The sequence below is a fragment of the Vipera ursinii genome (genome assembly GCF_947247035.1).
Source record: "Vipera ursinii genome assembly, chromosome: 16".
Lineage (NCBI taxonomy): Eukaryota > Metazoa > Chordata > Lepidosauria > Squamata > Viperidae > Vipera > Vipera ursinii.
Window position 1 is genome coordinate 6,560,167 of NC_139529.1, and position 121,045 is coordinate 6,681,211.

Consider the following 121,045-nt stretch of genomic DNA (forward strand, 5'->3'; position numbering starts at 1 on the left):
TATTTATTTATCCCTTTATTTATACCTGCATGGATCTATACCCTGTCTCAAACCTCTTCAGAACAGCCGACACAACAGGTTAAAAGCAACCAAGAAGAGGTTCCCAATTAAGCCACACACCACATGACAGGTCAAAAACCGTTTTTTGGGGGGGGAAAACGAAACAAAACACCAGGCTCTGCAACCTAAGATTTTGCAAAGTGGGGCTGCCACCAAGAAGAGGGGGTCAAATTATTCTCCACGGCACCCGAAGGCAAGACAAGAAACAACGGATGGAAACTGATCAAGGAGAGAAGCAACCTGGAATTAAGGAGAAACTTCCTGACAGTGAGGACAATGAACCAGCGGAACTGCTTGCCTCCAGAAATCGTGGGCGCTCCATCACTGGAGGTTTTTAAGAAGAGGCTGGACAGCCACCTGCCTGGAATGGTAGAGGGTCTCCTGCTTGAGCAGAGGGCTGGACTAGATGACCTCCAAGGTTCCTTCCAATTCTGTTATTCTAGGTGTTTTGTTTTTTCTGCTTTGAGAGTCCAAATGGGTACCCATCAAAGGGATAAAAAGAAGTTGCAAAAAAGATGCTTGGGTCCCTTGATGGAAAGGAGAACAAAATAGCCCACATTAGTTGCAGTTTGCAAAATTGGACCTGTCTTTTTGGGCTATTTTTTCCCCTCCCCCTTGCAGGGGCAAATCGCGCAATGGGAACCTGGCTGCATCCACAGTAAAGGTTTTTGGCTGAGCCAAATAAACCTGGATTCACAAACACACACACACACACACACACAGCATGCCGATCCTAGTTGGGTTTGTCTGGTGAGCCTGAGAGAGAGTCTGGAATGTGCTATTTTGCTCACTCGTCTCCATGGCATCCCTTGATCTCACCTGTGGGGAACGATGATGGCATTTGGCAAGCCGACATGGGCTTAAAGACAAAACAGGATTAGTTTGCCTGGGCTGCTTTTAAAAAGCTGGCGTTTCCACAGCATATAAACATCTCTGCCGACAAGAGCCAGCAGAGTTAATCCAGGCTGACATTCTCAGAGCTGCGGAGTGTCTTTTGCTTCAGAGGAGCGAAGGAGGGGTGGAAAATCATACGCTTCTCTCATATTTTCCTTCTGGGGGTTGGAAAAGGATGATTTTTACGCTGCAGTCTGTCAAACAGCAAGAAGCCAAATGGAAAGAGTAGTCTCTAAGTAGGCTCTGGGACAGAGGATGCCTAAATCGATCTGATTTTGAATAGAACACAAGAGCGACGGAATAGGAAGGGGATGGGATGGGTCAGAACAAGATCGGATCGAATAGAAAAGAGGAGTAGAGTAGAAGAGAAGAGCAGTAGAAACAGAATTGAAAATAGAATAGAATAGAGAACAGAATAGCATAATGCAACAGAATAGCAATAATACAGAGCAGAGTAGAATAATAAAATACGGAACAGAATCGAAAAATAGAAAAGAATAGAAAATAGAAAATAGAATAGCATAAGCTGTTATGGAATTCCAGAAGCTGTGAATGCTCCAACACTGGAAGTTTTTAAGAAGAGACTGGACAGCCACTTGTCTGAAATGGTATGGGGGTTAACTGCCTGAACAGGGGGTTGGACTAGATGACCTCCAAGGTCCCTTCCAACTTTTTTTTAATTATTATTATTATCATTATCATTATCATTATTATTATTATTATTATTATTATTATTATTATTATTATTATTATTATTATTATTATTATTATTATTAAACACAGAACAGCCATAGAATAGAATACAGAGTAGAATAGAATAATAAAATACAGAATAGAATTGAAAGTAGAATAGAAAATAGAATAGCACAATACAGCTTAGAATAGCAATAGAACAGAATAACAGAGGAAAATAGAACAGAATAGAATAAAATACAGAATAGAATAGCAATTGACTATTCTGTATTGGTGAAGTGCGATGGGACACACAAGGGAGTTTGTCAATTTTGTAAACGCTGCAGCCTGATTCTGCGCTTGATCCATTTCCCCCCCCCCGATTAATCTACACTCAATACCCCATAATGACAAAGTGGAAAAAAAATATTTTTTTTAGAAATTATGAACGCACTGTATATTTAGAAAATCCCCAAGAAAGCAGTTTAAATGCAAATTTCCTTGGGTTCCTCCCCCCCCCGTTACATAAATCTCTCCCAAATGTTCTTTTTCATGACAATTTTCCCATTAGAAGAAGGAGGGAGGGAGGAAGGAAGGGGAGAGAGAGAGAGAGAGAGAGAGAGAGAGAGAAGAAAGGTGAAACGAAATAAAATCCGAACCTCCAGATTGTGTTGCTGGAGAACACAATTAAGGCTACCATGGGGGGTGGGGTGGGGTGTGTGTAAGGAGAACTATACACCGAACATCAGATAAGGTGAAGTTTAATGGTCCCCTGCAGACATGGGAGGTGAAGCTGATTCTCCCACGGCTTGGATGCATAATGGAAAGACTCTCTGCTTGGGGAGGGGGGAAAAAAATCAAAAGGTAATTAGAAAAAAAAATCAACAGGGGAGAAAGTGGCTGGTTCCCCCCCCCCCCGCCCAAAGAACGACAAGAATTCAAAGCCGCCCTTCACTGGGATTGGGCCTTGTTGGAAAATTATTCATGGCTTACAAAGAGTTGGAAGCGACGGAGCAGCAGTGGCTGAGTACGACCACTGTACAGATCAGTTCCGAGTGGGGTGCGCATGTCTGTGTGTGTGTGTGTGCGTGCGTGTGTTGTGACTGTAGCTATTCTTGACCCAGGATGAGTCAGAAACCGTGGCTGATGAACTGAAAAATAGCTCGAGGGTTTTCATTTACCAAATCGTAACTGATCGTGCGGGAAGTCCTCGACTTGAAACACTTCGTTTAGCGACCGTTTGAAGTTAAAACGGCCCTGGAAAAAGGGACCGATGGATGGCCGTTTTCCACACTTATGACCGTTGCAGCATCCCCCATGGTCGCTTGATCAAAATTTGCACGCTTGGCAACTGGCTCACATTTATGACGGTCGCAGCATCATGGTGTGTGTTTGTGTGTGTGTCACGTGATCCCCTTTTGCGACCTTCTGACGAGCAAAGCCAACGGTGGAAGCCGGGTTCACTTAAGGACCGAGTTAACTAACTGAACAGTTGTGGCAAGAAAGGCCGTTAAAGCGGGGCAACGTTCCCCTTGTCTTGCTTAGCAACAGAAATTTTGGACTCATACGTCCTAAGTCGAGGACTTCCTGCAATTGGTCCATTCTCTAAGGTGATTTTTGTGACTCTTAAATTTTTTTTCAGCCACAGCTCAACATTGCGGCTGAGGCTTGGCGAGCCTCAAAGAGTTTGCCTTAGCACCCTCTTTGCATTGCCAGAATTTTGTGTTAGCACATTTGCATAACCACTTTTGTCTGTGTGTTCTGGGGCATAAAAACCTGCCAGTTGCATCTACCAGCTGACCCGCCTGCTAACAACGGATGTGGGCAAGCGAAGCTAACTAAATCAGCTGGTTTATGCTAAAGTGGCAAGGCTGCAGCTGGCCACAGCTGCAAAGAGATGCAATCCTATGAAATGCACGGGATCCCGAACGTGACCTAAGCGTCACCTGCTCCGTGCGGTGATCTGGTTGAGTTATTTTGCTTTAAAAAGACAAAAAAAAAAAAGCTTACTTTTTTAAAAAATGTTTTTCTCTGGTTTTCTCTTTGTAAAAAAAAAAAAAGCACGTTCTTTTGAATTTTGCGTTTGTTTTTTGTTTGTTTTCCGAATAAAATTTAAAAGAATGATGGAAGGGGAAAAAAAAAGAAAGAAAGGAAGCGGACAGCTGTTTGCGGACCGCCGCTGAAAGATGCAAAACCAAAAAAAAAAAAGAAAGAGAAAAAGTGAGTTAGGACTGGTCCTCACACTTACAACGGGGGTCGCAGCGTCCTGGGGTTACGCGGTCGCCCTTTGTGACCTTCCCAGCACAGGGCGGATTTGCGCAATTACTTAATTGCGGCGATTCGCATAAAAGCGGCAAGTTCACTTAAGGACTGTGGCAAAACAACAACAACCTAAACGAACAACCGTCATCGTGCCCAGTGGTTAACAGCTAAGGAAACGGCTAACTCGGTTCAAGCTCTCTGAAGTTAGGCTGTATCTGCTTTTGAAGATGTTCGGTTTCATATTTAACATTTGGTACAAATCTCCAGGAGTCTGTTTTCAGCTGGTAAGTATAAGCAATATTGAACGTAATCCATGCAGCCAGTCTAATGAAAACAGATCATTGAAAGTCCCATCAGTTTTAAGATGGCAGAGCTTAGTTGGAAATATTTAAACCTCCCAGACGAAGCGATGAAGCCCCATCAATTAATTTTAATCTTCACACTGCGGGCTCAGAGAGAAGTTTAAATCTTTATTTTGCGCTCTCTCTCTCTCTCTCTCTCTCTCTCTCTCTCTCTCTCTTGCTTTCTCTATCTCTCTTGCTTTCTCTATCTCTCGGTGGAGAGATCCACTTCCATATTTAGTAGAGTTCTTGTGGGAGGGGAAAAAAAACCCCTCCCAAAAGCATGAAACACAGAATGTTTGACGATGAGTCAATTTGCACACAGGGGGAAAAAAAACCCCATTTGGAAAGGATAAAAGCAATGCAACTATCTTTGCTTTTAAGATGACAGCCCATCTCGTTGCCCTTTTGCATTTTTCCAAAGAGGTGCAGATCCTGTGGGGTTGTTTTTTTGTTTGTGTTTTTATCTTTACAACTCCTCTTCAAAATTTTCCGTAACAGAATTACAAGAGTAACAGAATTGGAAGGGACCCTGTGGAGGTCTAGTCTAGTCCAACTTGATGCTCAAACAGGAGACCTTTATCTCTTTCTGGACAAATGGGCTGTCCAGTCTGTTTTTGAAAACTTCCGGTGACGGAGCATCCCCAGTTCCATTGATTAATTTGTTCTCACTGACAGGAAATTGTGAGTGCATGAGGGACCACCAAACACAAGGTCAAGAAAAATGGTATTTAGAACAGGGGTCCTCAATCCCTGGTCCGTGGACCGCTACCGGGCCGCGGCATGCCAGCAACCGGTCCACACAAAACAAGCAAAGCCCCATCCGCGGGATGCAGGCAGCACACAAAACTACACACCCTCCGGTCCGCGGAAAAACCTCTCTCCACGGAACCGGTGATCCCTGATGCCCAAAAAGTTGGGGACCTCTGGCTTAGAATATACAAATAGCGATAGTGCCCTAAGTAAGGATTACTAAGTACAAGTAGTTCTCGACTTACAACAAGTTATTGAGTGGCTGTTTGAAGTTACGACACTTTAAAAAAAGTGATTGTGGTCGTTTTTTCGCACCTACGACCGTTGCAGCATCCCCGCGATACATGTGATGAAAATTCAGACGCTTGTCAACAGGTTCATATTTATGACAGTCACAGCGTCCTGGTGTGTGTGTGTGTGTGTGTGTGATGTGATCCTGTTTTGCGACCTTCCGATAAGCGAAGAGCTGGGTTCTCTTAACAACTGCGTTACTAATTTAGCAACTGCGGTGATTTCACACAACCGCGGTGATAAGAAAGGTCGTATAGGGCAAAGCTGACTTAACAACTGCCTCGCTTAGCGATGGAAATTTTGGGCTCAATTCTGCTTGTACGTTGAGGACTACCCCCTACCTGGAAAATACAAAAAGTGATGATGTCATAATTATTACTGACTCGATGCTGGCCGGGGAATTCTGGGAGTCGAAGTCCGCGGGTCTTAAAAAGGGGTAAGTTTGGGAAACGCCGAGAATCCCCTTCTTTCGGAAGACTCCAAGATCTGCACAATACGCAGCCTTTTATTTTCAAACCAACATTCCTTTTCCTACAGGGATAAATTATAGGTCTATACCGCGCAAAGGAGGGAAGGGAAAGAGACATGGATCCCGGGAGATTAAACAGGGTTCACAAATAGAGCTGTTTGATTTTTTGCACCGACTTCTTCCACCAGTGGGCCCAGTGTTGGGTTTTCATGAGGTGAGATGAGTTTTCTTCCTTGATCCTAGCAAATTCCAGCTCCAGCTTTTCCTTGAATTTCTAATGTAAGCCGAAGTACAAAATAGGTATCCGGTTATATTTGGCATTTAGAGGGACCAAGAAGAGATTAAATATGTGGCACTAAGGGCCACAGAGTTGCCCATATTCCTCCTCCTCATTAGGCAGCCTCTGTTGCAACACATATTATTACACTAACTGAGTAAACGCTGAAGCAGGGATAGGTGGCTTAAATAAATAAGCCAATCGTCGTAAAATAAATACCCCCCCATCCCCACTAGCCATGCCCACTAGGAGCCGGGGAGCGAGTCACCACACCAAATGGCTGCGGTGACTGTGATGGAAAAACATTTTTTGTTCACCCCAAGTTGCTAACTTTGCAGCCAACGGATTCTCCCTCCCCGCTGAGCCCTCTCTGGTCCCAGGAGACCATTCAGCCCGGCTGCTTACCGCGTAAACGGCGTCTCGCTCTTCCACGGCCGCCACGTGGCCCAGCGTGGTTTTGGCTGTGGTCACGGATGCCGTTTCTTGAAAGATCACCTGCTTCGGGAGACTTGGGATGGTGGTCTGCGGGATGCCAGGCCAAGTTCTGCAAAAGGCAAAGGAACAGCCCCTCTCCCCCCAAAAGAGGAGGGGCGGGGGCGGTCCCGAAGGGATAAATAACATTACTGCTCTTTTTAAAAGTTTATGCAAGACTGTTGCCTGTTTCGCTGCACGCTTGGATCTTGGCAACATCATCCGAAAAGGCCCCCAAGTTGTCAAACATAGAAGGGCACCAGGCCAGGGAGCACCCCCTTTCTCCCCCCCCCCACAGTTCCTTTAATATACCACAAACTAACCAATGAAATATAAACATTTTTTCAGGTATTTAACATTTGTTATATCAGTAATGCTGTAGGTATTATATATCGCCATACATAAATACATACACGTAAGTTTGGGTGCTGCTCGTCCATTTCCCCTTTCACTGTATCCACCCTCCTTCTCTCTCTTCCCTCTTCTCTACTTTCTTTCTCCCTCTCTCCTTTCTTTCCTACTTCCCTCTTCTTCCTCTCCTCTTTTCCTCACCACTCCCCTCCCGTTTCTCCCCACTTCTCCTCCTCTTTCCCTCCATCCTTCCTACTTCCTTCCCCCTCCTTTCCTCTCTTCCCTCTCTCCTCTCCTTTCTTCCCTCCCATTCCTCTTCCGATACAATTCAGGGGAGAGCACCCCTCTTTCGAGAACAGGGACTGGCTGAACAATACAGGCAGTCCTTGATTTACCACCACTTGGTGACCAAAGTTGCAAGAGCGACGGAAAAAGGGACTTAGGACCGCCGCAGCATCCCTGGGATCAAAATCCAGACGCTCGGCAACCGAAGACGTTGCAGCGTCCCGGGGTCACGCGATTTCCCCTTTGGCGACCCTCTGCCGAGCGAAAGTCCACAAGGGAAGGCAGATTCACTTAACGACCATGTTGCTAACTCAACAGCTGCGGCAAGAAAAGGCCATCAGCTGGGGCAAATCTCCCTTTCCAACTGTCCAGCTCGGCAAACGGAAATTCGGGGCTCAATTTTCGTCGTTAAGTCGAGGACTAGCTGAGGCAAGGATCCCTTGATCAGCTAAGGTCTTGGTCCCGGGCTGGGCCCCCTTCCCAAGCTGAGGGACGCGTGCCCCCCGTGCCCCCGATACGTCACCTGCTGCCCCGTTCGGCCACCAGTTTCCGTTCCTCCACTTCTAAGGAGAGGCCAGCTTTTTTACGGCGCATCAGAGTTAGGGTTTTCTCTCTGACTTTTTCCGTTTCTGGGGGAGTTGAGGAACAACAAAGATCGGGTGAGAAAGAGGCCTTTGGATGACCCCCTTGTTGCAATCCATCCACCTGGCCTGTTAAGCTACTGAAAGGCAGTCCCAGACTTTTCAACACTTCGCTGAGTTACAACGGCCCTGGAAAAAAAACGCGACAGGACCGTACTTGGCACGTACAACCGTTGCGGCGTCCCTGGGGCCGCGTGATCTACATTCGGATGCTTGGCGACTGGCTCACATTTATGACGGCTGCACTTTCCCTCTTTACAACCTTCTGACAAGCAGTCAACGGGGAAGCCAGGTTCACCTAACAACCCTGTTACTTACTTAAAAGGGTGGCCACTGAAGTCATAAAACGGGGCAAAACCCACTGAACAAATGTCAGGGTTATTGGGCTCAATTGGGCTCGTAGGTTTGAGGGCTATCTGTATAAATTATCTCCCCCCCTCTTTTGCTGTCCAAACAGGGGTGCTAACCCCTAGGAACAAGGGGTGGGTGAGGTCTGTTTTGCTTCCCCGAGCAAAACTCGGTGAGCGCTGGACACTGAGGTGGCCAAGCGGCTAGGACTTACTTCCCAGCTGGACGTCGTCAATGGTGAGGCTGTTGTCCAGCTCCATCAGGATGGTCTCGGTGCAAGTGGCCAAGGTGGAGACAAACTTCTGGGCGCACTCTATGACGCAGACCTGTGGGGGGTGACCGTCAGAACAGTGAAGGAGATGGCACACAAAGAGATGGCTAGCGGGGCTCCGGGCCTCCATAGTCTCTGAGCTTGGTTGTTTCTTTGCAGGCTATTGAAAAGGTCCTCAGTGCTGCCTTGAGGAAGGTGGGGCTCAAAAGACTCTGAGGTACCTCCAGCTTCTTGGTGCAGATCAGGATGCTCTCCACTTGCTCTTCTTGCCTCTTCTCTTCCTCTTGGCACAAGGCTTCCAGCAGAGGGATGTTGTCCGGGTGGCCCAAACTGGTATGCAATTGGGCCATGTTTTTGTCCTTGAATTGAAAGGGCAAAGACTGCTTGGATGGCCATCAGAGGCATTTCCCCCCCCACACACACACACAACAACCACCCTGTGAGGTGGGTTGGGCTGAGAGAGATGGACTGGCCCAAAGTCACCCAGCCAGCTTTCACGTTCTAAGGCAGGACTAGAACTCGCCGTCTCCTGGTCGATTGGCCCAAAGTCACCCAGCCATCTTTCACGCCTAAGGCAGGACTAGAACTCGCCATCTCCTGGTCGATTGGCCCAAAGTCCCCAACCAGCTTTCTTGCTGAAGGTGGGACTAGAACTTACCGTCTCCTGGTTACTCGCCTGCTCCCTTCACCACTAGACCAGACTGGCTCTTTCTGGCCAGTAATGGGAAAGATGGTTGCCAAGCGACTTTTTTTCTTTTTTCTTTTTAACTCGGGAGGAAAGAAGGCGGTTAAAATATTTCAGAGGCTTGAAAAATAACTTACTTTTATAGCAGTCCATTTTTTCAGCTGGTCCTGGAGGTGAGTCCGGATCTGTTCCGTGGACTCGGCAAGGAGCTGTTCGTGATCCTTCAGAAGTTTGCCAACGGCCAGACGGATGACACGAGGAAGCTCTTCCTCAAACGTTTTCAGCTGAACTCGGAACTCTGACAAATTTCACGGAATGGAAACGGAGTCAGGTTATTGGGGGCAATTCAGAGTTTGGTCGTCTGAAAAAGTGAAGATTTCTGTTTTGAGACTGGCCTTTATGGTTGGGGATGTTACCAGGGGGGATACAGGTAATCTTCGACTTATGACCACAATTTAGCTCAACATGCCTGGGAGAAAACAGTATCCGTCATGCAAATGTGTCTAGCCTAATGAAGAGAAGGACCAGGGGGGACATGATAGGAGTGTTCCAGTATCTCAGGGGCTGCCCCAAAGAAGAGGGAGTCAAGCTGTTCTCCAAAGCCCCTGAAAGCAGGACAAGAAGCAACGGATGGAAACTAGTCAAGGAGAGAAGCAACCTGGAACTAAGGAGAAACTTCCTGACAGTGAGAACAATTAACCAGTGGAACAACCTGCCTCCAGAAGCGGTGAATGCTCCAACACTGGAAGTTTTTAAGAAGAGACTGGACAGGACATTTGTCTGAAATGGTGTAGGGTTTCCTGCCTGAGCAGGGGGTTGGACTAGATGACCTCCAAGGTCCCTTCCAATTTTATCATCAGCATCAGCATCATTGTGAAATTATGCACGGTGCATAGTTCTCAACCAGGTGACCAAACCCTGGGACTATTCAGTAATGTTATATTAAAATATTTTTTTTTAAAAAAAAGCAATGTCCGTAAGATACAGAGAGGTTTAAGGCCAAAGGGAAAATGCCAAGAAGGAATTTGCTTAAAGAGAAATAGACCTGTCCAGAATGACTGCTGGACACAAAGAGAAATAGAATTCATTCGTTCGTTCATTTGTTCATTCTCATTAAATTTACATGCCCTCCCTTTCACGGTCAGGTGACCCTGGGCAGCTCAATCCCTGTTTATCAATGCAGTCTTACCGGAGATGCACGCAACGTGGTACTCCTCCGATTGGAAAAGGTAGGTCAGCATCTTCTGACCCAACGCCTCGATGCAAAGGTCGTAGGTTTCCTGCAGACAGTCTGGCTTCGTAATCTGATGCTTGTCCTTTTTGTAGAATTCCTTTAAAAAAAAAGGAAGAAGGTTGGGGGGAAATTAAACCAGGATTAAAAAGAAGCGAGCGTCTCGGAGTAAGGAAAGCTGCTTTTCGCAGTTGCTCAGGAGACTCTGCACAAAAAGGAAATCGCCTTATGTATTTTTTAAAATTTATTTGAGCATTTATTGGCTGGGCTGAGAGGGAGGGGCTGGCCCCAAATCACCCGGCTGGTTTTCATGCCTAAGGCAGGACTAGAACTCTCCATCTCCTAGTGATTGGCCCAGAGTCACCCAGCCAGGTTTTATGCCTAAGGTATGACTAGAACTCACCGTCTCCTGGTGATTGGCCCAAAGTCACCAAGCTGGCTTTCCTGCCTAAGGCGGGACTAGAACTCACCGTCTCCTGGTTTCCGGCCTGTAGTCTTCACCAGTAAACCCAGCCAGCTCTCACGTATATTATGGCTCAGATGAGTCCATACCTGTTTGGGTTTCCTGTTTTTCCTTTTACAATTCTACATGTTTTCCAGAGTGACAAACTGGATGTTTTAGCATCTTAGGGCTGTGTATTAAAGTAATCTATTGCTTGATGTTTATTCCCCTTGAAATTGCTTTACTGGGGGTTTATGATAATCAGGGTGCTAATAATTGTAAGCCAGCTTGGAAAAACAGTGCTCTCTAGGCTAAAAACAAGGAGGTGCCGAGTTCAGGTTCCGCCTTAGGCAGGAAGCCAACGAGGTGACCATGGGCCACGTCCCTCTCTCTCAGCCCAAGAAATGAGGCAATGGCCCACCACTTCTCAAAAACCTTGCCAAGAAAACTGGAGGGACTAACAATAATAGTAACGGGGGAAAAAAATTAAGTTCCTACCTCAGCAACGTTCATGATATTATCAAAATTGTCCCACATGATGCTGAAGATAATCCCGGTAAAGTAATCCGAACTAAACAAGCAATTGAAAAGGAGGCATTACTTCTTGATCTTATCATATTTTGCTTTTTTTGAAAAAGTGCCAAAATAAACCTGAAAATGACTTAAGAGTAGACTTTTTTTTAAAATAATAATAATTTTTTTTAAATGGCAGGCCGATCAAATGCAAAATTATTCTCTCGTCCTAAAAAATATTTTGTGGCTAAGCAGCTCTATGGGATGAGGTGGGATGGCTTGACTTTACAGCCTTGACTTACAACTACGTTTAGTAACCATTCAAACTTACGGCGGCACTGGAAAAAGTGACTTAGGAGCATTTTTTTCACACTTAACGACCTATGCAGCGTCACTACTACAAGGAAGGTCATAAAATGAGGCAAAACTCCCTTAGCGACGGTCTGGCTTAAGCAATGGAAATTTGGGCTCAACCGTGGTCATAAGTTGAGGATGACCTGATCACCTATAGAAACTGCATGAGGATATGTAAATCCAGCCAATAAAGGTGGCACGTTGGAGAAGTAAATTAACTCAGATAAAACTCCAGATCTGTGGAGTCTCAAAAGGAATAATCTGGACTTACTCGGTCTCTTTCGGCTGCCCTCCGAAAATCATCAACTTCCTGTCAGCTTTGGTGAGCCTGGTGTATTTTTGGATGGAGTTCCCGCTGCATGGCGAAAGAGACAATTTAACAGCTGCCCTGCCAGCCTGTCAGCCCAGCAACGCTTTAATCCAGGAGTGGATTAATTTTATCAATGCCACAGGCCAGATAAAACTCTGGAAATTAAAATAAAACTTGGGCCAGCTTCCTGGGGAAGACAAGGATCCAGCGAGCCCACTGAATCTCCTAAGGGAACCGTATCTGCTTTGAAACAAACACATCAAAGCCCCCGTGGATCGTGGACAATTTTTCCAGAGGGAAAAATGAAAATAAAGAGGGTTGGAGAGAACAGGACACGCTTTTCACCCAGAATGTGGAATCGTAAGGCTGGGAGGGACCGTGGAGGTTTTCTAACCCAATGCCCTGTTTCAGGCAGAGACATTATATCAGCTCAGACAAATGTCCAGTTCTTTCTCGAAAACCTATAGATTGATAGAGGATGATAGAGATAGAGAGAGATGGATTGACAGAGATGGATGGATGGACAGACAATAGGTACACACACACACACACACACACACACACACACACACACACACACACACACCTCTTCTCTGTGACGGCCCCTCAAAGTGCTGGAAGACAGCCATCGTGCCCCCAATCCTTCTCTTCGCAAGACTAGATGTACCTGGTTATCCGAGGAGGAAGGATCCTTACCTTTCCGAGACTTTGGTACTGGAACTGGATTTCTTGCCCGGTAAATAGGATGCTCCCAACGGAAGGCTCTCACGGTGACCGCCCCCGGTTAAGAGAGGCGGTAAAGCTTGGTTGGGAACGTCTGAAATAATAACAGAGGAAAAGGTGGATGGAACTAAGCAGGATAGGCCAGGGATCAGCCAGGGGAGCCCAGATCCAAGAAATGGCGGCCGAGGATTCCAAGACGACCCAACGGAAAGAGTCTCCTTCTGTCTACGCTGGGTGGGGATCTAAGGCAACATTTGCCTTGCCTGCCCCCCCCCCCATCCGATCCAACCAGCGGATCCCATGGAAGGACTCTCTGCTTGTTGGGCAAAGTCTGCTCTCGGCAGCCATGGACCTGAATTTCGTTGCCCTTAAAAAGGTTTCCCGCTGGTCAGCAGTCTCCAGTTCTAAGGGAGGTGCTCCCGTCCGTTTCTTGGCTGAGGGAGCCAGCGTGCTCCGAAGACACTTCCGTGGTCATGTGGCCGGCATGACTGCAGGCCGAGGTCCAAGGAATGCTGTTCCCTTCCCACCGAAGTGGTCCCTATGGACCACCCATCCACTCGCATTTGCTTGCTCTCGAACCGCTAGGAGCTGAGGCAGGACCGGGCGCTCGCCCCATCCCACGGTGCCGGGGTCTCAAACTGTCAAGAAGCCTAGCATCTGAACGGCTAAGCCACCGCATCCTGCGTCCAAGTTCTGCTCCTCACCTGCTCGGTCTGTTCCAGGCTGTCCTGCAATGTCCTTTTCGTGCTGACCATCCATCATCTTTCTCCCACGCACAAATCTGGAATGAACGGAAGACAGGAAAATGTCATCGCTCCCAAATTCGGCCTCCTGATCTGAGGCGAGGAAATGCTTGATCATGAGGCAGAGAGTGTCCCGCCTAGGTTGGGCTAACTTTCAATTTGACCGGCTCTCGGCCAGAAGACAATAAGCTGCGGGGTCTTTGCGAGAGTCAGGTAAGCTGCCGTTAACTTGATAAGCTTTTAGTAGCCTGAGATTGTGTTGTTGTGTTGACTCTCTTGTGTTTGGAGCCCACTGATGTGGATCTACAGGTAGTCCTCGGCTTACGCACACCAACATTTCTGTTGCTAAGTGGGACACTTGTAAAGTGACTCTTGCCCCATTTGTTAAGCGAATCACCACAGTGGTTATTTAGTAACCACTACAGTTGTGAAGTGAATCTGCCTTCCCCCTTCTGACTTTGCTTCTCAGAAGGGGATCACGTCACCCCGGGACACTGCGACTGTCGTAAGTATGAGCCAGTTGCCAAAGGTCTGAATTTTGATCTCAGTGACCACGGGGACGCTGCAACGGGCATGTGAAAAAGGCTCATGAAATCACTTTTCTCAGTCACTAAATGCCTGGCTGTTAAGTCGAGGCTGTTAAGTACTCGAAAGTACCCATGACAAAGTTCTAGTCCCTGTGGTTTTCACCCCGAGGCTTGGTCAAGTCTTCCCTGGAGGCTCACCCGGTGAGATTTCGGATCAGGTGGAACGAGGCGTCATCGAAGGCCGGCTTCCCCATTCTGCTCGGATTCAGGACAGGCGTGTACTCCATGCCCATCACGGTCACCTTGCTGTCCGGCAGCGAAATAGCCGATGGGGTGGAGCTTATGAGGGAGTCTTGGGCGAAGATCACCGGCACAGAAATGATCTCTGGTTCCTAAGAGATGAGAATGGAGAAGGAACAAGGCCGGAACAACTGAGATCAAAATTTCTGTGGCTAAGTCAGACAGTTGTTAAGTGGCATTTGCCCCACTTGACGACTTTTCTGGGTTAAGGGAATCACTGCAGGGGTGAAGTCAGTCACGCAGCTGTTAAGTTTATCGGCTTCCCCTCTTGACTTGGCTCGTCAGCAGGTCCCGAAAGGGGGATCGCCTGACCACTCCCGGGACACGGCAACCGCCATAAATGCGAGAACGGTGAGCAGACGAACCGTGGCAGCAGAAATATTGTCACCTGTATCCGGAGCTGACAGTTGAGGTATTTACATCTCTTCTTCAGTTCTTCCATGACGAGCTTGGCAAATTCGTAAAGTCTTTCTGGAGTGATGCTCTGAGGAAAGTAAAAATAAAAATAAAATAAAATTAAAAAGAAGAAAAAAATAAAAGAAAGAAAGAAGAAAAAAAGACAAGAAAGAAAGAAAGAAAGAAAGAAAGAAAGAAAGAAAGAAAGAAAGAAAGAAAGAAAGAAAGAAAAATGAGGGAAGGGAAGGGAGAAAGGAAGGAAGAAAGGAAGGAAGGAAGAAAGAAAGAGGGAAGGGAGAAAGGAAGGAAGGAAGGAAGGAAGGAAGGAAGAAAGAAAGGGAAGGGAGAAAGGAAGGAAGAAAAAGAAAGAAAGAAAGAAAGAGGGAAGGGAGAAAGGAAGGAAGAAAGAAAGAAAGAAAAAAGAGAAAGAAAGAAAGAAAGAAAGAAAGAGAACGAACCGGACTGTGGTCTCATGCTGGTCTTTTGAGGCAGGCCCCCTTCAGACTTACTTCCTTGTCCACATTTGGGTGGGCACAGGCATCGATCCTCTTGACCAACTTCTCCAAGGAGTTATTCAACGTCTGGGTCTGCCAGTTGGATTTGGCCACCTGGAAAGTGAAAAGACCCCACCCCACCCCCCACCTCACAGTTAGATGAATCTCACGGAAGAAAGCAAAGGTGTTCTCTAGCTGGTCCTCAGCCAGGCGCGAGGGAGAAGAACCAGGCGTGAAGGCTTATGGTTTAGTCCCTGATGTCGCCAGAATCTTGCCAGACTGACCGCATTCCCTCGGGAAGGTTCAGATACGGAAGGAAGGAAGGAAGGAAGGAAGGAAGGAAGGAAGGAAGGAAGGAAGGAAGGTAGGTAGAGAGATGGAAGGAATGGGAGATAAGAAAAGGAGGGAGAGAGGGAAGTGAGATAGAAGAGAGGGAAGGAAGGTGAGGGAGGCAAGGAAGGAAGGAAGGCTAGAGATAGAAGGGAGATGAGAAAAAGGAAGGAAAGAAAGAAAGAGAAAGAAAGAAAAAGTAGGTGAAATAGAAGAGGGAACTGAGATAGAAGGGAGGGGAGAAGAGGGAAGGAAGGAAGGAAGGAAGGAAGGAAGGAAGGAAGGAAGGAAGGAAAGAAGGAAGGAAGGAAGGAAGGAAGGAAAGAAGGAAGGAAGGAAAGAAGGAAGGAAGGAAGGAAGGAAGGAAAGAAGGAAGGAAGGAAGGAAGGAAGGAAGGAAGGAAGGAAAGAAGGAAGGAAGGAAGGAAGGAATCTTTTTCTCTGGGTACCTCCGTCTTGATTTTCACTTGAATGTTGGTCAGAAACCGCTGGATTTTCTCCAAGAAGACTCGATCCATCGCCAGATAGCGAAACCTGTTCTCAAACTTGCTGATAATTTCGGTTGCCTGGTTGGGAGGAATTGGGACCCCGTCACCCAGCAGGAGGGTTTCATTCACACACACACACCCCCGAGGAAGCTGATTGTGGACAATCGTTACTTATTTGCTTTTTTTACTTTCTTGATCAAACTTGCAGGCCGCCCATCCCGCTGAGGGCCGAGTCCAAGGCGGCGAACAGACATCGAATGAAAGCCAACTCCGGCAGTTTGGGCGAGGCTCTCAGGGGCTCACCTGCTCCAGGTAGCCAGTCTCTGCTTTCTCCATGTCGATCATGATCAAGCCCTCGACAAACTCTATGCGCGAGTTCTCTTTCTGCAGCTGTTTCATGAAGCCCTCCAGTTCCTCGGGTGAGAAGTTCCCACCATCTGAAAACAGTCTAAACCCCCCCCCCCCAAGGATGGGGTCAGCAGCGGGTGGAAACTCATCATGGGGAGAAGCCATCTGGAGCTAAGGAGAAATTCCCAGACAGGGAGGAGGACAATTAACCAATGGAACAGCCTGCCTCTGGAAGTGGCAGATGCTCCGTCACGGGAGGTGGACAGCCATTTGGGTCTGGAATGAGCTAGGGGTTGGACTAGAAGGCCTCCCTGGTCCCTTCCGACTCTGCGGTGTTCTGTGTTCTAGGTACCTGCAGGATTTCAGGAAGTCCGTGTTGCAATCGCGCAGTTTCCCCAAAGTTTCCTCCAGATACTGCCGGTAGCTCCGCGTGGAGACCTGTAGTACTTCCACGTGGTTCAGCAACTCCATGTGTAAGTTGCGGGTGAGGGCCATCACCCTACCAAGGAGAGAGCGGATAGAGAAGCCCTGACTTCGAAATCACCTCTGAAGGTGGGAAATTGAGAAGGATGTTTGGATAACGTTAACCTGAAATTAGGTACGGAAAACTCATTACTGAATCTCTGATTACCCAGTCATCGTGATGCTTTCTAAATATGTAGATTTTAACTGGGGGGAAAAAACCCAATAAAACTTGTTTTTTTAAAAAAAGCCCTGACTTTGAAATCACCTCTGAAGGGGAGCTGGTGTCATGGCTGTCCTTCTGCTAGCCAAACACTGCCAGCTGACAACCTGACACTAGCAACGGGGGTGGGTGGGGGAGGGAATGTAGGAATTAGGGGGAGGGATGAGAAACCAAGCCACGCCAGCCTCAAGCTTGAGAAGCACCAGCCAGCCCCAAGGTGAATCGTCAAACTGACTTTTCGGCCCGGCTTTCCATCTGGAAGACTTTCTCCATGTCTATGATCCGGTTTCGGAAAGATCTGCTGATGGCGTTGTGGTCTTCCCGAATCTTGAGGAAGGCGCTCTTCTCCTTGTTCAGCAACTCGACCAAGCCGGCACAGTGACGCTTCAGGCGGTCGCTGTGAATCCGCAGCTCCGCTGAGAGAAAAAGACGAAACGTTCCCAAGTTTAAAGTGAGGGAAGGAGTAAAAGTGGTGCCGGTGGTCCCAAAGGTGTCTCTCCCCCTCCCCCCCCACCCCGCCGAGGAGGCAACTGGACTATTCTTGCTTTTTCTCCGAAGACGTTTCGCTTCTCCTCCAAGAAGCGTCTTCAGCTCTAACTGGATGGGGAGGGAAGCGGAAACAAGCAAGCAATATAAATCCTCCCATTTCCCCCGCCGTCCAGTCAGAACTGAAGAAGCTTCTTGGAGGAGAAGCGAAACATCTTCAAAGGAAAAGCAAGAATAGTCCAGTTGACTCCTGGGGGTGGGTAGGAAAGGATCCTGGCTACAGGATTAAAAATAAAAACACCAAAAAAAACCCAAAACAGGTACCCATCCGGACGTTGTATACGTCTTTCTCGATGCGCTCCCGCCGGGGTTCGTGAAGATGGAGGCGCAGCTGTAGCTCGGAGCTGAGTTCTTCCTTCTTGGCCACCACCACCACCCAGGTGCTGGATAAGGTGTCATCAAACCACTTTTCCAAATGTTCAAAGAACTGGAGGCGGATACTGCCGGCGGAGCAGAGGGGAGGGCGAGAAAGAGGCGGTTTGAGGAGAATGGTGTGTGTGTGTGTGTGTGTATGCGCGCACTGGTCCTGTCTCAAAAAGCACAGCAAGGAAGGAAGGAAGGAAGGACCAAGCTGGTTGAGAAGATCTTCGAGAGCAGATCCTTGGGGGAGGGGGGAGGAGGAGGGGGGGCTGAAGTGTCTACAACTGAAAGACTCTTGCCGAAGGCAAAAAGGGGGACATGCTGGAAGATATCTCTATAGCGGTACAAAAAGTGCTGGATATAGAATACAGTAACAATAGGAAGGAAAAGCAGAGAGGGGGGAGTTGTATTCCAGATGTTATGGTACATGTTGCTGGAGAAAGGAAAAGAAAAACCTAAGAAAAGTGAAGTGGAACCCACATATCCAGATTCCGACTCTGAGAGGAGGAGAAAAGGACGGAGGGAGGGAGGGAGGGAGGAAGGAAGGAAAAATATGGAAAACATCCAGGCAGGAAAAGAAAGAAAGAAAGAAAGAAAGAAAGAAAGAAAGAAAGAAAGAAAGAAAGAAAGAAAGAAAGAAAGAAAGGAAGGAAGGAAGGAAGGAAGGAAGGAAGGAAGGAAGGAAGGAAGAAAGAAAGAAAGAAAGAAAGAAGAAAATGAAAGAAAGAAAGAAAGAGAGAGAGAAAGAAAGAATGAATGAAAGAAAGAAAAAGAGAGAGAAAGAAAGAGAGAAAAAGAAAGCAAAAGAAAGAAAGAAAGAAAGAAAGAAAGAAAGAAAGAAAGAAAGAAAGAAAGAAAGAAAGAAAGAAAGAAAGAGACAGGGAGAAAGAAAAAGAGAGAGGGAGAGAGAAAGAGAGAGGTTTGCACTTACTGTCTTCTGACGTCTCTAAAAAAAGCCTCCGACAGATACACCTGCTCCAGGTAGGAAGGCAGAGAACCGCTTCTCAGCTTGCCCAGGTGATATTTCTCGGCCTTCCGGAGCTTAGACTTCTTCAAGTGCTCCGTCACTTTGTACGTGTTTCCGCTGGAGGTGCTGAAGAATTCCTCAATCACCTCTTTCCGCCTGGACTTCTCGCCCGAATCTTTTGTCTGCAGAAGGAGGAAACAGGAAAGGGGAGGTCGAGCTGCTGGTTTTTGAAAGGAAAAAAAGAGAGAGAGTTCAAAACAGAAGGAGCAGGCTCTCTCCCTTTTCTTTATACAAAAGGGCTGGGGAAGGAGTGAGGAGGAGGAGGAGATTACGTTCTCACCCCCTTAGGTAGACTGTTGGGTCTAGTGGCCAAGGCACCAGGCCAGAAACCTGGAGACGGTGAGTTCTAGTCCCGTCTTAGGCATGAAAGCCAGCTGGGTGACTTTAGACCAGTCACCAGGAGACGGTGAGTTCTAGTCCCGCCTTAGGCATGAAAGCCAGCTGGGCGACTTTGGACCAGTCACCAGGAGACGGTGAGTTCTAGTCCCGCCTTAGGCATGAAAGCCAGCTGGGCGACTTTGGACCAGTCACCAGGAGACGGTGAGTTCTAGTCCCGCCTTAGGCATGAAAGCCAGCTGGGTGACTTTAGACCAGTCACCAGGAGACGGTGAGTTCTAGTCCCGCCTTAGGCATGAAAGCCAGCTGGGTGACTTTAGACCAGTCACCAGGAGACGGTGAGTTCTAGTCCCGCCTTAGGCATGAAAGCCAGCTGGGCGACTTTGGACCAGTCACCAGGAGACGGTGAGTTCTAGTCCCGCCTTAGGCATGAAAGCCAGCTGGGTGACTTTGGACCAGTCACCAGGAGACGGTGAGTTCTAGTCCCGCCTTAGGCATGAAAGCCAGCTGGGTGACTTTGGGCCAGTCCTTCTCTTTCAGCCCAACCCACCTCACAGGGTTGTTATTGTAGGGAATAAGAGAAGAAAGAAGGGGTGTCGGATAAGCTCCCCGCCTCCCCACCGTCTCCTGGCGGGTTCGGAACAAATTAAATAAATAAACGGGACGGGAACGTCTCCTTGGAATCGACGGGCAAGGAAGCGTGGGGTGTCCGCTCATCCTCCAGGAGAATCCCAGCTCACCAGAGCCGGTTCTGTGGCATCTTCAGTCTTGGGCCCCGAGGCCTTGCCTTCCTCTGATCTTTCTACGTCATCTCCACCAGCGCCGTCCCTGTCGGTCTTGGGAGAAGAGGTCTCCATGTCCTCCTGCTCGGCTTCCTCCTCGGTGTGATCAACTCCTTCCATCTCGTCCAGAGGCAGCCCTTCCTCACTCTCTTTCTCCAAGGAAACCTCCAGAGCCTCTTCGGTCTCCTCCTTTGTTTCTGGTCAAAGCGCACAAGGGGGATTCCAGCCCAGTCAAAGCTCCAGAGGCCTTCCGGCTGCTGCTAAACTACAACTCCCAGCATCCTCTCAGCAGTGGCCAACACACACATGTCGGGTATTTATTTATTTACTTATTTATTTATTTATTTATTCGGTTTATATACCCGCCCTACTCCCGAAGGACTCAGGGCGGTTTTACAAGGCAAAATTTAAAAAACAATACAATATAAAATTAAAATTAAAATTTTAATGGGTAGCCCTCCACTTACGCTCACAACTGAGCCTCAAATTTCGGGCGGCTAAGGGGTTAAGTGCGTTTGGCCCCCGCTTTGCAACCTTTCTTGCCAGAGTGGTCGGCAACCGTGATTGACTGCGGTTGTTAAGTTAGTTGTTAAAATGAATCTGGCTTTCCCCCCCCCCCCCCACTGACTTTGCTTGTCAGGAGGCTGAAGGAGGGGATCACGTGACCCCAGGACTCTGCCACTGTCACTTAACGACCAAGATGGTCAGCGTTAGAAATTCTGGTCCCGATTCCAGTTAGTAAGTCGGGGACTTACCTTGTTTTTGGAAAAGGACTTTATAGGAAGCAGTCCTTACCTCCTTCTTCCTTTCCTTCTTCACCTGAGCCTCCTGGCTTCCTTAATGTCTTCTAAAAAAATAATAATGGAGAAAATAAAAGGGGAGGGGGCGAGAGAAAGGGAGTCACCTCTTTGAAAAACCACAACTGTTTCCCCGCAAGGTTAGCAAAGGAACAATTAAGAGGAGGTCCGCCGTGGCTTTCAATAAATGGCCGATGCGCCCATCGAGCGATACCGATGGAATTCATCAGTCCCAGGGTTAGGGTAAAGAGACTGGAACGATCTGCTTAGACTAGGATGGCAAAGCAGGCCTTAGTTTGTAATTTTGCACTTGTGGTTGGGGAACCGCAGTTCAAACGCATTTGTTAAAATGTTCGTCCCTCCCAAGTCCCTTTCAACTTTTGTTATTCTGTATTCTGCTCTTTCTGTCCTCTAAACCAGAGGTCCCCAACCTTTCGGGCACCAGGGACCGGTTATGTGGAGAGTTAGGTTTTTCCGTGGACTGGAGGGTGTGTGGTTTTGTATGCTGCCTGCATCCCACGGATGGGACTTTGCTTGTTTGTGAGGACCGGTTGCTGGCATGCCACGGACCGGTACTGGTCCACGGACCGGGGGTTGGGGACCCCTGCTCGAAACCAGGATTTGGGTTGGGTTGGGTTCACCCACTGTACAAAGCAGGGCACAGTTGGGCTAAGCTTCACGCGTGTCGTTATGAACAGATCTGTTTTCCTGCCTACCCCTTTGTAGCTGCCCAGGACGTAAAAATAGCGACTGACGGTTGCACTGTAGGAAAGTAGTTGATGCCGAACATGGCCTGGGTAAGCCATCACTTTGGACAAGAGATCTTGATGGAAGACTGTGTACCTTGAGAAAATAAAAACAGCAGAATGAACCTTTCCTTCCTCCAAACTGTCCCAACGACAACATTAGTGGCAGAATGAGCCTTCCGCCATTCTCCGGCCTACGGGCCCAAATCCCTCCCAGCGACTCAGGCAGGCCTTCACGTACCCATTGCGAATGATGTCCAAGGCACCATAAACCTTCTCGAGATAAGCTTTCAGTTTTTCATCGGTGCTTTGCATCCTGAGTTTGTCCACCGCTATATCCAGATTCATTTCCCTTAGCTGGTTGCGCACACAGAAAACAAAGAGGCGTAATAACAATAACAATAACAACAACAAAAAGAGCTGCACGTTAGAATGATTTTAGCTGACGTACGGTGGGAGCGCGCTGTAATAATCAGCCTGCAAATAAATGTTCTTCTAAACGTTCTTCGCAATAATTCTAAAGTTGGCCGTTTGGCATTTCGCCCTCCCACCCCTCAAAACAAAGCCCCATAATCCAATGCCTTTGTTCAAAAGCAGATCACCCCAAAATAAATTTGGTTCTTTTTGCATCCTCCAAAAAGAGGAGAGAGAGAGAGAGAGAGAGCGTTCTGCATCTTCTAGAGAATTTTCAAATTAGACAGAAAGGAGGGCAGAAAAATTGCTCCCTGGAGATCCAATCCAATTTCTGTAGAGTCTGCAAAAAGAAAAGTTGTAGAATCTCCTCCTGGACACACACACACACACAAACACAAACACTTGGACCAGTGCTCTGACCTTGTTCATATTTTCGTGCTTGCACCGACAGTCGTTTAAAGCTTTCTGAAGATCGTTCTCCTGTTGGGTGAGTTTCTGCTGGTGGACATCAAAGAGGCCCAAGACCTCTTGGAAGTACTGATAGAGGTGCCTGCAGTTGATTTCTGTATTTTTAGCCAGGTGTTCCAAGTCAGCCTGGAACAATCGGGAAGAAGAAGAAGAAAAGATCCGCGTAAGCGATGGGAAAGGAGACGGTCCTGAGCAGGGAAACCCAAGAGAGGAGGAAAAAAGCTGAATCTAAACAAACAAACAAAGTGGCCCAAGGAAAGACATTTTCTCCCAGTTTTTAAAAATTTTATGATGATCCAGCCTTTATTATTTTTATAACGGCAGTGAACGTAAGTAAGGTGCCTTCCTCCTCTTATTTTCTCCACCACAACAACCCTGTGAGGGGGCCTGGACTGAGAGAGAGAAGGGGACTGGCCCAAGGTCACCAAGGTGGCTTTCGTGGCTAAGGCAGGGCTAGAGGTCCCAGTTTCCTGGTGATTGAGCCAAAGTTACCGAGCTGGTTTTCATGGCTAAGGAGGGACTAGAACTCACCGTCTCCTGGTGATTGGCCCAAAGTCACCCAGCTGGCGTTCGTGCCTAAGGCAGGACTAGAATTCCCAGTTCTCTGGTGACTGGCCCAAAGTCACCCAGCTGGCTTTCGTGCCTAAGGCAGGACTAGAACTCACTCTCACCAGGTTTCTAGCCTTGGATTTTAGCCACTAGACCAAACTGGCTCTTTTCCCATTTCTTTTAATGATATTTTTTTTCCATCCCTCCCCCCCAATTTTTCCCTTTCTTTTAATGAACCTTCCTGTCCCACTGATGGGAGAAAGAAGGCTACGCTTACGTCCATCTTCTCTATCTTGACTTCAAATTGAGTCTGCAGCATCCCGATTAACTGATAGAAATTGGGGTTTACAATCTTCTCAGCCTCTTTGGGGCTACAAATCTTCATGTCCGTCAGATTTTGCTAAAGGGAGAGGGGAGGGGGGGGAGAAAAAGGGGAAAAAAAGAAAAAAAAGAACTGGAATTTCTCAGCAGCCAAGGCATCCTAGCTATTTCCATAACACCCCTGGGATCCAGGGGAAAAAAAAGTTCGTGTTTTATTCAAAGGAAGAACGACGGTTGTCTCACATTCACTTAGAACGGAAATAGCCCTAATCGATAAGTTTTAGATTGAGAGCCCGGGTTGTCCTCGGCTTACGACGGTTCATTTAGTGACAGTCCGAAGTTACGACGGCACTGGGGAAAAAGGGGGCCGTTCTTCACACTTACGACCGTCGCAAGCCTCCCCACGGTCGCGTGATCAAAATTCAGACTCTTGGCAATTGACTCGTATTTATGACGGCTGCAGTGTCCCGTGGGGGGGGGGGGCGCACGTGATCCACCTTTTGTGACCTTCTGACCAAGCCAGGTCAACAGGGAAGCCGGATTCCCTTAACGACCGTTGTGACTAACTTAACCGCTGCAGGGATTCGCTGTACGACGGTGGCTTGGAAGGTTATCAAAATTCACTTAATCTCACTTAGCCGCAAACATTTGTGGGGTTATATAGGCTGAGAGCTACCTGCATACTAAGCAATGGGGGTAAGAGAGTTTTATTCTCTCTCTAATAATCCCAAGGGGGAAGAGGTCTTCCCTTCAGGTAAATGAAAGACCTTAGGCCCATTTTCCTTTCTCTTTTTAAAAGGGACAAGATCGGCAAGGCATAGGGAAAGCTCACCTTGCATTCCTGGAGTTTTTCCAAACACTCCTGACAGACCCTCTCGTACTGGAGGCGAATTCTCATCATGGACTGGACGTTGTGAGTGTCTTCAGGCGAGACAGGAAGGAAGGGAGGGAGGGAGGAAGGGAAGGAGGGAAGGAGGGAGGGAGGAAGGGAAGGAAGAAAGGAAGGAGGAAGGGAAGGAGGGAGCAAAGAAAGGAGGGAGGGGGAAGGAAGGAAGGAAGGAAGGAAGGAAGGAAGGAAGGAAGGAAGGAAGGAAAGGAAGGAAGGAGGGAGGGAGGGAAGGAGGGAGCAAAGAAAGGAGGGAGGGGGAAGGAAGGAAGGAAGGAAGGAAGGAAGGAAGGAAGGAAGGAAGGAAAGGAAGGAAGGAGGGAGGGAAGGAGGGAGCAAAGAAAGGAGGGAGGGGGAAGGAAGGAAGGAAGGAAGGAGGGAGGGAGGGAAGGAAGGAAGGAGGGAGGGAAGGAGGGAGCAAAGAAAGGAGGGAGGAGGAAGGAAGGAAGGAGGGAGGGAAGAAGGGAAGGAAGGAGGGAGGGAGCAAAGTAAGGAGGGAGGGAGGGAAGGGAGGAAGGAAGGAAGGAAAAAAGGGAGGGAGAGAGAATAAGAGGGAAGGAAGCAGGGAAAGAAGGAAGGAAACAAGAGAGAAAGAGTGACTTTGGGAAAGCCTTTTTAAAGCCTAGGCTACTGGCGGGCAGTGCAATATGCCGGTAGCGGTGCTGACTTACAAGAAAGGAAGCTCAAGTCTCAGCTCCATGGGATGTCGTCAACTCTTTCTTCTCTGCCCAGCCTACCACACAGGGCTGTTGTTTTAGGGAAGGAATCAGGGAAGCCCCCTGGTTGGGGGATACAAACCGTCTTGTGGTCGTCCTTATCATTGCGATCGCCAGAGGGCGCGGCTCCTTACCTATTCGCTTATTTAAGTCCACCAGGGACTCGTACCATTCGTTGACTTCGGCCTTGGTGTGCTTCAAAGGCAACAAGTAGCTGTGGGGGGCGGGGGGGGGGAAGGAAAAGAAAATGTGTTGACGAGAGGGAGGGCTTCACTGAGCTGGAAACACAAAAGCCTTGGGTGGAAGGGTAAGAGAGCACCCTCGAAAAATGGGGAGAATGGGAGGGTCTGGGCCCCCCTCTAGAAAAGAAGCTGCACCCTGTTTCTAGGTTCGCCTACCCCAGAGAGAATAAATGCTCCCGTCTCTTTTGGGCCAGCGACCTCTGCTCTTCTAGCATGCTCTCCAGTTCCCCTTCCACAGCTTTGGGGTTCTGGATTCCTTCGCTTTCCACAAACTCTCTGCAAGACGGAAAGCAAACTTCAGATGAGATTGAACGAGGAACAGATGATGGTTTGGCTTTCTTTTTTTTATTGAAAAGTTTTTCAATACATTTTATCTTTAACAACCCCTCCCCCCCACCCCCTACCCAACCCTTACCAACCCTCCCCCCTCCCCTTCCCCCCTCCCTGTCCCCGACTTCCCAGAGCTAAATACAAGGTATAAAAGTAGAAACAATCATAAACAACCCAATGCTAACAACAATAAACTATTAAGTCTATAGCACTCTAGCTCATATAAAATGACTACAAGCAATACAAATATCATATCAATACTTATTCAAATGCTAAATGAAACTTTTTAGTCCCATATTTATTCTGGATGTAATCAATCCATTTTTTCCATTCCGTAATATAAAGCAAACTTCAGATGAGATTGAACGAGGAACAGATGATGGTTTGGCTTTCTTAAAAGAGGTAAAGAAGACCCCAATTGGGATGAAGAGTCAGGAGGAGGAGGAGGAGGAGGCGGTTTACTCAAATGTAGCCAACTTTGGGCAAGCCACCCAATGAGGACTTCCTGGAGAAGCCACTGATGCTGGGAAAGAGGGAAGGCCAAAGGAGAAGGGAACGCCGGAGGAGGAGATAGTTAGATAGGGTCATCAACGCAACAAACGTGAATTTGGGCAAACTCCAGGAGACAGTGGAAGACCGGGGGTGGGGGCGGGGTGGGGTGGGGGCTGGCATGTGTGGTCCACGAAATCAGAGTTGGACACAATTTAGCAACTGAACAAGAAGGGGTGTGTGTGTGGAAAACAAGCTGCCTGCCAACGCAGCAAAATCCAAGGATCCGTTTCAAAGTCCGAATCCCCCGTGACCTGGGCCGTGTGTTAAGAGAGATCGCTAGATCCTCCTCTATCCTGGACTGCAGGTCTTGACCTCTGCCACTCGTGGGCTTCGCAAGACCTTCCACAAAGTTTTCCTTGCACCCTGCCCTCTCGCCTCGGCCCATTCCTCACCGGAAGCTGGAAACGATGTGCTGCTTCTGCACGGCTCTCCAAATCTCCTTCCTCTCTTCCAGCTGACGGCGATAAAAGGAATCCCGCTTGAGCTCAGCCTCCATCAGGTTAAGGAACAACCTAGAGATCGCCCTCCGATTGGCCAGGAGAGCTTGGTTGATCATCTAGGGGCAGGTGTGAGACAGCCAGTTAGGTGTATATTTAATTTATTTATTTATTTGTTATTTATTAATAAATTATTTATTTGTATAGGTCGCTTAGGGAGCGTTCCAAGTTACAGCAGGACTGGAAAAAGTGATTTATGGCCATTTTTCACACTTAGGACTGTTGCAGTCACACTTATGACCATTGCAGGCACGTGATCCCCTTTTGCGACCCTCTGACAAGATTCACTTCACAACCGTGTTCCTAATAACAACGGTGGCAGGAAAGGTCGCAAAAGGGGGCCAAACCCGCTTAGCCACCCTCTCGCTAATTTTGGGCTCAGCTATGCTCGTAAGTAGAGGAATACACCCTTGTTTTGGGTTGCAAAAGGGGATCACTTCACACACACACACACACGCACACACACACTCCGGTATGCCACAACCGTCGTAGATACACACCAGTCGCCAAAGCGTCTGAATTTGGTCACATCACCACGGGCTGCTACGACAGTTGTAACTCTGAAAACTTGCCATGCGTCGCTTTTTGTAGTGCCGTTGTTAACTTTGCATGGTCAGTAAAGGAACGATCGGAAGACAACTGTACGATGTTTCAAGTGGTGCTTACTGCAGACACACACACACACACACACACACACACACACACAGACACCACCCCCAAGATCTTAAGAAGGAGGATTCTACCATGGCTTCCTTGTGTATGAATCTGTGGACATCCGAGGATAAGAGATAGGCCAGGTCCTCCAGCATCTTGGTGTATTTGCTCAGTGTGACTGTGATCTGGAAACGCAAGCAATATGACGGAAAAGCAGAGTTGGAAGGGACCTCTTGAGGTCTTCTAGTCCAACCCCCTGCTCAAGCAGGAGACTCTAAAACCTTTACAGAAGAAATGGCCGGCCAATCTTATCTTAACAACCTCCAATGATGGAGCAACGGCAACCTCTGGAGGGAAGCCATTCCACTGATGGATTGGGATTTCCCCCCCCCCCTCTTATTTCTAGATTGTTCCTCCCCTTGACAGATTTCCATCCGTTGCTTCTTGTTCTGCCTTCAGGGGCTTTGGAGACTGGATCAGCTCCCTCTTCTCTGTCTCCTCTTTATATATTTAGCCCTCCTCTTCCGCAGCGACTCACCTGTTCTGCTCGGTCCACCTCGGCCTGGCGTAAAGCTTCATCCATTTCTTGAATCCACTGCCTTCTTTGCTGGGTCTCTTGAAGGAGAAGACCCCACATTTTCTCAAAGTCCTGGAAAGAAGAAATGCGGCGTGACACCCGTTGCATTCACAAGTGACGTCTTTGTAGCCCGGCAGCGTTAACGGCACAAAACATTCTGCGACGAGACTTTGACATAGCTAGTCTCTTTAATTTTCCTCCTCTTTCTCCTTTTATTCTGGAGAAAGACAGGCTTAGGAGGAACATCCGGAATAGTTTTCACTTCAGCTCTCCATGGAAAAATGCCTCTTACCCAGCGACAAGAGAGCCCTCAGCTCGCGACCTCGACTCAGCCCCAAACTTCTGTTTGCTAAGTGAATTTTACCCCCATTTTACAAGCTTTCTTCCCACAACTGTTAAGCGAATCGCTGCCGTTGTTAAATGAGTCACGCAGTTGTGAATGAAGCCGACTTCCAAAGTGGTCACAAAAGGGGGTGACACGATGCCAGGAGACACAGCGAATGTCCTAAACAGGAGTCAGTTGCCAAGCATCTGAATTTCGATCACGTGACCCTGGGGATGCTGCAACGGCCGTGTGAAAAACGGTCCGAAATCTCTTTTTTATCACTGCTGTGAGTAGCTCTGAACGGTCACTAAACAAATCGTTTCAAGTCGAGGATTCCATGTATTGTTTGTCCCAGAAAAGGCAGCAATCAGCAGCTTTATTTATTTATTTTATTTTATTTTAATTCCATTTATATCCCGCCCTTCTCCGAAGACTCAGGGCGGCTTACAAGCTTAGCAGTAGCCTTCATTCTATGTATATGCCTGCTTTATTAGGGCTTTCACACACACACACTCCAAGCGGCATTATTACAAAGTCAGCTTAATTGCCCCCAACAACCCTGCAAGGGACAATTTTTCAGCAGAAAGCTGGAAGAATAACATAAAAAAAATAAAAATAAAAATGGTCTGGATCAAACTGGTTTATTTGCTCCCAAAAGTGGGAAAATGAAGCAGTGGCGACTGAGATTTTCGGAAAAAGGAAGCACCCACTGACCTGTATAGTGTAGGAGATTAAAGTGACGTCACTTTCAGAGGCACGAAAAAAGGATTCAAAAGCCTGATCCGATTCTTCTAACTGGGTCAACAATAATTGCCCAGGCTTCACGTAACGTTCTTCTATTTCCTGAAGCAAAACCAAGTAGGGTTTTGACACATGACAGAGGATTATGACACCATTAGAAGTAGTTCTCAATTTATGACCTCAATTGGGACTGAAATTCTGGCCGTTAAGTAGTTTTGGTCGACCCGACCTGATTTTTCAACCATTTTTTTTTTTACGTCAGTTGTCTAGGTGAATCTTGCGGTTATAAATCCGAATCCACTCATGTGGGCTTTTTTTTTTTGGCCATTTAAAACGACCGGCCATAACTTGAGGACTACCTGTAGAAGGAAAAATAAAAATCTGGCTAGGGCTTAAAACAGCCGCCTCACCTTTCCAACGCGTGCTAGCTCCTGCCTGAATTGTGCCACAGTTTCTTCGTAAGACAACTTTTTGTTCTCGTAGATACGCTCCACGAGACTGCTGGTTCTTTTCTCTGAAACTGGAAGGATGGATTTCAGACACTGATCAGGCTCCTCCTGCTAATGGGCGAAGCCCTGGTTGGTTTAATTATTTGTCTAATTATAAGAGGCTGGATTTGGGGGAAAAAGGCTGTTTCCTGAACTTCTTACCAGCCACAAAAATAGGAAAAAGAGTCAGATTCAAGAGGCAGTTTGGTGTAGTGGTTAAGGCACCAGGCTAGAAACCAGGAGATGGTGAGTTCTAGTCAAGCCTTAGGCACACAAGCCTTTGGGTCAACCACTCGGAGTCTGGGAGTTCTAGTCCTGCCTTAGGCATGAAAGCCAGCTCGGTGACTTTGGGCTACTCCCCCGCAGTCCAACCCACCTCACAGGGTTGCTGTTGTGGGGGAAGTAGGAGGAGGAAAGAGTATTAAGTACTTTCATTACTTTGAGTGATTTATAAAAACAATAAAGGCACGATAAAAACTAAAACTTAAAAAAAAACCGTAAGACTCTTCTCCCATATTCCTAAACATAAACTGGGGTTTTACAGTGATATTACTAAATTAAAAAAAAGAATGTTTCAGTTCACCACACACAGCAATGTCCACAGTTAAAAATGCTGATATTTACTGATGACATCGGCAAGGCCTCTGACTTCCCTCGCGGCAATTACATTCTCACTTTCTTTAGCCTTCACACGTGCCAGAGTCATAGCCTCCCTGCAACAGAAAACGGAAAACTTTCAAATTTAGCCGAGGCATTTCTTAGAAAACACAGGTTACCGTTTTCGGCTTTCCCAGATGGCTTCCCACGAGCAAAATCAAGTAGGCGTAGCTGGATTCCCTTAACAACCTCGTGATTTATAGGTAAAGTCCTCGATGTACGGCCACAATGGAGCCCAAAATTTCTGTTGATAAGTGGGACATTCATTAAGTGACTTTGGTCCCATTTTACGATCTTTTTTTTTTTGCCACAGTTATGTGAATCACTGCCATTATTAAGTTAGGCACACGGTTGTTAAGTGAATCTGGCTTCCCCCATTGGCTTTGCTTGTCAGAAGGTCATAAAAGGAGAAACTGCGACCGTCATAAACATGAGTCAATTGTCAAGCATCCGAATTTTGATCACGTGACCAGGGGGATGCTGCTATGGTCGTTAAGTGTGGAAAACGGTTGTAAGCCACTTTTTTTTATTGCCGTTGTAGCTTCGAACGGTCACTTAATGAACTGTTGTATCTAGAGGACTGTTATGTTAAGTACATAACCACCTCTTTAATATTGTCCTCCCTTACTTGTATTGCACTGGATTTTCAGTGAGCTGATCATTGGGCATTGCCTCGATCCACGTCTGCTGGCGTTCGGACAAGAATCCATAGCTGGTTCTTTTTTCCAAATCCCTCACTAGCGGAATCTTTCCTGGAAGGACTTTGTGCCGGCTGATCTTGCTCCTAGCCCTCCCCAGAGCGTGCACCAGGTTGATCTTGGCAAAGCAAAAGGGAAAGGAAGAAAAATAAAACCGGCTGCGATGACGGTCATGAGGATTATATTTATTTGCCCCCCTCATCTCGCCGTGGGGATACTCTAGGCAGCTCACAACCGTAAACGAAAAACAAAGAAGTAAAAAAAAGGAAATTTAAACAAAACCAAAATAAAATAATCAAACAAACAAGGGGAAAAAAAAGACAAGACATTGACATTTTATTTATACAGGGATAAATTTAATCTTTTTTAAACTTGGTTTTTAACTTTTGTATTTTTGGTTTTTTAATTACCCTGTAAACCGCCCTGATTCCTTCGGGAAAGGGCGGTATATAAATGTAATAAAAATAAATAAATAAATAAATAAATAAATAAATAAGGCTAGTAAAATGGCACAACGGGCCGCTTCGATTAAAGATTATTATTTTTTTTAAAAAAATGACCATTTTTCTTTCTGGGTGGAGAGCACTTTGGGAGATTTTGCTGGATAAAGACAAAAATGAAGTTTTGATTCTGGGATTTGGTGATTCGATTTTGCTACTTCTACAGAAATACTCGGTGTCGTTTCAGTTTTATATGTTTATGTTTTTATTTGCTTATTAAACTCAAGAGCAAAAGGTTCCAGATATTTCTTACAGAAGTAACCTAGTACTCTTGTGTGCATTTGTAGAATGCGAGGGAGGGAGGGAAGAAGGGATAAAATAAAGGAAGAAATAAAGATATACAAAAAAGAAGAGGGAGGGGTAGGAACGACAGGAAGGAAGGGAAGCAGAAAGAAGGAAAGAAGGTGGAAGGAGGGAAGGAAGAAAGGCAGGAAGGAATTCCAGCTAAAAAGGGAGGGGGAAGCAAACTTCTTCCAAATCCCATTGACTAATCCCCCCCCTTTTTTGACCGGGTGGGGGAGAATAAAACATAAGCAGTGAATTGCTCCAATACTGGAAGTTTTTAAGAAGAGACTGGACAGCCATTTGTCTGAAATGGTATAGGGTTTCCTGCCTGAGCAGGGGGTTGGACTAGATGACCTCCAAGGTCCCTTCCAACATTATTCTTATTCTTATTCATATTCTTATTCATACTATTGTTGTTGTTGTTTTGTTGTTTTGTTGTTGTTGTTGTTGTTGTTGTTGTTGTTGTTATTATTATTATTATTATTATTATTATTATTATTATTATTATTATTATTATTATTATTATTATTATTATTTCCATCCCTCATGCCTCCATCCCCTAAAGATAAGAGGGAATTTCACAAATAGGCCACAAAGCTGAGGTGGTGGGAACCATTTCCCCCCCCCCCTTTTCGGCTCCTGCAGTCTTCGCACCTCGTCATCGAAGATCTGCCTGTAGACCTTCCCGCTGGGGAGGACACGTGCAACCCCCACCGTAGAGGCGATGGGAAGCACGTGTGAACTCTTGCTGGATTTGCACATCGCGGGTTTAACTGAAGAAAACGCAAAAGAAAATGGACGGGGTTAGAAACAAATGGATTAAAATATATTTTTTTCTCCCCCCGCCCTGTCAAACCTTCGGCCTTCCCCCCCCCCCCCCGCCGACAGAGCCGACCCACCATCCCCAAGACCACCTCCAACTCGCGAAACCCGCGTCTCCGGTTTCCTTGGTAACAACTCTAGAAGAGGCGGAGAGGCCTCGTCTCGCGAGAACCCGCGGGAATCCCGAGCCGGCTTCCTCGTCCCCTCTCCACCCGTTGCCTGGAGACGCCCGCGGTTGCTAGGGGAGACAGAAAAGAGTGCGAGGATGCTCTCGGCTCCGGCTTGGTCCTTTTTCCGGGCAACAGTCAATAATGCCAGGGATAAATAAACAAATTTATAAAATTTATGGGCCGTCCATCATACCATCTGGTAACCACTGTCCTCCCCCACTCTCCATCCCCTGCATCAAATGCCAAAAATTCAGCATTTTATCCATTTTGGATCATACGTTGCCCAAGGAAAACTACTCCTGCCATTGGATGGGGCAGACAACAGATTATTATCCAGACTAAGGCAGGGGAGGGCTGATTCCAAGTTTGCCAGAGCTCCTGCCCAAGATTTTTCCTTCAAAAGCCAAGATCTGCCCAATCACAGCCCAATGCAAACAAGACATATGTGTACTCACTGACAAGCCAGAACCACTATTTGCATCACATACTATATCAGGGTAATGTTAATTTTGCTGTTGGTGACTCAATGCAAGGGGCATAATTCACCAACCAGGTTAGGGGCCTTATATAAATGCAGCTGAAGGCCAAGCCATCACCTTGGCACATCCATGTCCAACTGTTTATAATTGCACGTATCTTAATTAAAAATTACAACCAAGATTAAACACGTTATGCGAACACAGCCACAGCATGGCTTGCTTTGGCTTATGTGCTGGGCAACACTAGTTTGTTTAAAACCCACTATGCGCACAGCTAATGATGGTTTACTTGGTGAAACCACAATTAAGCCAATCATTATTTAGGGTGGAAGCCGCTTTCACCCAATGGGTTGATCCAATGCTTTTTTTAAAAAAAAAATGTTGAACAGCAACAAATGAATTGGTGCACCTCTATTACTACTGATTTGATAAGCAGTGATTTTCCAAGTACAGATGTAATTCCATCCTAAAAGACTTGAAAACAAGGCAGAAATTTCCTTCATGTATGTTTGCATTGACTATCAAGTCGCTCAATGAACAACCACCCACTGGTATTGCACCAGCACAGATTCTCATAAGCTTATAGAAGAACAAACTGCAAAAAACATCTAGGTTAAAGATGTGTAATTTAACCAGGCTTCTAGTTCTGCACTATGTGTCAGATGTGTTTATTTGAATTCAAAGATGCTTCACTTTGGCACATCAAGCTTGGATAGAGGAACCAATTGTGTGTTTCAGTGACCACTGCTGAAAACAGGATAAATTAAGCTTCATTAAACTCAAGCACATTTGAGTTGAGGGATGCATTTCCTGGAAATGAAACCAAAATATTTATCCACAAGCCAGTTCCCTACAAAAATCTACATCCCGTAATATGTTTAACCAGGTCATTTAAAATCTAGGCAGTTACAAAACTGAATGTCCATTTTTGTTTGCATTTCAACCTGTTGTATAAATCCAGGCAACTGGCCTGATTTATGTTGTTGTTAGCTGCGAAGTCGTGTCCGACCCATCGCAACCCTATGGACAATGTTCCTCCAGGCCTTCCTGTCCTCTATAGTTTCATGTATTATACCAAACAATATACCAAACCAACAAACAAGCTGAGAATGCAGACTAGAATAGAAAATTTAATAATCCCCGTTTTCCTTTAATTTATTCCTAGCATTAAGAGGACATTAACAGGACTTCAAGTCTCACTCCCCAAAACAGGAAAGGATAAATTGATAGACGTGTGGAAAGAGACCATCTAATGGCTCAACTTTGGTTGAGAGACTTCAGAAAGAAGGTCCTTCTCAAACTAAGGGTTGACCCAAACAGACTTGGTTGCATCATCTTCATGCCCCATCAGCTCAGAGGAAATTTTTTGTGGATTCTCTAACATCCATCACACTACTCATTCAAATCCGGATTGGGTTAAAACTAGTTAGAGCCAGCTTTCTTGAGATCTTCAGGAAGAATGCGGCCTTTCTTCCGAGCTTTAGCCTTCTTCTTCTCGATCCTGGCCAGCTTCTTCTGCTGGATGTTCTTGCGACGTTTCTCTTGGCGCTGCTGCATTCTCTCCACCACCTGCTCTGTTCGCTTTTCCCATTTCCTCTGACGCTGGGCCTTACGCTTCTCTTTCCGTTTCAGGGCGGCCTTCAGCTTCTCTTCGTCATCACGGATCTTCACACCTTCTGCCTTGTAAAGAACATTTGTCCACTGCATCTTTGCTTCCAACTCCTTAGCTTTCTCCTCATCTTTGGCCTTCAACTCTTCAAGCTTCGTCTTCCGAGACTCCAGCCGGTTCAAGAGTTGCTTATAATTCTTGCCAGTCAGTGGCGTTATGTTGCCTTTTACGGATTTTCTTTTATCCTCCTTCTTCTTCGCTTTGTTCAGCTCCTCTTCCGCGTGGACCTCCACCTTGTTAAACAAGATGTCAGCCTTGCTCTCCGCCTGCTGGGTCTCCGAGTCCATGGCGGACGACGCCTCTTCCGCTGTTTCCTTCTCTAATTTCTCCTTCATTTTGATCTCTTTCCTCCGGCGTTTCTTTCTCTCTCGTTCGTATTTCCTTCGCTGGCGCTTCTCCAGCACGGTGGGTGACAGAGCTTTGGCACCAGCCTGCAAGAAACAAGTGTCAAGTCATTTTGATCTGCTCCACTCAAGTGGACAACCTTGTCCCTAATGTGGTAACTCCAGAGATTCCAAACAAATAGGTGATCACACGACAAACTATTGTAAGTTGAGGACTATCTGTATTTTAAACACTCCCCATGAGGGTGTGAAAAGATGTGGAATTATTACAGTACCTGTACAGAGGTCAATGGCTATATTCCCAGATAAGTGATATAAGCCTGAAGGTCAAATTAAAACTCATTTTCTCCTGGACCTGGAACCATAATTTTTTTAAACTTATGTCTCCATCTTACCTTCCCAGATATTTCTTGAATTTTGCTGTGTAGCCTCTGCCGCAAGAAATCCATTGCAAAATTCGTGTCAGATGTCTTTTTACCGCCTGGGTACATTAAAAAAAAGAAAAAGAAAAAGTATAGCCCACCCATGCAACTTCACAACAATCCTGTGAGGTGGGTTGGGCTGAGAAAGAGAGGGATGGGCTCAAAGTCACCCAGCTGGCTTTCGTGCCCAAAACATGATCTAGAACTCTCAGTCTCCTGGTGATTGGACCAAAGTCACCTAGCCATGCTAAGGCAAGACCAGAATGACCAGTCTCCTGCTTTCTAGGCCAGCATCTTCACCATTAGACCAGGCTGGCCCAGTTCCCCTCCGACCACATTCTTACCTGTAACACCAGGTGCTACCAATGTTTCTTTCCCATTTCTTTCTTCTGCATTGGCACCAGCTGTGATTGGAGTAGCTGAGTCTGGCTTCTTAGCATTGGAACTTGCTGGTTTGGCTGGCGATGCTTGGCTGAATTTGCTCCCAGAAGCCCCCACCGTATTTTTCTTTTTCTGTTTTTTTTCTTTCTTTCTCTTCTTCCTGGCCTGGGTGCTCTCGTCCCTCAGCCTGCTTCCCGGTGCTCCTTTGAAAACAGACCAATGGATTTATTATGTATTTAATTTATACCCTGGCTTTATTATTTTTACAAATAGCTCAAGGCTGCTAATATATCTAGTACTCCTTCCTTCTCCTATTGTCTGGACAACAATCCTGTGAGGTGGCTTGGACTGAGTGGGAGGGACTGACCCAAGATCGCCAGCTATCTTTCATGCCTAAAGCGGAACTAGAATTCACCATCTCCTGGTGATTGGTCCAAGGTCACTCCAGCTGGCTTTTATGGATACGGTGGGACCAGAACGTACGATCTCCCAGTTTTCAGCCTGGTGCCTTAACCAGTAGACAAAACTGGATGTCTAGATTTCCCACTCAATGAGAGAAAATGAAGATAAATCAGTTCCCGTTGTCTAACCACTTCTACCTGCCCATTTTAGAAAAATATCCTTTTTCAAGTCTCTAAAGTGAGTATTTCCAAGGTCTCAGATTTAATTAGATGATCAGATAGAGAAAGAAAAAAAGCAGTGACTTTGCATAGAAAGCTGCAATTTGAACTTTAAATGACTTTAATCTCTGAGAAAAATAAGGGTTGCCTAATCCGCTAGTCCTCTGCCTGATCCTTTTAAAAATAGCAACTTTAGTATTCTATCAGAACCTTCCTTTGAATGCCCAGAGTCACCTGAACAGACAGATGGGAGGCATATAAATTTAATCCACAAATGAAAGTCAGGACATGACTCTTCTAAATTCCAATATATAGCAGTGAGCTAAATTGGTGTAATTAATAAACGTACCAAACTTCCTTTTTGCTGGCTCGTGGGCTTCCTGGGTGCAAATCTTCTTTGCCAGCGCTTGCAAGTAAGAGTCCGTAGCAACTAAGCTGGCCATTTGAGAGCAATGCCCAACCAAGATCAAACCAGGTTGTCTCCAGAGGGGAAAAAACACCGCTGAAATGATGGGGGGTTTCACGTTGCCGTTTGGCCCTTCATCTGTTTTGCCGCCGGGATGAAATCCTGTGCAAAGAAAGAAAAAAACAACTGATGAACAGTGCAAAGCCATAAGGTTGGCCTTCCGTATTTTTTTTTAAAATGCAGAGGGAAGATTCAATTGATCAAACGTTTTTAAGACTTGAGGCCAACCTAGAGGAATGTTAACCTCTATTGTCTGATGTTTTTATCTTGTCGTTTTTATCCCTAGAAGCACTTGATAGAAAGAAAGAGGGAAGGAAGGAAGGAAGGAAAGAAAATAGATGAGGTGAAAAAGGGTTTTGCATTCTCTCTCTTAGCTTCCCTTTCGTAGAATTGGGAAAGAGGGCAAGGTTGGTAGATCCGTTAGCCAGCCAAAGCCCCAAACTTCCAGAGCTAGGAGTCTTCAGGGGCTGGGGAGAGAAATCCATTACCTACTGGGGAGGAAGGAAGTTGTCCGAAGCGGGCTTAGGATCGGAGGAGGGGGGGTGCGCAAAAGGAAAACCCCGCGCGCAAAAGCGGGGCGCGCTCGGGCAGCTTCTGACCCACGTGGCTGGAGAGGTAGGCTCGCCAATCGATCCACCCGATCTCTTTGCAAGCAGATCGGGGCTCGATTGCTTGCAGCCTGGGAATACTATGGGATGGCGGAAGGGTGGGTCAAGAGGAAGGCAGGGGCGGGGCGAAGAGGAGGAAGCTTTGCGCGCCTGGTTTTTTGCTGCAGGCTGGCGCGCAAAGCGGCACCGGTTTGCGGTCCCTGCGCGCGCTGGCCCGGGATCGCGCATCTGCACGGCTTCTGGTTGCCCCGATGCTTCTCCTGCCCCTTCCAAAAATGGAAAAATAGGGTTTTCAGCCCAGAGAACCGGGCTAAGCAGAACCCCTTGAACCATTAGGACTCAGGGTTCCAAATTATTATTTTATGAAACTAAGCAAACCACAAAGCAGCCATCGTTTTAGTACAGGCTTCACCTATATTTTTAGCTTTTGATTATAGGGCATCCTGTGAACTTAAAACAATAGCTTGGCGCCAGTGTGACTGTTAAAAGCATATTTTTGAAAGCTGTAAAACTGATCTGCCCTCTGCAGCTGGCTCACTACAACACCAGGACATAAATTAACCCAGCAAAATAAACTTGGGATATCTTGTTTTGCCCTTCATGCTGTGACATTCTTTCCAACATCGGTCTTAATTCTGCAGTTCAGTACATAAGCTCTCCTATCAAAACCAACGTCTCATTTTTGCAATTGGGTTTTGTGACGTCCTTCGAAACGTCTTTATTTCTGAGTTCAGCTTAGTGACAAGTCTTCCGACACAGACACTCCAGGTTCAGGTCTTAAGTGTTGGAAAGAACTTGGGCACTGCCAAACTCGGCTACTTTTATTTCAACAGCCTCGTACAATAAGGAAAAGCATACGCTTAAAAAAGAAACAGTAAATTTTACTATTAAGGGATAAATCTTTCACATGCTCAACAGGTAAATTGTCTAAGGTTATCTGATTTTTGAAATCACATCTCACATCTAGTGGAAAAGTTGTGGGTCTCTTAATATCACTGGTACCTTAAACCCCATTGGCTGGATTCTTTGTGGGGTTTGTAACTCAACAGTATTTGGGGACCCGATGTTTTCTCTTTCTCAAGAGTCCCAAAAAAATAGACCTCACAACAACACACCGGTCATTTTCCTAGTCTAAGCATCTCCTTAAAGAAATGTCTGAGTTGTGATGTTAAATATCTCACAGGAAAAAAAGAAAACATTTCCAGAATTATCAAAGCTGTTTTGCAACCACGAACGAGAGGGAGACAGCTTTTTATATGTTGTCCTTAACTTACGACTACAACGGAGGCCAAAATTTCTGTCTCTAAAGGAGACAGTGGCTCACTGAGCATGGCCCCATCGTACGATCTTCCTTGCCGGCGTTGTTATGCGAATCGCTTCCCCGAAGTTGGATCACATGACCACAGGGATGCGGCAACTGTTGTGTGTGAAAAACGAGCATACGTCCCTTTTTCTCCCCCAGTGCCGTTAAATTTGGTCACTAAATGAACGGTTATAAGCCAAGGACTGCCTACAAGGCCCAACGAAAACAGCCAGGTTTCCTATGCAATACAAGGTATTCCTGGCCTCACGACCAAAGTTCCTGCTGCTAAAGTTTTATTGTTCCAATGCCGTCTGCGTGGAAGCAGGGGATCCTTTTTTAGGGGTGTTCGGGAGCACCCACTCCGTGCCCATTAATGTGCGGATGCAAAGGCCCCGAGCCCTGTGAGCTGGGCAGATTCTGCTCCATGGCGCTGGCGCTGGCGGCAGCCAGGGAGGTGCTGACGAGATTTTCCAGAGGTGACCCGGCTGGCTCCTGTCTCCAGTAGGCTTCGGAAAGAGAGAGATTGGTGGCATCGCAGACGCCGTAGCTTGGCGGAACGAGAAGCCCGTTTTAAGGCAGCGAGGAGCGTCAAGGAAAGGGAGACAAGAGGCCGGAGGGAAAGGTAGAAAGCAAGAAAGAAAGAAGCAAAGGCGTTACCAAAAACAGCAGCAACACGTTTCAGAAGGCAGTAGCAACAAATTGGGGGTGGGGGGGTGGGGGTGTTTTCCCCTTTTCAGAACCAGGGTTTGGCGATGGGGCTCTTTAGAAGAAAAAAAAAGAAATTCATCCTAGGGGTAAGTCCTTGACTTACAACGGGTGATTTATTTTTTATTTTATTTATTTTATTTTATTAGATTTATATACCGCCCTTCTCCAAGGACTCGGGGTGGTGTACAGGGCAAAAAACACTAACAACACACAAGATATAAAAATTAAAATAAGATTTAGTGACTGTTCGACAAACGGGACTGGAAAAAAAAGGGATGGCTGTTTTTAGCATTTACAGCATTCCCCACCCCTTCCGTGGCGACATGATCACAATTTAGACGCTTGGCAATTGCCTCTTATTGTGTCCCAGGGTCATGTGATCGACTTCCCGACAATCACAATCATTGGGGGGAAAACGGATTCAATTAACAGCCAGGTAACTAACTTACAAAACTGCAGGGGTTCGCTTAACAAACGTGGCAAGAAAAGTTGTAAAATGGGGGCAAAGCCCACCCAACAAATGTTTCCCTTAGCAACAGAAATCTTGGGCTTAAATGTGGCCGTAAGTCGAGGACTATCTGTATTTTGTAGAGGGGGTGTGTTTTAAAATCTCCCAAATCCTGCCCCACCTTCTTCCTTCTCTCCACCAGAAGCCCTGCTCAGAAGCCAGCAGAAATTGCAAAAAGAATGCAGACAAGTTGCGGAAAAGAGGCAAGGCCAAGCATTAAGAGACAGCAGGAGAAATAAGGCGATTCTCAAACAAGCTGGCTGCAGCATTCATTTAGGGGATTCTCATATACTATTAGAGATATACAAAAAAAAAAGAACTAAGAACATCATCAAACGTTTAAATAAAATAAGAACTGGCTATTTCAGACTGAGGGAGGGGGGAAAAAACCCCAACCATTTAAATACATGGAATTGCAAACAAGGAAATAAGAGTGGCTTGATTATTTTTTTTTTGAGGATGGCCAGAACCACCCTGGAAATATTAAAATAAGAGTGTTTTTTTAAATTTAAAAAAAATCAGTTTTAAGAAGTCTCAGAGCGCAGCCTCTGCCTCCAGGGTCAAAAAAGAGGCCACGGTGTGGTTATAAAAGGTTTTCCGTGGATTTATTTGTACCTGGAAGAGTAATATTCCTCTTCCAGTTCGTAGAGGTCGACGGAGATTTCATCCCGCAGCGCAATCAGTTTCTTGTCGCATTCCTCTTGGAGAGCCCGCAGTTGTTGGTTGCGTTGGTTGATGGCTTCGTTGACCGAAGGAAAATCATTAAGGATTAAGAATTGCTTCAGATCCGACACCAGCTTCATGAGAGACTCGCCAGCTCGGACCTGATGGAAAAATTTGAAAACATGGCCAAATTTTATCAGAGCGATTAGCAATTTCGGTCACGGCTTATTTCCTTCCCCATTTTCTGGTGGGAGCGAATTAAAACCCTGTTTGTGAGGGTGGGCTAGCAGACTCTTCTTGCTAATAAAATTAATTCAGTTTATTTTATCTAGTTGTTTATCAATAATATGCCTAAATAAAGTTAAGTTAATGAAAGGCAGGCATCACAAAGCAACCCTGGGCTGGTGAACTCTCAGATCCAGCCCACTCACAATATTTGCTGCTCTGACGTGCATCTCGTAGTTGTCCTGTTCGCCTTGCGTTGCACGAGATACTTGAGTTTCTTCTTCAATCTGAAAAAAGGAAGCAGGAACAAAATCTGAGAATCTGGGCGTTTTCCCGATACGCAAGAATAAAAACACTTGATGTGTGAACCACAATGAGAGGGTTCCCTTATCCAAGCTGATAGCTTCATCTCAAAATGCAGGCTATCTTCCTGCGCAAGTGTCTACATGTACTCCTTGACTTACAACTATCTGTTGAGCAACCCAAAGGTAGGACACTGGAAAAAGTGATTAACAACCGGTCCTCACACTTATGACATACTTAAGTCAAGGGTTACTTGTACTTTGCTTGATTTGCAGGAACGATCATTTTATTCCTTCTGCTATGAAAGTCAACGTTCTGGTCTTTTAAAAAGCTGTCAAGAATTTTCCCCTCTGCTAATAAAATCACTTTTTCTGTTTCTTTGCACTATGCCATGTTGTTTGCTCACGAGACATTTTCAAAGCATGAGGACTATGGCAAAGAAACCACGGAGGCTTATAATGAGCCAGAGTTTAGGTTTGAAGAATTGGGAAGTTGGGAAAAAAGGTCTCTTCCCAGATATCTACCTTTGCAGATTTAATGATTTCTGTAAAGTTGTCCATGATGGATTTGACATCATCTTTCAGTCTCTTGTTATAAGACTGGAGGAGAGTTTCTTTGCTCTGGGGTAGGACCCTCTGCTGCGCCATGGCTGGGAAAGGAAGGGACCAAGAAATGGCATCACTAAATTACAAAGTCCCGGGATTCAAAGAAAAAATGCATTAAAAATCAAAATCGAAAACCATGTTTTTTTTTGTAAAGAATGAAATATTGCCCATAAGCACTGCATTTCAGTTTTCAGAGTTAAAATTTGCACTTTGTGTCAAGGTCAGCCACACATTACCTCCACTGCCCATTAATTAAAATTAATTAAAAATTAATTAAAATTTAATTAAAATTAAAAAGGCCACAAATAATCCAACAACTTATAAAAGTCTAAATTCATAAATACACACGTGTGCACATGTGTGCATGTCGGTCTGTGTTTGTAACGTGCATGTAGACAAATAGAAGATTTGATTGATTTGATGAGACAGATCTATCAAAATTGAGGAGCTGAAAACCAAATCGCAGAAGACAGTATTGTCATGCATTGCCCAAAGTGTTTTAAATCGCTTGCTTAATGTCTGACCTAGATTGCTGTATTGATTAACGGTTTTTTAACGGTTGCTGTCACTTGAAAGCCAGACTGGCTGTCTCCGAGTTGATATTTAGGTTTGGGGCGAGAAACCGTTACTTTAAACCTATTGGTTGCCGCCTAGAGGCTAACCGTATAAATAGCTGTGCAGCAGGCTTTAGGGCTGCCTCTGTTCTGAGTTTAAAAACTTGCTTTATGTTTCAACACTTCTGCCTCGCTCAATGCCGAGGGAACCGGAGATATAACAGGTATGTTGTTGTCACTGTGTGTTGGGGGGAGGCTCAGCTAATCTCAATGTACGCGTGTTGTACTTTAAAGGTTTATTATTATTATGTTTATTATCTTTCAAATTTATTTAACTAACCAAGGGACAGAAGTGAAAGAAAGGCTGCTTTCATACTACACAATGAACCACAAACTATTTATATATATGTATATATATATATATATATATATATCCCTGTACACCGCCCTGAGTCCTTCCGGAGAAGGGCGGTATAAAACTATAATTAAATAAATAAATAAACTAACCACGTCCTGTTTGGCTCCAACGATTCTGGTCATGTAGCTAATTCAGGCTTCAGAGTGTAATGCAAATTCCCCCCCTCCCAAATATAGCCTCCCATTAACCATGAAATGAAGGAGGGCACCGTGACAATAAGGCTAATGAGGACTAGAGCCTTGCTCCACAAATTTAAAAGGCCAGGAGCAAAGTATTGCAAAAGCGGCTTGAGACTGCAATGCAATTGTTCAATAAAAAAAATCCACGTTCTTACCTTATCAACATCCACCCTTCTTACTTCCACTCCTTAAATCAAGCATTTCCCATCCGAAAAGGGAGTTTTCTCACGATTGGCCGAATTAACCCATCTTGAAAGATGATTGGCTGTTCGGGGAAGGAAACTTCCTGTTGTATTGGGTTGTCCCTGCAGGCCTTGGGACAGGTGGACACTCTAGGAGCATGCAGAAGCCGGATGGTCGCTTGTCGTCTCTATGGTGAAGGTCGGCTGAAAAAAAAAAACCAAACAAAACCAGATCGGTCTTCCTCTTCCGCAACTTGCCGCGTGGTTCAGCGCCCGCCTCGCGAGAACCGGCGGGACTGCGATATACTACCCAGAAGGCACCGTTCTCTCTTTTCTTTCTCCAGCCAAGATGGTGAGTCCCTGCGATGCGTCGGGTTTACCGGATCTTCTAATCCGGTGCCATCCGCCCATCGGAGGCCCGACTCGGGCGGCTTCACCGCGCCCCAGAAGGCCAGGAACCCCACCGAACCGGGATCGGCTTCTATTGGGGGTGGGGACATAATGGGAAGCCGATCCTGGGCTGGAGCTTCGGCCTCTATGGAGCTGCTGCTTAAAGGCATATCAGCCATGCCGATTGGGAGGCAGAGCCAACGACTTAGTCCTTTGCCGGCTGAGGAATTGTGGGAATTGAAGTCCATTTCGTTTTGATGCTTTTGCCGAGGTTGGGGATCCCCCTGAATTAGGCAGAGTGCCAGGGATCTTCCAATTGGACTTCAGCTCCCAGAATTCCCCAGCAAGCCTAGTCATGCCACGCTGGCTAGGGGATTCTGGGAGTTAAGTCTGCAAGTTTTAAAAAGTCGGCAAGTTGAGAGATTTCTTCCCCCCCCCATTGAGAGCAACGGAAGTCTTAGTTGGAGAAAGGTTAATATTTAATCTAGTTTAGGGGATTAATGGGGAGAGGTTAAAATTGATATTTGCAAGTGGATCTGCACTTGGTTGGGATGCTGGGAGTTCTAATCCAGCGCCTAGTCTGGTCACCAGCTTTGGGAACAGCCATTTGGGGAAGGGGTCAAAAAGCTTGAAAAAAGTTGTATAGGAGATGGTGCACTTGCAGATCTGGAGCAGAGAGGTGGTTTTGAGCTATCCTGGTTTAAACTTGTGCTTCGTCTTTGCAGCCGAAGGGAAAGAAGGCCAAGGGGAAAAAGGTAGCTCCGGCCCCTGCAGTGGTCAAGAAGCAGGAGGCCAAGAAGGTGGTCAACCCCCTCTTTGAGAAGAGACCCAAAAACTTTGGCATCGGTGAGTTGGGAAGGTGGGTCTAATCATGCAGGGAATGCTTTACGTCAGGAATTGTTTTTGTAATTTATTTCCTTGGTGCTTCTGAGCACGGTTGTTTTCTTGCAGTTTATTCGACAAAAATTGGAGATATTTCCATTTGGAGAATACAGATAACTCTACTGCTTTCAACTGGCTGCTTCCTTCGAAACTGTTAAAACATTAGCCATTCCAGCTTAAAAAGAAAACTTAAGGTCGCTTAACAGATCTTCTCTCAAAAGCCCTTTGGAGCAAAGCACCGAAAGAGATGCATTGGTTACGTAGTTTAGCATTTTCTGGTCTGGTAGTTAGATCTACTAGTGTGCTTTTACTTCTACGTATCTTGTGCCGATCAGGAGAAATTGCCCTGCTTCAACTGTTATTACAGCTGTTAGGATGAGCCCTTTTGAAGGTTAGGGAGACCACATTTTCATTATATGTCAGAAAACTTAATTGTTGCCCTTGATTCTTCATGGAACCTGTTTATTCTTTGTTGCTTTTGCTGTCTTGTTTATGAAATGTACATGCCGCTCACTGTGCAATCGAGCAACTCTTGAAGTTAACTTGTGAAAAGGGTGCAAGCAAATGATGGAGAAGAATATTTGCTAACTGAGTGGCAGTGCTGACAAGCTTATCCACCAAGATCTCTGATGCTGGTGCCCCTTTTGCTTTTGGAGGGAAAACGCCCGCGTGGCTTACAAAGCACAATCCTATGAGTTTAATGCTGTATCTTTCAGGCCAGGATATCCAGCCCAAACGAGACTTAACCCGCTTTGTGAAATGGCCTCGCTACATCCGACTCCAGCGCCAGCGGGCAATCCTTTACAAAAGGTTGAAGGTGCCCCCGGCAGTGAACCAGTTCACCCAAGCCCTGGACCGCCAGACGGGTAAATTGTGATTTTTCTATTACTCTTGCAAAATTCAGGGCTACAAATTAAAAAAAAAGGCCTTCCTGTCTGCAGGTAGCTATGATCAGAATTGAGTTTCTTGATGACTCCCAACCACCAAGATCGCTGATGCACAAAGGAGAGTTAGGAGAGCCAGCCAAGAAATCCTCCAGTTCTCATTTAATGTCTTTCTCCGCAGCGACTCAGCTTCTGAAGCTGGCTCACAAATACAGGCCTGAGACCAAGCAAGAGAAAAAGCAGAGACTGTTGGCCCGGGCAGAGCAAAAAGCCGCAGGGAAGGGCGATGTTCCAACCAAAAGGCCGCCTGTGCTGAGAGCAGGTAAACTTGGAGCATCTCTTGTGTGGCGTTCCTAAGCTTGGTTAGCTAGAAAGGGAACAGCCTTCCTGGGGGTTTCTCGACAACCGGCTGTTGCAATGATTAAAATTTCTTTACCTGAGCTGCTGAATGAAGGGCAAAAAAAATTAGGGTTATCTGAGCTTTAGCAGGTTGTCCTGTTCTTCGTTGGCGTCGCATACGGTCCAGCTTAGTTAATGCTGCAAAAATAAGTTTACTGATTTTTCAGGTGTCAACACAGTCACAACCTTGGTGGAGAACAAGAAGGCTCAGCTGGTGGTGATCGCACACGACGTAGACCCCGTTGAGGTAAGCAGATGGAGAAGACTTTGTCCTTTTGTATTTCCAAATGTTGTGCTAGGGAGCAGTTAGGTCCCAGGCTTTGGGGTAAAGAAGCAACAGTTATTTCAAAATAAACCTTTAGCTCGCAAGCAGGAAGTCTGGAAGTGGCTGTCTTTTGCAAAGCAGTGCTCAAAATCCCTTTGGGATTTGCTTGGGCTCGGCGATTGCAGTGATGTTTGAATTTCTTCACCTGACTTCCCCCGTGGAGATCAAAACTAGACGAGCTTTTTAACACTGAGCGATCGCCACTGCCCGAGTCTCCCCTCTCTGGTGGAGGGGCCGCAGGTCCCCCTAATTGAAGAGGCTTTCCTTCTCTCTGGTGCAGCTGGTGGTTTTCCTGCCCGCCTTGTGCCGAAAAATGGGGGTCCCCTATTGCATCATCAAAGGCAAAGCCAGGCTGGGCCGCCTCGTCCACCGGAAGACCTGCACTTGCGTGGCCTTCACCCAGGTTAATCCGTAAGTAGCCCTTAAGGGAGCTTTGAAGAGGGGGGTCCTGCCCACTTTCTGTACACAGCGGATCAAATTGGGGTTTGGTCCAGATGCCAGCAGAGCAGTAATTTCAGTAGCTGCTAGAAGATCAGAGACTTGTGGTGGGTTGGAGGCCCGTTAAGAGAGCAGCTGGACACAGGTAGCCCTCGAGCAACGGCCCCGGTTGAGCCCAAACGTTCTGCCGCTAAGCAAGACGCTTGTTAATTGAGTTTTGCCCCGCTTTAAAGACCTTTCTTGCCACAGCTGTTAAGTGAATCACAGCAGCTGTTAAGTTAGTAACATGGCTATTAAACGAATCCTGCTTCCCCCTTAACTTGCTCGCCAGAAGATCGCAAAAGGGGTCACACACACACACACACACACACACACACACTCTCTCTCTCTCTCGTAAGTCGGTTGCCAAATATCTGGATTTTGATCATGGGACCATGGCAGTGCTGCAAGGGCGGACCATGTGGAAAAATGGTACTAAGTCAACTTTTTCAAGTGCCGTTCTAAAGTTATAAGTAGAGGACTCTGTGTTTCTGGCGTGCAACTTTCATTTTTGAAAGGTTGGCCCTTGACCCTCTCTCTCTCTCTGCAGTGAGGACAAAGGAGCCTTGGCTAAACTGGTGGAAGCCGTTAAGACCAACTACAATGAGAGATACGATGAGGTAAGACTGGCCTGCCTGATGTCTGGTTCGGTTTCGCTTGCAAAAATGTAGTCCGCGGGTCTCTTAAGGGGCTTGACGTAGATTATACGTTAGTACTCTTTGTTAGCTTCTGAGATACTGCAGCACACAATAATTGGGAAGGGTACCGTAATTTCACTATGGCAGAATTGACATTTCTTCCTGCTTTCAAACAAATGTCCCTTTTTTTTCCCTTTCCAGATTCGCCGTCACTGGGGTGGGAATGTCCTGGGTCCCAAATCGGTTGCTCGGATCGCTAAACTTGAAAAAGCCAAGGCTAAAGAGCTGGCCACCAAGCTTGGATAGATGTCAGTTTTTCTGTACATAAAAATAAAATTCTAAACAAAATAGGCTCTTGTGTGTGCCTCAATCGTCTTTCCTCTTCCTATTTTCCCCAACAACCCTGTGAGAATTACTGGCCCAAGGTCACCCAAATGGGCATTATCTTAAGCCACCGTTCTTTGTCCTATTTTCCATGATCACCTCATTCGATATCCGGAAGAGCTAAAAAGGTAATTTTATTTACAATCAGCATTTTAAGAAACATGAATCTTATCCACCAAGATGGCTGATGCACAAGGAGAGTTAGGAGAGCCGGCCAAGAAATCCTCCAGTTCTAATTTAATGTCTTTCTCTGTAGCGACTCAGCTTCTGAAGCTGGCTCACAAATACAGGCCTGAGACCAAGCAAGAGAAAAAGCAGAGACTGTTGGCCCGGGCAGAGCAGAAATCCGCAGGGAAGGACGATGTTCCAACCAAAAGGCCGCCTGTACTGAGAGCAGGTAAACTTGGAGCATCTCTTGTGTGGCGTTCCTAAGCTTGGTTAGCTAGAAAGGGAACAGCCTTCCTGGGGGTTTGTCTCGACAACCAGCTATTGCAATGATTGGAATTTCTTCACCTGAGCTGCTCAATGAAAGGCAAAAAACATAGGTCAATATGAGCTTTAGCAGGTTGTCCTATTCCTCGTCGGCATCGCGTACAGTCCAGCTTAGTTAATGCTGCAAAATTAAGTTTACCGATTTTTCAGGTGTCAACACAGTCACAACCTTGGTGGAGAACAAGAAGGCTCAGCTGGTGGTGATCGCACACGACGTAGACCCCGTTGAGGTAAGCAGATGGAGAAGACTTTGTCCTTTTGTATTTCCAAATGTTGTGCTAGAGAGCAGTTGAGTCCCAGGCTTTGGGGTGTAAAGAAGCAACAGGTTTCAAAATAAACCTTTGGCGCTCAGGGAGAAATAAGCAGCACATCACATCACTTGAGGAAGGAAGGAAGCGGACCGACATTACCTTAATGTTTGCAATATTCAGGGCTACAAATAAAGTGTGTTCCTGTCTGCAGGTAGCTGTGATCAGAACTGAATCTGAAGTTACACCCATTAACTCATCCAGGTCGTTAACGAATTCGCCACATAACTACACCTGATTTTATGACCACTTTGGGGGGTAGTCTTTAAGTGAGCAGTTAAGTAAACACATTGGACCCAATTTTTGGTGCTCAATTGCCAATTCAGAGCGTGCCAATAAAAAATTTGATTTCAGGGTACAAATTTGCTGGCTACATTCAAAATAATGTGGGGTATATGAAAAGACGGGAGGAAGGGAACCCTCTTGGGTTTAGCCCGAAGAGGAGGGGCGGAAAGCATTCTCTAATGTGCAGATGATGGAAGCAAATAATCTGAGTTTCTTGATGACTCCCAACCACCAAGATCGCTGATGCACAAAGGAGAGTTTGGAGAGCCGGCCAAGAAATCCTCCAGTTCTCATTTAATGTCTTTCTCCCAGCTTCTGAAGCTGGCTCACAAATACAGGCCTGAGACACCAAGCAAGAGAAAAAGCAGAGACTGTTTGCCCGGGCAGAGCAGAAATCTGCGGGGAAGGGCGATGTTCCAACCAAAAGGCCGCCTGTGCTGAGAGCAGGTAAACTTGGAGCATCTCTTGTGTGGCGTTCCTAAGCTTGGTTAGCTAGAAAGGAACAGCCTTCCCTGGGGGTTTGTCTCGACAACCGGCTGTTGCAATGATTAGAATTTCTTCACCTGAGCTGCTGAATGAAGGGCAAAAAAAAATTAGGGTTATCTGAGCTTTAGCAGGTTGTCCTATTCCTCGTTGGCGTCGCGTACGGTCCAGCTTAATGCTTGCAAAATTAAGTACTGATTTTTCTTCTCAGGTGTCAACACAGCCACAGCCTTGGTGGAGAACAAGAAGGCTCAGCTGGTGGTGATCGCACATGACGTAGACCCCGTTGAGGTAAGCAGATGGAGAAGACTTTGTCCTTTTGTATTTCCAAATGTTGTGCTAGAGAGCGGTTAAGTCCCAGGCTTTGGGGTAAAGAAGCAACAATTATTTCAAAATAAACTTAGCTCGCAGGCAGGAAGTCTGGAAGCGGCTATCTTTTTTTTGCAAAGCAATCCTCAAAATCCCTTTGGGATTTGCTTGGGCTTGGCGATTGCAGTGATGTTTGAATTTCTTCACCTGACTTCTCCCGTGGAGATCAAAACTAGACGAGCTTTTTAACACTGAGCGATCGCCACTGCCCGAGTCTCCCCTCTCTGGGGTTTCAAAATAAACTTTTGGCTCACAGGCAGGAATCCTTAAGCAGCCACGTCACTTGAGTCACATTTTCTCTTTTTTCCCCCCATTTCCTCTTTGATAAATTAAGTGGACTGGGAAAAACGCAGGGAATAAACTGGGATCCACTTCCTTGGTTGGCCTAGTGTTAATCTTTACCTTCTTGCCTCTGAAGAAACGGCTGCTTTGCATCACTCTTGTGCTTTCATAGAGTGACTCTCGGTTATACTGGTTAGATTATATGTTAGTACTCTTTAATTGTTAGCTTCTGAGTTACTGCAGTACACAGTAATTTGGAAAGATACTGTAATTTCGCTATGGGAGAATCAACATTTCTTCCCACTTTCAAACAAATGTCGCTTTTTTTTTCCCTTTCCAGATTTGTCATCATTGGGGTGGGGACATCCTGGGTCCCAAATCTGTCGCTCGGATTGGTAAACTTGAACAAGCCCAAGGCTAAAGAGCTGGCAACCAAGCTTGGATAGATGTCAGTTTTTTCTGCACATAAAAATAAAATTCTAAACAAAAGGCTCTTGTGTGCGCCTCAATTACTTGAAAGGGGTTAACTCCCAGCTCTCCATCTGATTTTTATAGAATTCTAAACACCTTTCCTCTTCCAATTTTCTCCATAACAACCCTTTGACAATTACTGGCCCAAAGTCACCCAAATTGGCATTATCTTAAGCCATCGTTCTTTGTACTATTTTCCATGATATCATTCAATATCGGGAAGAGCTGAACACTATAAAAGGGTAACCATTTTATTTACAGTCAGCATTTTAAGAAACATGATTCGTCTTTGCAGAAATACAGGGTTCCTCCGATGCCGAAGCCCCTAGTTTTAATTTCTTGTTCACGGAGTAGCCTCCAGTTGAAAAGATTTCCTCAAGGCTCTCCCCATGAGTGTCTTGATACCAGTAATATTTACCCAAATATGTGAGAATAAGCTCTGCCTGGTTTCCAGCAACTTCTGGCTTGGGTGAGGTTCTTTTCAAGATTGCTGATGTCCGTCCAGAAGTCCCACATCGTCTTTGAAATGCTCCGTTCTATGACCTGGGCTAGACGGGCCACTTTTAAAAACCGCACCTGAACCCCCATTCTTCAATTGTAGGACTCAGAAAGGCACCTTCTGAATGAATCTCTTGTACCACAAGAAGGAAGTGGCCGCACACAGGGTGTACCTGTTGCAAAAGGAGCAAATGGTTTGATTTTCATGGACATGGAACACTCGGCTGGATGGTTTTCTATGATCCAGTTGACCTATTGGTTCAGTAACGATGGCTTAATTTCTAGACCCCCTCCCCGCCAGCTAAAATAAACGTGTTGCTACTCACCAAGTAAGTATGTACTGCATGTGCTCATTCCGTAAAGTTACTCGGGTCTGGCCACCAATTGGCCCACCAGGAACGGAGCTTCCTGGAGTCAGAGAATTCAGTAAGATTTCATTTGCGTCATCGATTGCCCGTTAAGTTCAATAAACTTAGATTAATCACTGCGAGGCTCTGTTAAACATTGCTTCAAGGATTTAAGATTTCCCCAACCCTCTGCCCTTGAGGTTTGTGGAATTTTAAGTCCCAAAGTTGGGCTTTTCTAGGGAGACCACCACCCTGCCATTAAGACTATTGGCATGTCTTCCCAAGGGGAGCGCATAAAGATTGCTGCCCATTAGTTTACACCTTGAAGCCGTTTTAAGCTTTAATAAATCTTGAAACACTCTATTTAGTACTAAACTAACCAAGATAGGTACACAGATTACATGTGATGGTTTCTGGGTCATTAATGTCACTGCCACGTGCCAGCATTCCAGTCTTGAATTTCATCAAGATCTACTAGGCAAGCTGGGTTACAGGGTCCGACATTCTTTGCATTTAGCAAGGCATTTAAATCTCAAATACTGTATTGGGGGGGGGGGGCACCGAGTGGCTTACTTAAGTCCTGTTCCACTCAAATAATTCCTTAAAACTATCTAGCGGGCCTCTCGATCTTAGCAAATTTTAAACTTCGCCTAGGAAAGCTGTGCGTAACATCCAGGAAAATCAGAGGGGGACTTACTGTAGTCTGCATCAATAAAAATGGGTTCCGCTCCCGTGACTTTGGCCATGGTGTCCAAATCACGGTAAAACCAAGTGTTTTGTTCGATGTTGTTTTCTGGCACAAAAGGCCTCCGAGGTTCTGACAGCCTCACCAGCCCGGTGAGTTCGATATCCCCTTGGATCTAAAAAACAGCAACAACAAAAACCACCAGAAGAATCCAACTGTAATTTCTCTTCTTCAAAACTTGACTAGCTAAATCCAAAACAAATATAGAAAGGAATAAAACCGTTTCAAAACATATTATTAATAATTTCAGTTAAAGGACCTATTGTTTGGCGCAGAATTTCATTTTATGAAATTATGAATTACTATAATTAGGAAATTATGAAACTCAGCGTGCCTGGCTGAGGAATTCTGGGACTTGAAGTCCCCAAGTCATAAATGGGCCAAGTTTGAAGACCCCTGCCTTAAGCAGAGAGTGCTAATCCCTACAAACCCAGCGACATACCTGTCCCTTTAATCTGGTCTCCGGATTCATCAGCTTTCTGGAAACAAATCCTCTGTTGACTAGGATTGTTATCCTGCAGTTTTGTTTTGTTTTAAAAAAATAAAAATAAAAGATACTTAGTGGGAACTTCCACCCAGTTAATTCTCAGGGTGAGTGCAAGACTGCATTTTATTTGTTTATTTAAAACCCAGGCAGCTCCTTCAACCTGGTAGCTGATAATATATACACACCCAAGGTCAGTGCAATAAAAGGGAGTGATCACGTGGGCTCCGCTCTCTACGTTCGACATGATACGGCCAGCATTCCTGGCTTCTTTCTCAGCATCTACTGGGGAGCGTGGGAGTACGTATAGCTCTTTGCTGTGGTTAAAATGACCTCTGACCTTGACCGGCACGTATTCCATTTTGTTCAGTTCATAGAGGCTGTAGAAAAAGAGCACGATAAGGAAGGAAAATCTGGGTTATAGCTTAGAAAGCAGAAGCCCCGGTGAGAAAAAAAATTCCGCCGATTAGTATCATCTCAGTAATATTCTAATTCTCTTTACCATTCCCAAAAGACACTTACTCAGTTGGCAGTGGAATTGGCTCGGCAAAAACCCTGCTTTCCAGCTCGGAAATTAGCTTCAGCTTCCATTCCCGCCGCTGAATCTGACACAAAGCACAAAAAGTTGGACTTTTATTTCCCTTGTGAAGGGGGAGAAAATGCATCTCGATCTACAGAATTCTTCACTCACAACAGCATGAGGTATTTTACCCAGTAAAGTAACAAAGCTTTTAAAATTGCCTGTAATTAATTCTACGTAAAACCAAAAGATTCACTGCCCTGGAGAAAAGAACACATTTAGCACAATAAGGAATTGGTTGAAGCCATAATCCTTTTCTTACGTTGAGAGTCCCTTTGCATTCCATACATGGCAATAGCTTGATTTATACCACACAAAAAGGGTAAGGAAACATGAGAATAAGGTATATTAAGCTACCCAAAAATTTATCCGGACCTCAGTTTAAAAGGTCCAAAGAGCCAGCCTTCACTTCAACACTGTGTACCTGCCAAGATCCAAGGAAAAATGAACCTATTGGGATGAGCAGAAGTCCCCATTTTAGTATGTTTTCTTCTGTGGAGCGGGCAGTAGCAGCTGAGGCAAAGTTTCTCGCTGGACAAAGCCTCCAACAAATCTCTTGGGGGAAAAAGGAGAAAAAAAATGATTAGTGGCAAAGCTATTTGTAAAAACCCGGAGGTGGCATCCGGTTTATTTCTCAAATTTATACCCCAATCATCTTAACTAGCTGACTCTGGGCAGTTTATTAATAATACCATACCACTGAATATTTTATTGTAAGCTGCCCAGAGTCACTCAGGTAGATGGGCAGTACAGAATAAGCAACAGGGCTGCTGTTTGCATTTGTTTGTTGCATGGATGTTTTTACTGTTTGATTGTTTTTTCCATGGTTTTTATAATTTTGGGAATTGCAAGTTGCCCAGAGTCCCTTGATTGAGCTGAGTGGCTAGAGAAATTGGATGAATGAATAAAAATATAAAGCAACGGTGTTCTTTTTAAAAAAAAACATAGGGTTTTTTCCTAAAACAAAACACCAGGTTGTTTCACAACTCACTCGGCGGTTGCCGTAAGGCATCTTTCCGACAGCAGCGGGCAAAGGACCTCCTCCCATCATCCAGGCAGGAGAACTGAAGGAAAAGAGTAGACTTTGAAGGAAAAATGGGGAAAGAAACCCCAAAACCAATACATTTCAATTTATTCCATGCACTGACAGTGAACTTCAACCCAGCCCCTCAACTCATTGAGAAGAAGCCCCAGCCTACCTCGCAGGGCTGTTAATCCAGCTGCTTGGAACCCCAATGCCCACAGGCTTTCAAATGACCCTTGCCACTGAAAGCTAGGGCCCTCCAATTGTTTGGCACTCCAATGCCCATAACTCCCCATGGGGGCATTTCCAACTCCCATGCCACTGAAGCCCCTGCCCCCTACATATATTTGGCACTCCAGTGCCCATAATTCCCCACGGGGGCATTTCCAGCTCCCATACCACTGAAACTCGCGCCTCCCAATATAGTTGGCACTCCAATGCCCATAACTCCCCACGGGGGCGTTTCCAACTCCCATGCCACTGAATCCCCCACCCATATAGTTGGCACTCCAATGCCCATAACTCCCCATGGGGGCATTTCCAACTCCCATACCACTGAAACTCGCGCCTCCCAATATAGTTGGCACTCCAATGCCCATAATTCCCCACGGGAGCATTTCCAACTCCCATGCCACTGAAACCCCCCCCCCATATAGTTGGCACTCTAATGCCCATAACTCCCCACGGGGGCGTTTCCAACTCCCATGCCACTGAAACTCGCGCCCCCCAATATAGTTGGCACTCCAATGCCCATAATTCCCCACGGGGGCCTTTCCAACGACCCATGCCACTGAAATCCGTCCCCCACATATATTTGGCACTCCAATGCCCATAACTCCCCACGGGGGCCTTCCCAACAGCCCCGTCCCAAGCCCCGCCGAGCTCAAGGCGGCTGCCGGGCAAGGTCAAACGGCCCCATCCCAGCCGACGAAGGAGGCTCGACCTGCCGGGCGGCCGCCTGCCAGGGCCGGATGTTATTACGGCCGGGGCGCCTCGGCTTCCCTCACCCGGAGCCTCCGGAGAGCGCCCTGGAATCCCCCGTCGCTTAGTAACCGCCGCCACGCCGCCATCTTGCCTGGGTGGGAGGAGGGGTCAGCGGGTGAGGGCTTCCGGGTCGCGCCGCCGCGGCTTCCGGTGCGGCGCGGAAGCATGGCGGAAGCGCCGCGCGGGCAGGGGGAAGCTGAGCCCGGCTCGTCCGAGCTGGAGCGGTTCCTGCAGCGGCACCCGAGCTTGCGCGTCCTCCCTCCGGGGAAAAAGGTGATGGGCGCTCGCCGGTCCGGCGCTGAGGAGCAAGGGGAGGCTGAGCGGGTTGGATGGGAGACCACGCGGAGATCCCAAGGGAGGCGGGGTTTTGGAGGCTTGGGGCAAGCTGGGTCGCCTCCCTTTTTGAATCGGGCAGGCTGGCTTGGCGGCGCCTGCCCTGCCTGGTCCAGCTTCGGCAGCTCGAAACAGCTTGGTGGAGGGGAGACCACTGGGAGATCCCTGCTGCCCAGGCTGGGAAGTTGCATGCGAATTGGTCTCGGCTTCAGGAGGCGACTCTGGTGGAGAGGATGGCTGGGCGGCACCTACCCTGCCTTGTCCGGCCTCCAAAACTCTAAAAACAGCTGGGCTGATGGACGGGAGACCACTCGGAAGTCCCACCGGATTGCACCAAAGTGGAAAATTCAATTTGAACTGGTCTTGGCTTAGGCAGGCTGTTCCTAAGGGCATGTTGGCTTGGCAGCACCTGGCCGGCCTCAGCTGGTCTCCAAAGATCAAGATGTCTGGGCCGATGGACACCTGGATGGGCCACCACTCAGAAATCCCAGGAGTGGCCAAACCACAGAGCTCCGTTCAAATCGGTCTTTGTTTACCCTGCCTTTCTCCTCCAGGTCCGCTGCACGTTGACCGGTCATGAGCTACCTTGCCGGTTGCCTGACCTGCAGGCTTTTGCAGCTGGGAAGAAATACCTGCGTTTGAGCAAGGCCCCAGGTGTCTTGGACTACAGCGAGTACGAACCGCACATTGTGCCCAGCACCAAATATCCGTACGTGTGGTTCACAAAGGGTGTCCCAGCAGGGGAAACGTCTGAGTTTGTCCATTATGCTCAGACTGAGGTTCCTGCGGGAGGCAGCCTGGGATGGGTTGTGCTCAAATCGAGCAAAACCTTTTGACAAGTTAGTGGGATGGATTTATGGCAGGATTTGATGGGCGGTTTGTTTAGCTGCGGTGTAGCACAATATGCAGTGGAATGATCCAGTGTCCTCCTTCCCCTTTAGTTACACACCACAAATAGCATCCTGGGATCACAACTTGCAAACATCCCAGCCAGATTAGGTTATGTGGACGAATGACCATGTCTGTATAGTATTCATTTAATATTCAGTCTTTTTCATAGGTAAAAGTTTTCTTTTTTTCTTCCTTCCTTCCTTCCTTCTTTCCTTCGTTCCTTCCTTCCTTCCTTCTTTTCCTTTCTTTCTCCTAGGAATCAACTTTTCTGCAAACTGACCCTGCGTCACCTCAATAAGATCCCAGAGCATGTTCTCCGTCACGTCCAAGGCCGGCGTTATCAGAAAGCACTTCGACAATGTGAGTTGGCAGTAAAGTGGGTTTTTTTTTCTTCTTTTTTCATCCCAAGAACAGCATTTTTTCTCAAAACGGTTCCTTCGTTTCCTCGGCTTCGTCAACCTACCCCAGGAGGTGGTTAGATCACCTGCTCCAATCCTTGATGTTGTATCCAAAGATAAAGGGGGAAGAAAACTTTCCTCCAAAGGGAGAGAAGCTGGCAAGGGGTGTTGGGTATCGCAGGATAGACTGCCCCAGACGCACAGGTTCTACTTTTAGCACTGGTGGCTTGAAAGAGCCTGAACTCTTTCCAGTCGGATCCTTTTATCTCTCCTCTTTACAGATGAGGAATGTCAGAAAGAGGGGCTGGAGTACGTCCCGGCTTGCCTCTTGCAGAAAAGCCGACGGCCACGGCAAGAAACGGGCAACGGCCTTTGCAAAGGGAAGGGGAAGCCGAGAGGGGCATTCTGGGAACCTCCCGCCAGCGATGAAGGGGGCAACGAAACCGACGACAGCCTGAGCGACCTATACCCAGGTAAGTGAACTAGAAGGCCAAAAGAACAACATCCGGATACGAGCATTGGTTTATATCCTGTTCCCTTCTCTCCCCCTTTTAACCTTTTTACTGATAAAACTTTTAACTGTAACTATGACGAATGTTATTACTGTTTTATCTTTTCCAATGCTTCTGGTTTTTAATGTTTTCTAAGCCGCCCGGGATTGTTGTCTCCAGACGAGAAGGCCAGGACAGATAAATCCAATAAATAAATAAATAAAAAGTATTTTAACTCTGTTGCGAGGAATGGGATCTTACTCGCTAACGTAGCTATTTTCAGAAAAACCTCTTAGGTTTTACGCCACCAAGGCTGGTTTCCAGAGGCAGAAATTATAAGAAAACTTCTGGTGTTGATTTTAAGGGATGATTTTGTTTTTTAATGTTTACATTTAACGTTTAATGTTTAAACATTAATGTCTAGTGCTTATTTTCAAAGCTGAACTGTTCGAAAGAAAAAATGCCACGGGCAAGGAGACCACCCTCCACGAATTTATGAGCGACAGTGACGAAGAGCCCCCCAGGCCGGTGGTGAAAAACGGCAGCCAGGTCGAAGCGATAGAGGTTGATTCGCAGAGAGCCACGAAAAGGAGAAAGGTAAAGCCGGACAGTTTGACGTCCGTGGTTGTGTTCGTGCTCACCTTTTGCTAAGTTAGGTTAAGACTTAGGAGTTGCACGTGCTAAGCTTGGTTCCTTTTAAGCTCTGCTTACATTGCATCCATTTCTGGCCCGTTAGGAATTTGGGGATAGTCCCATTCCTTCCCACTGTTAATACTATTTATATATTAAAAGTGATCGCTGTTTTCCAATTCTTGACACATTCGTTCTTACACAGACAAGACACTGTTCGCTGTTGACACGATCCAGGATTTGCAGAATTTAAATAACCTTTCTTATATTCCCAGGAGTGCTCAGGTTAAATAGAAGGTAATATTTTTAGTAGTGAGATGCTTCTGGAACAGAAGGCCAGACATTCCTCTGGTTCTCTTTTAAAAATTAGCTGAGCGGGGACTGCATATAATTCTAAACATACTGAGAACTTTTCCTTAGCAACATATACGAGAACTAGACTTGGATTGCCAGTTAGTAAGTCTTTGGACCATCCTCATGAGGCTTAGAAACTTCTTTAATGAACAATTTCTTTACAAGTTTCCACTTACTGTCTGCCTTTTTTCACCCCCTCTTGTCGGTCCAGAAACAAGTCAGCCCTCAAAAGAAGAAATTCAAAAAGTGGAACAGAAAATCTAAAAAGCTTCGGAAGAGTCATTAACAGGAACTCAGTCTTTCTGACGGGTCAAGCTACAGTTTGTGCGGCGAGAAGACTATCGTTAGAACTTGAGCATGTTGCATTTTATTTAAGCATGTTCCTTTTTTGTGTGGGGGGGAAATTGTATACATGTTACTGTTCTTCGATTATATAAAGTTGTTCAACTCTACTGCGTTTCTGAATTCTTCACTTTGACAGTCAAGGGCAAAATTGCCACAAGGAAATCCGGTTTGTCAGAACCCCAAATTTTTATTCAATTGCTAATTCTGGCTGCCTCTAGGCAGCGAATAATTACAGATAAAGGCCAAATAATACTTGTTTTTCTAAGATTTTTCTTAGAAAGAGGGAGCGGCGGGGGGGGGGAACATTGCTGGTTTAAAAATTGTGATAAACAAGAGCGCACCTTAACAAAAACCCAACAGCCGCTCAAGCAACTGCCTGGTGTCTAAGCCAAAAGTTGTGTTTTTGACTTTGAACTTGGAAAAGAAGGCGCCACAAAATGTTTTCAGTTTTACCGTCCCAGCTCTGCCTTCCAGTACAATCAGATTAGAGGTCTGAAAACTTTTGTGCAGTATAAAATGTTTGGAGCAGTGAAAGGTCACTACGCCTAGACAAGCTGATACCAGGGAAGACTGAAGCAGGAGATAAATTATAGCTAGTCCTCAACTTACAACAAGGGAGCCCAAAATGTATGTTGGTGAGGCGGTTGTCAAGCAGCTTTTGCCCCATCTTACGACTTTTCTTGCCACTGTTAAATTAACTTGAGGACTTCCTGTAGTTCCACTTCTGGCTAATAGAGTTTTCAGCTCCAAGATGAAGCATCCAATTGACTTTGAAAGTAATTTTGATGTCTGCTCAGGGGACCCATGGGTGGTAGCTCCCTTTGCAAATATCTTGTTCAGAATGAAATCACGGCTTTGAAATGCAGCTTGACTCACATTTATGACGGTTGCAGTGTCCCGGGGTCATGTGATCCCCTTCTGTGACCCGACAAGCAACGGAGAAGCCAAATTCACTTAACCACATTACTAGCTTCACAACTGCAGCGATTCATTTAAGAACCATGGTGAGGAAGGGTGTAGAATGGGGCAAAATTCACCTAAGAACTGTCTCGCTTAACAACAAATTTGGGGGCTGGGTTGTGGGCGTAAGTCGAGGATTACAATACATTTGTTGCAGGAAATATTTCCCAAGTTAAAAGGTGGCTGGAGAGATCCTGATTTTGTTCCGACGTGTCAGATAATGAACATTTTCAAGCGCTGCAGTAATGTAAAAAAATTCTCTTTCGGACTAACCATTAAGATTTATAACTTGGATGGTCTGTTCTCCATCTGGGATGTGATTTCATTTAATTACAACTTGAGCGTCAACCAAAAACAAAAAACCCTTAAAAATACAAGATGGAACACCCATCACACTGAAAAGTACACAGCAAGGTTATCGGATCAAAACAGTTTTTAAATTTAAGGGGGGGGGAAAAACCCGGAAAAAAACAGTTGTCAAAAGAAATTCAGCTGTGGCAGACTGTGGCCGCTTCTTCGTTCCCATTTTTTTCCCCCTCCCAGGAGATTATACAAGAAAAAATGCAAGAGAAAGACAAAAAGTTCTTGAATGAAGAAGAACTTGGCAATGGGAATCACCTTTTTTAAAAAAAAAGAAAAAGAAAAAAGAGATTGTGCCTTTAAAAAGGGGGGGGGAGAAGCACCTGTGTAAATGCTTGCCAATGCTTGTAAATGTTTTCGTTTTTAATTCCCAAAACTGTTGAGTCGGTTCCCGGATGCCGAGACGCTGTGTTCCTTTTTTTTTTTCTCTCTCTCTCCCCATTCCTCCGTTCTTCTCTACCATTCCTTCTTCTTCTCGTCCATGGAGACGCCGCCGGGGCCCAGGGCCACCACGAGAAGCAGGCCTCCGATGACCGACATGGTTTGGAAAAAGTCGTACTTAAGGAAGTCGTGCATAGGCTTGTAGATCGGGACAGTCCAAAAAGCGTTGAAGTACAAGTTGATGGCAAAGAGCCAGATGACCAGAGTCAAGGCCGCCAGCTTCGTCTTGAACCCGATGGCCACCAGGATGATCAGCGCCGTGCCCACCATGTTCTGCAGGATCTGCGGCAACCAGGAAGAACAGACCATGAATAAGAGCTAGGCAGAAACGGACACACACACCCCACAAAAAAAAAAAAGGCTCGCCTCTCCCTCAGGGTTTTCCGACCTGGCCAACTTCCAGATGTGTGGCCTTCCCAACCAACAATGGTCAAGCTTGTTGGAGACTCGCTGAAGTCCGTTAGGGGGGCTTTTGCCCAGGTTTGCCTGGTGCGCCAGTTGCGGCCCTATCTGGACCGGGAGGCCTTATGTACGGTCACTCATGCGCTCGTGACCTCTCGCCTAGACTACTGTAATGCTCTCTACATGGGGCTTCCCTTGAAGACTACTCGGAGGCTCCAACTGGTACAGAATGCGGCCGCGAGAGTTGTCTTGGGAGTTTCCCGGTACTCCCATGTTACACCTTTGCTCCGTGAGCTGCATTGGTTACCAGTTGTCTTCCGGGTAAGGTTCAAGGTTTTGGTTATGATCTTTAAGTCCCTACATGGCATGGGTCCGCGATACCTCGAGGACCACCTGCTGCCGGCGTCGACTCCCCTCCGCCCTGTGCGTGCCCACAGAGAGGGCCTCCTCAGGGTGCCTCCGGTCAAGGAATGTCGACTGGTGGCCCCCAGGGGGAGGGCCTTCTCTGTGGGTGCTCCGGCATTATGGAACCAACTGCCGGTTGAGCTCCGGACGGCATCAGACCTCCGATCCTTCCGTCGCGGGTTGAAGACCCATTTATTTGAACTAGCGGGTCTGGCCTGATGGGGGTATATGGGTTTTTTATAGGCTTGTTTTATCATTCTTGTTTTAACTTGGGCATTGATTTAATTGTTTTTTAATTTTTGTATTGTTATTTATATATGCCCTGTGAACCGCCCTGAGTCCCCTAGGGAGAAGGGCGGTATAGAAATCTCAATAAATTAAAATTAAATTAAATTAAATTAGTGACCGGTTAGCGACCGTTGGAAGTTACAGCACTGAAAAAATGTGACTTGTGACCATTTTTCAAGCCTACGACCGTTGCAGCGTCCCCCAGGGTCACGTGATCAAAATTTAGATTCTTGGCCACTGACTTGTATTTATGATGGTCGCAGTGGCCTGGGGTCACGTGATCCCCTTTTGCGACCTTCTGACAAGCAAAGTCAATGGGGAAGCCTGATCCACTTAACAACCGTGTTGCTAACTTAACAACTGCAGTGATTCCCTTAACAACGGTGGCCAGAAAAGTCGTGAAATGGGGCAAAACGTGCTTAAGCAATGTTTCACTTAGCGACAGAAATTTAGGGACTCCATTGCGGTCGTAAGCCAAGGACCACCTGTGTGTTTTGACTGCTTACTCAGTCCAAATAAATCCCATCAGAGAGGAACAAACGCCTGTAATTCAGATTTAATACCGTCTCAAATGTATAAATGCATCTCTTTATCAATGGAATAAACACATTTCTGTTCAATTTTAACATCTAAGGCTTTAGCACCTTGCGTTTTGGACATTACGAGCCACCCAGAGTTATAATTTTAGAATTATAGTTATAATAATAAAAAAACCAAGGTCAGATGATACCTGTCTGTCGTAACTTCAAACAGTTGCTAAGCGACACATCGTAACTTTGAGGACTCCTTCCATCTTGTGGAACGCCTGACCTGATGGAGCGGGACAGAAGCCCAGGAACTCTGTACCTTCAATTATGTTAGGCACTTACCGAAAAGAAGCTAACATCTAAATGCAGGAGGGTCATAAACATGAGGACTAGAAGCACTCGTCCCCCCAGCTGCATGTATTGCTTCGGGGAGCTTTCCCGCATGGTGGGTACCCCGGCAAACATGCTTTTCCCTTCCGACCGAGACTCCGCCAGCAGCAGCAGCAAACCCCCTCCTAGGGCAAGATTTCTGCAGGGAGAAAGAGAAGAGACACCCCCCCCCCAAAAAAAATCATAATATTTGGCACAAGCAAACTCGCAAAAACCTTTCCACCCAGGTCCACAGAGGTGAAAATGTTTCCAGACTACATGCCATATCCTTCTGGGGGGGCGGGTTTCCTGTCTCCTTTGGGGACCATTTTAATTTGACAGGCAAGGCAGTTCAATTAAAGAGCTGATTTTGTCTAGGTCTTAAGGCACCAGGCTGGAAACTGGGCGACGGTGAGTTCTAGTCTTGCTTTATCTGTGGAAGCTAGCTGGGTGACTTTGGGCCGAACAACAGGAGTCGGGGAGTTCCAGTTGTGCCTTAGGCATGAAAGTGGCTGGCTGACTTTTGGGCCGAACACCAGGAGACGGTGAGTTCTAGTTCCACCTTAGGCACGAAAGCAGCTAGGTGACTTTGGGCCGATCCCCAGGAGATTGAGAGTTCTAGTCCCGAATTTTTATTTATTTGTTTTTGGACCGGGTGCTACAAGATTGGTTTGCCAGGGGTTCTCAACTCGCTTAGAATAAGTGTGCGTGAAGCAACGCAAAGTGAGACATACCTCATCAAAAACTTCAAGTCCCATAAAATGCTGTATGCAATTGTCTAGAAGGGGGTGCGGGTGGGATAAAAAAGAGAAAACAATGAAAACCTGAAATATATTCACCCGTCTGCTCAGAGCCCCGCTTCAATCCCGTTTTCCGAGACAGGTTTTGGAAAGGAGAAATTGGCGAGGTTTCTCACCTGTAATGCAATAATTCCGAATAATCCAAAGCAGGCATATTGGACAAAATTCCTGCTCAGCACGAGAATGCAACCGCCTAGAAAATGTAAGAATGCAGGTAAGTGCTCAACTTAGAAACACAACTGGGCCCAACGTTTCTGTCGCTCAGCGAGACAGTTGATTTTGCCCCGTTTTTATGACCTTCGTTGACGCAGTTGTGAAGTCAACTCAGAAAAAAAATCAAATGTCCTTGCTCTGCCCACTGCAGTATGTGCCCATCAATAAAATATCCACCAGTTTCCTACCCAGGAACCTTTCCACTCTCTCTCGAGCTAAACCCAAAGTGATGATGAAATGAGAGGCAGTTTGGTCTAGTGGCTAGACAGCAAAGTAGATCGTGAGTTCAATTCCTGCCGTAGCCAATAAAAGCAAGCTGGGTGACTTTGGGCCAATCACTGGGAGGTTGTGAGTTCTAGTCCCACCTTAGGTCATCTGAGTGACTTTGGGCCACTCCCCAGGGGACGGCGAGTTCTAGTCCCGCCTTAGCATGAAAAAGCTGGCTGGGTGACTTTGGGCAGTCCCTTCTCTCTTAGCCCAACCTACCTCACAGGGCTGTTGTTGTGGGGAAAAGGGGAAGAGGAACGTTGGCGCCTTGGGCTGTTTGTAAGAATAATACAGGTGGGATGCAAACCAAGAAACAAAACGGTCTCCTGAGTAGGTAGGGCCACAGCTCCGGCTTCTGGGTTCGAATTCTTGGCTTGCGCCCCCAGAGAAACCCAGATGGTGTAAACCCCGAATCCCGGTGGACCACTTACTCAATTGCCCAAAGAGGTTAATGAAGACAAAGATGGAGGCCAGCAGGTAGCCGCAGTTCCACGTGCTGTTGATGTAATCTCTCTGCTCGCTCCACTGGAACCACATGCGAATCCCGTCTTCCAGGAAGGTGCTGATCAGACAGAGCCGGGCCACGTGGGGAAGGTATTGCTTCGTCACCCGCAAGAACTGTCCCGAGAAATCAAAAGAAGGACAAATCAAGGAAGGGCGAAAGGTCGGATCCCATGGTGCTCTATTTGCTTCCCAATAAAACCCCAGAAACATCAGCAAAGGATCAAGTAGGTCCTTCTCCCCTTCCCCGTCCTCCGTCAGATCTTGGCAGGGCAAATCATTTATTTATTTTATTTATTTTATTAGATTTATATACCGCCCTTTCCCGATGGACTCAGGGCGGTTTACAGGGTATTTAAAACCAAAACCAATACGAAAGTTAAAAACAATTTAAAAAGATTAAATTATCCCTAAAAAATAAAAACCCAGTTAAAAATTCTCAGCCTCAAATCATGAGGACATCTCCTGCGTCATTCTAAGTAGTCCTCAACTGATGATCAGAGCCGAGCCCCACATTTTCGGCGCCAAGTGAGGCATTTGCTTAAGTGAGTTTTGCCCCATTGTAACCACCTTTCTTGCCTCCGTTGCTAAGCGAATCGCCGGTCCTTAAGTTGGTAAAACCGGTTCTTAAGCGAATCTGGGTTTTTCCATTTGGCTTTTCTCGTCAGAAGGACGCCAGAGGGGATCATGTGACCCCGGGAAGCTACAACCGTCGTACGTATGAGTCAGCGGCCCAGTGGCCGGATTTTGATCCCATGACCACAGGGGGAACGCTGCAACAGTCGTAAGTGTGAAAAAGGGTCATAAGTCCCTTTTTTCCAGTGTTCACTGAATGAACAATTGAGTCGAGGAATAACTATATTTACCACTGCCAAGCTTAGGGTGGAATTTTTCCACTTAAGGATACAGGCAGTCCTCAACTTATGACTGATGGACTTCTCTGGGGATACGGATGGCCTGGATTTGAAATTCACACGTTTGCATTTTGGAGGCTCGGCAGCCATTCGCAGTCCTCTGCCGTGTCTCCATTTGCAATTTATAATGCTACTGCTACAAAAGCGTCAGCTTAATTCCCGCGCTCCCTTTCCTACAATTCAAAAGCCTGCCCTGGGTTTTCAAAGGTGACAAAAATCTCTCCGCATTGCACTTCGCGTGCCAATCATTTTGATTTTCTTCCAAGAAGCCAAATCAGATTTGTGAAGAATCTTGAGTTTCTTCAAAGAGACTGGAGAGAGAGAAACACCTTGCTCGCATCAATACTAGATTTTTTTATTAGCTTTAAGGATTTGTGGTTTTTGAAGGAACAGGTTTCTAGCCCTGATGGTTATAACTTCCCCCCCCCCAACAAAGAAAAAAACAAAACCTTTACACTGTGGATTATGCCTCAGACAGCAGAAGTACAGTAGCTGAAAAAAGATTTTTGGCAAGGAGAAAACACGGCCAGCAACTCCGTGCTTGCAAAATCGGACTAATTATACAGTACAATGATTGCACAAGGAGAGAGAGAGAGAGAGAAAAAAAGACTTAATGCATGTTTTCTTGGTTTCTATCATTTGCCCCCTGTTTTTCCTTCCATTGCTAAGCAAAATGGTTATTATGAGTAGTGCCCAAATTATGACCTTTTTGCCGCGGCTGTTAAGTGAATCACTGCAGCGCTTAAATGAATCTGGCTTCCCCATTCACTTTGCTTGGGAAGGTTGCAAATGGCAATCAGATCTCTCTCTCTCTCTCTCTCTCTCTCTCACACACACACACACACACACACACACACCCCGGGATGTTGCAACCATCATAAATACTGGTTGCCTAAACGCCTGCATTTTGATGACATAGGGATGCTGGGAACAGTTGCAAGTGCGAGGACTTACTAAGTCACTTTGTTCAGGGGTGTTGCAACTTCAGTCGGTAAGCACACCGTTGCAAGTTGAGGGCTTCCTTCATGTCATCAAACCCTCTCTATAAAATCAAGCCAAGATCCATCCCCAAGATCATTTCAGATACTCCCTATTTCAAAACAGTCATTCTCTCTGAACAAAAGCACCATCTTCCTGGAAAGATTGGGGACTCCCCAAATAAAACAGATAAAATTATACAGATGGATCACACGGATTAAAAATTATACAGATAGGAATCTGCGTGTTCAAACCCCACAGTTAACCCTGGGCCACCTCAAAACATGTTTTATTTTATTTCTCGGTTAAATAGATATTTAAGCCCGTCTCACCATCCAGCGACTTTTGAAACACAGAGGAAGGTGTTCTGACTTTACAACAGGACGCAACCATCTACAACGGTTAGATATGTTTAGCAGAAAAGCGGAAACGAGATCAAATCTTGCTGAAGACGTCTCTGCACGCAACGAAAGCCGTAGAGAGCCTCTTCAGATGTAACCACAAGCAAAGATGGCTTGCTAAACCCAATATGGGCGCTCCCTGATTTGCCACAGTTCATCTCGTGACTGAAGTTAAAATGGCACTGAAAAACAAGTGACTCAGGGCGGTTTTGCACACTTACGGCTGGTGCAGTCTCCCTGTGGTCGCGTGATCCAAGATTCGGACACTTTACAACTGCAATGATTCACTTAAAGACCGTGGCAAGAAAGGTCGTAAAACGGAGGAAAACTCACTTTAAAACTTTCTTGCTTAGCAATGGAAAATGTTGGGGTTCGGCTGCCGTAAGTCGTGGATTATCTGCATTTATTTATTTAGTTAGTTATATGTAGTTATTATGGCTCAGTGGGTTAGGACGCTGAGCTTGTCGATCAGAAGGTCGGCAGTTTGGCGGGTCGAATCCCGAGTGCCGCGTAACAGAGTGAGCGCCTGTTACTCGTCCCAGCTTCTGCCAACCTAGCAGTTCGAAAGCACGTAAAAATGCAAGTAGAAAAATAGGGACCGCTCCGGTGGGAAGGAAACAGCGTTCCGTGCGCCTTTGGCGTCTAGTCATGCCGGCCACATGACCACGGAGACGTCCTCGGACAAGCGCTGGCTCTTCGGCTTTGAAATGGAGATGAGCACCGGCCCCTAGAGTTGGAAACGACTAGCACGCATGTGCGGGGGAACCTTTACCTTTGCCTTTTATGTAGTTATTGAGCTGTTATTTTTCTAACGGCAGTTTTAAAGCAGCCGGGTCTTCTTTGGCTGCCAATGAAATGGCTGCAGCAGATCAATCAAATAATGATAAATTAATCTGTCCCAACTTAAGGGCAAACCTAACTTGATGCAGTTCCTGTCGCTGATATTGTGCTAGCAATGTAAACAGAGGCCTGGAGAGGAATCAACAGCAGGAAAGAACAAATAAACACAGCAAACACACTGATAACAAACCAAAGACATGAGAACGTGGCTCATTGTGTGACTGTTTTTGCAGCTCGAAATGTTAGGTTTACTGCCATTGTGGGTTTGCTATGAGAAGACAGCCGAGCTCGTACATTTATTGAAAGGGACCTTTTCCGGTGAATGTTTAGGGGCTCAGCATGTTGTGTGAATTAGCCCACAGTGAACAAAACAGACACGAAATGGGGCAAAGTGATCCTGGTCACACTAGTGTAGGTTGCGGTGTCAGACCTACGTCGCTAATGAAATAAACCCAGTTTATCAATAGATGAGAATATTTGTAGCCCAGGGTTGAAATGAGGGGTCCTTGGTGCTCTCTGAGCTTGGTGGGTTTTTTTAAAAGATGTTTCATGACCCAACTAGGGAACATCATCAGTATTAGAAGGCACTGTGTGTGTGTGTGTGTGTGTGTGTGTGTGTGTGTGTGTGTGTGTGTGTGGAGAGGAGGAGGAAGGAGGGGGAGGATTGCGGGGACCTTGGTGCTCTCCAAGCTTGGTTGTTTTCTTGTAGACATTTGTTTACCCAACTAGGTAACATCATCAGTGCTAGAACGGAGTAGGATTTGGGGAAGGATATTCTTGGTAGTCTCTGAGCTTGGTGGCTTTCTTGCAGACGTTTCATTATCCGACCAGCCTCAAGTAGCACTGATGATGTTACCTAGTTGGGTACTGAAACGTCTGCAACAAAACGACCAAACGCAGAGGGCCCTAAAGACTCCCCAAATTCAGTTTATATATCATATACTGAAAAGGTCAAATTGTAGATTTATTTTTTTTAAAAAATATATAGCCTAGGGAAAAAAAAAGACCGTCCAGGTCACCTTTTGGATCCTTTCCATGATCACAGATTATTGGCAAGGCTCTTCTTGCCAGGCCTTGACTAGACTTTTATGTTTTTCATTGTTCGTGTTTACTTTTCGACAGCAGAAGAATACTCATTTAAAAAAGAAAAAGAAAAGGCAAGCCAAAAAAAGGCAGCCTGACCTAACTTTTTGCCCTGCTCATAGGATGCCGTAGGGGGAGTTGGGGCAAATTGCACCAAGACAATCCATCTAAAATGCTGGAGCGAAGGAAGCCGAGGACATTTTCATTCATTTTATTCACAGAGAAGACTGAGCGGGACGGTTTTATAAACCTTGTTTTGCGTCCTTGTCAGCTTATCTTACTCAGCGCAACGTGATTGTTTTTTTAAGAACTAAGATTAATCCTTATCCAGCAAAGCATGCTCATTTAGCGACCGTTCAAAGTTACGATGGCATCCGGTCACTTAGCAACCACCTGGCTTAGGGACACCAATTCTGGTTGCGTGGTGAGGACCACCTGTTCCCATCGTGCGCCCCATCAGCTAACTGCGAGCGAGGAAGAGCCATAATCCAGGGCATTCAAAAAGCAGGCGTGGAAAAACTAACCAACCTAGATCCCACATCAAACCAGGTTAAATTCTGGGAAGTGGCTCCAATTCCTCAGCGCTATAAAAGATGAAGAAAAAAAAAAATAAAATCCAACGGCCAGGTCTGTTAGGCCGGATCTACCATTTTGTAGAGGAGCGTGTGCATTTTGCAGAACCCCCCCCCCTAGACCATCGCTCGTTTGGAAGCCCTGGTTTACAGCCCAGGCTGTGTGTCAGGCTAAAGCAAAGCTTATTCAGCAACCACGGTTAACGCTGGCCATCTTCCACTTGGAGTGGGCCTCTTTTCCCCCATCACCCTTCTTTTTTTTTTTTAAAAAAAAAGAAGGCTTTTGTTCAGCCAAACCTCCCCAGTCAGCTCCAGAGAGAGAGCTGGGGGCAACTGCCTGGCTACCCCCACCCCACCCGGCTCCCCAAATGCAGGGTCAGCTCTGGATGGGGGAGAGCCCTGCTCCCCACGCCCTGCCGCTCCCCCACTACAAAAGGGACCTCTAGACCTTCCTGCCTTCCGTTTTCGCTTTATGTATTGGTTTATTTTAATATTTTTTTTCCGCAGAGGGATAATTTTACAAGCCGTCCAGGCAATGGACACACAATCACTTTCAATTCCAGGCCAAAAAAGAAAAAAAAAAGTGGAACGCAGGACCCAGATTGTTGGGGGGCAATTAAGCTGACTTTGTAATAATGCCGCTTGGGGTGTGTGTGTGAAAGCCCTAACAAGCAGGCATATACATAGAATGAAGGCTACTGCTAAGCTTGTAAGCCGCCCTGAGTCTTCGGAGAAGGGCGGGATATAAATGGAATTAAAATAAAATAAAAATAAAATATACATAGAATGAAGGCTACTGCTAAGCTTGTAAGCCGCCCGGAGTCTTCGGAGAAGGGCGGGATATAAATGGAATTAAAATAAAATAAATAAATAAATAAAAAAGAGCGATGGAAACGGCCCGGGAAGAGGTGGGGAGTGGGGGTGGGGGGCGCCCGCGGGAACCCCCCCCGTGACCCTCCCTCCCATCTCCCACGTTTCCCTCCCCCGCCTCTTTGCAAACCAAAGGGTCCAGAAAGCCCCCCCCCACCCACACACCCACCCACCCGCCCTGCCACTTGGCCGGAGCCCTCCCCATCCAGCCCAAGCCCCACCTGGTCTGCAAAATCCTCGGCGCTGCCCATCAGGTCGTTGTTGCCCATGGTTGGTTTCTCCTCTTTCTTGGGGGGCGCGGAGGAGGGTGGGTGGGTGGGAAGGAAAGGAAAATCTGCTGGGAAAGGCGATTTGTAAGCACCCGCCGCCCCCCCCGCCCCGGCTCTTTGGAGCGCTGCCGCCGCTGCCGCGATTGCCCAGGAAGTGGCGGAGCCGCCGCGCTCGCCTCGCCTCGCCTGGGCTGTGCCACGTAGGCCGATCCTTAAAGGAACCGCGCCAGGGCCCGAGCAGCCGGCAGGGAGGGCCGGAGGGCGGGCGGACGGAGGGCCGGACCCACCGGGAGGCGGGCAGAGAAGGGAAGCCCGGCCCCGTCTCGGATTTCCCCCGCCCCGCCGCCGCCTGCGGCGCCCAAAGGCTGGAGAGAGGCGCCGCGCGTAAAAACGCGCGCTCCGCCTGGTGCGCAAAAGCGCCGAGCCGCTCGGCCGGGAGAGGCTGGAGGGTGTCCCCAAATTTCTGAGCGCAGATCGCGGTGGTGGGGTGTGGAGGGGTGTCAGATATTGATGGGGCCTCTCCCAGATCGACTCAGCCGGCCAGATGTTTGGGCAGGCTTTCCCATTTGGGGCCTAAGCTGTCAAAGTCATCCCCAGGCAGATGTTTGGACGTTTTGACACACACACACACACACACACACACACACACACACACACACACACACACACACACACCTTCTCAAGTCATGCCAGCCGGGATGTTAATGCTGGATATGGGATTTGGGCATTTTTGATTCCCCGTCGAGTCATGCCGGCCAGATGTTTGGACTGAGTTTGGCATTTTGATCCACCTCTCATGTCAGCCAACCCAGATGTTTAGGCTGGATTTGGCACTTGGGGCCACCTATCAAGACAGCCAGCCAACTGGGGGAAGAAAGGCCATCACATGGGGCAAACGTTCCTTCCTTCCTTCCTTCCTTCCTTCCTTCCTTCCTTCCTTCCTTCCTCTCCTTCCTTCCTTCCTCTCCTTCCTTCCTCTCCTTCCTTCCTTCCTCTCCTTCCTTCCTTCCTCTCCTTCCTTCCTTCCTTCCTTCCTTCCTCTCCTTCCTTTCTCTCCTTCCTTCCTTCCTCTCCTTCCTTCCTCTCCTTCCTTCCTTCCTCTCCTTCCTTCCTTCCTCTCCTTCCTTTCTCTCCTTCCTTCCTTCCTTCCTTCCTTCCTTCCTTTCTTCCTTCCTTCCTTCCTTCCTTCCTTCCTTCCACTTCCCTCTATTATTGTTGTTACCAGAGTTTCCAAACTCTAAACGCTGGTTAGCAGTGAGAAAAGCCTGCCCCCCCTCGCCCCCGTTTCCGGATCATTTTGCTTTCCTTTGCAAACGGTCCCTCCAAGTAATTCTGCAGAGGCTCAAAGACCCCTTGAGTTTTCCAAACGGAAAAGACACCCCCTCCCCGTCTCAAAATAGTTTGTCTGTTTAGTGGATCCCCGGGGGGGGGGGGAAGCCCAATAAAAGCACTTTGCACCTTTGCCAGACCACGGAGCGAACCTCTTCGCGAGTTCAAATTCTCCCCCCACCCCCGGGAAGGTTCTGACCGATTGACTGATGATGGTTGGACTCATCGATTTAGGAAAGGAATAGGGAATGGGGAGTGGGCGGAAAGGGGGGGGAGGGCTAGAGAAAACAGTCAGGGAGGGGCAGGAAAGAACGATCTCCGCGGGGAGGGGGCTAGAACCGTTTACGCCCGACGCCCCCGCCCCGTGATTGTTTAGCCATGGAGAAGTACCAGGTCGGGGGTGGCGAAACTCGCGGCGGGCGGGGGGGGGAGTATTGGACTTTGGACCCCCTTCCCCCCCTTTTTTTTCCCAGGAAAGAGAAGACTCGTTTCTGAAAAGGGGTTAGCGGTGGCCACTTGTCTGAAATGGTCTAGGCAGCTCTCCTGCTTGACCAAAGGGTTGGACTAGAAGACCTCCAGGGGTCCCTTCCGGCTCTGTTCAGTTTGATTTGGTTGCTCCGTACCCAGACTAAACCCCCTTCACACAGCTGGGCGGTTGGTGGGTCAAGCCAGGAGGCAGTTTTAATTATTGACTTGTTTAGAAATCCGGGATTTGGGGAGCCGAGGGGATGGCCCTGGGTTTAGCAGGTTGTATGAAGCCACCCAAGGCACATACGTTAGTTTCTGATTTGGGGAATGTAAAAATATGAATCGGCCATAATTTCTCACTCTTGGTCCTTTGGATGGGTTTTCCTGCAGGGTTTGTGTCGCTGAGTGTGAAGGGCTACTGGGAATGAGATGTGTGTTAAGAGCCACACAATGGCCATGAAAATCGAAAGAGTTACATGATATTAAAATTTATAGATTTAAAAATTTGGTTGAGTGGGGAAGGCACCAGGCTAAAAAGAATAAAGATTGGATAAAAAGAATAAAAACCACTTAAACTATATATATAGCATCGCACACCCCCACATTGTGCCATAATGTGGGTCATTTATTTATGCCTTAGCTTGTGTTCCTGCTTATCCAATCAACCACAGTTAAAGAAACCATGGTTTAGTGTAATGTGTAAAATCAATCACAATGATTGTGTGTGTGCACGTACATACATGCATGTGTGTGTATATGTCTAGCTGTACATACATAGAGTTAGATAGATTAGGCGATAGATAGATAGATAGATAGATAGATAGATAGATAGATAGATAGATAGATAAATAGATAGATGTAAAGTTTGAGAGAGATTAGATGAGATAGACAGATTAGATAAATATAGAGAGGGCAGGTAATTAGATGAGATAAAAAGAGAGGATAGATGGATAGATAGATAGATAGATGAGATATAAGATGGATGGATGGATAGATAGATAGATATGGATAAGAGAGATGGATAGACAGACAGATCAAGACTGAAAGATGAGACAGATATAGAAAGATGGATAGGTAAACAGACAGACGCATCAGACATGAGCTCGGCCATTATAGAGTACTTGTATAATATTATTAAAATCGGATCTGTTTGCTTCCAATGCAGATTGTGAAGGAGCTGCCCCCAGGGGCTCTGGGAACGATGCTGGTGGTGGAATCCATGGTAAAAGGGAAAGAGACCGCAAGAAAGAAATACATGTTGAAAAAGGTGAGAGGGATGCAAGGAAACGCGGGTCGCCATGGCAACAGGATGCAGTCCCCCAAAAGACATCCCTGGGAATTGTCTCAAGAGGCCAACCCGCAGGTCGAAACAACACAGGCGGAGCATTTTTCAGAATAAGATCAGATTTTATGACTCCCTCATAAATGGAATAAAATCAGGTTTATGGTCCATCAGCTTAGCCATAGCCGGGACTTCATCGATGGATTTAGCCTTGCCGCCTCTTCTGAAGGATTTAAAGTGGACGTTCAGCCTTTTATTTACGCTCTGTTTAATGTTCACCAAAGTCTTTCTGCTCCTTTCAAACATAAAACTGGAATTAAAAGCAGCCCGCTGGCAGGAATGAATATTGTGCCTGGTCAAATTATTATTATTAATTTAATTTGCTCAGCTTGACAGAGAAAAAGAAACTTTTACAGGTAGTCCTCAAATTATGACTTAAGTGTTGCTAAGCAAGATGGTCGTTAAGTGATTTTTGTCGCATTTTATGACTTTTCTTGCCACCGTGGTTAGGTCAGAAGGTCGCAAGAGGGGATCACGTGATCCCGGGACACTGCAACCGTCGTAAACACGGGTCCGTTGCCACGTCGTGAACACGAGTCCGTTGATCACGTGTCCGTGGGGGAGGCTGCAGTGCTCCTCGGTGTGAAAAACAGTCATAACTCCCTTTTTTTTAGTGCCGTTGTCACTTTTAAACGGTCGCTAAATGAACTGTTGCAAGTTGAGGACTACCTGTATTCGAAAAAGAGGAAATGTATTTATCTTTATGCGTTTGTTTCTTGGTGTTGGATTGTACATGTTTTGACTGGGTCTGTTTCGGGCAGGTCGAATGCATTGATGAAAATCAGGCGAACGATGCTCTCAAAGAGGTAGGCGTGTTTTGATTATCCTCTATTTAAATTCCATCCAGTGGAATAATGTAGGATCTTTGACTGTTGTGCCTGGGAAAACATATGCCGGGATGTGTGTGCTTAAGTGTGAAAACCCACCATAACTTACTTTTTCCAGAGTGCTTGTTAACTTTGAACGATCACTAAACAAAAGGTTGTTAAGTCAGGACTAATTGTATACCTTTAATTCTCTCCCATTTGTCTTTTGTCAGACATGCCAACTAGCATCTGACATTATTACAGCGGTTTAGTATCCGAACAACTTAGGCACCACATAAAAATGTGAGAGGAATCTAGGCACAGATTTCAAATTTAGCATTGCAACATCGTTCTTAAGCGTAGTTAGAAAAAAAGGCTATTTTCCCCCTCCCCGATGGGCCGTTTTTTTTCCTACAGGTGATGGAGCTGTTGAAACTAAAGCATAAGAATATTTGTGCCTACAAGGAATTCTTTATAATCTGGGACAACAAGGTGAGGAACGGGAACCCCGAAGTTGCAAGCATCCTGAGGTTCTTTTTTAGAACTGAATGGGACTTGCCCCTCAGCAGAATTGATAGGATAATTGTATACACTATGATAGCTGTAATAAAATGGGTGTAAGAGCTGGGGGATTTGAACACAGCTGGTCCTCGAGTTACGACAACTGAAACCCAAAATCTCTGTTGCTAAGCAAGACGGTGGTGAAGTGAATTTTGCCCCACTTTACGACTTTTCTTGCCGCCGTCTCGTTCAGTGAATCCCTGCCGTTGTTAAGTCGGCAACAGAGCTGTTAAATGAATCAGGTGTCCCCGTTGACTTTGCTTGTCGGAAGGCAGCAAAAGGGGGGAATCACGTCATAAATATGAGCCGGTTGCCAAGGATCTGGATTTTGATCAACGTGACCCTTCTCTTTTCAGATTTCTTCTCTCTTCCTTTGCTTGGTGATGCACCATTCTCACCATGAGGATCTGTTCTCGCATATCAAAGAGAAGAGGCTAAAACACGAGAAGTTTCCGCACAAGGTGAAGTCAAAGCTGGCGGAACCGTCACGATCTTTGCAAATCTGTTCTGATTCCCCCGTAGACAAAGCAGATCGGCCTGTGTTTGTAACAAACATGCTTAATCAGCTTAAATCAGTTTGTAATTCCGGGATTTGTTTGGGTTTTTTATTTTTATTTTTTTGTAGAAATCAATCTACTTCTTGGAACCTGGTGGATTTGTTTGAGCTAAGCACGCTCGGCGAACACAGCTAGTGTGTTTTGTTAACCTGGATCCATGGGAAGAGGGGAAGGGTTGCAAACTGGCGTAAATCCAAGTAGTTCCAATCTCGGACTTGAAAGCGCACGGCAGCAAATTCTTTTAAATTGCAAATTGCAAATACAGCCCTCCTCGACTTATGAAGGAGCAGAATTAACGTCGCTGAACCAGAAGGTGGCGAAGGGAGCCGCAGCTGGCCTTTTCTGCAACGGTCGATAAGGAAATCGTTGTGGTTATTAAATGAATGAATCATGCGGTCTTTGCTTATTGGAAGCCTGCTGGAAAGGTCCTTAATCAATCAATCAATCAATTTTCGTTGGCATCCTTTGGAGGAAGACCGGATCCATCCCTTGAGAGATTCCAGGAGGGGCAATAAAACACGCCTTTTGTCAACTTGAAACTATCATTTGTCAAATGAAATTATAATTTCGTTTCCCCGCCCTCTCTGATTGTGGCTCAAGAACTCTCCCTTCTTTTTAAACCGGCTCTCTTGTTTCTCTCCTCAGGTGATTCGGATGTTCTTAGGTCAGATGGTGGATATATTAGTTTACCTCCATCGGCTCAAAATTTTTCACCGGTGAGAAGGATTTGACTCTTTGGGGTTTTTTTTAGCAGAAGGCACACAACCCCCATCAGCTTGAGGGTGGCTTGGTGGGTTCAGCCCCTGTTCCAAATGGGGTGGTGGTGTCTGGCCCACTGGAAAACGATGCTCTGGTGTTTTTAAGGGGTGAAATGGTACAGAAAGAGACTCAAATATTTACCCCGACCCAATCTGGATCAGGGACTTCTAACGTGCCGATTCTCCCGCTATTACTGTAGGCAGTCCTCAATCAACTTACAATATCCCCTTACAAAAACTGTTAGAAGTTGTGGGGTTTTTTTGGGGGGTGGGTGGGGCGGCTGAAACTGGCCCTCTTCTGCGATATTTCAGGAATCTCAAACCGTCTAACATCCTTTGCACTGGGGAGGCGTCTTTCATGCTTTGCGATTTCGGCTCGGAAACCCTCATGACGGATGAGATAAAATGGAAAATCAGGGCTGAAGAAGGTAAGTCGCATCTCGGCGGCTTCCCGTACCTATCACGGAAAGGCATTTGGATAGAATAGAACTGGAAGGGACCTTGGGGGTCTTCTTCCAGCCCCCTGCTCAAGCAGGAGAACCTATACCGTCTCAGACAAGTGACTGTTTCTACCCTCTTCTTAAAAAATCTCCAGTGATGGAGCGCCCACGATTTCTGGTTAATTTAGCCTGGGGTGCTTGGAAAATATAAACCAAAGAGGGGAAATATGGATTGTATAACCCCTGTTTGTTTCAAGGGAAGGGGGAGTGATGGAATAGACATAATCCTTGACTTACAAACCATTCGCTCGAAGTTACAACGGCTTACACTAGTTTAGTGACCCTTTGAAGTTATAAGGAGACTGAAAAAGTGACTTAGGATCGTTCTTCACACTTATGACCATTGCAGCATCCCCAGGGTCATGTAATCAAAATTCGGATGCTTGGCAACTGGTTCATATTTATGATGGTTGGGGTGTCCCGGGGTCACGTGATTCCTCTTTCGAGAACTTCTGACAAGCAAAGTCGAGGGGGAAGCTAGATTAATTTACGACCACGTTCCCAGCTAAACAACTGCAGCGATTCCCTTAACTGTGGCGAGAAAGGTCGTAAAATGGGGCAACTATCTCACTTAAATGTCTTTCTTAGCGACAAGAGATTTTGGACTCAGTGTCGTAACTCAAATCTGCTCTTTGTAGTAACTTCAAAATTGTCCTGGTGGGTTTCCTTTCCTTTCCTGCAGAGCCCGACTCCAAATGCTGGATGGCTCCAGAGGCGCTCAATTTCTCGTTTAGTGACAAATCCGATATTTGGTCACTGGGCTCCGTTTTGCTGGACATGATAGCCTGTTCTCAGAAGGAGGTACGTGGTGCCCTTCCTGCTAAGAGCACGATAAAACGTTTGCAAATTTTAAGTCTTGCGAGATGACGCCGAGGGAAGGTGATAAAAAGCAACTTAAAGATGGAAAACGTCCTGATTTTTAAATGTTTAAATGATAAATTTGCATTGCAAGTTCCAGCTTTGGGAAAGGATGTCCGAGCACAGGTTGAGAGAGAATGTCTTTTGAAAACTGGGGAACAAGCCTTCAATTTAGCAGATGTTCCTCTGTTAAGTGCGGAGAAAAAAGCTGACGTTTGCCCCGTATCCTCAAGTTTACGACCATTCATTTGAAGCTACAATAGTGCTGGGGAAATAAAGTCCTCATGCTTGCGACTGTTGTAGTGTTCCCAGGATCATGCGATCAAAGTTCCGAGGCTTGGCAACTGGCAGGTACTTACGAGTGTTGCACTGTCCTGGGGGTCACATGATCTTTTGGCCTTCCCAGCTGGCCAAGTCAGTGGGGGAAGCCAGAATCACTTGTGATTCGCTTAACAACCGGGGGGGGGGGGAGAGGGAGGAGGGAAGGGCATAAAATCGGGCGCCACTCATTCCACAACGGAACCAGGTTGCCAAAGACCTGGCCGGGGAGATCTGTTGTAAGAGTGAACGATTGCTAAGTGCCAAGTGATCTGTCGTAAATGGAGGACTAGCTGCACTGTGAACCTGCCAGCCAACGGATTACTGTTCTTAAGGCGTCCTGTCTGGGTTGTGTGTCTTTGTAGGTGAAAGAGCCTGCGTTGTTACTGCACAACATTAAGAAGGAGGCCACAGCTCTTGAGGAGGCTTTGAGAGAGATGAAGGAACAGAAACCTTTGCTGTCCTCCGTTCTCTTTCTGATGCTGAAAATTGACCCTTCGGCGAGGCCCACGGCAGAGTGAGTCCCAGCTGAGCTTCTCCCATTAGAACAGAGCTGGAAGGGACCTCGGAGGTCTTCTAGTCCAACCCCCTGCTCAGGCAGGAAACCCTATGCCATTTCAGACAATGGCTCTCCAATCTCTTAAAAACTTCCTGGGTTGGAACGTTCACAACTTTGGGACGCAAGTCGTTCCACTGATTAATGGTTCTAACTGTCAGGAAGTTTCTCCTTAGTTCTAGGTTGCTTCTCTCCTTGATGAGTTTCCATCCGTTGCTTCTTATTCCTGTCTTCTGGTGCTTTGGAGAATAATTTGACTCCCTCTTCTTTGGGGCAGCCCCTCAAATATTGGAAGACTGCCATCCTGTCACCCCTGGTCCTCCTTTTCACCAGACTAGACATACCCAGTTCCTGCAACTGTCCTTACGATCTTTCGGGCCAGTTATTAAATGAATCAGTGCAGTTGCTAAGTGACTAAGCGGTTGCAAAAGGAACCTGGCTTCCCCCTTTGAACTTGGCTTGTTGGAAGGTCGGGAAAAGGGAATCACGTGACCTGGGCACATTGCAAGTACATGTCAGTTGCCAAGCCTCTGAATGTTGATCACGTGACCACGGGGGATGCCACAGCAGTCATCAGTGTGAAAAACTATCCTAAGCCTCTTCTTTCGATGCCGTTGTAACCTTGAATGGTCACTAAATGAATGACTGTAAGTTGAGGACTACCTATACACATTCTTCAGCCACGTTTTATTAAAAAAAAATGTTTCGATCTTTTTCTGTAACTTTAGGGAGTTGGTTGAAAATCCACTTATCCGAGAATGCCTCATTGAAGCCAAATCTCCTTTAATAAAGGTGGCAAAGAAACTTCCTCCAGGTTTCCTGGACATAGTTCAGACGAATAGGATCCAGACAATTTTAGGTAATGCTGGCTAAGTAATTTAACATACCACTTTCATATTGGGTTCTTTTTTCTTTTTATGTCTTATGGAACACGATATAGAGAAAGTCACGTTTGGCTATTTTCAGAGCTATAACTGTATACTATACGGAACTATACTGTATACAATTCAGTAATTGTATATGAAATTAATGGGGAAAAAATATCTCAAGTGTTGCAAAGCATGACTGGGTAAGCTTGACGGGACCGAGAGTGCAATCCTTAATCAGAAATAAGTCCTGTGGAAATCAAGGGGGGGGGGGTTAATTTCTAATAAAAGGATGTGGGTTGAATATTTTTTTTAACCAAGTGTGAGAGAAAATCCTAAAGATGCCTCTGAGGATTAAGGAAGATTTCAGGGGTAAAACAAAAATCCTGCCTTGCACATTTGTGTAAACGCATCAGAGAATTGAAACTGGAGCTTCTACGGAACTTTAAAAAAAAAATAAAAAAAATTGTAAGGTAGATTGCATGGGAAGTTGCTTTTTTAATTTTTAATTCTCCTGCAGAATTCATGATGTCTTATCCAGAAGTTGAGGAAGCGCAAGAAAAGAGCATTGAACGTCTCAACAGCCTGTTGAACGAGGGGCAAAGTACTTTTATGACTTTTCCAACAACTTGATGGGTGGGGGTGGGGGTGGAGGAAGCTGAATCTGCTTAATGACCGTGTGATTCATTTAACAACGGCAGCAATTGCCTTAGCAACCAAGGCAAAACAGTAGCTATCAAGCGTGACTCATTTAAGAAACACTTTGCTTAACAATGGCCCTAACTGTAGACCTAAGTCAAGGACTACCTGTATTTCAACATATTGGGTTCCTTGCTGATTAAGACCCAGGCTCTGGACTTGGAGGGCTGAGAGTTTATTTTCATATTCCAATATTTTGCTGAAGACGCCATCATCTCCTGATTTAAGGTATAGAAGCCTCAATGGCCGAGCCATACAACCTAACATCTTCACCATAATGAGTGGAAAACAGGAATTCAGTTCCTGGCTTTATGCGTGCAGAGGATTATTGTGTTATAGGACAAAGGATCTAGGTTAGCCACCCTCAAATTAATTTCTGATACAGTACTGCCCAAAAGAATGTTCCAAGCCAGGCTGGAAATTCACTTTTTTTTTTAAAGGGTGGTCTTGGGACTGTAAAGGTAAAGTTTCCCCCGCACATGCGTGCTAGTCGTTTCCGACTCTAGGGGCCGGTGCTCATCTCCGTTTCAAAGCCGAAGAGCCAGCGCTTGTCCGAGGACGTCTCCGTGGTCATGTGGCCGGCATGACTAGGTGCCAAAGGCGCACGGAAGGCGCACCTTCCCACCGGAGTGGTCCCTATTTTTCTACTTGCATTTTTATGTGCCTTCGAACTGCTAGGTTGGCAGAAGCTGGGACGCGTAACAGGCGCTCGCTCTGCTACGCGGCACTCGGGATTCGACCCGTAGCTTCTGCCTATTGGTCTAATCTCCTGTGGCTATCAGTCTGGTTTCCCAAATCCCTTTGCAAATGATCAGTTTTAATTTGGATTTCCAAGTATTTCCTGTTCAAGAGAGCGAGAAAGCCGCCAATCGGTGCTGAAATGCAGGAAAGTTATAATTAGGCACGAAAAAATGGAAGTGAGCAGTTGATACTTCTTCCCCCCCCCCCAGTCGATGTCAAGGTGTTCCTTCACTTGGCGGACCCGGTGATCGATGCCATGAACAAACACAACGACTCCCTTGAGACGCTGTCGGCTGGATTTTCGTTGCTGCTTGAAATCACCGGGAGAGGTGAGAAGACCAGCCACCGTTGGGTTCTCTGCGATAACCCAAACGATGGTTTATTGTTCCTTAATTTAACAAGGGGCCCAGATGTTTCCGGGCTCAACTTCTGCTTTTGACAGCTGTAGCTCAGAACCTGAACGTGGAGATTCTGGCTACGGAGAACAACCTCAGCTGTCTGCTGAATTCGATGAGGACCCATCCGGACCACGAAGACCTGCTCTGTATGATCTGCACCTTGTTTATGATGATGTCCTCCAACGGTAAGGGGCTCTCACCCAGCCTGGTGGCCTCACCGGCTGGGAATTCTAGCACACCTCCGATGATGGAAGATGGGTCTACAGCTCTGCCATCTTGCCCCCGTTGTTCATCACCACCCTTTTTTTTTCCTGCCGCTTTCTAGAAGCCGCCGCCGCAGCCCTCCGGGGAGCCAACATTTTCACGGAGGTCTTGACCACCTTGTGTCGTTTTGCTCACAACAAAGAGCTCTGCCTTGCTTGCTGTGGCCTCATTTGGACCCTGGCTGTAAACGGTGGGTAGAAAAAAAAGAAAAAGGCACCAGACGCCTCCGATTGTGCAGCTGGAAAATATGGCCTCTCTTTGGACACGGGTGCCTAGCTCTTCCAGATGTTGTTGTAAGCCACTTGGGATGGAGAAAAAAAAAAAACTATGGCAGCAACTCAGGCAGTGGATGGGCTGATGAAAGCAGCCAGGTTGATCGAGCATTAAGGAAGGTGTAGTACAGGTGGTCCTCAACTTACAGCCACTTTTTTTAGCGACCTAGACCTAAGGAGAAATTTCCTGAGAGTGAGAACAATTCCTCAGTGTAACAGCTTGCCTCCATAAGTTGTGGATGCTCCAACACTGGGAGACTTCAAGAAGGGATCGGACCGCCCTTTGTCTGGAATGGTCTAGCATCTTCCTCATTTAGTGTGGGGTGCCAACTGTCAGGGCTAAGCCACAACACAAACAGAAGATGGACAATCATTTGCCTGAAATGGGATAGGTCTCCCTGCCTGAGCAAGGGGGGTGGATTAGAAGACCTCCAAGGCCCCTTCCATTATTCTGTTCTTTGAAGTTATTTTGGCCTCAGTTGAGGAACCAAGTATACTGCACTTTGTGGTGACTGTTGCGGCCTTCTTTTGTCAATTCAGTGGCCGACGTGGCCGAGAGCCCACTGAAATACGCCACTGAGCTGGTCTCCGTCATCCTCCACCTGCATCTCCCCCACGTGGAAGTCGCAGAGATGGCCGTCAGTGCATTTTGGGCCCTTTCTCTTCACGGTGAGTCTCCGGAGCCAGGAGGAAGATGGGCCGTTCAGGCAATCACATAATCAGGAACAGAATTTCTCCTGTTAGGTTGCTTTGGTCGTAAGTCAAGGCGGACTCAGTTTTAGGACAATTTCCATGCGGTTTCTTAAGCAAGTCAAGCGAATACAGCTTCCGCCGGTGGGTTTTTTTTTTTTTTTTTGCAAAAATGGGCAGAAACAACACAGCTTCTCCCAGGGCGCATTTTATTTTTTAATTTTTGCAAAAAACGGGCAGAAACTACCCGCAAATTACGATCGCGTGTCCCAACGAGTCGTAAGTACGAAACCAGGGTCCCAACTGCAATCCTGTGACCGCGGGGCGTGCGTGTGTGTATGTGTGTGTGCATGCGGCACAGCTGTAAAGTACGCGTGGAGTTCACAAGTCGTTTTTCCCACGGCCGTCGTAACTGAACCGTCTTTGAACAAACGGTCGTAACTTGAGGATTGCTTGTCTGGCGTTGAAGAAACTACGTATTGAGTTCTACTAGGCCGGTCCATTAAAAAAAAAAAAACGCTTTCCGTTTCCTTCGCAGTAGCACCACTTTTTTGGAAATATAATAATTGTCATAATTCCGTGGGATGTTTTTTGGTTTCCTTTGCAGGATGCGTAGATGAAGTCAAATATGAACCTTATTCCCTGCTTCTGCTGGAAGCTCTGAGACAGCATCCGGACAGCCCCGTGTTGGTGAAGAATGCTTGCCTGGCCTTGGCCAGCCTCCTAAGGACATCCGGTAAGGGTTTCCAAGCCAGGCCTTGAGCTCCACCACTTGGTAGATGGAACACAGTCCTCAACTTACGACCACACACACACACACACACACACACAAAATATGGAGCCCCAAAGTTCCTGTTGCTTAGTGAGACAGCTGTTCAGTGAGTTCTGCTCCGATTTACAAACTTCCCCGCCACCCTTTTTAAGTGAGACGCTCCAGTCAGCCACACAATGAACTTCCCTGTTGACTTTGCTTGTCAGAAGGTAGCAAAAGGGGATCCCATGATCCTAGGACTCTGCAACAGTCGTAACTAGCCTGCCAGTCGCCAAGTGTCTGAATTTTGATCATGTGGCCATAGGGAACGCCACAACGGCTGTGAAGTCATTGGCTGTGAAGCAACGGATGGAAACTAACCAAGGAGAGAAGCAACCTGGAACTAAGGAGAAACTTCCTGACAGTTAGAACAATTAACCAGGGGAACAACCTGCCTCCAGAGGCGGTGAATGCTCCAACGCTGGAAGTTTTTAAGAAGAGACTGGACAGCCATTTGTCTGAAGTGGTATAGGGTTTCCTGCCCGAGTGGGTAATTGGATTAGACGACCTCCAAGGTCCCTTCCAACTTCATTATTATCATTGTCATCATCATCATCATCGTTATTATTATTTCTGAAAAATGGTCCTAAGTCAATTTTTTCAGTGCGGTGGTAACTTCAGCAACTAAATCAATGGTTTTAGCCTGTAAGTTCAGCCAGCATCCTCCTGCCCTGGGACAAGAAAAAAGGCCTGGGTGGAAGGGATTGCCAACGATAATAACTCAAGAATATTAAGAGGCCAAGCCAGATCGGATTCAGAAAGAGCTGGGTGGAGAAATTGATAGGATTACTCTCCCTACACAGGACAGTTTTTATTTGAACTCATACAAAATCACAGGATTACTTCCACCCTGAGATACAAACTCTAAGTAGCCAGCTTAGACGGTTGTCCTCTCTTGCTTAGACAGGATTTGCCGGAGGTAAATCACCTATTTGGGATACCATGATGTGCTCCGAGTGAAAGCTAGCCTTTCGTCTGCTGGGAGAATCAGCCGCTGATTTAATAAATTCTCCCTCTTTCCAGAGTTATCCGGTTTCCGATTCATAGTTACAGACGAGAAGGGTAACGGGATCATCCTGCTAAAGGATTGCTACCAGGTCCACAGGGAAGATCCCGAAGTCGTGGAGAACATTTGTGTTCTGATCGACGAGATGTTTAAATACGGTAACGATGTCCCATCTGCCCAGCCAGGGAAAACTGTGCCCAAAAAAAATTGATTCCACGTACGCAAAAGCCTTTTTAATTTCTTTTAAATCACAGACGAAATTGTGGCGGAGATGATCTCCCAAAGCATTACCGAGATGCTGATGGAAATGAAGACCAGACTTACCTCTAGTTTGGTAAGGAGGAAAAATATTAAGGGGATACTTTTTTGTGGCAACGATAATTTATTTTAATCCGGTCCGAAAAGGAACTCAGAAGATGGGTAAGCAAGATGACCCCGGAAATTGGCACTTTCTGATGCCGCAAATGTGTGTCTTTACCTCTAGGAAATTGTTGCCCTGTCAGAGAAGGCGCTCTCAAAACTGCAGAAGAAAGGTGAACCGAATTGTTTTTAAAATTTAACTTGATTTATTTGAATAAATTTTTTATTTCCTAAAAGAAAGTCCAAATCTTATGCCTTTTTAAATAAAATATAACTTTTTTCTCAATTTTTTTTTACTTCACAGGGCTTCTAATAAGGCACGATCCCTGATAGATGACTTTTATTTATTTTTTCTTGCCCTATCAATTATTTCAAGATGAACAGGAGGGCAAAGTTTTGCTTTGTTTTACGGAACTTCGGTATTTATTTGCAAAAAGTGAACGAGCTTATATTTTGCTGGACACATTAAAGGTTGTACAATAAATAGGAAAATGAGGAGCAGTGAAGCCATCTTTTTTTCAACAGATGATTGCAAGGATCAGATCCTATCGTCGACTACAACAAAGGAAAAAGGATGGATCTGTTTTAAAACTTTCTGACCTACCTAGTAGCTGGAGAAGGGTGCATACGTACAGATTTAAGCAGAAAAGCCAAAATAGCGCAGAGAGAGAGAGAGACTCTGCTTTCCTCTGCTATATTACTGCTAATTTTGGAACCTCAATGCAATTTCAAAACCATCTGCGTAACGCAGAAGAGGTAAGGAGAAAAGATGGCTGCCATTTCACTTAAATTTTATCCGAAGCATAATTTGGGCAGGGAAAAAGTCACAATGTTGATTTAAAAAGGAATCGCAATCAACCGTGATTGCCAATACTCTAGCAGGTTAAGTCCTCGACATATGACCAAGGTTACAATGGATCGTCCTTAGGGCCACTGATGAATCTGACAGTCACCCTCTCTTGCAGGCAAGTGACCGAACGTGCTCGGCAACGGGGCTACGTTTACAAGCCATCCGGGACTGCCGTTTGCGATGGTTTTGCCAAAATCCAGGTTTTGGCAAAACCAGGCCCACAGCAATCCCCTGGTTTCACTTAACGGCTGCCACGAAGAAAAGGTGGTAAAAGCCGGCCACTGACCTAATTCTACCCGCTTTGCCATTAATCACAATTTTCAACCGTGATGACGGGCAGTCACTAAGTCGAGGACAACCCCTCTCGATTGCTGCAGAAGGAAATTTTGCCTGTTTTAAAGGTGAGGTTTTAATTTCTCTTTCTAAGATCACCCAAATGCTGCTTGGGTGCCTCGCCGTGGCCGATCAGCTCCTTTTTTTAACGCTTATTTTGAAAAAAAAAAGTAAAATACAATTCAAGAGGCCGATGAGAAACTCAACAGGGGAATCAATTGTTGTTTTGCAAATGTTTCTTGACTGGATTCAGGGTGCGAGGTGTCTGGCCAGGGACGTGCAAAGGATCCTCCCCCCCCCAGTTTTGATCCTCCTTGAACATCCAATAGCCAACCCTGGACAGGGACTTAAAAGTCAGAAGAATATAAATTCAGCAGTATCCCAGATCTATGACCGACCGCAGGGGAAACTTAAAAAACAGTCTTCCGTTGAAGTAAACCCCCAATTCAGGGCCAAAACCTAATTTTTAAGGGCAAGGGGCAGCTGCAGGACTGATCAAGCAAAGTTCTTCGATCAGCCAGCGCTACAGCAAACGCAGCCGGACATGCAAAGGTCCGGATTTAATCTTTCTGGGCCTTGGGCATTCTTTTCAGGGATGTTTCCCACTGTTTTTTCACCAAAGTGTAAAGTCGCATGGCAGCTTGAGCGTCTTGAACCTGGGAGAGAGAAGCAATGAGTGAAAGGCAGGACTTGCCATTGCTGAGCCGGCTAAGAAGGTGGAGGGCTGAGATATAAATCTCGCATCTTTTTCTAAAAATGTCTAGAACCCAGACACCCGCCCCCCGAGTCTCAACGGAGCAGAGCACTGTTCCCCATCCTTCTGTGTTATCCTCCCAGCTCTATCGGCTGGGATCTGGATTCTAATCACTTACCGAACTGTGCTCTGAGGTCTGCACCTTGACGTTGAGCAGTTTCTCGCACAGCAGTTTGAGGGAGGGTCTTAGGCTCTAAGGAAACAGGGAAGCGTTGATTAGATCAGGGGTCTCCAATCCCTGGTCTGTGGACCGGGCCACGGCACGCCAGCGACCGGTACGCACAAACAAGCAAGTCAGGCAGAACACAAAGCCACGCACACTCCGGTCCGTGGAAAAACCTCTCTCCACGGAACAGGTCCTTGGTGCCCCAAAGGTTGGGGACCTCTGGATTAGGGGGGAAGAACTTGGCTTGAATTTCCCCGGGCTGATACATTCTTAGCCTCTGTTTAGCAACACGGACGGGGAAGACGATGAGAAAAAAAAAAAAAAACCTTAAGCAAGACTTGCGTAAAACGGAACGCTTAAAATGGCTGGTCCCGAATGAGAAACAGCTTGTAAAACGTCAGTTGCGTCTGTGTAGAATCGGTTCCCTGGAACTCAAAAAAAGGGACCTCTTTCTCACCTTGACCTCCTTTTTGAAAGGTTTGTATCTTTGTGTGTCCCGGATTTTCTTTTTGGGATGATCAAGTAGTAGAATCTGGAATAATAATAATTAATAATAATAATAATAATAATAATAATAATAATAATAATAATAATAATAATAATAATAATAATAATAATAATAATAATAATAATAAAAATAAAAGACCCATTGGAACGATTACTCAGGGTCCCCAAAATGTGGTGAGTGGACTAGTAGACCTATGAGGTCGCTCATGGACCTAGGTGAGTAGTAGCTAACTTAAATCTCAGCCACAGAAGAGTGATGGGAGTTGAAAGTCCCACATCTGGAAATAAATATTTCTTAATTTGGGGGGCTTAAAAGGCCCAGAAGGGGATGGGGATGAAAAACCTATGGATACGAAAACACAAGGCACCTACTTTTAGTTTAATAATTGTTTACACACAGAGACGTTATGATTTATTCTAATGAATAAATTATATATATTCATGCATATTTCTTCCCGCAAGTGAGGAAGAAAAGATACATCGGAAAAACCAACTACATTGTGGAAATACATTCTGAAACAAAGGCGTGACAAGTTTACACTACAGTCCTTAGTACCTTTAAGTCATTGTGAAGAGCATGTCCAACTAAGATCCTACCCTTTAGGATGTCAGCTACTTCTTTCTGGACGGTTTTGAAGTCTTCCCCTAAAATTCCAAGAAAGCACAACGTTGCAGAGAAAAGGGTTTTTTTTATTTACTGAATTTATTACTGTAGCCATTTTATATATATGAACTTCAGTTTGATTCAGCAGGCAACAACAACAACCCAGGCATAACATTCAAACTTCTATCAGCCAGCTTTGTTACCTGTTTTTAAGTGCTCAGGCCGAATCCCACTAACGGCGGTTCTGTAGTCTGTGACTTTTTCCGTAGGCCTGACATACTTGTCATAAACACATTTGCCAAATAAATTCACGACCGAGACACGGGCCAGGATGCTGTCTTCTCCGGTGGGCCCCACGCCCACCATCTCACAGTCGATGGCCACTGCTTTGGTTAGCCTGCCAAGATAAAGAGTTTGAACATAGAAAAAAAGAGACATCTGCTAACTTTTCGTCGCTGCTGTTGCTGTCGCTATTATTATTATTATTATTTTATTATTATTTGCATGGCAGATGTTCAGGCCTTCCCAAGGGCCTGGGATAGGCAGTTGGGGTTGTTTGGTGGGGTTAAAGGTCATGTGTCGGGAGGGAAGCTGTTCCGAGTCATGCTGTCTTTTGCAATTGACAGATGAGGGTTTTGTCAATGCCGAAGCGTGTCAACTGCAAAATGGTTATTGTTTAAATGTCGTAAGGCCTCCTCCCACTTTAAAAAGGTTTAATGGCAATTAAAATTGGGGTTTTAAGTGTACAGGGGTTTTAAGTGTACAGGGTCAATTTAATATTTTTTAATTTGGTTTTTTAACTTTTATATGGTGGATTTTTAATTCCCTGTAAACCGCCCTGAGTCCTCAGGGAAAGGGCGGTATATAAATGTAACTAAATAAATAATAAAAAACAGGATAGGCCAGACTGAAAAACGTAACACGGGCCCACAAATCAAAAGCCTTCAAACACAGTCTTAAGGCTTTCCAAAACCACAGGGGTGTGTGTGGGGGGGCTCACTTAACAAGAGAAACTTGGGGCTCAGTTGTGGCCGTACATTGAGGACCACTTTCAAGCGTTCAACCCCCTGAACCTACAGAAGCATAATCACCCTTCGAAAGCATGTTCTTTCACCAGCTCAGGATCCGTCGTCTGCTGGGTCCTCTCGTCTTTGATGCCCACGTTCTCCCGGGCTACTTTGGCGGCTTCCGGTCCCAAGGCTGCTTCAATATCATCTGGATCCACGTCATCAAACCAGATGCTAAAAAGCCAAATGGGAGGCAGAAAGGAGAATGAGGAGGTCGGCTTCAGGTTACCCCCTGCGAAATAACTCGAGGTCCAGAATCCTCACCTAATTCCAGACCATCTGGAATTAGGTGCATTCCAGTATTTGAGGGGCTGCCACAAGGAGGGGGGGGAATGTCAGCTTATTTTCCAAAGCACCCAGAAGGCAAGACAAGAAACAACGGATGGAAACCGATCAAGGAGAGAAGCAACCAGTTGAGCTCCGGATGGCCCCCGACCTTTGCTCCTTCCGACGCGATCTAAAAACCTATTTATTTGAACAATCCGGCCTGGTCTGATGGGTTTGGGTTTTAGTATAGTTTTAATTATTGTATTATATTGGGCATAATTTTTTAATTCTTTTTAACTTTTGTATTTCGATATTTATTGCCCTGTACACCGCCCTGAGTCCTTCGGGAGAAGGGCGGTATAAAATTTTAATAAATATAAATAAAATATATATAATGAAAAAGAAACTTCCTAACAGGGAGGACAATGAACCGGTGGAACCGCTTGCCACCAGATGTTGGGGGAGCTCCGTTACTGGAGGTTTTTAAGAAGAGACTGGACAGCCACTTGTCTGAAAGGATACAGGGACTCCTGCTTGAGCAGGGGGCTGGACTAGAAGACCTCCATGGTCCCTTCCAGCTCTATTCTGATTGACTGATCTTGACTCAACAAGATGTAGCTTTCCAAGATTCAGCCAGGAGGCCCTTATTGAGAAAAATGTAAAACCTACCTATAAAAGGGAGCCGAGGAAACAAACTCAGGCAATCCTCGACTTACGACCGCAATTCAACCCAAAATTTGTGGCCAGAAAGTTCCTTAAAATGGGATTCGCTTAACAGTCTCGCTTAGCGACAGAAATTTAGGGCTCAATTGCGGTTGTAAGCCGAGGACTAATGCTTGGGGTTGGACCTGAGCTACTTCGCCTGTGTTGAAGAGTATTGTCCGAAGCCCACGAGTCTTACTCTATAGATGCGGCCGCCACTGGCTCATCCTCTTTCCTTCTTTTATGTTTAATATCTCCTTGCTTCTTCTCTCCGTTGCCCACCTGGACGCTTCTCTGCTCTTTCACAGCCTCTTGAACCTCTTGTGGATTCTTCACTTGGGTGGATTTTTTAGATCTCCTGACACCTGCGGGACTCAAACTTTGAACCTGCACCTTTGATGCCAGCTTCTTCCCAATTCCATTTGGTCCCGATACGCGAGGAACGCTTTTCCCGTCCTCGACAGCATGCTTCTTCTTGGAATACGTGTTGGGTGCAGGAAGAGCAGGATTCAAACGGCTGGCCTTTTGTTGCAGGAGCTAAAAAAAGGTACACAAATGTACGTGTTCAGTTTTCGGGTTGGATTTGCACAGTAGGCTAAACCAGATGTCCACATTTGTGGCATCGAAGCTGCAGTTGCTTGGATTTACCTAGCTTCCCGAACCAAAATTAGCTTAATGTGATTTTTCCCCCCCTCCAGCCTGGTCTCAAATTTAAGATAACCTGCTGGAGATTCCAATCAACTTTGATTTAAGAGGATTTTAATTTTGTCACCATAATACCTCCCAAACATGTGTATTTCTTTGAAATCCAAGCAGCACGTTTTTTTTTAATCTCGTCTTTCATTTGCGAGCATTTGGGTACAAATTCCATTATTAATTCTGACTTGGTCTGGGCTGAAATGTTAGCAACAGGATTGTAGGATGAACAAAGGACATCTCAGATTTCCCCTCCTTTTATATGATTAATCAAAGATTTAACATATAAAACACCCAGCACTAGGCATCTACCATCAAATACCGGTTCCTCAAAAAGGAACAACCCCCCCCCCCCAAAAAAAAGCTTTCCAGGAAAAGTCATTGTCCAAATATACCTCTTGTAGGGCTTTCCAGTTTGATGAAACTTCCTGGGAAGTTTTTGGAGGCAATTCTATTACTGCTTTGGTTTCTTTGTTCGCTCTCTTCTCTACTTGGTTGATCTTTTTCCAAAATATATATTTCTTCTTCTTCTTCTTCTTCTTCCTCTGATTCTTAAGGTTTTCTGGTTTAGTTGTAGAGTTATCTGTTTCGGATGGAGAGTCTTTCTTTTTCATTTTGGTCATTGTTGATACGAGACAAAGTCATTCAGCTTTGACCACAAGCACTAGAGCTGAAAACACAAGAGACTCTTGTTTTATCATACAAACAGGAGAAAGAGAACCAACTAAAATAGTTTTAAAAAACAAACAAACAACAAAACACCAAGGTACCTTTACTTTGTCCTCCAGCCCTTCCTGCACCTAAGAGGAATCATAACAACTTGACCAATGAATAAGGAATACATTTAGAAGTCGGGCTAAATTTCAAAGTCTGGTGAATCGCTTCTAAAATAATTACTTTGGAGGTTAAGTGCCCGTGAGAGTCTACACAGCATCTGTATGCCCAAAATTACACATTCTTTTTCTCCAACCTTTTACACCAGGCTGATGCAGGTCTCCATAAAGAGGAATGAAAACGTAATCCCCCGAATTGAAATGTAATTTAAGCACAACATCCAAAACAAATCTCAGTCAATAAGGGAAGGATATCCCCAAGATGCGTTCATACGTTATGTCAAACCTAGGTTAACAAGGCACAAGGATTAAGTTCCCATCTTCCCATCATAATATAAACCCTCATTTTCATTTGCATTCCTATAACAGTAGTTTGATTCCTGACTGGATCTATTGTCTGGGTTGCTGCTGTATGATAATGTACCACAGAGCGAATAAGTGGGTTGCATTAACAAAATATACCAAGACACAAAAGAACCCAGGCAACTTAAATCTGGCTTATTTTCCAAACCACCAGAAGGCAGGACAATAAAGAATGGATGGTGGCAACTAATCAAGGAGAGGAACAACGTAGAACTGAGGAGAAATTTCCTAACGGTTAAAACAATAAATGAATGGAAAGTCTTGCCTCCAGACGTTGTGGGTGCTCCAACACTGGAGGTTTACAAGAGACTGGACAACAATTTGTCAGAAATGGTAAGAGTCTGCTGCTGGAGCAAGGGGTTGGACTGGAAGACCTCCAAGGTCCCTTCCAACTGTTATTCTGTAATTAACCAATGGAACAGCTTGCCACTATAAGTTGTGGGTGCTCCATCACTGGAGGCTCTTAAGAAGAGACTGGACAGCCACTTGTCTGAAATGGTACAGGGTCTCCTGCTTGAGCAGGGGGTTGCACTAGAAGACCTCCAAGGTCCCTTCCCACTCTGTCATTCTCTACCTAACAGAATACTACTGCTACTAATTACTAAGGAGAGCTGCTTATATGTGAATGCAACTGCTAGAACTTGCCCAGACATGGCTAAGAGTGAGTTAGAGAAAGCTCGTTTCTTCTTTTTGCAACCGCTCACCTGGCCTTTCGGGACTCCCAAGCTCCATAAACGACTTCCTGAGCAGACCAGATGATCCTCCGACTCTCCCCGCCGTCCCTGCAGCAAACCCACGTGGCTGCAGGAGCGCTGAAAAACCGAAACCGGAAGCGGGTCCTTTCCCCCAGAGGGCGCCGGTGGGAAACACGAGCCGGGTCACTTTCGTTCCTACCGGCAAGGCAGCGTCTTCTAAATAAGAGTTTCACAATCTTGGCGACTTCAGCATGAGGGAAATTGCTCTAGAATAGAATAGAATAGAATAGAATAGAATAGAATAGAATAGAATAGAATAGAATAGAATAGAATAGAATAGAATAGAATAGAATAGATAGATAGATAGATAGATAGATAGATAGATAGATAGATAGATAGATAGGATAGAATAGAATAGAATAGAATAGAAAGATAGATAGATAGATAGATAGATAGATAGATAGGATAGAATAGAATAGAATAGAATAGAATAGATAGATAGATAGATAGATAGATAGATAGAATAGAATAGAATAGAATAGAATAGAATAGAATAGAATAGAATAGAATAATAGATAGATAGATAGATAGATAGATAGATAGATAGATAGATAGATAGATAGGATAGAATAGAATAGAATAGAATAGAATAGAATAGAATAGAATAGAATAGAATAGAATAGAATAGAATAGATGCAGGTTCGCATCCCACCAGGCTCAAGGTTGACTCAGCCTTCCATCCTTCCGAGGTAGGTAAAATGAGGACCCAGATTGTTGGGGGCAATAAGCTGACTTTGTAATAATGCCGCTGGGGGGGCCCAAAAGCCCTAATAAGCAGGCATATACATAGAATGAAGGCTATTGCTAAGCACATTGGTTTGTGCTTAAATTGTAAGCCGCCCTGAGTCTTCGGAGAAGGGCGGGATATAAATGGGATTAAAATTAAAATTAAAAATTAAAATTAAATAGAATAGAATAGAAATAGAAATAATAGAACAGAATAGAATAGAAATTATAAGTAGAATAGAATAGAATAGAATAGAATAGAATAGAATAGAATAGAATAGAATAGAATAGAATAGAATAGAATAGAATAGGACAGGATAAAGAATAGAATAGAATCAAGAACAGAACAGAACAGGAGTAGAGTAGCGTAGAGAGTAGAGTAGAGAGCAAACTACACTAGACTAGACTAGAGGTGGAAGGGACCTTGGAGGTCTTCTAGTCCAGCAAATACAGCAGCTAATCAAGGGACCGGGTAGAACGTGAAAAGCTTGGCTTGGCGACATTTAAGCAGACGATGTTGGAATTACCTCTAGAAGAGAATGTGGTAGCTCAGGGTTGAACCTTGGGGTGCTCGCTGAGCTTGGTGGATTTCCTGAAGATGTTTCATTGTACTGCACTGATGATGTTGCCTAGTTTGGTAATGAAACATGAGCAAGAAAACCACCAAGCTCAGAGAGCACCCAGGACCCCACAATGTTGGAACTACTGGTGGCTGCTTAATGGGTGGGCCAGCTAAAAGACGTGATTGTAGCTAATCTTGGCTGCTTTTTAAAAAGTGAATTGTTGGGACAGGAAAGCACCAGAAAATCCCAGCCTAGCTGGAGAAGAAGTTAGGAAAAAAATAATAATCTTAGAATAAGGCAACGGCTATTCATTAACATCACTTTGTCCAAAAAAAACCCGGCATGGCTGGGTAAACTAATCATGGAAAAGTGATTTTAATGTTGACTTATGGTCCTGTCCTTATGCCACTAAATGTAGAGATAGGCTGAAACAGAAGTACTTGCTTTCCCGCCAAGGCAGTTTCCCCCAAGAGATGAGACCAGCATGAGCCAGGTTTCCACTTTTCTTACATTTGTCCATTTTCCTCGACAGGACAGGAAATATTAGAATCGACAGCTCCACTTTTTACGAATTGGATATTCGTGGCTTTGCTCCAACGGTAGGCGAGTTTCCAGAATTATACACTAAAGGAAGGTTGGTATAAAATAAATAAATAAATTTTGAGCTATTGCTAGCTCAAGTCACAGGGCCCGTTAAATGATTATTAACTCAGCTTTCTCCATGTTCCCTAGAGATAATAGGCTACTGCTGGAAAAAAATAAACTTTTTTTTCCTCTCTCTCTCTCTCTCTCTCTCTCTCTCTTCCATCCTTTCTGTTCTACAGCTTTTAAACTCATTTCCATCTCAATTATTTGGTTGTTGCTGGTCTGCAAATATTGCACAAGGCCGCCCTCTGCCCATTGGCGCCTTTAGCAAAAACAGTGTCCCATTTCTTTAAATGTGGGGCCCTTTATCCCTTCTGCTCCACAGCAGCCTGTTTGCAGAACCCGAAAGAAATCAGCAATTTTTTTCCCCTTGGTTGCTCAATAGGGTGGATTCAGCTCCCGAATCATGGCCAAGAGTCTTTTGAAGTTGCTTTTCACATTCTTCTCTCTGAAGGTTTGCTGGCCATACAAAGCACACAAGGTAAGTTTGACCTCTCCCCGAATAATGATTTGGGGGCAGGAGAGACGGCTGCTAATTGTCGGCTTTGTGTGTTGATCTGCAAAGTGTCCTGCGGGGCACTGAGAGTGTGCACTCTGCAAATGACACAATGGGGGGGGTGGTGTTTTCTTTAATTTCATCACAGCCCACATTCGTTTTCCATGTCCCGTCTTGGATCCAACATCTGCAAACTTTCAATGACTGCATGTATCTTTTTTTTTCCCAGCTGTCTTTCTGTTTTGATGCGTGGAGCTCTGACTTCTTTGATCTGTGGTCCTTTGATCCGTGATCTTTTGATCTGTGGGCGGGAAGTTTTTGATCTTGATCTGTGAGGTTTTGACTTCCTTTCCCCCCCCCCCACTTCTCCTTGTAGGTGTTTCTGAATAGTTTGGAAGCCAGGGACGTTTACTTTTATTTCGGGACCAATTCAAGCCTTGAAGGTAAAAAGACACCAGGCGTGGCACCGATTTTAATTATTGTTGTCCTGATTTTAATTAGGGTTGAGATGTAACGAGGCAAGTGCATGGATCTCGCTCAGTTGTGTTCCATATTTAGAACAGAACAGAATAGTAAAATAGAGAGTAGAGTAGAAGAGAAGATGAATAGAATAAAATAGAATAGAATAGAGTAGAGTAGAGTAGAACAGAACAGAACAGAGTAGAATAGAATAGAATAGAATAGAATAGAATAGAATAGAATAGAATAGAATAGAATAGAAGTCGAAAGGAATAGAATAGAATAGAATAGAATAGAATAGAATAGAATAGAATAGAATAGAATAGAATAGAATAGAATAGAAGTCGAAAGGAATGGAATAGAATAGAATAGAATAGAATAGAATAGAATAGAATAGGAACAGAGAATAGAATAATGGAATGGAACGGAACAGAACAGAACGGAACAGAATAAAGAATGGAAGAAGCTTCTTGGATGAGAAGCGAAATGTTTTCAGGGGAAAAAAAACCTTGAAAACCTTATTTATTTAATAATTCCCCTCTTCTGTCATATACTAAAAACTACTCTTTTGCAGCAATGTTTGGAAACCATCTGAGAGAAAATCATACAGAAAAGCTCTTGAAACTGTCCTCCAAAATATATAATAAACCCAAATTTGGTTCGGTTCAGGCCCAACACACCGGTCTCTCTATTCTCGTTTTTCCAGTGCCGGAATTTGAGGTTGTGCCTCTGACTTGCTCCTGCGAAGACAGAGAGACATCTTGCAGGGTCCAGCTTTGTTCCTTCCGAGCTTCAGGAGACCTCTTTGCCGTTGAGTTCTCCCAAGATCAAGCTCTTACCCCCCCGTATTTCGTGAGCACCCGAAGATTAAACTCTTCTGCTAGTTTGCTACGGCGCTTAAGGCACAATTGCTTTGCTGGAGGGAAGCCCCTCAAGCCACTGGGGGCAACATGCCGGGTCACTTATTGTGAAGGGCAAATGGTGAGTAAGATCTCAAGATGGTTCAGGCTGCGAAGGTGCTGGGTTCCATTAAAATCTCCCAGTGTGTCCTGCCTTCCAAATAGATCACAACCGTTGTTCCAAGCCACGCTGGCTGAGGAATTCTGGGAGTCGAAGTCCACCAGTCAGTCATACAAGGGCCAAGTTTGAAGACCCTTGATCCAGATCGTGGTTTTCCAAAAGGCAACTGGACTTCCTTGGGGGGTTTTTTTCTCCCCCCCCTCCCTTGAAAACATTTCACTTCTCACTCAAGAGGTTTCTTCAGTTCTAGACTGAATGGTGGGGAATGGAAGGATTTATATTCTTTGCCATTATCTGGCCAATAGCCCTCTGAGGGCCTCTTACTTCTCTTAGCAAGGTTTTATCGGCGTTCGTGGCAAGAAGGTTTACATCAGAGCGGTGAGGAAGCAACACCGACACCAGTTGGTGGACCCCCACCTCCCCAGGCCCCACCTCGTCTTCAGCAGTCTGCGAAACGACTCGGCGTCAGCACGGACAAGTAAGATCGACGTTCTTGGAAATGAGAGAGAATCCAGAAGTGAAGGGACAGCCTTTTTTTTTTTCCTTTTTCTTAAACCTGTCCACCTGACTCAGCAGTTCTTGGAAACTCAAGTAAAAAAAAAAGAGGTTGGGTATCTATAATATTTCCACTTCTTTAAACGTCAGGCTGGTGTGTTTTGTGGTGCTTTCACCGCTCCAACTTCTCTGTGCGCCGTTGCAGGTGGGAAGGTTTCGTCCCGGGTTCGGAGAGCGGTTCAGGAGAAGGTGAAACATCTGGAGCTCTTAGTGGTGGTAGGGCCAGATGTTCACCAGTTCCACAAAGAAGACACTGAGAAGTACATCCTCACCAACCTCAACATTGTGAGTTCATCTCGGGCTTTGTTGTTGTTGTTGTTAGCTGCGAAGTTGTGTCCGGCCCTATGGACGACGTTCCTTCAGGCCTTCCTGTCCTCTACCATCTTCTGGAGTCCATTTAAGCTTGGGCTACACATGGGGAAATTCCTTCCTTCTTTCCTTCCTTCCTCCCTTCCTCTCTCTCATCTCTCATTCCCATCTTCTTCCTTCCGTCCCTCCCTTAATTCCTTCCTTTCCTTTCTTCCCTCCCTCCTTCCCTAGCTGCATATATATTTTTCTCTGCAAATAATAACGTGTTACTACTCTCAGATTCTGAATTTCTCCCTACAAACCATCTGAATATATATATGTATATATATTTCCTCTTACTTAGGGAGCAGAGCTTCTTCGCGATCCCTCACTGGGTATTCAGTTCCGAGTTCATCTGATCAAAATGATTGTCCTCACAGAGCCTGAGGTAAAAAGAGAGAGAGAGAGAGAGAGAGAGAGAGAGAGAGAGAGAGAGAGAGAGAGAGAGAGAGAGAGAGGGAGAGAGAGAGAGAGAGAGAGAGAAAATTGATGGTCAGCGTGTCCTGCAGACTGCAAACCTTGGATCAATTGAGCTAATGCTGGTTGAATGAAGCACACAGAAGAGTTCGTTACTGTAATATGGATTTGTCGAGTCTCGGCCTTAATTGGGTTCCCCCGGAATTTGGGTCTAATTGGGGTCCATGTGTCTTCTCTTCCCAGGAAGGCATCCAGATCACTACCAACATCACAAGCTCGGTCCTGAGCGTCTGCAAATGGAGCCTAAAGGTCAACCCAGAGAATGACCTGGACCCTCGTCATGCAGATCTCGTTCTTTACGTCACCAAGTAATTACTGTTAATTCTGAGGAACGGTTAGCAGGCCAACCAGCTCAGCACTGGAGAGACAAATATTCTTCTCCAGAGCCGTCGTGGTGTGTGGGTGAAGTATTAGGAGTATACGTACCCTAGTCTTTGACTTACAACTGGTCACTTAGAATCCAGGTCGTAAGTAGCCCCTGCAGGTAGATCTGACTGGTCACTTAGGGACCTGTTAAAGTTCTGACGGATCTACGTGTGGAACACTTACAACCTGGATTCGGAGTTCCATTGGTCGTTCCCCTTGGTCATGTGACCATAGTTCAGATAGTCATCAACCGGACCACATTTAAACTCACCTGTAGTGTCCATCAATCACATGACTGTCCATTTTCTGAGTAAACACTGGGGGGGAGAGTCGTTTTTCTTTTGAGTAACTTCCCTAACTCTGGAAACTGCAATCCAGATCTAGCTGAAAGCTGCCCAGTTGGTGGGACTCTGAGCCTACCTTAGTATCTTTTCTTTCCCTCATCTATCATCTCTCTCTCTCTCTCTCTCTCTCTCTCTCTCTCTCTCTCTCCATCCATCCATCATCTATCTATCTTTTTCTTCTTTCTTTTTCTTCTTTCTTTTTCTTCTCTTCTCTTCTCTTCTCTTCTCTTCTCTTCTCTTCTCTTCTCTTCTCTTCTCTTCTCTTCTCGTCTCTTTCTCTGCCTAGATTTGATCTAGAGCTCCCAGATGGAAATAAGCAAGTACGAGGCGTCACTTCGAAGGGAGGGGCCTGTTCAAGGTCTTGGAGCTGCATCATTACAGAGGACACCGGCTTTGGCTTGGGCATCACCATTGCCCATGAGATTGCCCACAGGTGAGTGGGCAAGAAGGACCTGAATGAGCCTTCCGTATCTAGGAAGGACAACTGGCAACCTTCAAGGCCAACTATGACCCTTCCTTTGATTCTGCTTGGATGACAGCTTTGGGATTGACCATGATGGGGAAGGGAACCGCTGCGCAGGAGACCAACACATTATGGGCTCCGAAGGGGGGCACAACAGCCTGGATCTGACCTGGTCGGTCTGCAGCCGAGAGCAGCTCCAGGCATTCGTCAGGTAAAAGGTTCAAGGCTGTGCTTTCTCTCTTCTGCGGATCCTCATCCAATGCAGAGAGAAGATTCAAGATCTTTCCTTAGTCACATTTTGCTTATGTTAAAAATGTTTTGCTCAGAGTTGTTAGATATAAAAAGGAAGGCAGTCACACTCACTAGCGCTGATGACATTAGCTAGTTAGGTAGTGAAACATCTGCAAGAAAACAGCCAAGTTCAGAGACCACCATCTTCCTCCTCCTCCTCCTCCTCCTCCTCCTCCTCTCTGCAAACCCCCTCCCTTCTAGTACTGATGATGCTACCTAGTTGGGTCATGAGACATCTCCAGGAAAACCACCAAGCTCAGAGAGCACTAAGGTCCCCACAGTCCTCCTCCTCCTCCTCCACTCAACAGACCCCACTCCCTTCTAGCACTGATGACGTTACCTAGTTGGGCAATGAAACGTCCGCAGGAAAACAGTCAAGTTCAGGGGCCACCAAGGACCCCACCTGCATTCTTGAGGCAGCCTGTTGCATTCTTTCCAACTAACCCGGCCACCTCGGTTTCTTCTGGTTTGTTACCAGTACAGGCCAAGCAAGCTGCACAGATGATTTGCCTGTGTTAAAGAGCAGTCTGCCGGAAGCAAAGCCTGGCCTGTATTTTGGGGCAGAGGAGCAGTGTAAAATTGCCTTCGGTTCTGGGGCTTCGGCCTGCACTTTCAGCTATGATGTGGTAGGTGAAACTGTTGCTTCTGGGTTAGGTGGAGCTTCCTCACCCTGAAGTCAGAAGAGGCTTTAGAAGTCTGAAAGGGTTCATTCAAACAGCTGGCCTTCCTTCCTTCCTTCCTTCCTTCCTTCCTTCCTTCCTTCCTTCCTTCCTTCCTTCCTTCCTTCCTTCCCTCCCTCCCTCCCTTCCTCCCTTTCTGACTTCAGCATCTTTCAGTCCTTCCTTCCTTCCTTCCTTCCTTCCTTCCTTCCTTCCTTCCTTCCTTCCTTCCTTCCTTCCTTCCTTCCTGATATTTGGCTGAGCCAGTTTTTCTTTTAAAAGAAAGAAAGGGGAGTATAGACTGTACCCTGGTCTCGCTGTTTGTTTTAGCTTTGTGACATTTGTGTGGAGGCGACAGAAATAGACTTTATGAGTCACCAACGTCTTCTTCCCTTCCCTTCCCTTTCCCTAGGACATGTGCCGAGTTCTCTCCTGCCACACCAATTCGGCCGATCAGTCCACCTGCTCTCGGCTCCATGTCCCGCTTCTGGATGGAACCGAATGTGGGGCCAACAAGGTAAAATCGGATTTTCTTGCTGGCGAGAGGGTCACCGCACGACGCTCAGACTCAGGCCCAGCCTGGGCCCAGCAGCTCTGGCTGTCTCTTGCCAGGTGCTCCTGGAAGGAATTTGAAAATGGGAAGCTGGATGGTCATAAACTGTGGTTCCCTCCTGATCCGCTTCTGGGAGAGATAACTGGGCTTATTCTCCCGCAGTGGTGCGCCAAAGGACGCTGCAGTTCTCTAGAAGATCTGTCTCCGGTTAGCACGGTGCATGGACAGTGGTCCAGCTGGAGCTCCTCTCATTCGTGTTCCCGGAGCTGTGGAGGGGGCATCACATCGAGACAGCGACAATGCAACAACCCCAGGTAAAACGAGACCTCCATCTTCCCAATTTGACACATGCCTCTCATCCAGGGCTTAGATGGCACAGATCAAGGGTTAGAGTAGATGCTTGCCCTTCCAGATGTTGTTGACCTACAATTCCCAACCTACCTAGTCTTTGATCCCGTCTGAATGGTCCTCAGAGTCCAGGCCATCCAAATCCCCAGGAGATACAGCTGTTCCAGAGGTCAGGGACACCTGGATCCAGATGTTCCTTTCCTTTTCAGACCTGCTTTTGGTGGGCAGCCGTGCCAAGGGGAAGCCTTGCAAGCCGAGATGTGTAATTGGCAGGTAAGTGGACTTTAGATCGGGATCTTCCTGACCTCTTTCCATCTCTAAAGAAGTGACCGGTTGGGTGTCCGTATGCCTGGATTGCCTTGCAGGATTTCCTGCACGTCAGAATGAGTTTGCAACCTTAGTCTGAAGGAGCGTTAAGGTGGGGAGCAGTGTGCTCCCATTTGCCTTGGGCCATTCGTATCTCGAGGAAGGCTCCAAAACCTGGCTTCTCCTAGACGCAGAATGGGCACGTCCTGGAAAAAGACGGTAGACGCAGCAAAGATTCAGCCTGTCTTTTTATTTGTTCGTCCTCCCCCTGTTTGCACACTCAAGGGAAGTGCAAACTTGCAGTCTGGTGTTCCACCGGGAGATACTTCCACTTGGAAGGGACGGAAAAATCTGCAGGCCTTGTCAGAAGTTCTCGGGGAGGACTAACCCCTCAAAAGCAAAGTCCATCTCTTCCTTGGGGGAGGGAGGGGGGAAGAGCGAGAGAATGTGGCCTTGAGCTTTTGACTCCTCCTTCCCCAAAGCCCTGCCTGAAGACCCAGATGGACTTCATGGATGAACAGTGTTCAGCAACCAATGTGAAGCCCCTCTACCTACCTCGGCAGTTGCCTTCCTTTTACAAGTGGGTTTCAGCAGCCAGCTATGCAAAAGGTATCTTGGTTTGGGGGTGACAAACCAGGGAGGGACTTCTTCCTCCGGGTCAAAAATCACAGCTGGCCTGGAGAAAGCAAAGTGCGTGGGGTGGGGGGAGGTTTTCTCCCTCTTTCAGAGAGCAAGGGCTGTATGGATACTGAGGTTCATGACTATAAGGGGGTGGGGGTGATGGTTAGTACATTGGATGGCTGTGAAAGGGGACTGAATAAATTCATGGAGGACATGAGTCTGCTGAAGGTCTGATGGCTCAATGTTACCACCAGACTGGGTCAGAACATTGTATTAAAGACGTTTTGGGTCTGGTGGAGCAGCGGATGGCTTCCTACTCATTGCATAAAATCCTCCTCCTCCTCCTCCTCCTCCTCCTCCTCCTCCTCCTCCTCCTCCTCCTCCTCCTCCTCCTCCTTCTTCTTTCTTAATAATAATAATAATAAGTTGGAAGGGACCTTGGAGGTCATCTAGTCCAACCCCCTGCTCAGGCAGGAAACCCTATACCATTTCAGACAAATGGCTGTCCAGTCTCTTCTTAAAAACTTCCAGTGCTGGAGCATTCACCACTTCTGGAGGCAGATTGTTCCACTGGTTAATTGTTCTAACTGTCAGGAAGTTTCTCCTTAGTTCTAGGTTGCTTCTCTCCTTGTCTAGTTTCCATCTGTTGCTTCTTGTGCTGCCTTCAGGGGCTTTGGAGAAGAGCTTGACTCCCTCTTCTTTGGGGCAGCCCCTGAGATATTGGAACACTGCTGTCATGTCACCCCTCACCCTTCTCTTCGTTAAACTACACATACCCAATTCCAGCAGCCATTCTTCTTCTTCTCCTTCTCCTTCTCCTCCTCCTCCTCCTCCTCCTCCTCCTCCTCCTCCTCCTCCTCCTCCTCCTCCATTATCTGAGTTCCCCCATTGTCTTCTACCTCCAGGAGATGCTCTGTGCCAATACATGTGCCAGGCAGCTGGGAAGAACTTCATGGTGAGCCGTGGGGACCGATTCATTGATGGGACAAGATGCAAGAAAAGCAGCCCAGCAGACAAGGATACGCTTGCTTTGTGTGTGATGGGCAGCTGCAGGGTAAGGGCGAAGGGCTTCCAAATTCTCTTCTTTCCTTCCTTAAATGTCCAGTCACGGTTAATGCCTCCTTATTAATTCTGCTTCTTCTTCTTACCCCCTTCTCAGATCTTCAAAGGATGGAATTAGAGTGGCTTTTGGAGTAGTAATTTCCCCCCTCCATATCTTGTATATTTTGGAGTGGGGGGACCTTCTTGCCCACCGTTCAAACGTGGACATTTTCTTGGCCCACAATCCTCACGCTTTGGGAATCCTCAGTCTTCCCAAAACTCTTAATGTAGAGTCGAGGTTGAAACAGTTTAATCCTTTGCGAGTGAATCTCCCAGAATTCTCAGCCTTGCGTGGCCCAAAGAATTCTTGGGAGATGCAGCACTTACAGAGGACTCCATAGGCCAGGCAGGCTTCTAGATCCATTGTTCCCAGCAAGATAATTTCAGCTCATTTTTTCCTCTCTTTTTTTCTTCAGACGTTTGGATGTGACGGCCGGATGGATTCCGGAAAAAAAATGGATCCATGTCAAGTATGCGGGGGAGACGGCACATCGTGCATTAATGTGAAGGGCCTTTTCACCGAGGGACAAGCCAGAGGTATCACCCCATTCTATCCTCTCTATTGCCCCTTTTTTGGGTCCCCGAAGCCCATGTCCAGATAATCCTTGATTTACAACCACAGTTGGGTGGTTAATTCAGCCGACCCCAATTTTACAACCTTTTTCTGATGGCTGTTAACTGAATCGCCACGTTACTTGTTACGTGGTCATTAAGGAAATCTGGGCGTTCGCTTTGCCTCTTCGCACCCGGCTGGGAAAGTCCCAAACGGCATTGGGGTGACTACGGAATTCTGCAACTCTCGTAAATACATTTATCAGCTACTAAGCACCCAGATTTCTTTCTCGTGGCCACAGGAATGCTGCAGCGGTTGTAAACGTGAGGACCTGACGTAGAGCTGTGTTTTTTTCAGTGTTGTCATAACTTTGAACGGTTGCTAAACAAATGGTTTCTAAGTTGAGGACATCAGAATAAACCTTGTTGTTGTTAGCTGCGAAGTCGTGTCCGACCCATCGCGACCCCACGGACAACGTTCCTCCGGGCCTTCCTGTCCTCTATCAGATTCTGGAGTCCATTTAAGCTCACGCCTGCTGCTTCAGTGACTCCATCCAGCCACCTCATTCTCTGTTGTCCCCTTCTTCTCTTGCCCTCAATCTTTCCCAGCATTAGGCTCCTCTGCAGCGAGTCCTTCCTTCTCATTAGATGGCCAAAGTATTTGAGTTTTAGCTTCAGCATCTGGCCTTCTAAAGAGCAGTCAGGGTTGATCTCCTCTAGGACTGACCGGTTTGATCGCCTTGCAGTCCAAGGGACTCGCAGGAGTCTTCTCCAGCACTAGAGTTCAAAGGCCTCAATTCTGCGGGATTGGATTGTGAAGGTCCCTCACTCAGCCTTTGGGGTGGCCCAGTGGCCAACTGGATGCTTTGAGGAACCTCAAAGGCTGGGTAGGAGATGTAGAGCCTCCTTCCATTCTCACTTTCTCTACTTCCAAGTTACTCAAGCTCTTCATTGTCCTGGTTGAGGTCTTCACAACAATCTTCTGCCGTATCACCCCTGCCTTCTCTTGCAGAGTACACCACCTTTCTGATGCTGTCTCCTAACATCACCTCAATCCACGTGGTTAACCGGAAACCCCTCTTCACCCACATGGGTGAGTCACCGATGCCCAGAATTGGTTTAACAGGATAAGGGCGCTTGCCTAGAAGGACACCTCCATGGATTGTCCCATGGCAGGACATCGCTTGGAGCCTTTAGAGCAGGGGCGTCCAACCTCGGCGACTTGGAAGACCTGTGGACCTCAACTCCCAGAATTCCCCAGCCAGCCGTGGGACAAATGTCTCTTGTCTCTTGAGTAAAGGAAGAGAATATTCGGGGTTTATTTTTAAAGGATGGGAGGACAAGATTCAAACTGACAGGGCTTGAGTCTGATGTCCCGCTGTAGGAGTTCTTCCCCAAATATCTGTAATAAAGCAGCTTATTTCTCTGAGCTTAGTTGTCCTCCAAAGCACCAGAAAACAACGGATGGCAACTCAGCAAGGAGAGATCCTAAAACCAAACCAGAACTAAGGAGAAATTTCCTGATAAGAGAGAACAGCTAACCAAGGGTGTGGCTTGCCTTCAGAAGTTGTGGCTGCTCCATCCCTGGACGTTATTATATAGGGCTTCCTACTGGAGCTGAGGGTTGGACTAGAAGACCTCCGAGGTCCCTTCCCACTCTGGTTATTCTCTTCATCCTAGCTGTGAAAATTCAAGGACAGTACACAGTGGCTGGGAAAGGGCTGATTTCTTCAAACGTCACCTACCCTTCGATCTTGGAAGACCACCGGTTGGAATACAAGGTCTTTCTCACAGAGGATAATCTGCCTAGCCTGGAGGAGATTCACATGGCTGGGCCAGTCCAGGAAGACGTGGAGATACAGGTAAGATAGTAACGACGCGGCAGCTAAGGAGCTGGGCTCCTGAAGGGAAGGCAAATCAATGGAATCAATAAAACGAACCATCTTGGCAAACGGGATAATGTCGCCGTTGATGGAATCGCAGCTAGTCCTCGACTTACGACTAAAAATTCTGCCGCTAAGCGAGACGGCGAGCGTTGCCCCATTTTAGGACTTCCCTTGCCGCAGCTGTTAAGGGAATCACGGCTTCCCCCTTGACTTCTGCTCGTCAGGTCTCCCCCGGGGCATTCATAAAAATATGAGTCAAAACATCTGGATTTTGATCGTGGGACTACGGTGGGGGTGGGGAATGCTCTAAGTGTGAAAAACTGTGGTAACTCACTTTTTTTTTCCCCCCCCCCAGTGGCGTTCCAACTTCGGACGGCCACTAAACAAAACTGTGGTTGAGGACTTAACTGTACGTTTGGCTCCTATTCCCACGTCTGCTCCCTTTTCCATCCAGGTTTATAGGAAATACGGGAAGGAGTATGGGAGTGCCACCAGCCCCCATATCACCTTCAGCTACTTTAGACCCAGCGAGAAGGAGACCCACAGATGGACGGCCCACTTCAGCCCCTGCTCAGCGACCTGTGGGAGTGGTCAGTTGCTTAACTGTCCTTTTATTACCTTTTCTATCTCTTAACTTTGGCACAGGGCACCTCGAGTATTTGGGGAGTGAGGAAACGTCTCGGGGAACACAGTAAACATTAGTAAACGGGGACCTTGTGTAACCATGTGGGGGAACCCCCTCCCAAACTTTTGGTCTTTTAAGGAGATTTTTTTTTTCTCCTCTCTCTCTCTCTCTCTCTCTCTCTCTGCTATTAATTATTGCAAAGCAGGCAGGTCTTGCTTTGAGGATGATGTGGTGGCTTTAAGAGGCATGTTAAAGAGAGAGAGAGAGAGGCTGCTTTCATGAGTCCGTGTTGTTAAAGATCATTTGAAGTTACGGCGGCACTAAAAAAAAAAAAAGTGACCTACGACCATTTTTCACACTGACGACCGTTGCAGCGTCCCCAGGGTCAGGCGATCAAAATTTGGACGCTTGGCAACTGGCGTGTGCTTAAGACGGCTCCCTTCTTTTCTATCTTTGCCCCGTTTCTTTTCGTAAATTAGATGGCTCAAAAATTAGAATAGAATAGAAGCTGGAAGGGACCTCGGAGGTCTTCTAGTCCAGCCCCCTGCTCGAACAGGAGAACCTACACCATCTCAAGACAGATGACTGTCTAGCAGTCTCTTCTTAAAAATCTCCAGTGATGGAGCGCCCACCATTTCTGGAGGCAAGCTGTTCCACTGGTTGATTGTCCTCACTGTCTGCTTCCCTAAACGTTACTCTGCAGGTACCCTGCAAGTCCGTTACTCCTGCTTTGATCAGTCAACAGGAGAGAAGGTGGATGACCTCTATTGCCTCAAGAGGCCAAAGCCTCCTTCTAGGCAGGAAAGATGCCTTGTGAAACTCTGCCAACCACAGTGAGTAAAAAGCAGCCTTGAACCATTTTCGTTCTGAATCGCCAAGCCAGGTTATTTGGGCCAGTATCCATCCGATCTGTTCTCCTCTCAACTTCTTGTAGCCAGTTTCCGAATTCACCTGTTTTTTGTGGGGTCCTAGGTGCTCAGTGCGTTAGGACGCTGAGCTTGTCGATCAGAAGGTCGGCAGTTTGGCAGGTCGAATCCCGAGTGCCGCGTAACAGAGTGAGCGCCTGTTACTCGTCCCAGCTTCTGCCAACCGAGCAGTTCGAAAGCACGTAAAAACGCAAGTAGAAAAATAGGGACCACTCCGGTGGGAAGGTAACAGCATTCTGTGCGCCTTTGGCGTCTAGTCATGCCGGCCACATGACCACGGAGACGTCCTCGGACAAGCGCTGGCTCTTCGGCTTTGAAACGGAGATGAGCACCAGCCCCTAGAGTCGGAAACGACTAGCACGCATGTGCGGGGGAACCTTTACCTTTACCTTTTACCTTTAGGTGCTCTCTGAGCTGGCTTGATTTTCTTGGAGACATTTCATGACCCAGCTAGGTAACATCATCCATGCTAGTGGCTTGCTCCCTGTTTATGTGCAGTGGCTCTGAGCTTGGTGATTTTCTTGCAGATATTTCAACTAGATGTGACATCTTCAGTGCTCACTTTCTAAGGTGACTCGTAAAGGCCTTTGCACGATGCCAGAATCAGGATAAAAATATTCCCTAAGGGTGATTTAAACCTGTCTCCCTCATCAAATGGGAATGAGATGGATGCCACATCCTCCAGAATTAAAGCAGTGGCCAAGGATTCGTGGCGCCGTAGTTAGGTCTAAGCAAGGAATTAGCTGTAAGGTAGCAGGACTGCCTCACAATTATGCACGGTCCAACAGGGACTTCAACCCCAGGTCTTTCTCACCGAAATACAAGCCTCCACTTCAACGCAATCCTTCTTGTATCTAGTCCTGCCCATGTGCAGAGTCTTCTCCTGAAGATCCCCTTAAGACAGGGAAAAGGATGCCCAATTCTGGACTCCTTCTTTCTTCTCATCCAGTTGGAAGAAATCACAGCTGGGCAGATGTTCTGCCGTTTGTGGCTTGGGAGTGGCTGTCTGGAACATGACCTGTGTCCAGGTTGTTGATGGGCTGGAATCCACCGTGGACGAGAGGCTGTGCCCAGAGGATCAGAAGCCCCCAGCCTTGCAGCCTTGCTCCGTGAACGTCTGCCCGCTGGGATGGAACACCGTACGTATCTCTGGCCAAGGGATAGTCCTTGGCTGATAACCAATTAGTGACAGTGATGGCTTGTTTAGCCACCATGCTAAGACAAGGGTAAGATTGCTAGAGTGCGCTGACTTTACGGACTTGAAGCTCAGTGGAGTTTTAGCCCTGTCTAGTCTACGGAAAACAGATAACCTGGTTAATATTTGCATTGGAGATCATTTGGAAATGTCCAGGCTGAGAAGTTGAAAAGAAAAATTATTTGGGGGATGGGGGGAAAGGCATTTGTAAACCACCACTGTACTGGGGATGAGAAAACAGCATAGTCCTCAAGTTACAACCGGTAAGCAACCCAGTGTAAGTTGAGGACTGTCTTTAATCTCTTGGGTTTCCTTTTGGGGCCTTTCGATGTCAATAAAACCTGTTTCTTTCCACCAATCTCCTTGTGATGCCGTTGTGCTTTATGCTGCCTCCTGAAGCAGGGATTGAAGCCCGATGTTCTGGAAGACCAAGAACGGATCGGAAATCGCTCTGTCTATGTCTGGAGTCCTTTGGCCGGAAAGTGTCCGGTCTCCTGCGGGGGAGGTGAGGATATATATATATATTTTTTTCTGGATTCCTTGACCGTCGATCCGTTTGCTGTATCTGGTTCATCCCTGCTGCTTGCGTATCCTTTCTTGGGATGAGGGGGTCTTTTGCATATGTCCTTCCTGCATTGGTCCCACCGCCCCAAGGGAGAAATTTGAAGAACGTAGCCAGTTGGGTCTCCTGGTTAAAGCACCCAGTTGCTCCTTCCCGCAGGACGGACGTGGCTGAGTTACGTCTGCTTGGTTTTCGACACGAAAGAGGAAGCCGAGGAGAACCGCTGTAACCAGACCCAGAAGCCAGCCAGCCGTCTACAAGTCTGCAACCCGGAGCCATGCCCGCCGAGGTGAGGGCTCTGCGGACTTTCCCCACTTATAAGGACAGTCCTCCAGTTACGACTGTAATGGAACCTGCCTGCCACAGTCGTAAGTTGTGACAGTTGTCAATCAGATCTCCCACGTGATCAACTGGATGTTGCGATTTATTTTTTTTACGGCCAGGGCCGTTAAGTGGAATAATAATTTCGAACACACACACACACACACCGACGTTGCAACGGTCACAATTACGCTATAATTATTTTGTGTAATTGTGACAGTTGCAGCGTCCGTGTGTGATGGTCATCTATGACCTTCCGGGTTGGTTTCCAAAAAGAACATTCCATAAGAAATATAGATTTTCTTAACGACAATGTGATTCAGTTAACCACTGCAAGGGATTCACCGTGGGGGAAAAGTCCGTAAAATCAGGCGCCTCTCAATGAACAACCTCCTCGTTTAGCAACGGAACGTCTAGATCCCCGATCGCCCTAAGTCGGGGACCACCTGTGCTTCATCCTTCCCGGCCTGGACCTCGAGTCTTGGAAAGTGGCCCCTGAACAGCGGCCGAAATGGGAATATTTGGCAACGTGCGTCTCCCTTTCCTCAACCCGCTCCTGTCCTTCTCCTTTCCACTCAGGTGGTTTTACAAGCAAGGTGCGTGTAGTGTTACATGCGGCGAAGGCGTTATGCGCAAGGCCTTGTACTGTGCGCGAAAGACCGAGGAGGAAGAGGAAGACCTATTGCCAGACACGGCCTGTGAGGCCTCCCCGCGCCCCAGAGAACTGGAAGCGTGCCACCTGCAGCCTTGCCCCCCCAGGTGACCGGCTTTGTGCTTGTACGTTGGGAAGCTTGCAAGCCCATCTTCCGTTCTCTTGGCCATCCGAGTGGTGAGAAGGAGCGTGCCCGAAGAATGCGCTACCAGCACAACAACAAAAAAAAAAAAACCATCCGGGCAATTTTGACCCAAGATGGTTTGAATTTTCTTGCATTTTTTTTGCAAGCCCAGCAGTACTTTTTCCTGGATGAAAATTTGCAAGTTGGGGGGGGGAAAGGGTTTAGATAGAGGGTGAATCCAAAGTTATCCGGATTCAGGAATCTGTCTGGTGTTTTGCCCACTTTGTCTGGCACTGGGAAAATCAGATGTCCGCCACGGGGGCCTTTTAGATATGGCAACTTTCATCATTCCGAGGAAGGGAAGGGAGGATTAAGAGAGAGAAAAAATATGGAAGACTGCAAGAGGAAGAGAAAGATGAATCATAGATGGAAGGGGGAAGGAAAGAGAGAGAGAGATGAAGGAAGGAAGGAAAGAAGGATTAAGAGGAAAAATAGAAGACTGCAAGAGGAAGAGAATGATAGAGTGATGGAAGGAGGAAAGGATTAAGAGAAAAAAGACAGAAGCCTGAAAGAGAAAGAGAATAGAGAATTACAGAAGGAAGGGAACGAAGGAAGGATGAAGAGAGAGAATGGAAGGATAGATAATAGACAGACAAGGGCCACTGACTTGCCTGCCCCTGCATCACGGCTATCTTCTCTCCCTACCCACAGCTGGAGAGTGACCGACCGTGGCCCCTGCTCCTCTTCGTGTGGGCTCGGAGTGGCCACCCAATCCGTGGCTTGCGTGCGGCTTTCCGGAGGCCGAGAGGTGGAAGTGGCCGAGGGCCAGTGTCCGGAAGCGGAGAAGCCCCTCTCCGTCGTGCCCTGCCTTCTCCGCGTCTGTCCTTACGAATGGGGCTTCACCAAATGGACGGAGGTAGTAGCCCGTTAACAGGATACAGACAAACAAAGAAGCCGCATTCCAGCTTAATGTGATGGTTTAGTTTAGTCAGAGATAATCCTTGGTTCCTAAAGCGCTGTGACTTACAGACTTCCCCACTGGGATTTATCCTACTTTAGTATATCGAAAGCTAAACAGCTAACCTGGTTAATATTTACATTTTCCAAGCTGAGAAATTTTCTTTTTTTTAAAAACCTATTTGGAAAAAGGCATTAGTAGAGCCAAGAAAACAGCATAGAATTAGTCCTCAACTTATAACGGGTGAGTGACTGGTCGTAAGCTGAGGAATGACAGTGACCTCAAGCTTCTCTCTTTCCAGTGCTCTGTCTCTTGTGGAACCGGCATCCAGAAGCGACAGGATTTCTGCATCAACCCGCAAACCGAAACACGGGTGAACCCTCTCCTGTGCATGCATGTTCCTAAGCCCATGATGGTCAGAACATGCTCCGTCACGCCCTGCTTCGAGGTGACCACGGTGAAGGCAGACCTTCGGCCTGATGTCCCCACGGCCACCCAGCCTCCAGGGGCGGAGCTTCTGACCACCGCCGAGGTTACTCTTCCTCTCAAAGGACCGCAGGACCAGGGCCTGGACCTTCCATGGTCCAAAGGAGAAGATCTTCAGAAGAAAGAAGCCAAGGCTGAACCTTGGGGAGAAACTTCAGAGGAACCCAGTTACGTAGCATTGCCGGTCATTAAGAGGGCTTTAATCAGGGGCAGGATCGGTCCTGGGCAGACAGGACTGGCATTGGTGGAAAGTCCAGCAAAATGCAACCTAGCTCAGCGCCACTGAGGTCAACAAGGAAGGTCCACCACACGTAGAGCTAAGTCAAGTCAGTCCTGATGTGGGATCGTAGTTTGACGAGAGGATGTTAGCGACAGGACAGTTTCAGGAAATCCATGGAAAACCACTGTCTTCTTATTGCCAAGAAGTCAACGTCAACTCAACGGCAAAGTGGTCAAGAGGCAAGCCTCAGCAAGGGAAAAAGAGTCAAGGGGATTTATATGCCCCTTATTTTTTTTTCAGATTTTTAGGGTCACCTAAATCCAAAATGTACAGGTTTGGGGTTTGTTCGTTTTTGGTTTTTTTGCTCCTTTGCAGAAATTTAGCTGCAGATGAGTTGGTGGAGATAAATCAAGATCTCTGCAGAAACTACTAGAATATAAGATGAGGGCAAAGCCCACTCCCTCTAGCACTGATGACGTTACCTAGTCGGGCCACGAAATGTCTGCGAGAAAACCACCCAGCTCAGAGAGCACCCAGGACCCCACACTTCAACCCTTACGTTCCACCCCATGATTCAATTTCCAAGGTGTGTGACTCACCTGTTCCCAATCTCCGTGTCTCCTCCTCCTCCTCCTCTGCCTTCTTTCATCCAGGCATCTGCGGAAGGCAGTGGCTGAGTCCCAGTGGATTGATCAACATGACGGGTGTGCAAGCCAGGATCTGCACGGTCGCCATAGGCCGGCCTTTAGGAGAGACCCTCACAATCCAGGTGTTGCAGAGTTCCTTGAACTGCAGCGCAGGTGAGGATTTTGCAGGCTGGGGCTGATCACCACACAGGAAGCTTCAAATTCGTTTTCTCCACCTCTTTTCTCCTTCGCCTCCCTTGCTGAAGAAAGGACAGGATTCGCACTCAGCTTCCAGGTCTTCCGCTTACCGATTTGCATTTTATTTATTTATACATCAAATTTAGAGCCTGCCCACCTCTCTCCCACAGCCACTCTTGTCTAATCCGGGCCAGCCAATAGGGCCAGGGGTTAGTTGCACACGGGTGTGCATGCGAAGTTGCGGTGCTCAATTTTTTTTTTAACCTACTTTAGTTCCCCATCCTTATTTTTTGTTTTGTTGTTGTTTTGTTTTGATCCAGGAGAAATATTACTGTTTTCAACCCGGACAATGTGGCGGATGGCTTGTAAGAAAGTGAAGCTCTTGATGGTCAACACCCAAACCAACACCCTGATAGTGAGGCAACGTCGGCTGTTGTCGGGCAGTGGCGTTGTGCTGCGCTACACCAGCAGATTGGCAGAGAAGAAACACCACCGAGGTGTGTAATCAGTGCGACGGAAATTGCCTCCCGAGGTTGTGGGCACTCCATCGCTGGAGGTTTTCAAGAAGAGACTGGACATCCGTTTGTCTGGAATGTTGTAGGGTTCCCTGATTGAGCAAGGGGTTGGACTAGAGGACCTCCAAGGTCCCTTCCGACTCTGTTGTTCTGTGTTTTTGTCTCCCTCTGCAGCCTGCGATAGGCAGCTGTTCGGTCCCCAGGGACTCATTTTGAATCCAGGACCGTCAAGGGATGGGGAACAACAAATGGCTTGCAGGATATTTATCGACGTGGCACCCCACCTGCGCATTGCCGTCCATGCGGTATACGTGGAATTCCAAACAGCAGGCAACGAAACACACTCCGGCTATGTCTCGGTAAGCATGGACTGGGGTACGGACACATTAGACCATAGAATCACTAGGCTGGAAAGGAACCTGAAGATCTTCTAGTCCAACCCCTGATCAAGGCCAGAGACTTTATATCATCTCAGACAAATAGTTGTCCAGTCTTTTCTTGAAAACCTACACATAGGTAGATGACAGAAAGATAATGGATGGAGGGATAGCTAGGTAGATAGATGGATGATAGAAATAGATAGATGATAGATAGATAAGATAGAAAGATAGATAGATAGATGGATAGATAGATGATAGATAGATAGATAGATAGATAGATAGATAGGTAGATAGATAGATAGATAGTAGACAATAAATAGATAATAGGTAAGATAGATACATGATAGGTAGGTAGGTAGGTAGATAGAGATAGAGAGATAGATGGTAGATAGACAGATATATATAGAAATAGAGATGATAGATAAGAGAGTGATAAATAGAGATAGAAATAGAGATATATAGATAGATGTCTGTCTGTGTGTGTGTGTGTGTGTGTGTGAGAGAGAGAGAGAGAGAGAGAGAGAGAGATAAAATAGGATCATAGGTCTGGAAGGGACCTTGGAGGTCTTCTAATCCAACCCCCTGCTCATGGCAGGAGACCTTATATCACTCCAGACAAATGGCTGTCCCATCTCGTCTTAAAAATCTTTAAAAAAAAACAAAAACCCACAAACCAGTCAAGTGACTGGGGGACATGCAAATGGCTCTCGAGGTGAACCAGCCGCCAAGTGGTCCAAAACACGATCGCGCGATCGTGTCGTGTATGTGTGCGTGTGGCTGTTGCAATTTCAAAAAAGGGGGGGTGTCAGTAACTATGGGGAAATCCATCGCGACGGTTGTAAGCCGAGAATTACAAAAGAGGTTGTAAGTCCAGGACTTACTGAAAAAGACCGTAAGCCGAGGACTTGCAAAAAGCCGTCGACGGAGGCAGACTGAGCGAGCATCCTTCCCTTTCCCAGATTCGAGATGTCGAATCCTTGAGGACTACCGTCTTCCATGGGAACCGGCTTTTCTACTGGGAATCCATGGGCAGCCGAGCCGAGATCGAATTCAACCAAGCCCTGGCCAATGTCAGCTTCCGGGCGGAGTACTGGTCCACCAAATAGATTGATGTGGAAAAACATCGCAAAGGAGGAAATAACAGAACAGTCGGAAGGGACCTTGGAGGTCTTCTAGTCCAACCCCCTGGTTAAGTTGGGCAGGTTGGCCCAGAAAGTGCCTTCCCATTATACATCTTTTGGGGTTTTTTTTTTGCAAAAAGCAATTTGTCTTCTCTGGGTGTTTCTATCAACCTACACAAAGCTGGACTTGGTGCCTCTGAAAAAGGGAGCTGCCTTTTAATAAAACATCTTGCGTAGTTGGGAGGAAAAACAACAACCCTGCTTCTAAATTCTGTCTAGCTACCATTGGCGAACACAGTTCTCCTGACTTTTATCGTGGTTTAAACTCATCTCATCTCAAAAGGGACAGTTGGTGTTTGCGGGAAACATGTCACTTGGTTTCGTCTCCTCTACTCAGGAATTCCTGTTTGTTTAGGATTTGAGGGATCATGGATACTCGGGACAAGGGGGTAAATAATTGTGTGAATGCAGCTAGTAAGTACCAACGTAAGAGAATATTTGTAGCTCAGAGTTGAACTGTGGGGGTCCTTGCTGCTTTCTCAGCTTGATTTTCAGTGCTAGCACTGAGGATGTTCCCTAGTTGGGTCACAAAATGTCTGCAAGAAAACAACCCAGCTCAGAGAGTACCAAGGACCCTGCAGTCCTCCTCCTCCTCCTCCTCCTCCTCCTCCACCTCCTCACTCCACTTCTTTCTAGCACTGATGACGTTACCTAGTTGGGTCATGAAAATTCTGCCAGAAAACCACCCAGCTCAGGGAGCACCAAGGACCCCACAGTTTATGGGGTGTGTTTTTTACACTCTTCTTATCTTTGGGGCAGGGAGAGTAAAAGAGAGATCTGGAGGTAGCATGAATCAGCTTTCACTAAATCTGTAAGTCGTGAACTGCCAGTGCAAGCGTTTTTTCCTTCCAGAGCTGACTTAATTGAATATTATTATTATTATTATTATTATTATTATTATTATTATTATTATTATTATTATTATTATTATTATTTTAAAGTGGATATATTATTATGGGTCTGTGCAATCAGGTGCCAGGCCAACTAACTTCAGATGGAAAAAGGTGTGGCGTGTGTAGAAAGTCACAAAACAAGCAAGGAAGGGCGAGCTTTTATCGGAGCATCTGTTGGTCCATTTCAGCTGGGATGGGGGCAGCATCGCCTTCTCTGGCCAGGTCACTCTTCACATCTGGGGCTCAGCCCAGTTTTTTCCCTGCCCTCCTTCTGCCGTGGGGAGGGGACCCAGCATGCACTGCAACAGGGAGCCATGTGTGGGGAAGCCTCAGCTGCTGGAAAGGGGGCAGGGCTGCTTGCTGGCTTTCCATTGTCCGCCAGCCAGCCGGTGGGCAGCACCCCTGGCTGGGCACCAGGGATGCACTGAGGACTAGCAGCGTGGCCAGTCCATCTCGCAGGGGGAGGGAGGAGGAGGAAGAGGAGGAGGCAGGATGAATCCCCAGGAGGAGCAGCCCGAAGCTGACGGGGCACCCGCTGCCACCCAGGATGATGGGATGACTTGGTGGTACAGATGGTTGTGCAGGCTGGCTGGCATCTTAGGAGCCATCTGTGAGTATTCTCTCTTGGGACCCCCCCGCAAAAAAACCCCCAAACAGGTCCTGCTGGGACTTTGCTTTGTGTGTGTGTGTTTGTGTAAAACCATCTGTTTTGCACAACCAAACAGCCTGCATTCCTTTGGTCTCCACCTCCTAAACATTGATTTACTTCTTGATGGAAACACCTAAATTGCTGGCTGTGCTTTTCCCAAAGGTGCGTAAACGGCTTGTGAGTTTGTGTGTGTGTGTGTGTATAATGATCTCTTCTGCCCAGCCGAAGGCACGCATCCCTTCCCTCTCCGCCCTTAAATGTTGATTCCCGATTACCTAATGGATGAAAATGCTTTGTGCTTTTGTCAAAAGTTGTGCGAAGGGATGGTGCGAAGGGATGGTGCGTTTGTCTGTGCGCTCGCCAGCACATGGAAGGATCCGTTTTGCACAAATTCAAATCCGTACATTGCTCCCCTGTTTCTCACCCACCCACCCCTAAATATTGATTACCTCTCGATGGAAACGGCAATACTGCTGGCTGTGTTTCAGCCAACATTGTGTGAAGGGTCTCTGTTCCCATCCAAGCATCTCTGGACATTTTGAAACTTGAGTTGTGGGCACTCTTTCCCTTCAAGGCTGCCTCCTCTGCCGTCCCTTCCCTCTGTCTCTCTAGTGCAGGACTACCTGTATTTTGAGGTAGGCTGCCCCTGGCTAAGGAGGTTCCATTGACACTATCAAGACGGTTTTTAATTTGTCTTTCTAACTTGCCAATTCTGACTGCTGTCGACAGTCTCTCCAGCCGCTGAGTTGGAGGACAATGCCCATCGGTCATCTGTTTGGGGATGATGGGAGGGGTCACCCAATGCACCTCGAAGGGGTCACAGGTCGGGACAAAGCCCTTGCCAAACTTTCTGTTGAGCCCTTCCTCTCATTTTCTTCACCACATTCAGCCTATGGAAATGTCAGCGCAGCTAGTCATCGTTTGCATTGTTGATATTTCCTGGAATATGTGACCGGAATCACAATTTAGACCCACAACGTACACAGCTGGACTTTGTCCCCTGCATTCGAGATTGTCCCGTTGTGCAAACCGATTGGGCCCCTCCTCATTTTCAGGTCCAGAGTCCAGTTTGCAAAGAGCAGCTCAAGACACGCCTTGCAAGGTTTGCTTTTCAACTTGGGAGATGTGTAGACTTCCACTCCCAGAATTCCTCAGCCGGCTGGGGAATTCTGGGAGCTGAAGTCCAACATCTCCAAGTTGCCCTGGTTAAAAAACACAGATCTGAATGTTGCTGGAAGTTAAACAGGACAATGCTAAGCTTTTTTCCTACCTGTCTTGAGAGACAGAGGGCCAAAAAAATGTCCAAATTTCATTTTTACCTGTTTTTGGAGACCCCATATGAGCTTTATTTTTTTTAAATTATTATTATTAATAATAATAATTATTATTATTATTATTTTGAAAAGGGAGACATGTTAATTGTCAACTTGGCCACTGTCTCAGCCTGTCTTCTGAGCAAGGCTCAGACGCCTTGAAAAATATCGGGATTAAGTTACTTGGTGAGCTACACTAAAATGGAACGGATGCTCTGTTCAACGGAGAAGATCGTGTTGCAAAGATAATGGAATACAATCATCAGCTGGGTAGCAGCCCTGCCTGGTTACTCTGTCTGTAGGGACAATTTAAAAAAAAGGGACATTTTTTATCAAATGGCAGCCTCTAGTCGAGCAGATCTCACGGGCTAAGTCAGATGGGGTAAGTACTTGGATGGGACACCATCAGGAAATCCCAGCCGTTTGTAGGCAAGATAGGAAAGTTGGTGAAAAAAAACCCCTCAATTAATTTCATGGCATTGTGGGGTCCTTGGTGCTCTTTGAGCTGGGTGGTTTTCTTGCAGACGTTTCATGACCCAACTAGGTAACGTCATCAGTGCTGGGTAATGACCAAGGATGATCATCAATGCACTGATGTTACTTAGTTTGGTAATGAAATGTCTGCAAAAAAAAACCCCCGCCCACGGATTCATTTAACAACCATATTCACTAACTTAAGAACTGCAGTGATTCATTTAAAAACTGCGGCAAGAAAGATTGAAAAAACGGGGCAAAACTCACGGAATAATTATCTTGCTTAGCAGTGGAAATTTTGGGTTGAATTGTGGTCATAAGTGGAGGACTATCTGTAACTCCTATGTGATTTTCCTTGTCCTCAACTTCTTCATTTCTTTTTATTCAGCTTGTGCTTTTGCCGGTCTCTGGATGTGCCTGACTATTTACCCCCTCAACATAGCGGCCGGAATCTGGATGATGTAAGGATAAAATCAATTTTCCAGGTCGAATCTGGGACTGGATTCACCCACTCTTACTGTCTGAATATGTTCTTGTCAATAGCCTCAAAGCAAGGGCTAGGAAAGTTACGCCTATTGGATAAAGATTTCTTTGCGGGGGGTGGGTGGAAATTCAGAATTTTGTTATCCTGTATGCTGTGACCGCAGGGAGAATCTTAATACGTGGAAAACTGGAAAGACACCTCAATTTCTACAACGGAGGAACAGATTGGAAAAATTTTGGAATTGGCGAAGATGGTGAAATTAGCTATTTTAATTAGGGGAAAGAAACGCAGCCAGTTGGTTGGCTATCACTTCTGGATTTCTGCTCGAAAGAAATACAGATGAAAGCTGGGTTTGGATTTTTCAGGATCAAAGACTTTGTTGTTACGGAAGTGGCTAGCGCTTACTATTCTTACCTTCTAAGTCAAAAGTTGAGATTATATAACTTTAAGTATGCAATTTGCAGCACCACCCTCCCCCCCCAAAAAATTGGAAGTCTCCCTGTTTTATTTTTATTTTCCCTTTTTTCCTCAACCGATTTTCCCCGAAGTCTTGATTTTCATTTGTATTTTAGATGGAGATATAGATAGATAGATAGATAGATAAATAGATAGATAGATAGATAGATAGATAGATAGATAGATAGATAGATAGATAGATATAGATATATATCTATATATCTATATATCTATATCTATCTATCTATCTATCTATCTATGTGTGTGTGTGTGTGTGTGTATGTATATGTATATGTATATATATATGTATATGTATATATATGTGTATGTATATATATATGTGTGTGTGTGTGTGTGTATGTATATGTATATATATACACACATACACATACACATCATGCTGGCTAGAATGGGTGGGGTTTTTTTTCCCAAGAGGGAAGATGCGGGAGGTTAGATGAGAATTGCTCTTCACTGAATCCAATTTCTTATTCCTAAGGTTGAACGCCTTCATTCTCATTTTATGTGAAGCTCCGTTCTGTTGCCAGTTCGTCGAATTTGCAAATGTTGTCTCGGCCAGGGTAGACAAGCTTCGCCCGTGGCAGAAGGCAGTTTTCTATTGTGGGTGAGTGTTATCTTTGTGTTATCCTCGGCCTTAGGAAAGAAACTCACTTTTGAAGGTTTAAACTGTACAATGAATGGTTGAGGGAAGAAGGAATGTCTAGTCTAACGAAGAGAAGGACCAAGGGTCAATTGATAGCAGTCTTCCAATATTTGGGGGGCTGCCACAAAGAAGAGGAGGGGGTCAACCCATCCTCCAAAGCACACGAAGGCAGGACAAGAAGCAATGGATGGAAACTAATGCAGGAGAGAAGCAACCTAGAATTAAGGAGGAATTTCCTAACAGTGAGAACAATTAATCAGTGGAGCAGCTTGCCATTAGAAGTTGTGGGTGCTCCATCACTGGAGGCTTTTAAGAAGAGACTGGACAGCCATTCGTCTGGAATGGTATACGGTCGGTCTCTTGCTTGAGCAGGGGGCTGGACTGGAAGACCTCCAAGGTCCCTTCCAGCTGTATTCTATTCTAATCTTTGAGCCACCTATCTGCGTGTAGGTTTTCAAGAAAAGATGGGACAACTATTTGTCTGAGATGACATAAAGTCTCTGGCCTTGAGCAGGGGTTGGACTAGAAGACCTCTAAGGTCCCTTCCTGCCCGGCGTTTCTGTGTTTGTATGACTAGTCTCAGATGACTTGCAATGACCGAGCATTTCAGCCTGGCCATAGTCACGCCTCTTTTGCCCAGAGAAACCTTGAACCGATTCCTGTTATTTCCAAAAAAAAAACACCTTGGGAGAATGGTTTTCCTAACTAGAAGTACCCTTGACGAGTAAAATAATTCCATTTGTTTAGCAAACGTTCAGATTTGGGGATTTGCTGAAGAAGTGCACGATTTGCAAGCGGTTGGCTTAACCACAATAACCAACGTGATCATAGCTCTACTTTTCTGTCTCCCTTTCCTGGCTAAATCGTGGGTTGTTGTTTTGTTTTGTTTTTTCCTCTCCTCCTTTCCAGGATGGCCGTATTCCCGGTTATTCTAAGCCTGACTTTGACCACCTTGCTCGGCAACGCCATCGCCTTTGCCACGGGCGTGCTTTATGGGCTGTCTGCGCTGGGTAAAAAGTAAGAGGTTTTTTTTTCCCCCCTCCCCTCGGGGACATTAAAATGATCAGCGTTTGCAGTGCCGTTGTGACTTCGGTCACCAAATAAGCGGTCATTAAGCCAAAGATTACCTGCCACTTAGAATAGAATAGATCTGGAAGGGACCTGCTCAAGCAGGAGAATATGGCCCCATATTTCTTTTTCCCCCTTCACAAGATCATTACCAATCACAGATGCCGTTAAAGTCTGGAGGCTTCCCCACTCCTGTGAGCATCTGATTGTGTTCTGCATGCACCAGCAGTTGCACGGATTGGTTTCTCGACACCTCCGTTGTGTTTCACAGGGGAGATGCCATTGCGTACGCCAGGATGCAACAAATTCAACAAAAGCCAGCCGGCGGCGATGGGACGACGGGAAACGTGCAGGCGCAGTTGGTGTGACGCTTTCACAACTGGACACTTCAGCAGCGAAGTCCCCCTGGTGTACTTTTGAAATGCTTCCAAAAATAATTCCAGGATTAAGAGACTTTTTTTTAAAAAAAAACAACAACGACGACGCCCTGAATTTCTGCATCACTGTGAATCTTGATATGCTGCAGTTTTTAAGGATTTTTAAAAAGGGCTTTGCTTTCTCTTCCCCGACACCTCCCAGCCCTGCTTAACATCTCAGGTTGAAGTGGAAGCAAGTCAGGCGAAATCAAGAAAAATCTTCCCAGCAAGGGGAATTTTCTTCGGCTCTTTTCCGAAAAGATGGTTTGCATCTCACATTTTGAAGAGCGGGCAGAAGACGTATCTTCCCCTTCCCCTGCTCTTAAAAAGCTCTGCTTCTTTCCCACGTCACAACTCTTGACGACGACACACAACAGACGTGGGCACGTGCGGGGAAAGAATGAAAGAAGGGATGTTTGAATTGGATGGCCAGGAACCGTGCGTTGCGGCGATGTCCAACCTTATTCGGGGTGAGAATCGCAGCACGTCGAACGTCCAAAATTAAAAGTCACGGTAAAAATACTCTGGAGATAAATTAAAAAAAAAAGCTGCTGGTGACTGCATCCCTGCCATTTTGATTTCCAGCATAAATCCCATCTTTAGGAGAGTCGCAGAATCGAGGAAAGGAAGCACGTTTTGAACCCGGAGCCGGAAGGAAAATGAATTTTAGCTTCATTTGCTTTTTTTTTTCCCCTTCCCCCTCTGATAAATGTACACTGGGGATCTCTTTGCGCTCCGACGTTTGAAGTGACTTGGGTGGTCCCTTTTTTATCGATTCTTCAAACTTTTGCAAAGCATTTTTTGGGGGTGGTTCATTTTTGTGGCCGGAGAGCTGCAATTTCATACTGTTAGAAATTAGTCAGGTGTGTGTGCTTGATTGTGAGATGTGTTTTGCCGGGCGGAGAAATAACCGAAGATTCGTTTTCTTTGCCGTGTTTCTTATTTCCTTTTGGCATCTTCCTTATTGGAGGATTTTTTTCAGCAGCCGTTCCCATATTTGGGATTTCCTATCGAAGGCTACTTCCTTCGAAACGCCGAAAAAAAGAGTGAGTTTGTGTGTTTGTTTTTTTTTTGTAGCGGTGAGTCAGGCTGGGCCAATTCATTGCATCGTGAAAA

At 46.3% G+C, this 121,045-nt stretch overlaps 12 protein-coding genes across 15 annotated transcripts; 6 read left to right on the top strand and 6 right to left on the bottom strand.

Moving 5' to 3' along the window:
- Window positions 1-5,776: 5,776 nt before the first annotated feature.
- On the bottom strand, window positions 5,777-35,753 carry CCDC180 (coiled-coil domain containing 180). Its single transcript, XM_083375023.1, has 39 exons — window positions 35,699-35,753; window positions 35,328-35,413; window positions 32,103-32,221; window positions 30,594-30,781; window positions 29,933-30,021; window positions 29,231-29,340; window positions 28,794-28,922; window positions 27,716-27,826; window positions 27,267-27,362; window positions 26,419-26,582; window positions 25,301-25,420; window positions 25,037-25,116; window positions 24,133-24,221; window positions 23,257-23,379; window positions 22,383-22,556; window positions 21,790-21,905; window positions 21,519-21,645; window positions 20,801-20,852; window positions 19,964-20,202; window positions 18,792-19,009; window positions 17,765-17,940; window positions 17,190-17,370; window positions 16,622-16,768; window positions 16,225-16,369; window positions 15,883-15,999; window positions 15,120-15,218; window positions 14,603-14,698; window positions 14,113-14,306; window positions 13,349-13,425; window positions 12,618-12,738; window positions 11,883-11,966; window positions 11,243-11,315; window positions 10,261-10,402; window positions 9,209-9,369; window positions 8,608-8,745; window positions 8,330-8,441; window positions 7,650-7,755; window positions 6,425-6,563; window positions 5,777-6,016 (listed from the first exon to the last, which is right to left on the bottom strand). Exons 3-39 carry the CDS (start codon window positions 32,208-32,210, stop codon window positions 5,885-5,887), a joined length of 4,773 nt encoding a protein of 1,590 aa, XP_083231149.1. The 5' UTR covers window positions 32,211-32,221; window positions 35,328-35,413; window positions 35,699-35,753; the 3' UTR covers window positions 5,777-5,884.
- SURF6 (surfeit 6) lies at window positions 34,342-36,798 on the bottom strand (the record flags this gene model as incomplete). The annotated part of the gene is made up of 3 exons (XM_083374874.1): window positions 34,342-35,019; window positions 35,328-35,413; window positions 36,705-36,798. The coding sequence occupies 3 exons, from the start codon at window positions 36,796-36,798 to the stop codon at window positions 34,342-34,344; spliced, it is 858 nt and encodes a 285-aa protein (XP_083231000.1).
- On the bottom strand, window positions 36,798-43,247 carry MED22 (mediator complex subunit 22). 2 transcript variants are annotated; one of them, XM_083375210.1, is made up of 6 exons: window positions 42,407-42,514; window positions 41,664-41,788; window positions 41,043-41,123; window positions 40,564-40,772; window positions 38,704-39,279; window positions 36,798-36,923 (listed from the first exon to the last, which is right to left on the bottom strand). In XM_083375210.1, exons 2-5 carry the CDS (start codon window positions 41,784-41,786, stop codon window positions 39,069-39,071), a joined length of 624 nt encoding a protein of 207 aa, XP_083231336.1. In that variant the 5' UTR covers window positions 41,787-41,788; window positions 42,407-42,514; the 3' UTR covers window positions 36,798-36,923; window positions 38,704-39,068. The 2 variants fall into 2 exon arrangements, with proteins under 2 accessions (XP_083231336.1, XP_083231337.1); XM_083375211.1 differs by lacking the exons at window positions 36,798-36,923; window positions 38,704-39,279; window positions 42,407-42,514 and adding an exon at window positions 43,051-43,247 and having other exon boundaries at window positions 40,284-40,772.
- A 924-nt stretch (window positions 43,248-44,171) lies between these two features.
- LOC310647556 (large ribosomal subunit protein eL8) lies at window positions 44,172-47,420 on the top strand (the record flags this gene model as incomplete). The annotated part of the gene is made up of 7 exons (XM_083374875.1): window positions 44,172-44,313; window positions 45,066-45,215; window positions 45,415-45,555; window positions 45,800-45,879; window positions 46,238-46,368; window positions 46,985-47,054; window positions 47,274-47,420. Coding segments are annotated over 7 exons (819 nt in total), but the record flags the coding sequence as incomplete, so codon positions are not given.
- A 216-nt stretch (window positions 47,421-47,636) lies between these two features.
- On the top strand, window positions 47,637-50,158 carry LOC310647557 (large ribosomal subunit protein eL8-like; the record flags this gene model as incomplete). Its single annotated transcript, XM_083374876.1, has 5 exons — window positions 47,637-47,853; window positions 48,099-48,178; window positions 48,854-48,988; window positions 49,236-49,315; window positions 50,016-50,158. The coding sequence occupies 3 exons, from the start codon at window positions 47,637-47,639 to the stop codon at window positions 48,980-48,982; spliced, it is 426 nt and encodes a 141-aa protein (XP_083231002.1). The 3' UTR covers window positions 48,983-48,988; window positions 49,236-49,315; window positions 50,016-50,158.
- Window positions 50,159-50,600: 442 nt separating this feature from the next.
- Window positions 50,601-54,931, bottom strand: SURF1 (SURF1 cytochrome c oxidase assembly factor). Of its 2 annotated transcripts, none has more exons than XM_083375196.1 (9): window positions 54,832-54,931; window positions 53,792-53,864; window positions 53,225-53,355; window positions 52,743-52,819; window positions 52,409-52,600; window positions 52,179-52,251; window positions 51,689-51,851; window positions 50,971-51,052; window positions 50,601-50,817 (listed from the first exon to the last, which is right to left on the bottom strand). In XM_083375196.1, the coding sequence occupies exons 1-9, from the start codon at window positions 54,892-54,894 to the stop codon at window positions 50,751-50,753; spliced, it is 921 nt and encodes a 306-aa protein (XP_083231322.1). In that variant the 5' UTR covers window positions 54,895-54,931; the 3' UTR covers window positions 50,601-50,750. The 2 variants fall into 2 exon arrangements, with proteins under 2 accessions (XP_083231322.1, XP_083231321.1); XM_083375195.1 differs by having other exon boundaries at window positions 52,743-52,825.
- Window positions 54,932-54,953: 22 nt separating this feature from the next.
- Window positions 54,954-59,661, top strand: SURF2 (surfeit 2). The gene is made up of 6 exons (XM_083375203.1): window positions 54,954-55,081; window positions 55,696-55,850; window positions 56,289-56,392; window positions 56,712-56,903; window positions 57,361-57,518; window positions 58,117-59,661. Exons 1-6 carry the CDS (start codon window positions 54,974-54,976, stop codon window positions 58,189-58,191), a joined length of 792 nt encoding a protein of 263 aa, XP_083231329.1. The 5' UTR covers window positions 54,954-54,973; the 3' UTR covers window positions 58,192-59,661.
- A 177-nt stretch (window positions 59,662-59,838) lies between these two features.
- Window positions 59,839-69,929, bottom strand: SURF4 (surfeit 4). The gene is made up of 6 exons (XM_083375202.1): window positions 69,663-69,929; window positions 63,714-63,900; window positions 62,919-62,995; window positions 62,737-62,780; window positions 61,976-62,162; window positions 59,839-60,293 (listed from the first exon to the last, which is right to left on the bottom strand). The coding sequence occupies exons 1-6, from the start codon at window positions 69,708-69,710 to the stop codon at window positions 60,027-60,029; spliced, it is 810 nt and encodes a 269-aa protein (XP_083231328.1). The 5' UTR covers window positions 69,711-69,929; the 3' UTR covers window positions 59,839-60,026.
- A 1,488-nt stretch (window positions 69,930-71,417) lies between these two features.
- STKLD1 (serine/threonine kinase like domain containing 1) lies at window positions 71,418-84,539 on the top strand (the record flags this gene model as incomplete). The annotated part of the gene is made up of 20 exons (XM_083374877.1): window positions 71,418-71,432; window positions 72,673-72,774; window positions 73,611-73,655; window positions 74,073-74,147; window positions 74,573-74,677; window positions 75,419-75,489; window positions 75,844-75,959; window positions 76,714-76,832; window positions 77,573-77,724; window positions 78,492-78,622; window positions 79,150-79,233; window positions 80,279-80,421; window positions 80,472-80,652; window positions 80,793-80,921; window positions 81,544-81,672; window positions 82,301-82,429; window positions 83,528-83,668; window positions 83,765-83,844; window positions 83,995-84,043; window positions 84,175-84,539. The coding sequence occupies 20 exons, from the start codon at window positions 71,418-71,420 to the stop codon at window positions 84,198-84,200; spliced, it is 2,022 nt and encodes a 673-aa protein (XP_083231003.1). The 3' UTR covers window positions 84,201-84,539.
- Window positions 83,737-91,967, bottom strand: REXO4 (REX4 homolog, 3'-5' exonuclease). Of its 2 annotated transcripts, XM_083375165.1 has the most exons (10): window positions 91,717-91,777; window positions 90,587-90,616; window positions 90,212-90,486; window positions 89,320-89,657; window positions 88,176-88,325; window positions 87,288-87,481; window positions 87,037-87,125; window positions 86,431-86,505; window positions 85,926-86,000; window positions 83,737-85,709 (listed from the first exon to the last, which is right to left on the bottom strand). In XM_083375165.1, exons 3-10 carry the CDS (start codon window positions 90,437-90,439, stop codon window positions 85,614-85,616), a joined length of 1,245 nt encoding a protein of 414 aa, XP_083231291.1. In that variant the 5' UTR covers window positions 90,440-90,486; window positions 90,587-90,616; window positions 91,717-91,777; the 3' UTR covers window positions 83,737-85,613. The 2 variants fall into 2 exon arrangements, with proteins under 2 accessions (XP_083231291.1, XP_083231290.1); XM_083375164.1 differs by lacking the exon at window positions 90,587-90,616 and having other exon boundaries at window positions 91,717-91,967.
- On the top strand, window positions 91,768-113,705 carry ADAMTS13 (ADAM metallopeptidase with thrombospondin type 1 motif 13; the record flags this gene model as incomplete). The annotated part of the gene is made up of 32 exons (XM_083374878.1): window positions 91,768-91,871; window positions 93,589-93,655; window positions 94,087-94,182; window positions 94,574-94,640; window positions 95,363-95,637; window positions 96,010-96,154; window positions 96,377-96,516; window positions 96,884-96,967; window positions 97,240-97,364; window positions 98,053-98,199; window positions 98,306-98,440; window positions 98,999-99,146; window positions 99,592-99,696; window positions 99,895-100,046; window positions 100,290-100,353; window positions 100,869-100,995; window positions 101,114-101,235; window positions 101,888-102,061; window positions 102,525-102,645; window positions 103,673-103,753; window positions 104,341-104,522; window positions 105,001-105,136; window positions 106,998-107,236; window positions 107,695-107,797; window positions 108,014-108,143; window positions 108,755-108,934; window positions 109,663-109,867; window positions 110,211-110,567; window positions 111,202-111,415; window positions 111,760-111,936; window positions 112,129-112,313; window positions 113,294-113,705. The coding sequence occupies 32 exons, from the start codon at window positions 91,768-91,770 to the stop codon at window positions 113,438-113,440; spliced, it is 4,734 nt and encodes a 1,577-aa protein (XP_083231004.1). The 3' UTR covers window positions 113,441-113,705.
- A 1,195-nt stretch (window positions 113,706-114,900) lies between these two features.
- Window positions 114,901-119,998, top strand: CACFD1 (calcium channel flower domain containing 1; the record flags this gene model as incomplete). Its single annotated transcript, XM_083375219.1, has 5 exons — window positions 114,901-115,018; window positions 117,233-117,305; window positions 118,281-118,406; window positions 119,355-119,462; window positions 119,785-119,998. 5 exons carry the CDS (start codon window positions 114,901-114,903, stop codon window positions 119,879-119,881), a joined length of 522 nt encoding a protein of 173 aa, XP_083231345.1. The 3' UTR covers window positions 119,882-119,998.
- Between the last annotated feature and the right edge of the window lie 1,047 nt (window positions 119,999-121,045).

Bases quoted from the DNA above. Each gene is read 5' to 3' on its own strand.
- CCDC180 (XM_083375023.1), bottom strand. From the start codon at position 32,210: ATGTGCAAATCCAGCAAGAGTTCACACGTGCTTCCCATCGCCTCTACG. The intron at 13,426-14,112 runs GTGAGCCTCCAG...CGTTCATTCCAG, and splicing joins CTGATCCGAAATCTCACCGG to ATTTGTGCGTGGGAGAAAGA. The intron at 6,564-7,649 runs GTGACGTATCGG...TGCCTTTTGCAG, and splicing joins GTGGCCGAACGGGGCAGCAG to AACTTGGCCTGGCATCCCGC.
- MED22 (XM_083375210.1), bottom strand. From the start codon at position 41,786: ATGGCGCAGCAGAGGGTCCTACCCCAGAGCAAAGAAACTCTCCTCCAG. The intron at 40,773-41,042 runs GTGAGTGGGCTG...TTTTTCCATCAG, and splicing joins ACGTCAGAGCAGCAAATATT to GTCCGAGCTGGCGAGTCTCT. The intron at 39,280-40,563 runs GTACAAATAAAT...CGTTCCGCCAAG, and splicing joins GAGGAATATTACTCTTCCAG to CTACGGCGTCTGCGATGCCA.
- SURF1 (XM_083375195.1), bottom strand. From the start codon at position 54,894: ATGGCGGCGTGGCGGCGGTTACTAAGCGACGGGGGATTCCAGGGCGCT. The intron at 52,601-52,742 runs GTAAGTGTCTTT...CTTTTTCTACAG, and splicing joins CCAATTCCACTGCCAACTGA to CCTCTATGAACTGAACAAAA. The intron at 51,053-51,688 runs GTAAGTCCCCCT...CTCTGACTCCAG, and splicing joins TTTTATTGATGCAGACTACA to GAAGCTCCGTTCCTGGTGGG.
- SURF2 (XM_083375203.1), top strand. From the start codon at position 54,974: ATGGCGGAAGCGCCGCGCGGGCAGGGGGAAGCTGAGCCCGGCTCGTCC. The intron at 55,851-56,288 runs GTACGTGTGGTT...TCTTTCTCCTAG, and splicing joins GTGCCCAGCACCAAATATCC to GAATCAACTTTTCTGCAAAC. The intron at 56,393-56,711 runs GTGAGTTGGCAG...TCCTCTTTACAG, and splicing joins TCAGAAAGCACTTCGACAAT to ATGAGGAATGTCAGAAAGAG.
- SURF4 (XM_083375202.1), bottom strand. From the start codon at position 69,710: ATGGGCAACAACGACCTGATGGGCAGCGCCGAGGATTTTGCAGACCAG. The intron at 62,996-63,713 runs GTAAGTGGTCCA...TACATTTTCTAG, and splicing joins TAACCTCTTTGGGCAATTGA to GCGGTTGCATTCTCGTGCTG. The intron at 62,781-62,918 runs GTGAGAAACCTC...ACCCCCTTCTAG, and splicing joins TCGGAATTATTGCATTACAG to ACAATTGCATACAGCATTTT.
- REXO4 (XM_083375164.1), bottom strand. From the start codon at position 90,439: ATGACCAAAATGAAAAAGAAAGACTCTCCATCCGAAACAGATAACTCT. The intron at 88,326-89,319 runs GTAAGACTCGTG...TTGGCTTTTTAG, and splicing joins GTGGCGGCCGCATCTATAGA to CATCTGGTTTGATGACGTGG. The intron at 87,482-88,175 runs GTGATTATGCTT...TTATCTTGGCAG, and splicing joins AAAGAACATGCTTTCGAAGG to GCTAACCAAAGCAGTGGCCA.